At 38.0% G+C, this 144,179-nt stretch overlaps 1 protein-coding gene and 1 pseudogene across 1 annotated transcript; both read right to left on the bottom strand.

The window, feature by feature from the left end:
* Window positions 1-5,024: 5,024 nt before the first annotated feature.
* Usp31 (ubiquitin specific peptidase 31) lies at window positions 5,025-106,902 on the bottom strand. The gene is made up of 16 exons (XM_063226657.1): window positions 106,110-106,902; window positions 70,640-70,777; window positions 69,395-69,483; window positions 69,213-69,305; window positions 68,507-68,642; window positions 65,825-65,969; window positions 53,651-53,831; window positions 51,206-51,317; window positions 50,616-50,710; window positions 48,391-48,468; window positions 47,736-47,865; window positions 43,490-43,609; window positions 40,917-41,142; window positions 35,912-36,070; window positions 34,185-34,337; window positions 5,025-32,211 (listed from the first exon to the last, which is right to left on the bottom strand). Exons 1-16 carry the CDS (start codon window positions 106,725-106,727, stop codon window positions 30,641-30,643), a joined length of 4,044 nt encoding a protein of 1,347 aa, XP_063082727.1. The 5' UTR covers window positions 106,728-106,902; the 3' UTR covers window positions 5,025-30,640.
* A 19,831-nt stretch (window positions 106,903-126,733) lies between these two features.
* Window positions 126,734-143,252, bottom strand: LOC100716027 (UDP-GalNAc:beta-1,3-N-acetylgalactosaminyltransferase 1-like; annotated as a pseudogene).
* Window positions 143,253-144,179: the final 927 nt, after the last annotated feature.

The following is a 144,179-nucleotide window of genomic DNA, read 5'->3' on the forward strand; positions in this document are numbered from 1 at the left end:
GTTTTTCTTTTTTTATTATTTTACAAAGCAAAATAGGAAAAAAAGGATAGAAATGATACAGAATTTCAAAAAAGGGAAAAAACAGGGAACACTAGTTAAATTATTGCATATTGTTATCTCAGAACTAGTTGTTCAAGGTACAAAATCCAGAAACAAAAGTGATCAAACAATGAAAGCTCTAGTTTTTAAAATGAATATCATTTATCAGATGGAACAAATTTGCTTCTACTCTTAGTTTTCTGAGTACTTCTACAATGTAGGTGTGCTGAACATTGCCGAATAACTTTTCTGTGCAGATTAAGATAATTACTTGCTTTTTGTCTTTTGTTTATATGATACATTATATTGATTTTTGATGCCTGTTAAACCAATTTTACATTTAAATGGGATAAATCCCATTTGGTCATGATATGTAATCCTTTTATATATAGCTAGATTCAGTTTACTAGTTTTCAATGAGGATTTTAGTATCCATGTTCATAAGAAATATTGCTATGCAGTTTACTTCATTGTGATGCCCTTATTTTGTTATGGAATTACGGTACTATTAGTTTCAAAAAATGAGTTACAAAGGGTTCCTCCTCTCCTCTATTTTTGGGAGAGTTGATGAAGAGTGTAAATACTAATTCTTCTTTAATTGGGGGAGGGGGTAGAAATTACCAAGGAAACCATCTGTGTCCGAACTTTTCTTCATGAGTATTTTAGGATTTACTAAGTCAGTCTTGTTAAAAATGTCTTCAGATGTTCTATTTTTTCTATTTGTTTTGGTAGTTTATAACTTCTAGATATTTGTCCATTCCATCTGTGTCATCTACTTTTTGGCATATACTGTTTACAGTATTTCTTATAATTTATTTCTGTAAATTTAGTAGTAATGTCCCTTCATTCTTGATATTAATAATTTAGGTCCAACTTTTTTTTGGTCATTCGGGCTAAAGATTTGTCTATTTTGTTGAAATTTTCAAAGCACCAACTTTTAGTAATACTATTGATTTTTCTGTATTGTTTTTTCTATTCTCTGTTTTGCTCATTTGTGACCCAATCTTTACAGCTCCCTTCCACTTGCTTTGAGTTTTGTTTACTCTTATTTTCCCCCTGCAGTAAGGAAGTAGGTTATGTTTTTAAGATCTTTCTGCTAAAAAAAGTTGGTGTTTATAAATTGATCAGTTTCAGCTGCATCTTGTAATTCGAGGTATATTTGCCTTTTCATTCATCTCAAAGTATTTTGTAGCTTCCTTGCAACTTCTTTTCCTCATTGATTATTTAGGAATATGTTTTTAATTTCCACATATTCTCCTATTTTCTATCATTAATTTCTGATTTCTCAAATTATAAACCAGAGAATTTACATTTTATGGCTTCAAACGTTTCAAGTTTACTAAGGTTTGTTTTGTGGCACAGCATATGTATGACCTATCTTTGAGAATATCCCATGTGTGAACTTTAAAAGAATGTATATTTTGGTGTTGGATAGAGTATTTTGTAGGTGTCTAGTAGGCCTAATTCAATTATTATTGAATTATTATTATTCAATTATTATTCTGTCTTCAGTTCCCAAACTGGTCCTCTAGGGTTGTTCTATCATCAACAAAAGTGAGGTATTGATTATACTTATTATTCTTATTTGAGTAGTAAATATTCTTGAGTAGTTAATTTTCTCTTGTTACTTGAGTAGTGAATAATGCAACCTACATCAGTGTCACACTGCATCCCAATATAACTATGTATCAAAGGAAAACAAACTTAAAAATAAAGTGGGCTATAAAAGTCTTCAATTATTTTTTGTTGAATTATATTTGACCCTCAGTTTTGGCCATTTCTGTTTCATGTATTTGGAGATTCTGTTGACAGGTGAATATATATTTTAATTGGTACATGTGCCTATAATCTTTTTACCGTTGTAAAATTGGTCCTCTAATATCTGTTTTTGTTTTAAAGTCCAATTCATTTTCTATTAATTCAGTCACTCCAGCTAATTGCAAATCTTTTTCCTTCCTTTTTCTTCTAACTTACTTTTAATCTGTGGTGTATCTTTATAAACAGCATATAGATATATTTTTAATCCACTCTGACAACCCAGATTACTTTGTTTCCATTGGATTGTTTAATCCACTAATACTTATTGTCATTATGGATATAGTTGAAACCACTGATCCTCACATATCATTTTCTTTTTGTCCAGTCCTTATTTTTTTATTGGTCTGCAAATCTGCTTCAAATATATTTCTTATATGTAGGTAATATCTTTTATGAATTCTTGAATGTTTAAAAGTATTTGCTTTCTATCTTTATGCAAAAACAACAGTCCCGGAAGTCAGAGGATCCTGGAGTCCCTACCCTTCCTCCACACTCTGTAACCCCTGTGCTTTCCCAGTCAGTTTGCAGGAGAACAATGCATGCCATTCCATTTTTCATTCCTACCTATCAGATTTGAGTATTTTCTTTTTGTACTAGGATTTAGAAAAAATATACAATGTATGTCTCAATGCAGATCTTTCCATTGATCCTAGGTACTTCACACACACACACTTTTTTTTTCCTTTTTCTTTTTTGTGGTACCAGGAGATTGAACCAAGGCCTTCACACTGAGATACACCCCTATCCTTTTTTAAATTTTGAGACAGGCTCTCATTAAATTGCCCAGGCTTGGCTTCAACTTTAAACTTGCGATCCTCTACCTCAACCTCCCAGAGTGCTGGTATTACAGGCATGCACCACCATGCCTGGCCTTTTATTTTGAGGCAGGTTTCTTGCTAAGTCTCTTGGTAAATTTCCCAAACTGCCCTCCAATTTGCAATCCTCCTGTCTTCACCTCCCAGAGGGCTGGGATTATAGGCAGGTGTCACCACACACAACAGGGAACACTTCTGACATAAAAATTTAAGTATTCAGATCAAGCAAATTTTCTTGTATTTTTTCTTCTATGATGTATTTCTGGAATTTCTTTTACATAGATACTGAATTATTTGATCTAGTGTCATATCTTTGTCTTTCGTGATTTTTGTCCTTTTTTAACGAAGGACTAGAGGTTTCTTGGTAAAGACTTAATTCATTGAGTGTTATTCAATTGTCTTTCAATCATGCTTTCAATCTCCAGAAATTTTTGTTTCTTTGTTAGCACCCTTTCACAGCCTTCTGGTTTTTTTTTTTTTTTTAATCATTGCCTCATCCTCTTAAATTTTGCTGCAGTAACTTGGCTTCCCAATGTGTTACTTGTTCTGAGTCCTTATAGTAGCTTCCCATACTATCTCATAGTGATGAATTTCTTCAAGTGGCTGGAGACTCTTCATAGAAACAAGGTCATGATAGGTCAGTAAGTAGGTAAGAGTGGACCTTATTAACAACCCCTCGTAGTGATGGCTTATGTGACCAAAAAAGAAAGAAATCTTGTATTTCTCATCATAGGATCATTTAACTGATCTCATTTGCAGAAACATACCCTTTAGTGTACTGCGTAGGCTCATCTTCATTTGTGACAAACCTCCTCTATTTGGTAATTCCCCACCTTAGTTTACAACACATCCCTTTCTACTCAGCTTCCTGGTGGCCTTAATCAGAATATAGAGTCCTGTGTCTACACTCCAGGAAGCGCTGTGAATCCCCACTCCTAAGAACTATGCCAGTGGCTGTAAGTTCAGTACGCATCCTTCTGATCCCTCTGCCTTTACTTACTGGTCTTTGTCTCTAGCCTTTCATTGATTAACAGATGGCACGGGGTTGAGAGGCTGGAGCTGAGGGAATCCTCTTAAAACTCTTTTGGCAAGGATTTCATCAAAGCAACAATCAGGTGGGCCATTGCCTCTCCCGACAGCAAGCAATTCACTGAACTCTTTTGAGTTTTAGTGTGGAAGGACTCGACCTCTACCTCGAGTTGCTTACAGCATTTCTCATTTTTAAGCTAAGACACTTGAAAAAGATACTGGAAGAAAGAATCAGGCACACGGCTTCATACTGTCATCTGATCTATAAAATCCTTTTCTCCAGCTTATGTTTTTGTAGTCCTATCAGAGAGGAAAGCCTAAATCTTAAAAACCAAACTGATACCAGACCTTCTTCCCATTACCAAGTTAACTACTACTAATGGCTAATATTCTTGTTTTTCTAATTGACCTATATAAAGCAGAAAAATACTAATGTTTCTCTGTGAATAGTGTGGGTCAATGAGGATATTTAATTAATGTATTTCTTTCCACTTGATTCTAGGCTATATAAAGCTGAAGAACGTTATTTTGCTTAACAATGTATTCTTAGTGCCTAGCATATATACTGGCTGACACACATTGGTACACATCTGTAATCCTAGGTACTGGGGAGGCTGAGGCAGAAGGATCCCAAGGCCAGCCTGGGTAACTTAGCAAGACCTTGTCTTAAAATATAAATAAATTAATAAATAGTAAAGCATTTTTAAAGGACTAGGGATATGGCTCAGTGTTACAGTACTGGAAAAAGAAAACAAAAGAAAAAACAAAACCCTGGGCAGACTGATGGGATCTACCATGAACTGTAGAGCTGCAGCTGTAACTGCAGTTCTGTGTTTTGGCTGTAGGAATAAGGGGTGAATTCACTGAGGACCCTTAGTTTCTAAGGGCACCGAGCCTTGGGTCAAAGAACAATGACCTCTTCCTCCTGCCCTGACAGGCCATAGAAAACACACTTAGAACCTCAGCTGGTTGAGAGCCACCCCGAAGGTGACCTAAGACGCAGAGGTGCATACATAGTCATAGTTGTAACCAATACTGTAGATCAGGGGTATGTGGAATTAAAGAGAAACTTGGTAGGAGAGCTGAAGAGGGGATTGACCTGCTCACAGAATCAAGAAGGGATTTTCTGCACTTGAGATGAATACAGATCCACTGGGTGATGAAAATCCTTCTATCCATACTTTCAGTCCTTCTCCCCCCACCCCCTTCCTACTCTTTTCAACCTCTTCTTGGAATCTTGGAAAGTGATAAAATTGTTGTCAAACGAAACATATATTAAGGGACAGGCTATGCTGCTGAAAGGAAGCCCCAGTGACAGGCAGCTTAAATATAATAATTGGCTTTTATTTCCCTCCAAGTGGGCCCACAGCTGAGCAGTCCAGAGCTGCAGGATGGCTTTGCCTCCCGTGACACGTATCTTCTGTTTCTGGATCCAAGGCAGCTGCTCCAGGTATTGCCAATTTACAGCCAGCAAAAAAAGGAGAAGAGATGAAGGAGAGGGCAAAATGCTGCTTTTTGAAGATATGATTTGGAAGTTGCATATATCACTTCTTTTTTCACTCTTGTGGTCAGAATTTATTCATGTGACCATACCAACCTGGACAGAGTCTGGGCAATGCAGCTTCTGGCTGAGTAGGAAAGAATGGATTATGAGGACAATTACAAGTTCAAAGGCAGAAGACAATGTCGTTAATCCAGAGAAATCAACGTCTCTCAATTTCTGTTCACAGTGCCTAAGCGTTGACAGAAGTTCCTATTTCATGGACCACAGCGAGGAAACTGATGGTCCGACCAGTTCTAAACCACAGTGTTTCCCCCAAACTCCAGCCATTTTAGACTGCATTTTAAAACCATATTTATCACCCATTTCCCATGCAAAATTATATCACAGCCCTTTTATACTAGAGCTCCACAGCCCTTTCCTGACCTCATCAGCAGTTCTACGTGCCTCCTGCAGATTCTCCCGACTTATTCACCAGCTTGTCTGTTAATTAACAGGAAATACACTCTAGATTTAAATACTGCAAGTATTAGACTACCTTAAACCAGAACTATCAGAACCATCCAGAGAACTTAACAATATGCAATCATCCAACCTTACCTGACACGAACTGAATCAGACTCTCTAGAAGAGTATTATCTTCTAAAAATTTCCAAGGGGATTCTAATATATAAAAGGAAAGAAATCCAGTGCTTCCACATTCAGAATGCCACTAACCTTCCACAGAAGTCAGAAAAGGATGGTTCCTTCCTACCTCAGAACAGACTGGGCCAGTGTGGGCACTGGCTGGGAAGAGGTAGTTCATCTCATAAACCTAAGGAAGGCAAGAGGGATTTGTTTTCTTCAACAGGTCAACAAGACAGAAGAAGATGTAGATTTTCCCCCTTAAGGTCAATATCCTAACTCCTGCCTAAAGATCCAATCATATGAATTTTTCAATATTGTACAAAGGTGGGCCACTGTGTTCTGTGGCCCTTGTTCATCCAGTCATCTTGGATGAAGATTAGGGGAACCATAATCACTAATCTAATTAATACCAAGCAACAAAATTTCTCTAAATTCGTTAAATATATGAAACAGAGACACAAAAACTGTTAAACAGCTTAACCAGGTCATAAAGTGATAAAGCTGGGATCTGAACCCAGGAGTCTGGTTCCAAAATCTGTGACAAACCATTGCCCCAGAACATTTCTACTGCTGGAAGGGAGTAGTCATTTCCACTTCCATGACTTGAAGCCAGAAAGAAGGTAATATTGGATCAGATGGAACAAAGATCAATAGAATATCAGAATGTACTGGGAAACCTCTACTCTATCTCCCAAGAAGGTTCTAAAGAAACAGGTAGAGGATCAAGTCCTCTAGTCCTCTCACCCAGCTGCTCCCCAGGTAATTCTACGCTGCCACCTAGAATATCTGCAGTAGCCTGCTTTCTGAGAGTCCTGCAGGGAGACAGGGAGCTGCCTTCCTTATCCTCCTCTGTGCCCAGGATAGTTCATTAAACACAGTCCACCCAACTGTGGACATAGGGACTTCCCCTGCTCTCACTGGGCAGGGATAGTCCAGCCCCTGATATATGGATGGAAGCAATGCCAGAGATGGGCTCTGTGCCCTCAGCTTACAGGGAAAGACTGGCTGCAGAAGCCCATTATCCCTGACACACAGGCTCAGAAGGAACACAGGTTCAGAGAACACAAGAGTGGTTGTTAAGTAGAAAGTACCATGCATGACACCCGTTTGTTATTCCGTTTCTGCACTGTCATTCTGACAAGCTTGGCCTGACAAAGGGGCATTAATTTTTCATGCTGCCCTGCTGCAGACACACAGAATGGTTTGGAGCAATGATAAATGAAATGCAAATGTGGCTGGCACCCAGTGCTGAGGAGCTGAGGATACAGGTCACATCACACTCCTGCCTCATCCTTCTGCCCCATTACACTACCAGTCGCTGCTTTACATTTGCTCCCGTGGCTCCATGAAGCAAGAGGTGACTGCCGAGGAAAGGGAATACGGTATCCTCAGTTGGTAGCAAGAAAGTTGATTAAGAAAAATTCACTCCCCCAATAAGGTTTCTAATCTCTTGTTTATCTTCATTTAGACTATCCTAGATAGATGTGTTTTAATTGCAAGGCACTTCCATTCTTTTTCTGGAAACAGGCAGGGCATACATTATAAAATAAATAAATGATTAAGAAACATCTAATTATTGTTATTAGTTGCTTACTTGAAGGTACTTCCAAGCTGCTTCTTATTAAAGTCATTCATCATGGAGCCACCGTGCCCTTTCCAGAGGCACTGTTCCCAGGGCCAGAGCGGGACTTGCTGTCTCCCACAGCATGAGATGCTTAATAAACACGGGCAATATTGATGGCTGTGAATTCCTCCCTCAGTCTAAACTCCAGCATGATGGATTGATGTTTCCTAAACATGGAGAATATTTCTCTGGCCATTCATCAGCCCTACCACAAATACAGGTGTCAGCCTGAGTAGACGTCAGACCCTAACTGCTTCCTCCAGAGCATACGTAGAGAAGCCTGCATTTCCCACACAGGGACCTCATCAATTTTTCATGCACTGCAGTCCCTAGGCTTATTAAATATTTATAACAATATCATTATTTACCAAACAAGTTACCAGCCTACAACAGAGCCCCCAGAGCAAGACTCGCACGTGTATAGAGCAGAGCTCTCCCTTCAGCCCCTCTCCCTCTGGAGAACCTCGGGGCACAGGTGATTGGACCTAGCAGAAAATTTCTGTGCCTTCCCCTCAAATGTCTTCTGAGGTCTCTCCAAGGCTTTGGTAAAGGGCACTGCAGAGCCAAAGGGGCTTACTCTGATGGAGACTCAGACACCATGAGACAAGGGTGTCATCCAACAGGGGACCCATTACGGCCACCCAGATTGTCATATTAACATCACCCTTCCCCTGTTGCCTAAGTCACTCTTTTCTCTGATTCCATGGTCAGGAGCACTGATGTTGTAGGTAATGGCAGATTATAAACCTCCAGGCAATAGACAAAGAACCTCATCCACTCCACACAGATTTATTGAACATCAGCAGGTGCAGGGCAGGACATTGCCTCAAAAGCTGCAGACCACGCAATGTGGCAGACACCATGGCTGCCTCCTGGACATTTTCCAAAGTGCTTTCTATGCCTCGCTCTACTCCACCGTCACCCCAGATGGGAACGCCAGATACTGCCTTTACTTTCTTTGTCATTTGGTCACAGGCTGGTGACCCAGATCCTTCTGAATGGGATCTGGGGAAGGCTTTCAGAGTGGAGATGGTTCGGTATAATGCTTAATTTTCTGCTTAAAGGAGACATAGGTGGAAGAAGATAACATTCTCTTAAGGTGATGTCACAGATGCACAACTGTAGTAGCTATGGAAGAGTAAGTCTGAGGACAATACTGAACATGCTGAGAATAGCAGAGAGTAGTGTTGGCTGATGATATCACTGAGGTAGACAGCCCACGCTGGAGCTGCCCAGCCCCTGAACTCCCCATTAAGTCAGCTTTAAAGTATCCCTCCATCATTAGAATGACGCAGTAATAAACATTGTTGCTGGCAAGATCCACACTGATCGATGCTAGAATTAGTGAGCCTAGTGTTCAAGAAAAACAGAATATTTATGGTCTGAAAAAGTATACCCACAAAGATAGATAATAACTATGAAAAAATAATTTACAGTGAGTGGTAAAACCCACCTTCACCAAATGATCAAGGTTAATATCACCAGTAATAAGACTCCTTACTCCCCATGAAGCATGGAGAAAAGCATATTGCTTTTGTGGTTTTCTTGCCAAAAAACACAAAACCTCAATCAATTCACAAGCATACACAGGAAAAACCTAAAACTGAAGAGTATACAAGCATCTAGCATTCCTCAAGAATGCCAAGGTCATCACAGAGCAGCTGGAAGAACTGGAGATTTAAAAACTAAATCCAATGTAGGATGTGATGTTGGATTCTGACAAGAACAAAGTCATTACGGTAATGTGGAAGAAATCCAGATAAAATCAGTAGTTTGGTTAACAGAATTGTACCAATGCTAATTTCTGGCTTTATTCATTGTACTGTAATTATAAAAGCTGCTGATACTCTGGGAATCTTGCTGAAGGATATATGGTAATTCATTGAATTGTTTGTAGAACTTTTATGTAAACCTAAAAGTTTTGTGTTCTAAAAAAAAAAAAAAAAAAAATCAACCTCACCTGGCAAGCACAAGGCCCCAAGTTCAATCCTTGGTTTAAAAAAAAAAAAAACAAAGAAAAAAATCAACCTAAAGACGCTTTTCTACATGGTTACTAAAATGTCATCATTTTCTGAATGTGCTGTAGTGAAAATACTAAGGGATTACAAAGAAAAGGACAAATGCTCAATCTAGGAGTCCCCTTGTAGTAACTGCATTACTAAATTACAGTTATTAAATGCTAAATACAGTTACAATTACTAAATGTAGTTACTAAATGTGTATGTTGATTATTGCATTTTCCTATTTAATGTAGTAAACACTATTGGAATAGTGAGGAGGGAAAAAAGCTTTGAAGTAAATAGTCTAAGTTCATAGTTCACGTCCAAGATCTACCATGTTTTATTTAGGTTTTTTTTTTTTTTTTTTTTTTTTTTTTTTTTTTTTTTTTTGGTCTTTTTCCTTTTTATCAGTACCGGGGATCGAACTCATGACCGCCTCCTCACAAGGCAGACACTTATGCCGCTGAGCTAAATCCCTAGCCCCTTATTTAGGTATCTGTAGTTAAGTTATTCACTCTTTATGGAACTCAGTAAGTATATGTATAAAATTGAAAAAATAAAAAGGAGCTGGGCATGGGGGCACACACTTGCAATCACAGCACTCTGGAAGGCTGAGGCAGGAGAGTCACAAATCCAGCCCAGGCAACTTAGCAGGAACCTGTCTAAATAAGTAGATAGACAAGAGGTGGGAATGTAGCTCAGTGTGAAGTCCCTGGGTTCAATCCTCAGTACCACAAAAAAATTTTTAAATTTGAATTTTTAAATTTGAAATTTGAAAAACGGTGATATATGTGCATCCATGTTTATAGCAGCACAATTTGTAATAGTCAGATCTTGGAAACAACCCAAGTGCCCATTAACTGATAAAAAAGATATATTTTTGTACAATGGAGTACTACTCAGCTATAAAGAATGATCACACTGAGATATTCATAAATAAATGTATGCACTTGAGACCATACTCGTAAGTGAAATAATCAAACTTACATGTATAAATAACGTATAGTCTCCCTAGTGTAAGAAATGGTAAGAGTACATAAGATTTTATGGAAATCATGGTTCCCCATTACTTTGCTTTGAAGTCTTACAATGTCTTCATTGGTTGGAATGGTTTCATTCTGTTTTGTTTCACTGTATTATGTGTGATGGTATGAACAGCTACTTCGAAGAAAACAAGACATCATGGCAGCCATTGCTGATTTAATATCATCTTGCTTTGAAGTCCTATCATGCTTTTGTTCTATTTCCATTGGTTTTATCATGTTGTATCTTATTGGATTTTAATATGAATAGTACAAATTTTTTATGGAAAATGAGATACAGTAGCCATTGTTCATTTTCTGTTATTTGGTTTTGAATGTCCTGTAATACTTTCATTCTCTTGAGTGGTTTTATACTATTTTGTTACATTTCATATTATTGTGTGTGGAGGTATGTTCAATTATTTTAAAGAAAAAAAGATATTATGGTAGCCACTGCTAATATCTGGTTGTCTTGTTGTAAAGTGCTGTGTTGCTTACATTGTTCTGTTCTGATTTGCTTTGTTATGTCCCCTTGTTTTATTCTCTTCAAAATAAAATTTAAAAAAAGAAAAGTGGAGCCTACTTTGGTTGGATGCTCAATTTCCTATAACTGAAGGAATCCAAACCAGCACACATGCATCAAAGAAAAGACAGATCAAAGATTCTACTCTCATGGTAACTACATTTCACATAGGAAGGAAGATGCTGAACCAGTGAACAAAGAATTTCAGGAACTGAGAAGTACTTTAAAATAAAATGGGGAATGACTACAGAGTAAGACAGCCACATTAGAGATGGTGGCCCAGGGAATTTTAGAAGTTCCATTTGAGACAAGGAAGGGCTCATCATATGAACATCCCGAGGAAGAGTATTCCTAGCAGAGCGAAGAGCAGATGTCGAGGCTTTGTGTTCAAGACACAAAAAGGCAGACTCAGTGTCTGAAGTGAGGGACAAGTGATACAAAGTAGTGCTATGGTCTAAATGCTCCTACCCCCAACTCATATGCTGAAATTTAGTCCCCAATGCAGTAGTGTTAAGAGGCAGGCATCTGCAGGTGACTGGGAACAGAGGGCTCACGACCTCATAAGAGAGGCTCAAAGGATCTTGTTTGCCTCTTGCACAGGTGAAGACAAGGAACAGGTATAATCTCTGAAAAGCAGGCCCTTCCCAACACTTAACCCACTAAAACTGAGAACAATACATTTCCACTGTTTATAAATTATCAGAGGCATTTCATTATAGCTACAAGAATGGGTAAGACAGATGGGACTGGAGAAGCAAGACAAACGTAAGAGGCTAATACAGGAGCCCAGACTAGAGATCAGTGATTTGGACGTGGATATTGTTGAGGGGGAGAAAATATAGGCACATGTAAGACGTGACTGCAGAAGTGGAGGTGAACAAGACTTGTACCAATCACATTGAAGGGGGCTTGAGGAGAATAATCAAAAATGGACCTGATTTCTGCACTGAGTCATTAGGGTGGAACATGATGTTATTCCTGGGATAGGCAGTCTGGGTTGTGGGAATGAGGGAAAGGAACAGAAAATCAGGCATGTTTTGGTATAGACCTCCTATACAGGTGATTGTTTTTTGTTTTCCTTGTTCTGCTTCTGGTATATCAAACCTGGGCACTGTACCACTGAGCTACATCCTCAGTTTTTTGGTTTTTTTTAAGTTTTTCACTTTGAGACACAGTCTTGCTAATCTGCCCAGACAGGACTTGAAACTCCAGGCCTAAGCCTCCCTCAGTACTGCAATTACAGGCATGCACCACAGCTCCTGGCTTCCATACTATATTAATACCAACTTACCTCCACCTTTTCAATTTGTCAGGAAGTTAGTCCCAGATGTGGTTGTTCTAATTTTCTGTGATGAAATTCTAGGCCAATGAACCGGAAGATAAATGCCAGTAAGGGAGAAAATTCTGTTTTGTTTTGTTTACCGATAGAACACAAGTCCCAGATGGTGCATGGAACAGTAGGCATCCTTGTTGAATGAATGACAGAATAAATGCTTAATCTTACATGTCATGACCCAAAAACTGATTCTCTTAAAAAATACAACCCAGCCAGGTGTGGAAGCACAGAGAGGCTAAAGCAGCAGGAAATTCAAGCTCAAGCCTAGCCCAGGCAACTTAGCAAGACCCTCTCTAAAAAAAAAAAAAAAAAAAAAAAAAAAAAAAAGATGAAAAGGGCTGGATATACCTCAGTGCACAGGCTCTAAGTTCATTCCCAGAACTGAATGAATGAATGAATGAATGAAATAAGCAGTACAAAAAGCTCAGTCCCTTGCTGCCAACCAGGAATAGGATGAATTGTCTCTGGAGAAAGATTGTCTTATCATCCAGAACCCTTACAACTTTGCTTCTACATGTTGCCTAGCATTAAATCAAGAAAATATGCCAAGCAGAACAAAAGAAAAAGTAGTAGAAAGAAATGCACATGTGACTCAATACTAGAGTTATGAGATACAGGTTTTCAATTAAAAACATGTTTAAGAAAACAGACATGCAGATGGAGAATTGTACCAATCTAGAATTTATAAAGAGTACAATGGAAATGCTAGAACTGAAACCACAATAACCAAAATTATGAATACAACTAGATGGGTGTCTTAGTCACTCCCATCACTGGACCCAATATCCAATATCCATAACTTAAAAGAGAGGTTTCTTTTAGCTCATATTTTTTTAGAGGATTCAGTCCATAGTTGACTGGTTCTAAGACAGGAAGGAAACAGTGGAAGAGTCTGATGGAAGAAAGCTGCTCACACATCATAGTGGTCAAGAAACACAAAGAGGGAAGGTCCCAGGAACGAGAATACACTCTTGCAGGTCAAGTGCCAGCGACCTACCTCCAACGAGGCCCCACCTCCTACAGCAGTCAGCTACTGAACTTATCAATGGATCAATCTACTGATGAATATAGCATCACTATGGTCCAATCACTTTCCCCTAGTTTTTTTTTTTTTTTTTTTTTTTTTTTTTTTTGTCTTTTTCCTTTTTATCGGTACCGGGGATCGAACTCACGACTGCCTGCTCGCAAGGCAGGCGCTTATGCCGCTGAGCTAAATCCCCAGCCCCAAAACCCCTCCTCTTAACACATAAGTGTTTTAGGAGACATTCTAGATCTAAACAATAAAAATTTACCAGAAAATTGTACACAGCTAGGGCTGAGAGAGTTGGTAAATAAAAACACAGGATGCCCAATTCAACTGGAATTTCAGGTAAACATTTTATTTTACTTTTTTTAGTGTAATTGTGTCCTGCTGTGGTTTGGACACCCGTCCCCCAAAGGCTCATGTATTGAAGGCTTGGTCACCAGCACACAGCACTACTGGGAAGTGGTGGGACCTTGAGAAGGTGATGCCTAGAAGGAAACTGGATCACTGGGGCTGTACCTTGAAGGGGACCTTGGAGCTCTGGCCTTGCTCTATCTCTATTGGCTTCCTGGCTGCAAATATGAGCAGCTTGCTCCACCATGCACTCCCACAGGATAAAGAGCTGCCACAGGCCCAAAAATAAAAAGCCAAATGACCATTAACTAGACCTCCAACACTCTGAGCCAAAATAAACCTCTTCTCTTTATAAATTGGTTCTCTGGGGTATCTGTTATAGTAAATCTAAGTTGATCACATAAATGCATTCAAAATTTCGGACATGCTTATTCTTAAAAGTATTCACAATCAGAAATACAAACTTAATAAGATTTCTTCATTTCATCTGGCAAGGCCAGACACAACTAAAAGGAAGACTCATTTTGCCAAAGATATCCATGATAAAAAGGACTAAAAAGATGAAAAATGTTTGAAGGAGTGAAAGAGATGGTTGAGGCCTGGTGGAAGTTATAAAATAGTCTCAGAGTCTTAAAAAAAAGGCTAGAAAAGTGGATTAGAAGCAACATTTAAGGCAAGAGTAGTTGTGTAGTTCCTGATTCATGAAGAGATAAACACATGCACCTAGGTCCATTAGAATGTAACCGAGAAACAAACACGAGCAAACTCAAAGCCACAGGGGTGGGGACAGACCTGCCTATCTTGGAAGTTTCATCATAAATTTATAACTGACTCATCAGCATAATGAAACAGAAGTTCATGAGACAAAAATTAAAGAGAATAATTTCCAACTTAAACTTCTATTTTCAGAGAAAATAGCTTTCAAAAGTAAAGTCAAAAAAAGACATTTCCAGTCAAATAAAAACTAAGAGAATGCATCACTTACACAGGCTTGAAAAAAAACAGCAAAGAGTTCTTCAGGAAGAAGAAAAAAATGATCCGAGGCAGAAACAATGAAATGCAGAAGAGACCTGGGCTTCTCCCGCAAACTCCCGCCTTCTCTGCAGGCGCCCTCCTGGGACCCAGGAACTCAGCCAGAGGTGCACACTGGTAAGGCCAGAACCATGCCCCTCCTGTGTTCCTGTGTCCCACAGTCCTGGCCATCCATCTCAGGACCCAGGAACTCCAACCCGTGACACGCGCCTCCACAGTCCCACCCCTGCCACTGGGGATCCTCCCACCTCCTGGACCCAGCATTGCTGTTGATCTTCGGCTCCCTCACCTCCCCCCCAGAACCTTGGACTGCAGTGGTTTAACCATGCAGTATCCAGGGGAGATTCAGTAAAAAGAACTCAGCAGGCTTCCATCAGTGAAGTGAGTTTGTCCCTAAAACAGGAATAGAGTTTGCCACCTTCAGTGGATGAACAGGAGCAACAGTGAAGCCCCCTCCAGAAGTAGGCGATAGGCAAGCTTGGCAAGTGGATGGGTGAGTCCTTCCTCCACATGGAGAATATCAGGTAGCTTGAGGAGGGTGCCAACAAGGCCTTCCCCAACCTGGAGAAAATGAAGGGGACCCAGAGACACAGTAGGGTCCCAGATGAGACAAACACAATAAACAGGAGGATCTGGTGACTCTGAACAACATGTACACATAACAACAACAGCAACAAGGGGTTGATTTCCATCAATACTCCTAGGCTTGTAAGCCTAGGAAGAACATTGGACTCACCCAACAGGCCCTGCAGGAGGAATTCAGGTGACGGGCCCCCCCCTCTTCATTGTGGGACCCAGCAATTGGACAAACATCAACCTTACAGTAGGACTGCAAGATACACACTACCAACAGTTGACATTAGTGGTATTAAAGGATCAAATATTAACCCAAAAGGGGAAAATGGCCAAAAAAAAAAAAAGCAAAATGCAATCTCAAACATCTAGTCCACCAGGAACAAGTACAGGAGACATTGAAATAGAGGACTTCAAAAGTAACACACCAGAAATCTCTGAAAAGATAGCAAGTGAAATAAAAAAAGAACTCCATGAGGCTATAGAGGAAATCAAATTAGAAGTAATCTCTCATGTAAAAACAGAAATAACAACTATAGTAAAGGAGTTGCTCAGCACAGCGAGGGAAGAAATAGATTTAAAAAAAAAAAGTACAGGAGCATGGGAAACTGATTGAAATCCTGAATAAATATTATAGAAAACAAACAGAATTCATGAAACAAACTCAAAGAGACATCCAAGAAACAAAAATTTTATTGAAAGCTGGCAAAACCATTTAAATGAAGCTGAAGATTCAGACCTTGAGGACAGTATTGCAATTAGCAATCATGAAAAAATAAAACTTTTAAAAATAACAAAGCAGCATGAAATGACAATCAGAAGCTTCAAAATGATGCCAAGAGAAATAATATAAGATTAATAGGCATCAGTGAAGATGCAGAAGTCAATGTAAACGACATAACCAAGGTAAGTAAAAGCAGAAAATTTCCTAAACATGAGGAAAAATCTGATATACAGATAAGGGAGGCATACAGAACACCAAAAAATCACAACCACACATAAATGTACATCCAGACATATAATAATTAAGATCCCAAACATCCAGCAGAAAAACTGGATACTAAAAGCTGTCAGAGAAAAGACACAACTCACCTATTAAGGAAAGCTCATTAGAATCACAGCAGACTTTTCAGCACAAACCCTCAAGTCAAGACGAGCTTGGAGTAAGTCCTAAAAGAAAACAACTTTCCCAGACTGATGTACCCAGAAAAACTTTCATTCAAATTTAATGGAGAAACAAGATACTTCCATGACAAAGAACAACTGAAGAAATCCATGTCCACCAAACCAACCCTAGAAGTGTTGAAAGACATACTAGATAGAAATAAAAATGACCACAATCCCCAGAACAACAACAGAAAGAAACCACCAGGTAAGACAAGCAATTAAACAAGGGGGAAAAGCAGAAAGCAAACAACTGGAACATAACATGGCAAAATCAAGCCAGTACATATGAGTTATATCCATAAATGTAAATGGCCTCAATTCACCTATCAAAAGAAATAGGTTGACAGAATCAAGAAACATGATCCCTGTATATAAGAAACACATCTGACCCAAAAGGAAACTCATAAGTTAAAAGTCAAAGGATGGAAAACAGTATTCCATGCAACAGGAACTCAGAAAAAAGCAGGGGTAATTATTCTATTTGCAGACAATGTGAACTTCAAACCTAAAATGATTAAAAGAGATAAAGAAGGTCACTACAAACTCGTTAGTGGAAAAATTCAAGAGGAAGAACAATTATAAATATATATGCACCAAATACAGGAGCACCCACCTATATAAGACAAATACTAATGGACATGAAAAACCAAATACACAAGAATACAATTATGACAGGGGACCTTCACATCCCATTGTCACAAAGAGATAGATCAACTAGACAAAAACCCAGCAAAGAAATAACAGAACTGAATCATACCTGTGATCAATTGCTTAGCAGATGTTTACAGTGTTCCACCCAACCACATCAAATACACATTCTTCTCAGCTGTGCATGGGACATTCTCCAAAACAGACCATATATTATCCCATAAAACATTCTTAAGTAAATGCAAAGGAAATGAGATTACCCCATGTGTAATATCTGACCATAGCGCACTGAAATTGGAAATTAATGGCAAAAGAAACTGCAAAACCTGCATAAATACATGGAAATTAAATAACAAACTTCTGAACAACCAGTGGGCTACAGGTAAAGAATAAAGCAATACCTACAATTCAGTGAGAATACAGAAACAACATACTGCAATCCACGGGATGCAATGAAAGCAGTCTTAAGAGGGAAATATATAGCAATAAATTGTCATATCAAGAAAACAGAACAAGCACAAATAAACAACCTAATGCTTCATCTCAAACTTCTAGAAAAAGAAGAGCAAGTTAAACCCAAAGCTCATAGAAGAAAGGAAATTGTAAAGATTAGAGCAGAAATCAATGCAATTGAAACTAAAAAAAAAAAAAAAAAAAGAAATACAAAGAACTAATGAATTGAAAAGCTGGTTTTTTGAGAGAATAAACAAAATTGACAAATTTCTAGTTAACCTAATCAGGAAAAAGAAAGAAAAAACCCAAATTCATGCAATAAGGACTGAAAGGGGGGAAATTACTATAGATCACATGAGAATTCAAAAGATCATGAATACCTACTTTGAAAATCTCTGCTCACATAGAATGGAAAACACAGAGGAAATGGACAGATTGCTAGAAACATATGAACTGCCAAAGCTCAACCAAGAAGATGTAGCAATTTTGAATAACCCATTATCAGCTATTGATATTGAAAACATAATTAAATACTTACCAACAAAGAAAAGCCGAGGTCCTGATGGATTCACAGATGAATTCCACAAGAAATTTAGAGAAGATTTGACGCCAATACTCCTTAAACTCTTCAATGAAGTTGAAAAGGAAGCAATCCTCCCTAAAACATTCCTGGAGGCAAGTATTACTCTAATACCAAAACCAGAGAAAGACCCAACCAAAAAGGAGAACTATAGGCCAATCTCACTAATAAACATTGATGCAAAGATTTTCAATAAATTACTGGCAAACAGAATGCAGCAAATCGTCAAGATAATACATCACGACCAAGTGGGATTCATTCCAGGAATGAATGGTTTAACATACGCAAATCAATAAATGTAACATACCACATCAACAGAGCCAAAAACAAAAACTATATGGTCATCTCAATAGATGCAGAAAAAGCTTTCGATAAAGTCCAACACATGTTCATGATAAAAACCCTTCAGAAACTCTGAATATATGGTGTCTACCTCAATCTCATAAAGGCCATCTATGACAAACCAACAGCCAACATTATACTAAATGGACAAAAACTGAAAGCTTTCACACTAAAATCAGGAACAAGACAATGATGTCCACTATCACCACTCCTATTCAACAGAGTTTTGGAAATACTAGCCAGGGCAATCAGACAAGAAAGGAAAAGAAGAAGTTAAACTATCACTATTTGTAGATGACATGATACTCTATATAGAAGACCCGAAACACTCCATTAAAAGACTACAAGAGATAATAAATAAATTCAGCAGTGTAGCTGGATACAAAGTCGATGCTCAAAAATCAATAGCATTCCTGTACACTAACAAAAAGCTCGCTGAGAGAGGGAAGTATTGCCCCTCACAATAGAATCTAAAAAAATGAAATACTTAAGAATCAACCTAACCAAGCATGTAAAAGACCTATATGCTGAAAATTAAGCTATGCTAAAAAAGGAGGGATATTAGAAAATGGAAGGATATTCCTTGCTCTTGGCTAGGAAGAACCAATATTATGAAAATGGCCATACTCCCAAAACTGTTATACAAATTTAACGTAATCCCAATCAAAATACAATTGACATACCTCACATATCTAGAGAAAACACTCCTAAAATTCATTTGGAAACTGAAGAGACGTAGAATAGCAAAGGCAATTCTGGACAACAAAGGCAAGGCAGGAGGCATCTCAATTCCTGACCGAAACTATACTACAAAGCCATGTGATAAAAGCAGCATGGTCCTGACAAAGAAATAGACCTGAGGATCAATGGAACAGATTAGAAGGTACAAGCACAAGTACAAAGACACTCAGCCACCTGATATTTGACAAAGGGACTCAACATGTTCACTGGAAGGACAGCCTCTTTAATAAATGGTGTTGGAAAAACTGGCTCTCCACATGCTAAAGACTGAAACTAGACCCATGTATATCACCACGCACAAAACTAAATGGATCAAAGATCTAAATATTAAGATAAAAACACTAAATCTACTAGAAGACAAGGTAGGGCAGAAATCTTGGGAGACATAGGGGTAGGCAGAGAATTCATGAACAAAATGTAAACTGCACAGGAAACACTTGAAAGAATCAACAACTGGGACCTCATACTACTGAAAAGTTTCTGTACTTCAAAAGAAATCACCAAAAGAGTGAAAAGAAAACCCACAGAATGGGAAAGAATTATAGCCAGCAACCCCTCTGACAAAAGACTTACATCAAGATCATCTAAATAATTGAAAATCATGCCCCCCCCAAATTCAAAGACCCTCTGCAAAAATGGGCATCTGAGATGAACACACAGTTCTCAGATGAAGATATACAAATGGCAAATAAATACATGAAGAAATGTTCACCATCACTGGTCATTTGAGAAATGCAAATTAAAAGAGCACTGAGATTTCATCTCACTCAAGAAAACAACTGATAACAAATGTTGGCGAGTGTATAGGCAAAAAGGAACTCTGCTCCACTGTTGGTGGCAGTGTAGACTGGTGCAGCCACAATGGAAATCACTATGCAGATTTCTCAGAAGACTAGGATTGGAAGTTCCATTCAACTCAGCTATTCCCCTCCTGGGTATTTTCCCAGGAAACCTGAAAGGGTCATGTCACAGTGATATATGTGCACCTATGTTCATAGCAGCACAATTTGTGATAGCTAAATCTTGGAAACAACCAAAATGCCCACCAACTGCAGAGTGGATGAAAAAGATGTGGTATTTTTATACAATGGAATATTACTCAGCTATAAAAAGGCTGATCTTGAGGCCTTCATAGTGAAATGGAGGTAACTTAAGACTATTCTCATAAGTGAAATACCACATTGTCTCTAGGATAAAAAGTAGTAAGAACTGTAGGAGTAATAAAACCCAAAATGTGTAACTGATATTGTAAAAAAGAGAGGAAAAGTGCTCTAAAGGATATAACAGCATGTATGTTTAAGTGTGTAAGGTAGATGACCATATTACTAAGTTTTTGTTGGATCATTAAGCAGAACTGTTCCCAGTCTGAATGTCCACTTTGTATGCTTTAGTTTTGTAACTTAAACAACAATTTTGTAACTATTTCTAAGATGACAGTATGTAACTTATCAACTAGTGATTTCTTAGTTTTTTTAAAATTCTGTATTATTGCTACCCTTTTTTGTTTTGCTTTTTTCCTCTTTAAAATTTTTAAAAAGAGAAATGCAGAAGAGAATAAACAACAACAGTAAATATACTAGTAAATTAACTGAATATTGATTATGGAATATTAATAAAGTTAAATGTACTTACAATTCTTAATTCTAATGCAAAGAGCAAATAGTAAATACGGATAAGCAGTGTTACAGTGTATCACATCCCTAACAGGCATAAAAAGAAACTACTGCTTTTTTGGACTCATAAATGCATGCTGACAGCACAAGGATAATGACTTTAAAAGAGCAAAAGAATAAACAGCAAACAGCAGTAAAAGTTTACATTCCAAAAAAACTGGGGTGAATGAAAAACAAGGAAAAGAAAGATACAGGTGGGCAAATACACCAACGAACAGTGAGATAGCATTATAATTGCATTAGTAAGTATATTAAATACAAATAAGCCAAACTCAATAAAGTCTGTTAATAATCATGCAGATACCATTGCCTGCATTTTACAGTCAAAGGATCTGAGGCACAGAGAAACTGAGTAAACTATGCTGGATGCTCACACAGCAAGCTGCTATAGCAGGAGTGGAACCCAGCATCTTACCTCTAGGACTAGGTGAGCACATACCCTGCCAGGCACTTACTGCCTCCTCTCCATCCCCACCACCCAGCCCAGACTCCTGCAACAAAGTCCTAACTGGGCTCTGCTGCACCACAGTTGTCCTGATGACCTTGCTATAGCACAAACTGATCTCTCCCTTAAATTAAAATCTCTTGCTGGATTTTCATGATTTCCCTGCTCCCTCCTCATCCACTGCTTCCTGTCCTACATTCTACTAAGACTGGACTTTTGGGATTTCCAAAAAGTACAGTGGTTACCCCTGCCTGCAAGCTGTGCTCTACTACTCCCTCTTCTGACCCACAAGAGTAGCCCCTCTTCCCAGTGCTAAGTTATAATTATACATGGCACCACTACAGCCCTTTCTGTGCCCAGCACTGTGCTGAATGCTGTAGAGGCACCCTTCTCATTCAAGCTTCAATTCTACATATAAGTACTTCTACTCAACCTGCAGACAGAAAGGTTTACTCAATCAAGTAAATTACTCCATTCAATTTATTGTCAAGCCAGCAAATACTAAGTAAGCACCACGTGCCTGGGTAACAGACCAATCTGCCTGCACTCATATGCACCATGCTAGTTGGTCATAAGTGACAGGTAAAAACTACGGAGAAGGAAGAGACTGTGAAGTGGGTTACAGTGTTTTGAGAAAGGACCAAGGGGGGGGGGGGACCAAGGAAGGCAAGACTGAGTAAAGAGGTTAATGAAGTGAGGGATGAGCCATTGAGGTCTCAGGGAACATTCTATTCTAGGTCTAGAGGGCAAAATTCACTGAATGTCATCTGTAAACCACTTGGACCCCTGACCAGACAGTCAGGTATGATCATATGCCCACTGTTGGACATACAGGAGGCACTGCCAAAGGACCAGGACTTAATTTTGAATGACAATAAACTAGTACCTTTCCCAGATGACCTCCGTGGACTTGAATCCTAAGGCTGTCGCAGCCTCTCACCGTCCACAGTGCACAATGCCCATGTCATCCACTCTTCCCTCCTAGGAGTCAGGCCTATCTTATAACTTGTTTCTGAGTTCTTGAAACTGGATCTGTATACTATGGGCCTCTATGGATTCTTTCTAAACAAAAAGAAGGCACAGGGGATAAAGAGAAGATGCCACTAGTAATAGGGAGGGAGGCCTGATTTTGACTACTAAGTTTTCACAATCACCTTCTCACCTTACTCAAAAAAGATGGAGCTGTTAAAATCCAAAGAGCAAGCCAAACTCATGCTGTACCTCTGAAAGGGTCTAAGAAGTAGAGCAAAAGGCTACTGGGTTATACATGCAAAAGCCATGTCCTCTGTGTAGCAGATGTTAGCAGGGAGGAGGAAACACAATCACTAACACCAGAGCAAAATCAGGATTGAATCCCAAGGTTTAGCATGAGGTAGACCCAACCTATCCAGGGAGAAACTTCCAGATGAAAACGAATGGACATCCTAAGAAAGGAACAGAGTCACCAAGGAAAACCAAAACATCCACGTGGGAGAACCTGCTTGGGTTCCTGCATGGGGGAGAGCAGGAGCACTGGCCTGGGGACAGGCAACCCACCACTTCCTGCCAAGTCAGTGGCCTCCAGTGTCTTATGGGGCACTCGAACACATAGAACATGTGGTCCTGGGCAAGGATCATTGCTCTCCTCAGGGAGACTCAGAGCTGTTGACCAAGTATTTGAAAATAACCCTCCAAATTCTAAGGAATGAGACAAAACAACCTTCAATATTTGCATAACTTCTAAATCTACATATTTCATGAGATGTGAACATTTTCAGGTGTATGAAACCTCTTAGATAATCAGCATGCTACACAGTTGAATTCTCTAATAGTTCATAGAACTCAATTTCACCATTTAAAACTAGAGAAGTTAAAGTGCCGTGCCTTGGGTTTTTACAGCACGTGACTCACATTGGTTTTTGGTCAGGAACACCACACTTCTTTCACCCATCCCTAACACACAATGCTGTGCTTCAGGAAAACAAGATTTTCTCTGTGATCTGGATTCCAGCTTTGGGAACATATGATGGCCGGGGGTACCCACCTGAGAAACTTATGCTACATTTCTGCTCAACTCAGCATTCTCACATTCAGAGATAAGTCTAAGAACCAGTAGGCCAGACTCTGGAAAAATATTTAATAATAACGATTTCTACTGCCCCCAAGTGGTCATATGTGATGTGACATCTCCAACAGGCAATTCTGAAGGAAGGGAAAGATCACTTAAGTGCTCTCAGAATAGGATGGTTAAAAAGAAGGAAAAGGAAAGAAAAAGAAAAAGAAAAAAATATATGTATACATAAAAGGCAGTTAAGTTTCTTTTAGTTCATTGAAAAAATGGTTTGTTCTTACATTATTTGATCAATCATGTATCAAATACGGTTTGTTCTTACATTATTTGATCAATCATGTATCTTGTAATCTGAGCAACTACTTTGAAGATAATAATACACTATATTTTAACCAAATTTCCTTTAATCTTGTTTTGAAATTCTCATTGTTGTGGGTTTTTTTCTCTTAAAAAAAAAGAATAGGATGACTAAATACCAAGATACTACATATCAGGGCAAAACAGGAAAAAAAAATGGTCCCTTTTCTATTGGTATTTTCCCCTACTCCAGAAGTTTGGTGAGATAGGAAAAACAATACAGACTGCTAAAAGTCTACTGGAATTGAATTAGAATGAATTCTTATCTGGCTCCACAACCCAGGTCAAATTACCTCTGATTTACCATATAGTCACTAATTGTGAAAATTATATAAACACAGATAGGATTTTTAAAAAACTTTTACACTTAACATCGCAATTTAAAAGCATTTTGTATAGGTCAACACAGTACAAATGCTAACAGTCAACAAAAAGATACAGGCTGGCAAGAGGGAGAAAAGAGGAATATGACTTGAAGAGGGCATCATGTAATAAATTTATTATATTTAGTTACATTTTCGACTTTTCTCTTAATTCCAACTGTATACTATATAATAACTGCTGTTTCAGAAATAAAATGTTTTAAACATAAAAATATAAATTCTGTTTCTTAAAAGTGCATACACCTTGAATAATAAAACATGAATAAATAACAAAAGTCAGTGACATATCTCATGCACTTGGTCTAAAATAATTTAAAATGTAAGATACTTTTTTCCAGCCACTAGAAAAGACATCCTGCCTTCCATCTTATTGTACAACTAAAGAAGAAAATTACACAAAATTTTTCACGGTGCATGAACAATACCAAAGCATTTTGTATACAGTGACATGACATGCAGCTTTTAGGACAACTAGAGAAATTCCAGTGTAAATATGAGAGTTCAATCAAGAGATACGTTAGTAACGGTACCTAAATTCAATTTTAACCAATGGTGAGAGGCACGTTTGGTGAGCAAACCTATATGAAACACAAATGCGTATCTGAAAGGCCTACAAAGAGAATCTCAATTTTAGAAACACTATCTGCCTCTCTATTGGGTATAATGACATCACACCATTTAAAATAGCACCTAGGATATTTCATATTGCATTTTCATGACTATAAAACATCTCTTCCATACTAGAAGGCCTTTCTAAAGAAGCATTTCCAACACAGATTTTGCCTTCTATCTTTATTCCATAAAATGTTGAAAATATCAGAAAAACTGTTTATTTTGTAGGCAGCATAACGCTCAGAAAGGATGAAACCACCTGCGCACAGTAGATTATTTTGCAGATGTTGCAGTGCATTCAGCTCACCACAGATTAAAATTAAATTTCATTTGCCTCCATAGGATAACATAAATTTTTGGATGTTTACTTGTTTTTTTTTTTAAAAATTACATGAAAAAATAGCAGTAAGTTACCAAAACAAAAAAAAAGATTCCAAGTAAAATGTTTCATCCTCATTTTCAAACTTAAAAGAATTCCAGAAACTATATTCTGGACTAGTAAAAACTACCAGAGAGAATGAGCTAAGTAGGAAATCAGCAGCAGCCTAGAAGTTGCTATTTTCATTACTACAAAAAGGCAATCGTTCTATCAAAAGCAGGGAAGGTTTTGCAAGGCCTGAAAGTTTGTTTTTTATTTTCTTTTCCCACATTTTCTAGCTTATGATATTTCCCTCTCCCCCACAAGTCCCACCACAGAATCTAGGAGACAGGCTCAGGGAAAGCACACAGACCCATCCATTACTCTGCCTACGCTAGCAACTAAAATCACCTATTCCCATTACACTGGCAGGCATCAGCCAACCACAAACGCTCCACACTCTCCAAACCAGATACTGATACAAGTAGTTCTCTATTTTCCTCTCCACAAGAACTGAGCAATTGGAGTCACTCCAGAATACTTCCTATGGCAGTGATTCTCACCATAATTCTTGGCAAAGGGACAGTGATCCACAGTGGTTCCTACTCCTGCCTGCAAATTAGAAACACACAAAAACCTCGAGATATATGGTAATTCTTGGACCTACCTCTACACTAATTAGCTCAAAATCTTGGGAGGGAGACCCAGACATGCAAAATTCCCTAGATCATCTTCATGAATGCTGGGCATCACCACAGATGAGTCACTCAAAACGGGCCTAAGAGAATCTCAGAGAGGGTATATGTGAGAATCAAAAACGCTTCTCACATCAGCTATGAACCTCCTTCTCTCCCCAAATGGAAAACACTGGTTTTAAATGAGCATCAGATAAATCTAGACCCAAATCTACTGTACAACACCATGTAAGTTTCAGGGCCTTGTTCTTACTGTAATCAGTGGGAGGGAAGCTCCAAGCCTTCCAAAACAGCCCTCAGTCTCTACACAAAAGCATTTTAAAATTGTTAGCACTATTTGAAGCCACATTTTTTTCCTTGTGACGACGAATTCTATAAGATATAAAAAATTAAAATCTATAGAAAATGGCAGGTTATTTTTAGAACAAAATACTTCAGGAAAGTCTTCAGGCTAAATACACTATGTACATCAATGTATGCTCAACATACCTAATTTCACTCCTGCCTGCAAAATATTTATTTTACACACAATCTCGTCAATGATAAAAAAAATCAGTAAAGAGAAAAACATGTAAAGCAAACCAAGAAGTCACATTCATGCTCATCTATACTGATTAGGCCACATTTCAAAAATTACAAAGTCAAAAATAAAGTTCCATAATTTAAGATTTGCATTCTTAAAACTTTTTAGTATAGCCTTTTTTTATTGGTTGTTTGCATAGGTAGTAAGAGCATGCTTTCTAGGTTAGATGAAGGGCATGCAAAATTGTTTTTATTACATGGGTTAAAATTTGTCATGCTCAAAATGCAGCTGCAAAAACAAACACTTTGGGAATTGATCAAAGACAGTATGAGATATTATTTATTTAAATAAAAGCACTGGATGACCCACCCCCAAACATGTAGTCAGATTAATAATGTACCCTTTATGAAATTAAAGGCAAAATAGCTTGCACACTAAAGCTATGTTTTGTGTTTATGACAGGCACTGGTTTGTCAGCAAATTTTGTCCCTCTCAAATACAAAACTCCAGTGTGCCTCCAGGACATATTTTATTGAATCTGTGCTTATAATTTGCAGATTATCTCACAAATCCAATCCAGGAACACTAGGTATCTTTATTACCTGATAACAATCATCTATAGAGAAAATATTAACTTGTCAGAATGTTCAGTAATTCGTCAATGAAATATATCAGATGTCCATCTACTTTAAAAAATATTTGTTTGAAATAAATGAGCTTTGTTCACAGCTTTTCTCGGCTTCATTTTCCCGGAAGCTGCCACTACTGTTCCTGTCTTTTCAAATGATAGTTACTTTAGAGGGAAGATATCCCTCTAACACATAAAAAAATTCCACACATCTATTGCATCTCATCATGGATGGATATACTCTAATGTACAAGTGTTGTGAAATGGATTTTTCAATCGCTACAGAGCAGAGACAGCTCAGTAGATATGAGTGCAATGTCTCCAGTGCAGTATCTCCAGAGATGAAGGGCACTTTTGGTTTCCAGACAGAATGTATGTACTGAAGAGGATCACAAGCCTTAGCCAATCGACCAGAATCCATAAGATCTTTTGGTTGAAAAGGAGTATCACTCCTTTAGAGATTATCAGCATCCTCTGATTTATCAGCTGTGTCCTCAGGACTCCTCAGCTACAGCAAATCCCTGAGGCTTTCAGCTTGCCTTTAAATGCAATGCAGGCCTTCAATGAATGTTTACAGAATAAATGAATGATGAAAGAATGATTTCAAGAGTTTAAGGTAGCCTCATAGATAATGACAATATTTTAGTATATACAAATACTCTCACATTCGCTTTTATTGATCCAGCACATTATTTTCAGTTAGGCTGCTGTCAGGGTGAGAACATACAAAAAGGGAAGGAAGCAGTGTGAAACAAGAGGAGCTCACTTGGCTTCTCTGTGCTTCCACACTAAGGGATTACAAAGGTGTAGGACTGTCTAAAGAGGTGATACAGCTTCAGTGCCCTGGATTTTTATAGAAAAAGAAATCAAGAATAAAAAGTTACATATATATAACTCAAACAAACACTGTAAATCCAACTTTGTAATTACGTGTAGTGCTTACCAAGAACTGTGGCGATTATTTGGTGCCCATCAGGAAGTGACTGTACTGATTAGGCCTATCTGGCTGCTGACTAGAAACTCAGGCTTACCAACCTCAGCAGATCATATGCATTCATTGTGCCAAGTATCACAGGGGTAGGGTGACAAAAAACAAGTTTCTAACCCTAACGAAGAACTGAACTGAGCCAAGTAACAATGTTCCTAAGATACTTCATTCTTCAAGAACACCTTTAAACTTTTGGACAAAATATCTTTTTCAGCTGCTTCAAGTTGTACCTAGCTGTTAGGAATAGTGAAATTTTCATTCTTTGCCAACTATGGAAATATAACAGCTTAATGATTACTAGACAATGTCATAATACTGATTTTTTAAATTTAATTAAACCTGAAACAAGGACTAAACTCCATAGACATATATTTACAGGCTTATTATAGTTGTATTTCTAAATCTCATGGAAAATTAAAGAGATTTGTACAGTTTTATAGAAGACATTATACATAGTGGAAACTCCATCCGTACAGGTCTTCAGAATAAAAATACCACCGTGAAAATAAAACTAGTTTCTACTAATACTTAACTGATCAAGGGGAAAAATGTGTTATTAAAACCCTCCAACTATTGTCAAACTATAATTTTAAGATGGCTTCAGAGCCTCAGATAAGAAATTTCAAATAGCATCTATCTGCTAAACAAAGATGAGAGATTCAAATTAGATAAACATTCAATTCCTGATAGTGACGGTCCCTCATTTGCTACATCTTTCTCAGGAAATAAAATATAGGAAAGTTAGAGCGGTGTTGTCAGTATGCCATGGGAAGCAATGTAGTGTGGAAGGCAGCCAGTCACCTGCAATTACAGACCAGCAGAGAGTGTTGCTGCTCTGGAAAGCCACCAAAATCTATATGGGCAAACCTAGTGAAGTTGCAAGGGTAGCAATAAGTGCAACGGGCAATGAGCTTATGTTCAGTGAACTGTATGGAGCAACATAGTAACTTTTACAAGAGTGAGTTATGCCAGTCTTAAATATTGTGAGGGTCTAAAATTCCAGTCACTCTCAATGTAAGTGACCTCCAGACTTGCAAGTTACCAGCTCATGCGTAAATCAGCGGCAACACAAAGTTAGGTAACCTACTGGTAATATTTCCCAAAAGATATTCATGGGAAAGAAAGAAAAGAAAAAAGAAGGAAGGAGGGATACAGTGCAGAATTCACAGCATGCTTACGTGTTGCGATTATTCATACACAGCAGTTATAAGAAGGGTGATGATAAATGGATCTGTGCACCAAGAATTCAGAAAGAATTTCAACAGTTTATGACCAAAAAGAGTAAAGCACATAAACTAACTTAACATGCTGTATTTTATGGCAAAGTAACAAAAAGTATTCAAGGAGTATCATGATTTTGACTCTTTTTTAATATTAAAAACTACAGAAAAAAAAGCTAAAACTTAAGTAGGAAAATACTGCCAGGCGACTTTCACAAAGTTTGAGAAAGTACAGATTTTGCTTATCTGATATTTCTGTGAGGTTTCCTTTTTTCCATAAAAGAAATGCAATTTGTACTGACAATGCCAGATGGAATATTCTCCAAAACCTCCTTGCAAGTTCTTGGTATGAAATGAAATCCTCAACACAAAGAAGACATAAATGAAAGGCAATCTTAACAAAGACTGATAAACAGAATCTGAAGTCATACATTGCTTCAACGTACTATCACTGACTCTTGGCAGGAGGCAGTTTCTCTCCAATTACAAGATGAGGAAACAAGCATGCAGACAAGGTATAGCATGGAGCCTTCAACTTCTAACAAGAAAAGTGTAACACCAAAGAACGAAAGTGGTATCAGTTCATGTCTCCAGTTTACAGCACATTCCTTTCCAGGTATCTTTCAAAGGTATTAACTGCTCTGCTATAGCTCAAAATCCCAATAGCCTTAGCAAGCAAATATAGAAGAAAAATAATTTAACTAGTGATTGGCTTTCTGGTTATCCAATTGCCAGCTGAGGACATATTCCAAGTGTCAAGACAGGTTAGGTTAAGCACATCTCTGCAGATATGAAGGTAGCGAAAGATTTCATAACTACCCCTGAAACCTTCTATCTGTGGCAGTAAAAGAAATGACACAGTCACCCATATGTCACCTTCCTCTTTAATCCATTTACTGATGTACTGATCCAGCCTAGACCAGCTGAGTATATATACCTGAGAAACATTAGTGTTAAAATATTGCCCTTTACAAAGACTGATAGATGGGGCAAAAGTGCAGAAAGCAAGTTTTTCCCTCTGTTTCATTGTTAGTTTCACAGTTTTTGAGCTCCTGGTGCCACATGAAAATTCCAGTGAAGACAGATCCTGCTCAAATGAAAATAATGATAGCTTAACTGGTTCACAGGCTTCAAAACCCTAGGGTCCAATGAAAATCATTAGAGTTCTCGAGAAAGAAATATGTACATTTGCTAAAGGGACTGTCCAGGGTATCATCTACAATTATTCCAGTTAGCTTGGTATTGATGCTTTGCCTATGGCTGTTATTTGGTACAATGACAGAATAAGGCGACACTTTTCACAATTTGCAATTGAATTGTTCTCACACGCCCACACGCGCACACACACACATACACACACGCAAAAAATATAAAACAAAAGAATAAAGGGCTTTGGTGGGAGGGGGAGCTTCTAAATAAATAAACATCTTTACATATAAAACACTTGGATTGCAGGAATATCACTGAGGTTTCTGAGAAGGCCGTGCAGAGGTTTGCATGCTAGCAGGTAACTTTTTAGAGGCTTTCTCAGCAGACTGCCTGCCACTGGGAGACACAGGAATTGCAGAATCTAACTGGGAAGACTTGGATTTGCGAGCAGACAGCAGGGAATGTTTGGCAGAAGCAGGGTCCTTGGAGACAGGCTCCTTTCCAGCTGCATTTGCATTTGGCTGCTGGGAGCTTTGAGGCTGGTAGCCTTTCTCAGCTTTGTCATCCACGACATTCTTACCAACCAACTTGACAGAGCTTCCACCAGCCTTTTTAGAGAGCAAAGTTGTCTTGCCAAGATCAGTTGACCGCCGAGTTTCTTTCTGTCTCAAAGCAGACTTGAAGAAAGACAGCCCCTTGTCCTCAGACTTGCTATCTCTCTTCAGACCAGACCGCACACTCGTGCTGGGGGAGCGTAGGCTGGCCATGGAAGAGCTCCGGACATGCCTGCTGTCGCCTCTGCCCTCCCCCACTCTGGCCTGGCTCACCCGAGGAGAGCTGGGTTTAGAGGTGGAGGTGACGCTGGCTCTATCAGAACCCAGGCTTTGTCTGGAACCCTCTCTACTCAAGGTCCGATCTGAAGTCCTGCTCTTCCCAGGAGGGAAGGGGCCCCTGGTGGAAGGGCTGGAGGCTTTTTTGGCAGATGAAGAGGAAACAGTGTAAGTGAGGGTAGCAGCTGACTTCTGCTTCTGTGGTGAAGGAGATGATATAGAGTCCTGGGACTTAGGGGATGCCTCCTTTCTGGGTTGGCCAGGGGCCGGAGACGAATGCCTTCCACTGGCCCTGGAAGATGAATCTGCTTTGCTTCGAGAGCGGGAATGCTTTAGAGAGACTTTTATTGGAACAGGAGAAGAAGGGGATGTACTTGAAAGAGATGAGTCCTGGCTTGCCAAGGCTGGCCTCCCCTTCCGCAAGCTTTTATCTGGCTCAGAAGTGCCTTTGGAACTGGGAGATCTCTTGGTTGTGCTCTCTGGTTTCTTTGTAAGTGAGCCTGCATGGCTCGGGGGCTTAACCTCTTTGACTGGAGAGCTATCTACAGAATCACTCTGATCCACATAAGCAATTTGATTATTGTTATCAAATGGATCAGAGACTGGAGGTAAGTGATCCCCTTGTGCTAAGTTTTTGCTCTGTGTATCTGCAACACTGGAGTTCAATTTGCGGTTGTCTGATTCATCTCTGAACATACCTTCCATGACAGCCAACGGGGCCCGGCCTACAGCCTTGTTGTGCTCACGTCGACTGTGACCATCACTTGATTCCTGGTAACTGCTAGAAAGATTTCTCAAACTACCAAAGCAAGAGATAGAGACCTTATCATCCACTGCCTCCCCGATCTTCTCCAAGGTAGAGGCAGAGCTGTGAATTGGAGAGTCCCCTGAGAATCGGGAAGGAGAATTGGAACGCAATTGCAGCTTAGCAGACAGGGACCAAGAAGGTCTCATGCAATTTTCATTGACGGCCAAAGGGCTGGTGACAGAAGATCGGGATGACAAGCTCTGACGCTGGACACTTCTCACAAATGGTCGAGTTGAAAAGCCTCCTGAACAGAGCAGAGAATTGTGTTAAGTTAAACCAACAAAAACATTCTAGTAACATCTTAAGATATTGAACAAAGGCAAGACACGTGAAATGATATGAACATGGCCTTCAAAGTCATCCTGTCTGGAATTAAGTCAGCCTTTTGACTTCAACCTTTTGGCCAGCTTATCTATAAATAGAGACATCCTAACACAGGGACAAGCAAGCTACACTGGACCTCCTGGCTCTACATCAGACATCAGCACACTTTCCACGTAAAGGCCACAGAGTAAATTTGTTAGGTCTGAAGGCAAACCACTCAACTCTGCAAGTGAGGCACAAAAGCAGTCACAGATGAAAAATAGGTGTGGTTGTGCTCTACAAATCTTTACTTACAGGGAAAAGGGAATGGCCCATATATGGCCTGTGGATTACAGTTTGTCAACCACTGATACAGTGTGCTAATTAAATAAAAATCGTAAGTCCTGTGCCTAGCAGGGTACCTGGCACTCCACAGATGCTCACTAAATGTGAACTGCTAATCCAACTTCATCACATTACTGAATGGCATCTGGGACTCAAGAATGAAGTTTTTGCCTGAGGTTACACAAATAATTACAGGCAGAGCTAATATCAAAACACATTACCCTGTGGCCCCCTCTCAGTGCCACATGTAAATTAGTTTGGAACAGCTGACTATTAAACTGCAATAATGAAAAGAACTAGAGACTTGGATACAATTATACCTATCCAGAGTGACCTAAAACTGCCAAGGAAATACTCATAACTAGAAAAATATAGAATGTCTGTATTTGCAGTGGTTTAAAACTTCCAAATAAAATTCTAAACTGAATAGTATACACACTTGGTACTGAGGCAGTGGCATTTATGAAATTCCATCTCTACAAAATCCTAAGAGCCAAGCTCTGTCCTGTAGGTACCATCCAGCACTGTTAAACGAGTTGATGCTTGGGAGGATATTGACTTCACCAACTATAGTGTTTAAAAAATACACCGAGACAAATCAAATCTAGATAATGAATTCCAAGTTTACAGACTATGTTAAAAACAATCTATCTAAATATGCAAAGGTTCACTAGTTGGCATATATTAAAATGTTAGGAGCTACAACGAGTTTAGCAATTACAGCCTGATGATCTTAGTTTATAAATAAGGAAACAACAAGCCAGACAGATGACAGAGATAGAACTGTGACACTGTTCTGCTAACTTGGTCATCTTCCAACCTCCTGCAATTTTAGCTTCATTTTATTTTCTCAAATTATCCATCACCACTGGAAGCAGTTTTTAGCAATCGAAATGCTGGCCTCAGAGTGAGACTTGGAAGAGGAGTCAAAGTCCTCATTATAGAAGCTGAGCTCACTCTTCCCTCCTTCCAGTACTGGCTGCCGATCTTTCTCACATAACCTGGGGTCCCTGTTAGAACTAAGGTCTATCCTGCCATTACTCTAGCAACAAAGAAAAATTTTAAAAAGCCAAACACACAAAAATCCAGAGTTTACTTTTTAACAGATTTTCGCAGTTTTTGTATTGTAACTATGTTGAGAATCAGAAGTCTGAAGCTTGCAGAGTCAGGGGCCTCTTCATTAGGCTGGAAACACTATCTACTAACCAGGTAACCTTGGGCAAGGTACAACTTACTTAAACCTTCTGAGGATTTTAAAAGCACTTTTAAAAAAGTGTGCATTACTACACAGAGTTAAAGCCTGACTCTACACACTAGACAACTAGAGCAGAAAATAATGGAAATAATGGAAAATAATGAAGTAAAAAGTTCTGAATTATAAAGGAAAAGCCAACAACCCCCTTTATACAGAATGTATTTATGATTGTGACCCACAGTTATGCAGCCCCACTTGCTATATATACCTCCTTTCAGTTCTCCCACAATCTCTTGGGACTTTGTTCATGAGAAACCCTGCGCTATGTTCATCAGTTACCATTTTGGAAATCTGTCACCAAAACTCACACCTACCATCATCTTCACTTCTTTCTCCAGTCATCTCCACAGACTCTGAGAGTGAGGCCAAGGAGGTACGTCTGGAAGAAGCTGCAGAGGTCACACTAGCTTGCTTGCTCCCTGGGAGCCGGCTCACCCAATGCTCGCACAGGGAAGAACTCGTGGAGCCTGTGGAAAAGAGGTGGACATTGCTCAACCAGGGTCCAACAGTCAGACTGTGCTGCACCTACCCTTGAACTGAGAGTACTCATGTCCTCACCCAGAGGCTGACATACACTACCAGAGTCAAGTAGAAGATGAAGAAACGGAAGGCAGGGCCAACATATGAGATTTACAGGAGTAATAGATGCAAGAACAGGGAGAAACATTTCAGAATGCAATGTCTGAATCTTACAAGTTTACAAGAGAATGGAATATAAACAGTCATTCACACATTCATCCATTCCACCAATATTAAGCACTTCCAAGCCAGGCAGGCTCTGTTGTGAGCACGTGCAGTAGTATTTCTAATTCAAAGAGAACAAGCGATAGTACACTGTGTTTTTTCTTGACTTAATTGCCTTATGGAATTTAAGGAGCAGGAGATCAGTGTGAAAAATAGAGCCCAAGCTCTATTTTAGGCTTATCAAGCACATATGCAGTAAATGCTCTACCACTAAGCTGCACTCCCATCCCTTAATGGATATGTTTAACCATTTCATGATATTAATAATACACACACAAACCTAACTATGTGTCAATCTGTATTGGGATACCCTTAAATATTTGTGAGGACAACAAAAAATACTCTTGAAATGGACTACAATTTCAAGCAGGACCATCTTCAACTATACTCAACAGCATGTCATTTCTGAGCACCTCTCTGGAAAGCACAGAAGCCTTAGAGCACTGGAGCTTCCACATCCTGTCAGGAAATGAGCAGCTACACACTGGGTGGGTATGGCTCTAGCAAGCAGTCACTTCACTTAAATACAGTTCACTTTCAATGCTTTAAACTTAGTCTTCATAGGCTTAGAGAGGGGTAGAAGTCACCACTCTCTAGCCTATCATGTTGATACTTTACCATGTCACAGTGCAGTCCTCTGTCATGTTCTATTACAGTCAAACGCTGAATCAGGAACACATGTGCCCTTGTTTGGATCATGTGTGTTGCAAGCATACTGTGTATTGGTATTCACCGCTGTGTTTATTAATACAGTAGGCTAGACACCATGAGACTAAACACAAATCATGTACTATTATAACTCTCAATCACCCTACCAAAACAGGGCAATCTCTGAATTGGAAAAAAGACTATTTTTAATGGGTTTCCCTCTTTACAAAATGTTTTTCACATACTTTTACCTAATTTAGTGCATACCATGATCCCACAAGGTAGGTGTTATGATCACACATTAGAGATGATAAACACACGGCTTAGATGAAATATGTACCAAGGTAACCCAAAGTAGAGGTTTTGGAGCAGAATGCAAGGTTTCTTCTCCATTCATCCCATACACGCATCCCACAAGGAAACAATACAAGCCCTGTGTGCCGTTCTACATGAACTCTGCCAGGCCACGGGTTCCCTCACAGTTCATCCTCATGTCCTTCTCTATAATCACGTGGGTTTGCAGATTAAAGGAAAACATGAGAATTAATTTGATCAAACTGACAGTCATAAAGCTTCTGCGATCCTCCGGACCATGAATTACAATCTTCTACTTTGGGAAACACTGACTAAGAACAGGAGTCAGTCTTACCTGCCACCGAGCTGTTGGCTGACCATGATGGGATGGCCGTCCGCCTCTGGTAGAAAAGGATGTAGGCTGTCTGTGTGCACACTTCATCCTCTGACAGCTGCTGCACATCGCTGTCATCAAAGCAATACCAGAGACCATCCACAGAGTTCTTACAGTAAGCTGCCAAAAGGAGCCTACAGTTAGTACCAGGTGGATGACACACCCACCATGCCCTTCTACCCCCCACCAACACCATCTCTTTGGTTAATATAATTAATTCAAGAACTGTGTAAGCCTGTACCCAGTAACACAGAGCTTTTAAAAATCCAAATTCCACACCACTCTCAAGCAAAGTATTTTGAGAAATTCCAAATTATTCCTAGTAGACACATTTCTATTTAAACTTAGAAAACACAATATACTTATTTAAACCACTGCATCTCAATCATGGCAATTTTGCCCTGCAGGGGACATTCAGCAATGAAGGAGACATTTTAACTGACAAAACCAGATAGGAACATGCTATCAGCATCTAGTTGGTAGAGGTAAAGCATGCTGCTAAATGGTTTACACTGCACAGAACAGCACAGAATTATACAATCAGAATGTCAATAGTACCAAAGGTAAAAACCTTAAGCATTTAACATTCTAGTGTTTATTAGAGACACAAAATAATACAAATAGAATTAATATTAATAACCCAGCCCCTAACTTCTGTTTAACACGTCATATGCCAAGTGCCTCATTTTAATTCTAAGATTTGTTTTATTATTACTCTCAATTTATAGAGGTCCAAAAACACTCCCCTGCATGCCCACAGTCACACAGCTGGTGAAGGGCAGAGCCTAGCTCCTTTCCAGTTTCTCTAATCCTTGAGTTTAAACTTAAACCCTTTAGCAGGTAACACTTCGTGGAAGTTCCCCAACAAATTGAGAACATATAAACTAATAAAGAAGGCATTCTCTCCAATTCAAACTCTAAACTTAATAAAGAAATTCAGCATTCAAGTATCAACAAAAATTAAACAGTTTGGGGCTGGAAGCGTGGGCTTGGCATGCAAAAGGCCCTGGGTTTAATCTCCAACACACCTTTCTCACAACGCAAACTTAAGAGATCAGGAAGCCAAGTCACCCTGTAAGGATTTATAAATGAGTCTTACAAGTTTGATCCAAAAAGGCATATTACCATCACACTTTCTAAAAATATCCATTTACCAGAGTGAGATCAAATGATAGCTAGAATATCTCATTGAATGCCAGATGATATAGAATTAGTGTGGTCCCATGAATATTGCATATGAGGTTCTGACAGGTTTTAGAAGTGAATCCCTCAATAAGCCATACAACTTTAGCAACCAGACAACTAAAAGAGATAAAAGGGCCCCAGACAAGGAAGGATTACTATACCAGACAAGTCCCCAAAAGAAGAGCAGAAAAAGAATCTATGAACATGGAAAGGAATGACATTTGCAGCTAAGGACTTATCAGAACCAGAACTAGGGAGAAATGGAGATACAAGCAGCAAACAGAGCTAAACCTTGCTTGACCAATGGTTTCAGGTCAGGCCTGATGTATAGATGACCCAACTGGCAAGGAGTGGCAGCTCCTATTCTGGAATGGTGAGCAGGGGTAGAAATGTAAAGTGGGCACATGCCCAAGACAAGGGGGCACAATAACGCTGTTTCTTATTTCTCTGAAGGACAGTCTGTTCTCAAGCATGGCATGGAAAGTAAGGCAGTTAAATAACTCACTTGGGAGGAAATAATCTATTTACAAAAAAAAATTCTACTTGCTTTCCTCCCCAGCACTACCTTCTAACATGCTGTCTAGGCCAGTCCCACTTGAATTGAGTCTCAGACTGGCATTTGTCCACAAGAGAGGCACCAAAAACAGAGATAAGCGTTCAAAAGCTTTCACAGCAACTTGATACTGCTATAATGTTTTTATCACATTTTTACAAAAGTACTGGCTTATGAAGGATTAGAAAACTGTAAGTAGAAAAAAACAAAGTCTTCATCACAAATGGTTTGAGAAGCACTGTTCTAGAACCCTTGCACAAGTGAGCCATATCATATAACTATAGCTAGAACCAGTGCAAAATACAGAACACATCAGAACAGACATTCAACATTTAAAGTGAAAAACAGCATCTTTAATTCAACAATGCTGAAGGTATCTGAAGTGTTCTCTAAACTAAGATTCTAAACATTTTATATACCAGATAGCCAGAAGTATGTCTCAGGTACAGGAAAGGGAAAATAATATAAAAACTATCTGAGTAACTCCCAGGCAAGGGACTCCATGAGGCAGCCAGGCTCACTTCCTGATTACCAATATGAAAATCAAGCTAATGGAAGGTTATCTGGCCAAAATTATGGAGCCAAAAAGATGGGTCTTGCTTCTAATCTAAGGTCCTTTCACTAAAGTATACCACCTCTATGGATTTTCAGGCATTTTCCAAAGATTGTTCTAAATAAACAATAGGATATACCAAAACCTAATACTGTCCTTTTTTTATGTCAAGATTTCTTGCTCAAAAACACATCACAAGTCAGTGTATGTTTTCCTTAGGAACTATTACAAATGGAAAATGACTTCTTTACTAAAGCTTTAAGCTGGGTGAATACTGGTCAAAAATGCAGACCAGGTAAATCAATGAAATTACATTATTTCTAACCCTTTTTCCATTCTAAGAGGCTATGAGCATATAATTTCATGACTATCAAAGAACATAAATATTACTAGTAATGACACTAGTAATAAAAGCAAAAATCCAATTAGCAGAAATCTTACACAATTTATAAATATAGACATACAATATGTAAGACATTAAATAGGAATCATAAATTCAAATGGGTTTAAACCAAAGTACAAGGTAAGATGTGTTTAGGTATTTAATTAATATTTAGCCTTTCATGAAGCCAGAGCATCTCTGAAACCTATCTTCTGTTTCTCCTTCCAAGTGCTGCCTATAGCAAGAATAGGCAGTCCAAACTGTTTCATTATGACCCATGGAGAAGTTTGGATCATTTCTTTTGCAAACAAGTGTTGCCAGCATCATCTAAATATTTAAAGAGATTGAAAAAAAAGGATTTTAAGAGTAAAGGATGGCATCCAGTCATTTTCTTGATCTCCTGTCTTGGGAGAGGCAGAGAGAAGATGCTAAAAAAGGACTCCTGCAAGAGCTGGGAAGGTTGACAGATTCCTTTCCCTTGGTGATTGGCAACATAGGGATAGAAGTCCCACATCTAGTTACCTCCTCTTACCTTTTGAAATATATCGTCATTACTAATGTTCTAGGGTCTTGCTATAGAAACCTTAGAACTGATTAAGAAATAAAGTTCCTGAGAAGTATGCTGTGAAATATATTGGGTATAAAGGATACAGAAATCACAGTCCTGGCCTCCCATAAAGATAAACCCAACTTACAATATTATTCTCACTTCAATTCTCATATAAACAGATATCCAAGCAAGAAGCCCTAAAATCTGGCTTGCCTTCAAGTGGTTTTTGTATGGCCTTAATCCAACAATTCTATTTCTAAGACTCTCAAAGAAATTCAGAATTAAAAGTCAGAAAAAGTGAGTATACACAAAGATACTAGTGTTAGTTGATAGGAGCCATCTAAAAAATGTGATATTGGGCAATTTCATCATCTGAACATCACAGAGTGTAGTTACACAAAGTAAAATGGCTATGACAGCACTAGACAATTTACTCTTATAGGAACAGTAGGGTATACGCTGTACCTCTGTGACTACTCCCTCCTCTGGCCCCCTGCCTCCATCCATTGTTCAGATTTCCCACACAGAACCTACTACACATTACTGCAAGTTTTACTTGTCTCCCCCTACTTGATTATACTCCTGAATTCAGAGGTTGAGATAATATATATATTTATCTCCATGTGAAAGACATCACTGCAAGCTAAATACGAGGTGCTTAATGTTCCCCTGGATAGAACACACCAGCATAACTGCAACAGTGTAAAATAACAGCAACAATTTACAGAAAACACTGTAAGTATATGCCATAGGTGAAGTATATACAATGCTACATTATTCAGCCTTAAAAAGGAAGTAAATTTTGATGCATGCTACAACATGGATGAACCTTAAAGACATTATCCTAAATGAAATAAACCAGCCACAAAGAACAAATACTGCATGATTTCACTTACAGGAGTTACCTAGTTAAGTTCATAAAAACAAAGAGTATGGTGGCTGTCAGGGGCAAGAAAAGAATGGAAATTTTTCTTTAATGGTATAAAACAGTGGTGACAAACTTATGGCACAGATGCCATAGCAGGCTGTTTACATCACTGAAAGCTCTAAAATGTTTGCCATCACTGGTACAGAATTTCAGTTTAAAAACATGAAAAAAGTTCTGGAGATGTTTAACAATGATGGCTGTAAAATGTGAAAGTATTTAATACCACTGAATTACACATTTAAAAATGGCTAAAATGGTAATTGTACTATATATATATATTATCACAATTGTTTAAAATGTATACAATGGTTCTCTTTGAATAATAAGTCCATGGATCATAATATTCTTCTTTCCACCTCTCTCTAGTCTCTAAATTTCATATAATGAACAGAGTTGCTTCTATAAATGAAAAAGTAAGTTTATCCTTAAAACAAAAAAGAATAAAGACACTATTAAAAGTGGCTCAGAGTAATTGTAACTAACAGAGAAGCTAGAATCTCAAAGAAATAAAGCAAAACCTTAAATGAGTACAAATGGGGTAAACAGCATGACTCCCCGGTGGACCAGACAGTGCTATCCACACATAACTCTCCACTCAGACCTGATAACTACCAAATGATCCAACTCAAGATGAAGAGGAAGATTTGTAACATACTCGCTTTTGGATAGAGACCTCAAGGATAAAACGGCCCTCACAACTGGCATACTGCCCACTGGAAGAGAAAGGGAAGTTCTAAAAGCCAAATAACCCTATGATAAGCCAAACCCGCCTATAGGAATGTCAGCACAGACACGCGGCCTCTCACACTGCAGACCTGTGTAGTGCCCCCCTTGCATGGTGCCATGATGATTGCACACAGCATACAGGTCATAGATGTAGTCCTCAGGGTCTCTCCCGAGTCCGTAAGGCCGTCTCCACGGGGACCAATGGGATGGCAAACTCCAGCTGCTCTGGCTTCTCTTAACCACATGAGGAGTCATGTCCAGGCCATTCAAGGGGAATTTGACCATGTTCTGAAGTTTCATACGCTTGTCTCCTTCCTGTCACAAGAAGAAAAACAAGTTCAAATAGCAGATCAGTTCATGTAAAATATGGATGATTTTTGCTAAAGCAGTCTGAGTCACCTATCTAAAACTTCCCAAGACATACATTATAATAGGGAAACTGTCTAGAGTTTTCACTGTCTAGAGCAGTGAGTTTTCACTGTCTAGAGCAGTGATGACAAACCTTTCAGAGCTTTCAGTAATACAAACAGCCCAATGCGGTACAGGTTCACCACCACTGGTCTAGTGGAACAGGTTTCAACACAACTCAAATGGAATCAGTAAAAAATCTACACACAAACAGTAAATGAACCCCTCTTGAGTCTTCATTTCCTTATTTGTTAAGAGTTTTAAGGTTTTTAACTTATAAAACAATGGACAATTTCAGGTGGTTATGCTGAGACATCTTTTAGAGAGGCATGAGAATTAATGGAGTGGTAACTCCATGAAGGACACACCTTTCTAGTGGCTGTGCCAGAGGAGTCACTCAATGAGCAGGGCCCTTTTCTCTCTCCTTCAACAAATACATTACAAGATCACATTGACTTAGCTTAAAATATTCATTTAACTGACAGTTCTGAGTAATTTGTATTTTCTATTAAGTGCACAGGAAAATCCTTTGAAAGCCCCCCAACCATTAGTTTAATAGATATTTATACATGTTTTCTGAATCACAGAAGCTTTACAAAACTAATCAGGCATAGATATGCCAAACCCTAGAAGCTACAGATCTATTAAAGGAAGAAAAATATGAAAGATAGGAGAAAGAGCTCTAAACGGTTGGGAAGGCTAGGCTGAAGACTGTGGACCTTAATCTCTGGTAAAAGGGGAAGCACTGAGGTTTTTAAAGAAGAGGTGATGTCACTGGAGTCCTCTGTGAGCAGCAAGTAATATATGTTAGAAAGCAGAGTGATGAGGTTAAGAAATCAATTTTAAAAACACTGTAATTGCAACCAGCTGGAAAATAACAAGAAGTCTCAAATAGCCGGGTAACAGCAGAATGAACACAAGGACACACATAAAGATTCTGCAGAGAGCCACAGCCAAACTGCAAGTGACTGCCTAAGTGAGAAGGATAATAAAGAGTCAAAGATAAGACTCAGTTCTAGGTTTCTGGAAAGGAGAAGATATGCTTTCAAAGAAACCAAAAAAAAGGGAAATCAGTCCATGTAGGAAGGAGACACCGAAGACTGGCATCCAAATCCTCAACCAGCTTTCCCCTTGTGGAGCCAAAGGGGAACTATGCTGAACACTGATTGCCTAAGCAAAAGCGCTCATGTCTGAGGACCGCGTGTCATCACTGCCACCTCTACTTCCTTGGAGGTCCTGCCCCTATCTCAGCTGATTCACATCTCCTGATCCCAAACCAGCAGCATCCTTCCCCAGATGACTGCCCTGGCCTCCTCCTGCTCTCCCTGGCTTCATTCTTACAGTGTCTCTCTCATCAGTTCTCCAGACAGGAGCCAGAATGACCCTTCCAAAAGATATCCCAGCTCCACCACCATCCCACCTCTGGAACACCAGACTAGTGCCCTGCTTTCAGTCTCACATAAGTGCTATGTTCCTCCAGACCCCAGCCTCTGGAGACACTGCTCCCTATGTCACTATAAGCAAGCATCCCAGCTTCCATATTCACTGGAAAACACCTGCTCATCTTTCACAGACATTCTTTTTTTTTGTGCGAGGGATCAAACCACAACCTCACGTTTGCCAAGCAGGCACTTATGCTGCTGAGCTAAAACTCTGGCCCCCACACACGTTCTTAAAGCCAAGCCTATACTCTGTTCACCTCCCATTTACCTTTCTTGCTAACAGGATTGTCTAAGACAATCATGATCTCAGACAATAGACAAGTTTTCTTTTTTTTTTGAAAAACTGATACACAAAGCAATACAATAAAGAGCAATTCTTCTTTGTACGTATTTATGACTCATCTCTTCAATAATACAACAGCTCCATGGGAGCAGGATTACATTCACTACTACATTAGATAGAAATAGAATTCTTTCCCCTACAGAAAGGATCTCTGGTTTTCGTTTTATAATACCAAAATAAACATACTAAACATTAAGCGAAACATTTACAAGTTTAAAGTAAACTCATAAGACAAAGTAAAACATCTGCAATATAAACTAAAATGTTTAGGACTTAAAGGGTAAAGAATGCTCAAATGTTGCTTCAGGAAAGAAAATGACAACTCCAAATAGGGGTAAATGTGTGACAATACATACCGAGACAGGATAACTGGATCAAACAGGGACACCAAAGACCCCACATACCACCACCAGGAGAGGGCACAGGAAACTCAGCCATGCTAGCCTTTCCCTATGACAGATTTCCTTACCTGGCGAAATCTCTTGAGGTGTATAATAAGCACATCAGGCAGAGTCCACAGGCTTAATGTAATGCTCCCCTGCTGTAGCTGCTTACAGTGTGGGCAACGCCAGGCATCATCTGGGGCAAGCTGAAAACAAGGAGCATGATTTTTGTTATGTACTGCTTCATGTAAGACTTTGAAAACACAGACTAACTTCTTGCCCAGGTCTTGGGTAACTCAGAATCTCCCTGGAAACTGCCCATGAGGAAGGCAAAGGAATAACAAGCACAGTCACAAGTGGCACTGACGAAGAGTTTGCACCTGAATGTGTGCCAACCAGATCATCCTTCAAAGAGGAACAACTAAATTGGTAAATACTATAGAGAAGATGTTAGGCAGCACAGAAGCATCCCAGAGTCAATATACTCCCACATTCAACTCATTATCTTTCCATCAACATAGACCCCCCTTCTGTTCCTGCATGTCCTCTTAACAAATACCAGTGCTGCCCACCAAAGATGAAAACACACAGAATCACCCCAAACTTCCCTTTTCTTGCTCTATGTCCAATCAAAGTAATTCACTCTGCCATTTCTTGTACCTGTCTCCTCCTCTGTGCTCACTAACACCACCTTCACTCCAAGTCCTCACTCACACTCACCTGGACTTCATCATGTCCGTTTTTTCCTCCAAGCACTGAACTCTTCAAATAACCCTCCCCTCTTGCTATCAACAAAGTCTTCCTAAACATCAAGCTAAGGCCCCAAAATCCATTTATATCATCTCTGCAGGACAAGGTTCAAGGTTAGGATGTATGAATTCAGAGGTGCTAGTACATGAAAAATGTACTCTGTATTCAGAAGATATACCAGATCTGAGATCATCAATATGGTAAAGGAATTCCTGGGAATGGATGACAATTCCTACTGAAATGGAAAGAAGCCAAGGATAGATTTTGGAATGCATGTTTTAAAGGGAAACACCAAAACTCAGAACCACCAGAGCCTTCAGATGCATAGTCCAAGCCTTCAGATACACAGGACAGCACCATGCTCGAGTGCTGCCAGAGTGGGGACAGCCACACTCAAGCCTCTCTCCATGACTCAGCACCATTTGCAGACTGTGCAGAGAGAGAACCAGGCCTCCCAAGGAGGTAATCCCCACCTGGAATGATTTTCATTGTTTTCTTGGGTTGGATTTTATTCTCTTTTGTTTGATTATGTTAAATCTGATGGTATGAGCAGCTATTTAAAAGATAGCAAGACATTATGGTAGCCATTTTGGATTTACTATTAGCTTATTTTGAAGTCCTTACTGCATTCATTGTTTTGTTTTTACAGTTTCTATTCTATTCTGTTCTGTTTTATTTTTACTATGTTCAAAGGTATCTGTAGCTATTTTGAAGATAACAAAAGGCATTATGGTAACTATTGCAGATTTCATAAGGTTTTGAAATCCTGTATCACTTTAATAGTAGTTTACTTTGATTGGTTTTATAGTTTCATTTTCCTTTGTTTTATTCTCTTTAAAATAAAAAAATAAACTAAAACAGGAAAATTACAAGATTACATACCAGAAAAAAAATGAATGGCAATGGGTGGTCAGCCCCTCCACATTCAAGACAGAGATCAAATTGCAGCCTAAGCAGAGGCCACTGAACTCAACAAATTAGGAGCTACCAAGAATTGTAGCAATCAATATAAAAATGCAAGTCAGAGACATGATAAAGGGCAAGCAGGAGACGGAGGGGGGCAGAATATGGGACCACTCAAGATAAAATGGGCAGAAGAAAGGAGAAAAACTGGCATCATAAACTGAAAGAAAAGCAGAACTAAGAGAACTTTGTTTTTATGACAAGGAGACTAGTTATGTTTGCAAGAAAGATAGGGAAGGACAGATCTTTAGGTAGATGGGAGTAAATCGGAAAAACTGAAACTAAACTGCTATCTGGTAAGCCCACATCTCCATGTGACATATTAAAATTCCCTGCAATCACCATCCTACCAATGCTTGTGTTATAGAAGAAACAGGTTTTGGCTTAATTCTAATATATTACAAACAGATACTTGCACAAAATATGATAAGAATGTTGTGACAACATCTAACACTGAAAGTTTCTCAGATGCTTCTCTGGTATCTGTAATGATCTCACTGTACATTGCTGAAAAGCTCTCATATCTGTAGACCACACTCTGAACATCCCAACTCCTCCTCTTCTATATTTATACTGTTATTTTGGGCCTTCCAAGGAAGGGAACTAGCTCAGCAGATAATGATTCTATTTGCAGATGGTCTGCCACAAAGGTCTTTGATGTTTAAGACAAATCACTCACCTTGTTATTTACAATCTTTAGATTTTGCCTTTTATAGAAAATTAAGTTTAATCCTTTGTCAACAGACAATACTTAACAGTGCCTGAAATTAATATCAGATCCCCGTAAGGCCTTCTGTGTCAAAATATACTCTTTTAATCATAACTTCCAGGCACCCCACTCACCACACATTAGAGACTGCCCCCGGTTGCCATCTCTTAAAGTAAACATCTGAAGCAATTAAAGCAGTAGTGCTATCACTATCAGAGCTTTGGGCACTGTTCCTAATACCTCAGGCAGCACAACAATGGCTCACACTCTTGTGGCACTGCTTATCGACATTGAACATACAGACAATTATACCCCAAAGTTACTGTCATACAGCCTTCTGTTAGCTAAGTCCTTCCTCCTCCTCTCCTATAGTTGTAGTATTATTTTGGGTTCAATATTTAACTTTCCAAGTACTGTTCATGTATCCAGTACATGTTTATAAACATTTCCCATGTGTTCTAGAATACTAGAATTATTTAGTTACAAAGACAATTACTGCTCTCATAGAGCTTATACTGTCTTAACTCCCTCCTTTAACCTCTGGTGTTCTCAGTCACAGGGTCTCGTTTCTGTTTTATAACCACGGAATCTCCTTCCTACCCCATGATCTTTGCTTCCACCTAAATGAATGAACCCTCTGGAAACTATCTTGTTAGCATCAGCTTATTCTAGGCCACTGAGATGTTTGTGAACACCAGTGCTGTTACTTCTAACCTTTGTGGAATTATTCTTTAGTATTTCAAAAGTCATGTATTTATCTCTTAAGAGATAAACAGAAACACAGTGCCACATACACAGTCTACTTTCTCAGTAGTCACTTTCAAAGCCAGCTACTTTATAATTATGCCCAAAGCTGAGAAAACATGTCTCATAAAAAAATACTATTAAAGGAAACAGCTATGATGAATAGTTTGGAAGTGAGAAGATTCAGTCAGAATATGAAAACTATTTTCACATAATTGAAGAAAAGAAGAAAATGATGAGTTTTAAGTATGAACAAACTTGAGAGACCAGGACACATTTCAGGTTAGTTGTAAACAGGACATATTTCAGATTAACTTCAGTCACCATCAGAGTTATCCAAAGAAAAAGTGGTACAGGCAAGCTCCTCAAAACAGAAGATACCTGTAAGTGGAACTATCCATCTGAAACTAAGTAGACAGATGTAACATTACAAAATAAGTTTCAAAGTACCCTCTGATCCTGAAATTATGCCATTCCCTATGTACAGAAGTGAAGTCTAAAAACTAATGGTCAAAATTATTATACTAAACATCAATACAAGATTAGATAAACTGCAAGAGCTCTGTCAGTGCTTCTCAAGGCACATTAAAAACACACAGGCCTAAAACTCACACACACAGACTTATCTACCCCTCTATCTGTCCATCCATTCACTTGAATATTTACTGAATCCTTAATATCTGCAAAGTACTGTGTGCTATGTGCTCCAAAGCACTACTATCCTATAGAGCTTTACATCTGCACTGTTCAGTATCAAAGCTATGCATGTCTATTAAGCACTTGAAACAGGGCTTATTTAACTAAGGAAGAGAATTTCTGATTTTTTGTTGCTTTAATTAAATTTAAATGGGTCCTCACACCTAATTCCTCAGTACTTAGGTAATAAGTTGAAAAACATTTGTTTTTGTCATTTAAAAAAATAATTTAAAACTCATAGAAATCATTAATTATCAAAAAGAAAAAAATTACAAAGATTCATTCCTAGAGCATTCCAATCTAACAAAAATCTAAATCACTTTCTGTAAAAGTCCTACAAGGAATAGCACTAACATGCAAACACAAAATCCTGGGGAGTTTTCTGGGGCAGATTTTATTTCTCCATTGTCATCTTGCCATGCCCTTGTCTACTACTGTCAGCATCCAATGGCTGCTGCCCAATCTCTTACTCGTTCCTCTTTGGTGTACAGTTGGAAACACTGAGATAAAGTGCAGGTCTGAGGCTGATGATGACGCTCCTTCTGTAGACGGACACTTTCTGAGTCAGGGATGTACTCATCTTCAGTATTTATAAACAAGCTACAATTAGAGGACAAAGCACTATCAGTCTCTTACAGAAGAGACAAAAAAACATAATTATAGCTTTACAAAGTACTTAAGAATTCATAACAAAAAAAATCAAAACTGGTCATCCAATCCCTCTAAATATTACAAAATGTTCTAGAAAAGATCTCCATCTGCAAAATTATCTCAAGAACTAAATTGAGGTTAATTTTTCAAGGATTATCTGTGAACACTGCTGACTAAAACATATCTGTCCATTGTACCTAAGAGCATACATTTGATATAGCTTACTAGCATTGTCAGGTCAGTAATAAAAATCAAAGTAACTGCACCTATATAGTAGTAAGTATACAGCTTCTGTCTCAGCAGCAGATAAATGTTCTAAGACTTTCAGATAAAGAAGACTATAGGAAAGGAAAAATAGCCTGCTTAAAAAGGATTAATAACAAACTTAGCTAAAGAGATGAAAGATTTATATTCCAGTTACTAAAATAACTAAAACAATGTCTGAATAGATATTAAGTTTAAAAAAATACTTACAAATCTTTTGTCTCCTTGTCCCATTCTACTACTAATTTCACATGAGCAGTACCACCTGGCCCACAAGATTTTAATGCTCTATAGAATAGGAAAACCACATATTACCATCTAAAAGCTGGTGTTACTTAACTGTGATTATGTTCTTACCTAGAACCCTGTGATTACTGAAAAATCTTGCTCACAACTCCCCAAAAGAAAACATTTTTAGTGAGATCATCATGTAATGGATTTAGTAACTCATTTACTTAGAGGGCTGAAAATTTTTTAAATTAAAATGCCCAATAGAGAATAAAGAGGCCAAAAAAAATTGGTATCACATTGTAAGTGCCCTCAATCACTCTCAGATGTTCTTTATCGCCTTTCTGATTTTTGCCCAATTTCTTACCCACACAGAGACTGAACAGACATTTCCTGGAAGGGTCTGCTCTCCCACTTCTCCACCTGCTCCACACTCCACACTCCACACTGGTGCCCATGCCAACTTACACTGTGCCTGCCTCCTCCCTCCTTCATGAAAGCAACACTCTCCACCCCCACGCACTGGCCACTGCTGCTTCTGAGAAAATGTTTTAGCACTCACAGCTAACATCACTCATTTAATCTTTCTTATGTTGTACAATACTTTCGATTTAGTTTAATCTATTCTCATCTTTAAAATCAAACCAGGGGCTATCAAACAGAACTATGCTGTACAGTTTATGTAAATTCTAAAATCCAGAGACTATAATACCTGTTGAAACATATAATAAAAGCATGAATTTCCAATTTATTTATCAATTTATATATTAACATATATAATTTCACTAACACAATACATCATCATAGATATAATCAAAATATGTAGAAAGCATGAGGTAGTAGCAAAGAAAAGTAATTAATCCTATGGGAAGAAAAGAAATACTATCAAATACTTCAAAGAAATACAGACCCAGAAACCCATATATACAAAGGCACATATAAAGGAATATGTATTTTCAAACAATACTTTGACACTAAAGGAAGTTTAGGATAATGGGGAAAGAAAAAGCAAAGTCTGATAAAAAAAAAAAAAGTAATCAGACTTCAAACTGAAAAATTTCCCATACTGCAGGAACCCTTCTCCACTGATGGTGGGAGTGTAGACTGGTGGAATTACTGGGGAAATCAGTGTGCAGATTCCTCAAAAACTAGAATTAAAGGTTCTATTCAACCCAGCTATTCCCTCTCTTGGTTTCTTCCTAAAAGAAAAGCACCATGATATTTGAATACTCATGTTTATAGCGGCACAGTTTGTAATAAACCAATCTTGGAAACAGCACAAATGCCTATCAACTGGTGAATAGACTGAGATGTGTTTTTTATGCAATGGAGTACTACTCTGCTATAAAGAAGGATATGCTTGAAACATTTCTAGGCAATGGATGCACCTTGCAACCATAGTATTAAAGTGAAATAAATTGGACACACAAGTATGAATACTCCATTGATTCTCTGCTGTGAGAAACTGAAAGTATAAATATGGACCAAAATGTATAACAGACAGTGAAATAGGAAGAAAATGTTTAAATGGGAAGGGACAGTAAGAGAAGAGGGAGGGGAAAGGGAAAACTAAAACAAAGAGAAAAGAAGTAAAAAATGGAAACAAAGGTTTTGTAAATAAAGAAGGAAAGAAGGGCTGAAGGGAGGGTGGGAGGATAGAGAAAAAGAATCAACTCATATCATGTACAGGTACAAATTCCCTATGATAACTGTGATCATTATGTACACCTAACATGTACTAATACAAACCATTTTCTTTGAAGAAAAAAAATTCTTGTACTGTAGCACCTGGGCTTTATCTTTTAGGCCATGAGTTGCCATTTTAGGGTTTCAGGGAAGACCAAGTGAGCTACTCTGGAAATCTCTTGATAAACAAAAGTGTAATTTATCTGTAGTCCCAGGTCATACTTAATTTGCTTCCTTGAGTGCTCCACAGTTTTTCTGATTGAAAAAAAAGTTCACAGGGGGCCCAGATTTAGCTCAGTGAAATAAGCACCTGCCTGGCAAGCATGAAGTCATGAGTCTGATGCCTGGCACCAAAAAAAAAGAGTTCATAAACTTCATACTTAAATATGAATAAAAACTAAATTTTTAATTTTTAAATAAACTTGAAACACCTAACACACTTATACAGGAATTATATAGTGCATCAATTTAGATGACACATGACCATATGTGAAATTCCAAAAGGTGATTTTTTTTCTTACCTTTCTACTGTTGGGTGGCATAAGGGCTGCTCCTCCTGTGGCAGCAAGTACGTTATTCCCACAACACTGACCACACGCAAACTGAAGGGACACACCTGCATCAGATATCCAGTGGAAATTGGACTGAATTTCTCTTCAAGTACATGTTTTACGGTGGCGTTATTGCAAACCGTTCTGTAAAATGCTTCTCTACAATATTGTTAGGTTGCTGAGCCATCCTAATATATTTTAAATATGATTTACCCAAATACAAGTTATATATCAAATGTTATAGAAGACAAATAATACCCTGCCTGCGCCGCACATTGACTTAAACAGTCTTACACAGTTATCTTAGCACAGTAATAATATTTTAAATGTATAAATAAAGGTTCTAGTACAATCTCTCCAAGATAAACACATACTAAACTTTTATAAATATTGTAAAAGACACAGCAGTTTAAGGAAAATCCTAGAGCAACCAACTAGTTCCTTTTATAAAATGAGGGATACGTTCTCAGTTTGAAAATCCATAAAACGAATTCAAATTTCATTGTAATAACTGTTTCCTCACTGAGTATGTATGCTGAGACAACAAAATATTTACACACCTGAATGCAAACAGTAGGCCTCAAGAAATACTTCATCTTTTCCAAGATTTCCTTCTGTAAAACGTCCCATGCTACTGTCTTCTCCAAGTGCAAGACAAAAGGCAGTCCAAATCTACCACACATAAATACTATAATCACCTTAAAAGTACAGCAATCCCTTATGTAATCACAATATAATTGATTTGAGGATAAAATCAAACAGGAAAGTCAACAGTAACTCCACAAAGAGGTGATGAAAAAGTCAAAAGAACAACTTAAGATTTTTAACTAAAACTGAATGCTTATATACCAAAATGACGTCAAGGAAAATAATGCTAGGCTATACGGTAGCAAAGAGAAAGTATTAACAGTGACAGTGAGAAACAGATGTAGGAGTGGCCAGGATCCTGGGACACAGTGTGTCAGGCAGTGTGTCCTACAAGGAGTGAAGTAACACAAGAAAAGTTAGGTCTGGAAGGGCTAATGGGCAAGCAGTCATAACCCAGTAGTCAGACAATAAGGGAGGTAACAGCAAGCAAGTGATACTGCCAGTGAGCTGCAACCTCAGAGCAGAAGCTGCCTGGCCTTGGCCAGGTCCCTGTGGGCAAAGGAATCAGAAGCAGTACTTGGATTCTCAGGCTTAGCTGCATACTGCAAGTACCAAAGCAGCATCAAAAAAGTGGTGCCCAACTCTAGTCTCAGGTGAGACTTTTTTCTAACAAAATCACCTGGAATGTGGCTCAAGGATTTCTTTTTTTCAGGTGCTCCAGGTGGTTCTAATATGCAACTGAAGTTGAGAACCACTGGTCTACCCTCAACTCTCATATATGTCCTCATCCTATGGTGGCAAACATATGGCAGGTGTCCCACAGCAGGCTACTTGCATCATTAAAAGCTTTAAAGGGTTCATCATCATAGCCCTAGTCATTCAAACCTAAACACATCTAAATGTGTCCCTGTCTTACACATCCAGATCTTTTTTCACTAAGCCTGGAATACCCCTCCCAACCATCTTTTAGGCACCCACATGAAGGCCCAATGAAGTATCTTTCTCCAGGAAGCACCCTGTTCGTGTGCTCCCTGTATGGACTACAGCACTAATTACACTTTACTGTATCTGCCTATCTACACTGTTGTCTCCACCAACAGACTGCATTATCTGACAGGCAATAACTGTGATTTACTTATCCTAGCAGCAAGAACAGACAATGCCTAAAAAAAATAGTTGACGGTGAATGAATGAGTGAGTGAATGAATGAATGACAATTTATCTAACTAACAAGTGAACTCTGGCTCACGACCAGGCTGAAGCAAAGTGCTAATACTGCCAAAAATCCTTCCTAAGAGCCATCTAGCCATTTGCTTATAGCACTACTTAATAGTGAGCCGAGCCATCTAAAAACTACTGATATGAAATGAGGCCTATGTAACCTATGTTTTTCATACAACACTATCCTCACTCTTTTTTTATTAGTATATGCTTGCAGTATGTAATAATCACAGTCATCATGGGTACATGGTATGTGTAACACATCCTGATTCTTTTTATTTCTCCCTCACTTCTCCTTTCCCTCCATCTCTAGATTCTCTTCCCATCTCCACTGCTACTATCTTTTGTTTTGCTCTTTGCATTATTTAAACTTAGGGTTTCTCATATAAGAGAAGCCATGCAATATATAAGCTTATGAAGACACGGTCATCACTCTTTAAGAGACACAGAGAGGATTCCATAGCTATTGCATATAAATTGGATGAGCTACCTTTCTTCTTTGCCTTAAACATGCCTCTTTCTTTCTAACCTTAATGACTGCATTCAATGTTCCGTCTACACAGGATCCTCTCCAGGATGCTCGCATAGCTCTCTTTCTTCCCGCTATGTCTGGCTACAGCCTCCTCAGGACACCTTCTCAAGTTCCCTTTCTAAACAGACCTGCTAGCCTCTCTTCATTCCCATGTATGCCTTCATTCTAGCTTGTGCTGATGTTTTCAATATGGTGACTTGTCTCAAGTTAAATATGTTGGCTTAGGTATGCTTACAACTAGAATGCAAGCTCCTGGACGATACACGATCTGTTTCATTCATTGTTGTATTCCCCAGGGTTTAGAACAATGCCTCACACACTACAAAACTAACATTTTTGCTAACAAATATCATAAATATATGGATCAAGACATTTTCAATTTATGCAAGGAATCTATTTCAAAGCAAAATTTTTAAAGATTCAGATGAAGAATACCCTGAAAAGTATTTTTAAAATAAGAGTCCTTTATCCCTGAAACACTTCTAATTACTACTCAGGTAACAATACTGCTGTAATAAAATTGCTTTAAAAAGACATTCTAAATCTCCCCTAGTTTCCTACAGAAGGCAGCAGATGAATATAAAGGAAATTTCTGCCTCCAAAATTTAGGAAGGCATCTGACCTTGAAAGTCTATTTATTGGAAAATAAGGTGGCTTTCTTCACCTCTTCCCCTGCTGCCCAGTGCAGGCTCTGTTACACACCAACAGAACAATCTTGTCACTTGCGGCTCTGGTGGCAGGCTGATCCACTTTCCCTTGCTTTGCTGTTGTTTGTGCAGCAGAAGACAATCTATGGTGATCCAAGCCAAATTTCAAGTGGTTTAGATTGTTGTTTAAGTGAATTCCTGAAATAAAACAGCTTGTTTTATCTCTTCAAAATTTTCATTCATTCTTGACAAATGAATTGACTCTAAAGATTAAAACTAAGAAATTGTCTTTATATAATTTAAACTGCAATTTGAAACAGGAAAAAATACTCTACTGGAAGATTACTTACTTGTCTAGCCATAAAAGTAATTTTTATCATCCATTACGTCCTTTAAATTGGCCTTTTAAAAAAACTGAAAATCAAGAGCTAGGGATTTAGCTCAGTGGCATAAGCACCTGCCTGGCAGGTACAAGGTTGTAAGTTCAACCCATGGTGCTAAAAAAAAAAAAAAAAAACTGAAAATCAAAACTTTACACTCTTAAATGTCAGATAGTTTTAGATGTCCCACCAATAAATCTCAAAAGATATTCAATAACCAGCAATGAAATACATTTCTAAACAATGAAGACAAGGCCAGTTAGAATAGTCTACAATGTTCCAATTGTTTTCTTGTTCCTGATTAGTATTTTAAAAAAAAAAAAAAAAAAGACAAAACTGTACTTACTAGATCCAGAGACATTATGAGAATGCCAACTTTAATAAAACCAATGAAGCTGGATTAATCCACATTAGAGGGAACAAAAATATGTTTGGCAGGCACAGTGGTCTTCATACTACCCTAAAGCAGAGTTCTCAATAAGAGATACCCAGCAAATCAGCATCTAGCACAAGGCTCTACACTTAGTCAACAAATACCTGATTGAATATCTATTCATTTCTTTAATCCTTTGGAAGTTTATTGCTTAATAACGTGACATCTCAAATGGAGAACAGAAGAAAGGCCCTACCATCACTGTCATAAATAATAACACCACCACAATGAAAATAAAAGAAAAATGGATTATAGGAAAGTATTCAGGGCTGAGCATGATGCATGCCTGTAATCTCAGCACTTGGGAGACTGAAGCAGGAAGATTACTGTGAATTCAAGGCCAATCTGAGCTACATAAGTGAGTTCAAGACCAGCCTGCACTACATAGTATACACTGCCTCAAAACTAGCCAAACAATATAGTATTCATAGCACAATTCTGTCAGTAATCTAAAAATCCAGCAATACAAGACTTGCCATTAAGATATATCACAATTATAGCAATTTGAAGTATACAGTTAAAACCAAAATAAATTTCAGATAGTTTTTAAAAAAAAAACACAGAGATACTAAAATTAAAAAAAAACTGAGTATCAAGCCACTAGAGAAAAGAATATCTTTAAACTTAAAATACTCTAAAGAAATCACAAAATGAACAAGAATAGACTTTACTTCATAACCATTTTAAAGTTCGTAAGAGAATATAAAGATAACTGAAAACTAAACCGGAAATAATGACATTTGCTAGGTTATTAGCAGAGGTAAGAGTAGGAAGACCTGTTCTACAAGTGATCAGGGTTCCTAAAATGTTATTTGATTGCACAGAAATCAAACTCTGTGCTCAGACTATAAACCAGTCTACCACCAGCTGTATGACCCTCATTTGCAAAGTGAGAAAGCAGTAACCTCCTATATGCTAAATAAAATATTCCTAGGGTCTTTAGATCAGAGGCTAATAACATTAGTAGTGTATCTTTCCAATAAAGTCCTTCTCTGGCTAGAAGGATAACCTCTGGATTTCTGAAATTTATTTAAATAGAAACTCAATGTTAGCCCTAAACAACCAGGAGTGAGGAAGGGAATACTAGGAAATTTTCAGTTGAACAATTATTAGCTGGGCTCTTGCTGTATAAGAACTGCCGGGTATAGAAAAATAAAATAAAAATGATTACAAGTGCAAAGAAGTCCAGTGCAGTAGAAAAAGCAAAGGAAAAAAAGGTCGTTTCAACACAGTCATGAGAATGTGAGGTCAGCAGAAGTTACGACTGGACAATGGAAGAGCAGAAGTTAGCAGACCTAGGAGTTGAGTGGGAGCTAGGGGAGAGAAGAAAGACTCTCTGGACAAAGTAATGACTGGATATGGATGGATGGACATGGTTGGAGACAGACACACACACACACACACACACACACACAGAGACATGTCATAATACAATGAAGTTAGAAAATAATTTAAACAAACAAAGGTATATGAATGCAAGTGAAGTGATTGGAAGATAAAAAATAAAAGCTACTGGGCCAAAGGAAAATCAAAACCAAATCAAATTAGACCTTCTAGAAAATAATAATGTAAATATAAGTAGATCAGACAAAACTCAATCCTAAACTGACAGTGGAGAAAGCTGACCAACTTACTACACAAAACCACTAAAAAGTTCAAAAAATAAGAGTTTCAGAGGCCCCTGAAAATAGAAGCTAAAAAGAAAAACTAAAATAAAGGACTTTCAACAGGGGTACCAAGACCAATCAATGAGAAAAGAAAAGTTGTTTATGCAAATGGTGCCTGGATAACTGACTACACACACGCAAAGGAACACAGTTGGGCCCCCACCTCACACTAAAATTAAACAAAAATTAATTCAAAATGTATCAACAACCTAAAAATAATGGTAAAAACTATAAAACTCTTAGAAGAAAATACAAGAGTAAATATAACCTGGGATTTGGCCATTGATCCTTAAATAAGACAGCACAATCTTGAGCAATGAAAGAAAAAATTGGCAAACTAGATTTCATTAAAATTAAGAACTTTTGTGTAAACAACAACAGAATGGAATAAAATATTTGCAAATCATTTATCTAGGAGCCAGTATTTGTACACAGGTTTATAAAGAATTCCTATAACTAAATGAAAATTCAATGAAATTTAAAGTAGGAAAAAAAGGTGAATAGAAATTCTCTAAACAGGATATACAAATAGCCAACAAGCACATGAAAAGATATTCAACATCACCTAGCATTCCCCAGAAAAAAAGACCTAATTGATCTAAAGATGGGTTCCAGGTATCTGTTTCACTTGTTTTTTAAGCTTCTCAGATGATTCTGGTATGCAATGTAGGTTAAGAAAAGAGACTCAAAGTCATTACTAATTACTGGCCAAACTACAAGTTAACAATATTGAGACAATTAAAGGAATCTCAAATTCAATCAGTAATTTCCTAGGGTCTGAGTTCTGTCAGGTCTGTCTCAAAGATCTTGCCCCTTTCTATCCCATTCTTGATTTCATCTCCTGTTGACACTGTTTTCTATTAGAAATATGTTTTCTCTGTTTCAAGTCTGGACAAACAAGATAGAAACTTTGTAACACAACAGGTCTGATAATAACTACAATGAGTCAACACTTACTCCTCACTGCTCTTCATATCTTACTGCTCTGGGCAGAAAAGCCAAACTATTAAATAAGAAATATAGAGTAGGGAAGGTTTTTTAAATATTCTTGATTTCAAAGTCATTGTCTTTTATATTATATATATATATATCCTTTGAACATAATATTGGTCCATAAATTATTTTTTATATGAAAGGATACTATATCTGTAACATACAACTTCCTCCTTCTAGGCAGAAACTATCTCATTTATCTTTGTATTTTTAGTACCATATCCAGTCTAAATCTCTTTTTTTCTTAGAATTTTTTTCTTAGAATTTCTAACTAAAGTTTTACAAAGCCTGTTAGCAATAGTTTTTTCCTTTAAAAAATTATTTTGGAGATTTAACTCTTTCACTGGTTTTCTATCTTAAACTTATTTATTACTACTTTTAATTTCTCATGAATAGCTAAATATGAGGAACACAAACCCCTGTAATAATGAGATAAATACAGAAAGAAAGAAAAAAAAAGGAATATAAGAATAGTGATTTATGAGAGAGACCAAGATGGTGGAGCAGTAAGCAGCAGAGAAAATAGCCTCTCTGAGGATCACCATCCAGACACTGGTATATATCACCGTGACGAAGGAAGAAGGAAGGAGGTGGGTCCCCTGGACCCAAGAACAATCTGAAGTGAGAAGTGAAGCCCACAGCGACAGGAAAGAGAGAAGTTCTAAAGAAGAAGGAAGTAGCTGCAGTGCTTTCTCCCTGCGACAGGACTCAGAGTACAAGAAGAGCAGTTCAAACTTGTAGACACAACGTGACAATGACTGCTGATGACCCCGGGACAGCAGAGGAGACCAGCAGACCTGAGGGACTGCACTGACCGGCCATAAATGCTGAGAACTTAGTCCTCACACAGAAGAGAGTGATTAGCCAGGAGCCATCTTAGAGACAGGCTTGCTGAACTCAGAATCCAGAACTGCTGCCGGCTCCCAACTTGGCTCAGTTCTGCACAAATTACTTGGACTGCAACAAGCCCAGTGAGTGTGGCCTCGGGGCAGGCTGGCTACAATTCTCCACTGACCTACAGAAATCGGGACTCTGGCTCCACAGTTCTACTAGTGAAACCAGAGAGAACTGTGGAAGTGGCCTTTTTTCTTTCTTTTCCTCTCTTTCTCCTTCACTGTTTGATCTTGTTTTTTTAAGTGTAAATGTGGTTCCTAGCCCCTTTGTGGATGTGGTTCTGTTCTGTTCTTCCTTTTATCTCTTCCACCTCTCTTTCCCTTCAGTCTTCTACAGGAATTTCCCAAAATTGGTGTGATCACCCTTTGCCTTCCAACTTTATTTTTAATCTCTTCCTCTTCTTTATTTTCTTCTGAATCCACCACATATAATTTTCTGATTTGTTTTAGGTTTTTTTACATAGCCACAAATCTAGTTCATACAAAAGTGACGAGTTAAGAATTAGCTCTGTTTCGGGGCTGGGGATTTAGCTCAGCAGCATAAGCGCCTGCCTTGCAAGCAGGCAGTCGTGAGTTCGATCCCCGGTACCAATAAAAAGGAAAAAGACAAAAAAAAAAGAGTTAGCTCTGTTTCTCATTCTCTAGGATGTGTTTGATGTTATCGGTACCACTACAGCCAAAATTGATATAGTTGTTCTAAACAGCTGTTAGTCACAGTATTCCATGACTAAGGGTCACAGAAAATACTGTGGCACAATGCCAAAGAACCAGGGACTGGACCCAAACAAGCCACAACTTCTCATCACCCATAAACTGAAAATGTAACATCTTCCAACAGATGCAAACCCAAAAACCAGCTACCACCTGGAAGATACCTCAGAGAAGCAGTCATTATCTGGAGATCCTAAATACTAGCAATAAAACAACCCATCATATGCAATTTACAAGCGTCACCCCAGGAATTAAACTAAAAAATATATTAAAAATGAAAAGATACTTAAACAAAATGCAGCCCCAGACATCAAGGTCACCAAAGGCAAATCAGGGGTCAAGGAAGTGGGAAAACTTGAAAGTCTCCCACCTGCTCTTCCTGAAGTGGTAACAACAGAGCAATTGAATGAGGCTCTGGAAAAAATGAAAATCAGAAATAATCTCTCAGATAAAGACCTTGCTTAGAGATGCAAGAGCAGATACAGACAAAAAAATAGACGAACTTAAGAAAATTATGGAAGCTCAGCATGTGAAAGAAATGGAATCCACAAAGTAGATTCACGCAGATCCCCCCAAAAATTAACAATTCCATTCAAAGATCTTGCCCCTTTCTATCCCATTCTGCTTTGAATACAAAGTATTCAAAGCAGATTAGGCCAATGAGAGAAACTAAAGACAGGAAATCTGGAAAAGAAACAGATCTTTTTTTTTTTTTAAGGAAAAAGAGAGAAAAAGCAGAACAAAACAAAACAGTGTAAAAAAAAACCTGTGGTATTTCTATACAATGGAGTACTACTCAGCTATAAAGAAGGATCACATTGAGGTATTTATCAATAAATGGGCGCAGCTTGAAAGAAACAGTTCTTAAAAATATCAAGGGGCCATGAGAAACCAATCCAGCAGCTGCTAGAGGAGACAAAGAATAACTTAAAATAGAATGCAATCAATGAAAAAGGAGATAGCACAAATGATATTTTAAAAAATGTTCACAAATGTCATGGCAGAAAACTTTCCTGGTAGAGAAAAAGAATTTGGCATACAAATACATGAGGCATACAGAACTCCAATTAGCAATGATCCAAAAAACAAAACAACAAAAAACCCTACAGCCAGGCATATCATACTCAAGATTCCAGAAATTCAACACAAGAAGAGAATCTTAAAAGCTGTTAGAGAAAAGGGTCAAATTACCTATAAAGGAAAGCCCATAAGAATTAGAGTTGACTTCTCAGCACAAACTCTCAAATCAAGGAAAGCTTGGAGTGAAGTACTCCAAGTTCTAAAGGAAAACAACTTTCCACCCAGATTAATGTACCCACAAGACTATCTTTCAAAACTGATGGAGAAATAAGATACTTCCAATGACAAAGAACATCTGAAGAAATTTATAACCACTAAACCAGCACTCCAAAATGTTCTGAAGGACACTCTAAAAAGAGATAAGAAGGACTACAGCTCCATGAAACGCAACAGAAGGAATCTACCAGGCAAGCAAAACAATGAGCAGGGGGAAGGGGAGGAGCCAACAACAGGAAAATAACATGACAAGGATAAGTTAATACATATAGTTATAATCATCAATGTTAATGGTCTCAATTCACCAATCAAAAGACATAGATGGACAGAATGGATTGAGAAGCAACAACCAACAATATGCTGCTTATAAGAAACATACTTAATACAAAAAGTAATTCATAGAACAAGAATCAAAGGATGGAAAACAATACTCCATGCACCAGGAATCCAGAAAAAAAAACATGGTAGCTATTCTAATTGTAGACACAGTGAATTTTAAGCCAAGACTGATGAAGAGAGATAAAGAAGGTCGCTACACCCTAGTAAAGGGAACAATCAAAGAGGAAGCAATAACAATTTTAACTATATATGCAACAAATACCAATTCATACAACTATATAAAACAAATACTAGTGGATATGAAATATCAAGTAAGTCCTACTATGACTGTAATGGGAGATCTCAACACCTCACAAAAAGATAGATCAAATAAGCAAAAAATTAAGAATGAAATATTAGAACTAAATCAAACTTTTGAACAAATGGACTTAGTAGAGTATAGAGTCTATAGAATATTCCACCCCACGACATCAGAATACACATTCTTTTCTACTGCACATGGAATGTTCTCCAAAATAGACCACATACTAGCCCATAGAACATGCTTAAGTAAATGCAAAGGAATTCAAATTATCCTATGCATACTATCAGACACAGTGCAATGAAACTGGAAATCCATGATAAAAGAAACCACAGAACTTCAACACATAGAAATTATTTTTTTATTTAAAGAAAGAAAAAACAAAACAGGAAAAGAATAGAAATAATACTTAATTTCAAAGAAAAGATAAACAGTAAGAAGTCATTAGTTGATAATTACATATTGTCCTCTTACAAATAGTTGTTCAAGTTAAAGTGAAGCATACAAAGTGGACACTCAAACAAGACTGCAAACAGTTCAACTATCCACCAAAAACTTAGTAATGTGGTTATCAATCCTATACACTTAAACATACATACAGTTATCCATACCTTCATGTATGTTAAGATTAAACAAAACAAAGCAGGCTAAAATCACTCTGAACAAAGAATAATAGTATTGCTGGATTTCACATCATGACACTATGAGATCAGCACTGGGTACTGTAGTGTCTCTTTTTCTTCAAGGTAGTTGTTCATTTCATTATGCGTTAGAAGATCAGTTCTCATAAACTGTTCATAGGTTCTATACATGCATGAGTCTCTACATGTATTTCTATCCTTTCTATATTAGAGGGAGAAACAAAACAAAGCAAGACAAAAGAAAACATATTCCTATAAAAACATGAAATGAAAGTCATATAAAACCACAGTACAAGGTGTTCTACAATGGTTACTGTGTTGTCTCTTGTTACCTTCAATAGAATTGTCTTATCATCAGGCATAGTATAATTGAATATAGCAGCACATAACAATATTAATAAAAAAACAAAACATTGTAGCTAGTGTAAAACTTCAAAAACAGGTAATAATCAAACCAGAATGGGTATCCTAGTGAATCTTGTCATCTTCAGTGTTGTTGCCTATACTCTCAGACTTGATACTATCAATTGTAACAGTTTTGAATAAAATCTGTGGATACCAAACAACAATCTAACAAATCAGATTCAACCAAGATCAGTCATGGTAAAACAGTGTAAGTTATACAGGGCTTCAGATCCTGCTATTTTTGGAAAAACTGTCTGTCCCCTCAAATCTAGTGCAAGTAGACAAACTGAGACAGAATATAATCTATCTAAACACAGCGGTGTAGTAATGTGGGTTTTAAATCCTGATACACTATTAAGAATATCCTCTGCCTTTTTTTAGACTATTCCTCCCCTTTCACTCCCACAGGGTGCACTGGGCATTTTTGGGTCCCACCAACTCCCTCAATTTTTAGATTGGGGGGTCAACCTGCTACTTACCTAAGTGGTTCTGAACCTTCTCACTCCTAGACTTGATCTCAAGTTGTATTCCTTTACTACAAAACCTGTCTTTCCAACTTGCCCCCCTATTACTCTCTGGTTCCCTGTCACATAGAGCATTGTTTTCTCATATTTGATTTTCAGTCAGTAAACCCTTTTTCAGGTTAATTGTGTTTCCTAAATAGAGAATCTCGGTGGCCCTACCTCCTGATCTACTGTCTGAAACAAACAGAAATTAAATAGCACCCTGCTTTACAACCAATAGGTCACAGGTGAAATTAAGAAGAAATCAGACAATTTCTACAATTGAATGATAACAACAATACAATATACTAGGAACTTATGGGACACAATGAAAGCAGTCTTAAGAGGAAAATTTATAGCAGTAAATGCCCATATCAGGAAAACAAAGCAAGCACATATAAACAACTTAATGATGAACCTGAAACTTCTAGAAAAAGAAGAGGAGGCTAAGCCAAAAGCTCATATAAGGGAGGAAATTATAAAGATCAGAGCAGAAATTAACACACTGAAGACTAAAAACATAATACAAGTTGGACGTGGTAGCACACTCCTGTAATCCCAGCACTCAGGATGCTGGGCAGGAAGATTGTTGCAAGTTCAACATCAGCGTGGGCTACAAAGTGAGCCCAAGGCCAATCTGAACTGCATACCGAGAACTTGTCTTAAAAAAAAAAAAAATAGAATCTATGAAATATAGACTTGATTCTTTGAAAGATTAAATAGAATTGACAAACCCTTAGCCAACCTTATCAAAAAAAAAAGAGACTCAAATACATGCAATTAGGAATGAAAAGGGTAAAATCACAACAGACCCTGCAGAAATTCGGAAGATCATCTATAGCTACTGTGAAAATTTGTATTCTAGTAAGATGGAAGATACAGAAGAAATGGACAGATTCCTAGATACATTTGAATTACAAAAGGTGAATCAAGAAGATATAAAATTCTAAATAACTCAATATCAATCAACAAAATCAAAGATGTAATTAAACACCTATCAACAAAGAAAAGCCCAGACCTTGACAGATTCAAGGCTAAATTCTACAAGAAATTTAGAGAAGATCTAACACCACTGCTTCTTAAACTCTTTAATGAAATTAAAAGGGAAACAATACTCCCAAATTCATTCCTGGAAGCAAGTATTACCCTGTTATCCAAACTGGAAAAGGACAAACTAAGAAAGAGAATTATAGGCCAATTTCCTGAATGAACACTGATGTAAAAATCCTTAGTAAGATACTGGCAAACAGAATACAGCAAATCATCAAGAAGATTATATACCATGAACAAGTGTGATTCATCCCAAAGATGAAGGGATGATTCAACATACATAAATAAATAAATATATCATATTAACAGAGCCAAAGACAAAAATCATAATTATCTCAATATATGAAAAAAGCTTTCAACAAAACCCAGCACCCATTCATGATTTTAAAAAAACTGGAATAAATGGTCTTCATCTCAATCTGAGAAATGCCATCTATGACAAACGAATGGTTGACATCATCCTAAACTGAAAACTATCTCTCTAAAATCAGGAACAAGATAAGGGTGTCCACTGCCTCCTTCTTATTCAACACAGTCCTGAAAACTTTGATTGGAGCAATTAGACAAGAGAAAGAAATAAAAGCAGTAAAGATAGGAAAGGAAGAAGATAAACTATTATTTGCAGATGACATGATATTCTACATAGAAGACCCCAAAAACTCCACTAAAAAACTGGTAGATTTAACAAGCAAATTCAATAGCACAGCTGGATATCAAGTCAATGCTCAAAAATCAATAGCCTTCCTGTACACAAACAACACATTCATTGAGAGAGAAATCAGGGAAACAACAACTTTCACAATAGCATCTAAAAAAATGAAATAACTAGAAATCAACCCAACAAAGGATGTAAAAGACCTCTACACTGAAAACTGCAATAGTCTGAAAAAAAGATTGAAGAAGATATTAGAAAACGAGAGATATCCCATGCTCTTGGGTAGGAAGAACCAACTTAGTGAAAATGACCATACTTCGAAAACTATTATACAGATTCAATGCAATCCCAATCAAAATTCCAATAGCATATCTCACACAATTAGAGAAAACAAACCTAAAATTCATCTGGAACCACAAGAAACTTAGAATAGCAAAGATAGTCTTGGGCAAAAAAGGCAAGGCAGGGGGCATCACAATCCCTGATTGAAAGTATACTATAAAGGAACTTTGATAAAAACAGGATGATACTGGTAAAAAATAATAATAATAACAACAGACCTGAAGATCAGTGAAACAGAAACAACTCCAGACACACTAAGCCACCTTATCTTTGACAAAAATGCCAAACATATTCACTGGAAGAAAGACAGCCTCTTTAATAAATGGTGCTAGAAAAACTGGTTCTGCGCATTGCCAAAAATTAAAGTTGGACCCTTACCCTTATCTTTCACCATGCACTGAACTAAATTCAGAATGGATCAAAGATCTAAATATTAAAACAAAAAATAAATCTACTGGAAGATAAAACAGGTAAAATTCTTGAAGACATAGGTGTAGGCAAATACTTTATGAACAAAATCCCAACTGCATAGCTAAAAACAAAGACTCATTGACTGAGGAACAGATAAAAGGATGTGGTATTTTCATGCTATAAAGAATGACAAACTTGCGACTTTTATAAGTAAATGGATGCAACTTGAGGCCATACTCATAATGAAATAGATCAGATATGCATGTGTAAACATCGTATTTTCTCAGTAGTGTGAGAAACTGAAAGAAATGTGTGTGTGTGTGTGTGTGTGTGTGTTTAAGATGGTTATACTGGGTCTGGGGATTTAGCTCAGTGGCATAAGCGCCTGCCTGGCAAGTGCAAGGTTGTGAGTTCAATCCCCGGTACCACAAAAAAAAAAAAAAAAAAAAAAAAAGCCAGTTATACTACTGATTTCTCTGAGGTCACTGAAGAGAAATGTTTGCACTGGTACTGTTGGGATAACTGAATGCAGATTGTCTTGGGATCTGGGTAACTGATTTAGTGATGGTAATGGCAATGTACGTATGTACCATTGTTGTCCCCTAATTGTTGTGTTTTGAAATTTTGTTTTATTTTTTTTCCTCTTTGAAATAAAATGGATTTGAGAAAAAAACAATAGTAATTTTTAAGTGTGATAGTAGTACAAAAAGATCAACTTTGCTTTGTATAAATTCAGTACAGGTATTTTTAGAAGGTATTAAAATAGTGTTCAAGAGCAAAATATAGCGAACAGAAAAGAGATATTAAAACACACACCCAGAGACAAAAATAGCTTAAAGAAAACCTGCATGAGTAGGGAGAGAAAAAGTTGGTGAAGTAAGGCCTCTATGAAATATCACAAACATCATTACAAAATAGGCAGTTGAGGGGTTATTCAATAAAGGTAAATCAGATTTGGAGTTCAGATAGACCATCATTAGGAAGAGAAATAGAGGTTTTACTGAAAACAAGAAAAACTTGTTTCAGACAAAAGGCAATGAAAATCCAGACACTAGTATGTGCATTTTACCACAATTAAAATAGACTTATACCACCATATAGTATCTAAAAGGGTAGACAGTTGCCAAACCTATACACTCCAGTGCTATTATGGAAACAGGTGTTTATTTACCTCTTTGACTGAGAATTCCTTCAGGCCTAAATATTTCTGGAGTCTCAAAGGCAAAAATGCAGTCACTTTCATGGACTGTTTCCAGGTCATCTGTATCACAAAATGAACGATGGAATCCATCATAGTACATTTCTGTTAACACAATCTAAAAAAATGAGGGAAATGTTAACAGTTGTTTAAGTGGGAATTCAATATGAAATGATCTTCCAAATCTACTTTGAACTTCTCTGAACTATCAGAATGTGGCAGTACATTTGCCTCTAGTAAGAGAATCTTTTTTGTTTTTTGGGTTTGTTTTTGTTGTTGTTGTTGTTGTTGTTGTTGTTGTTGTTTTTTTGAGATAGGGTCACACTATATAGCAGGGTCGGTCTTCAACTCACTTATGTAGCCCAGGCTGGCCTCAAACTCACAGCAATCCTCCTGCCTCAGTCTCCTGAGTGCTGGCATTACAGGCACACACCACCACACTTAGCTAATGAGAAAATTTTAGAAGCACAACATCCTCTGTAACTGTCTATCATCACAACATGACTTTTGACTCCTATGGCACTAAATCCAAATTTCCTTTAAGTTTTGTTCCAGAAGAGAAGTAGGAGATTATAAATTCTAGCCTCTTGTTTCACAAGGGAAGACAGGTAGAGAGACCCACCAGAGGTCCCACAACTGTTTAGTCTCTACTATATCTCAAAGACTTTTCTTTCATCACTAAATTTCCCTCTTTTTAGGTTAAAAATGTCAAATAACCACAAATATTTGTATTGGAAAAAAATGAAATATATTCCAAAATCCAATAACAGCAACTAGTTAAATACAATATAGCCCTACTAGAATTGTAAAGCTATTAAAAAGAATAAGCTACATACATTTGCACTAACAAAGAACTAAGTAACTTTAAAAAAAAGAGGCAAATAAAATTCATTGATAAATCTATTTTTATAAAATAATGTATATATAATAAAACATCTGAATGAATACTGTACAACATAGCAAGTATTAAAGTCAGCAAGCCTTAATACTAAGATATTTAATATTTAATTCTTTCACTTTCTAAATTATATTTGTGAAATGGTCAAGTATTTTGACAATGAAACAATCATCAAAAGATGCAGAGAAAAATAATGGAGACATTTAGTACCTTCATTATATGCGTGGCATTGTCTAGTGAAACAGCCCTAGACTGAAGTCTGAGGAGGTTCCAGTCCCAGCCTGCCACCAACCAGCCCTGTGACTTTGAAGAAGTTGCATGGTTTCTTTGGACCTTCTTCAAATAGGATGGGAGGGCTCTCCTGGCCCCTCAGATGCTTCCTACCAGCACTAACATTCTACAAGCTGCTATGAGGTAAAAGGTTAGTGGTTCCAGGAGAAATGTTTCTGGCACATTCCCTTATAATGAATTTAATGGCCACGCTGTTTTTCTGCTGGCAAACATGCAAATATAATTCACTCTCACCAGCAAGTTGAGGTCAAAAGCAAACTTAAAATTATTTCCCCAATTTAAACCACATGTAAAAACAGCCAGACAGCACTGAGGCTTTAAAGATGAAACCAGATTTGTCTTAGACCCCACCAAAGTCTTCCTCCCTCTCTGGCTTTCCCCTTACCTCGAAGGGGGAGAAAAAAAATCAATGAACTCTTGAGAGTAAGAAGAGTTCATCAACGTGCCAGTTTTTGGCCCATGAAAATATGAGAGATTTACTACATTGGGGCAACATGGCTAGTTATACTTCTTACTGTGGTAATTCCCAAATGAGGGTATATGAATCCAAAGGATAAGAGCTTTCATTATTCAAATAATTACACAGTAGCTTCCAGAAGCTATGTAATTTAGTCACTAAATTAGTCTTTCCTTAGTAAATCCTAAAGAATGTTTTTCCTAATAAAAACATAGTAATAGTGAACTAAGTAGAAACTGTACTGAAAAACAATGTATTAAGTCACAAACAGGCCAAAAGTATTTTTGATCAATTTAAACAAAATTACTTACCAAAGAAGTACCCTAAAAAAACCAAGAACACAACTTTTGCTCATCTAGACAAGGAAGAGTCTGATTCAGCTTTAATGAGAAAATGAAACAGAGCTGAGGGTGCGTAGCTCAGTGGGACATCCTTGCCCAGAATGCATGAGGCCCAGAATAGTGGGGGTAGGGAAGACCACACATTGAGCACCTATTATGTACAGAATACAGAGTACTGGCACGATGTCTATTCTTATAACCATAATGGGAAGCAGTGTTTTAGCGTCACTGCTTGAGCTTTCTAAGCCTTTCTACCAAATACCACAGAAACGCAATATTCTTTGTATGGCCCACCTAGCCAACTACAAGAATGACTGAAGAAAGATTAAGTTGTTATGCTTTGTAAATAAAGCTACAAGAGGGTCTTGGTAAAGTTCTGCTTTTCTTTCATAGGGATGGGAAAGGAAATTTTAAATATATATTTTATATATATACAACACATGCATGTATACATATGTACATGTATGTTAATATAAAAATTAAATTAAACATGATTAATTTTTCCATACATTTTATTCCTTTGGGTCTTGACTTCTTTTCCCTCAACACTAGATTACAACTGACCTCAACTTTTATCTAGTTATTATCTGGCAAAGAATTGTAAAAATTCCAGAGCAACAGAAATGCTTTTGTGGCACATATATACTCAGTCTTAGCAGGGTTACTACCTGATCAGTGGGGATCTTTGTTTCCATAGACACTGCTTCCCGAAGTCTGGCGACAGTTCCAGACAGAGGCACAGCCACACCAATCCTCATGCAGTGAGAACATTTCCCTTGATACACTACAGTGACATAGAGAGGCCTGTACAGATCAAAGTCAGATCTTCTTATTAGTCACTTATTGTAACTAAAATATAAAAGAAGTAAAACCAACCTGATAGGAAACCGGCATAAAAACTGAAACTATCCCACAACCTTTACCAAGAAGCCAGATGTAAAAAGCTCATTAGAACCTAACTAAAACTATACAATATAATGAAGACATCTTTAGACAGAAACAAAAATGGTTCTGTCCTTTGTATTTCTTTAAAATGGCCTAACTCTTGAAAGTTTTGAGAAACAGTTGAAAATAAAGCAACTAATTAAAAATACAATGCAAGGTCTCCAGAAAGTCTCAACAACCCTTGCTCCTCCCGACAGCCCATGGATAGCCAGGTGAGCCCAACTACTGCACAGGCCTCTTGTTTCATGTGCCTGCTTATCCTCCTGCAAACTCAACAGACATTTCTTTAAGGGTTTAACAAAGCCTGGACTCAAGCTTTCATTAAAATTATCACTTGTCAAAATACATAAGACCTTATAAGAGCTTGCAAAGGAAAAAGTACATTATGAGAATGTACTTCTCACTAAATTTTACAACATCTGTTCTTACCTTGTGTGGGGTAGAGGAATAGGCAAAGAAATGCAGAGGAAAGGGTCAAAAGTGTTGCTCTGTTTCTGACAGTGAGGACATGTCAAAGAAGATCTTTTAAAACAAAAAGGTAAAACACAGTCAGACCACCTAGAACTATGCCAAGCAGACAAAATAAGAGAGAATATTCAATCTGCTCATACCGGTACTGGGCTTGAAAAAGTTCTTGTACAAAAGTGCTACCCACAGGAAAAGATGGTCCCTCCGGCATCATATCAGTCTCTGATGGAGGCTTAAAAAAAAAAAAGGTAGAGTTCACAAACTAGCAGTACAATGCCAATTCTTAACTAACGAGTTAACTAACGAGCCTAACGAGTCACAGTATCCTTGACTTCACGCTAGATGCTCTGGTAATAGGCGCTTGCTAAAGGAACCAGAACACAGCAGACAGCATTTTGGGTCATGTGGACTCATCTCCTCAGACAGACTCTGCTACTAACCATGTTTATCCACCTCCACCCCATTCAGGGACCAAGCAGTTCTCCTCCCCAAAAATGCTCCAATCTTGTTCCAATTCTCAAAGCCCTTCTTCCAGTCTCCCCAGGAAACAAATCCAACCACTTTAAAAATACTAATTCTTCCTATGCCTAAATTCTCCAGCTGTGCGGATATTCACTCTGGTGTTTAATTATGCTCTACTTCACATTTTAATTAACCTTTTTGTGTCCCTTCAATTAATAGTTATGAGGGTCATCTATCAGACGCAAAAGCACTGTGTAGAACATTAGGATACAAAGATACATAAGGCACTGTGTCTGACCATCAGAAGTCCCAGTCATATATATTTGGTCATATGACAGAACAATGTTCAGGCACTAAAGGACTTGAATTAGAATAACAACTCATTAAAATTAGAAATTTAAAACTTAAAGCAGAGCAGAATTACCAAAATTTTAAAAGCTGTAGAGTGCAGTAACTTAATTTTTCCATATAAATTACTTTACTCATTATATTAGGTCAATTATAAAAACTGAGTGTGAATTATGTTTCTCAGGAAGATCATTCTAAAGGCTCAGTTCCTATGCTTAAATCCAGTGCTAACTGTAGAGATAGCCACATATTTCCTTTCTGATTGGGTATTAATTCTAGTGACCTATAAAATATGCACCTTACTAGAACAGAAAGCAATTGTTTCCCCTCATACTAGACTATGCGATCCAAGGGGGCAACATCTCTCATACTTTACCTTACTAATGCAGTAGTTAACGTAAACTATCCCTTCAAGTATTCATTTTGAGTTTATACTTACCAAGAATTTAATGAGTTTTGTTCTATTAACTAAAAGCAACAAGTCCTCAGCAGAAGTTTCGAAGAAGATGCTCTACTCTTTTCTTACTCGTTTACTGATGCTCACTCCCTGACTAGTCCAGGGGAACGCATGTCCTCACCTTCAGAGGAGGCTGGCCACTCTGCTTTACAGCATGATTAAGATCTTCATGAACTCGGTCCAAAAGCCACAGCAGAAATTCCTGGGCATCATGCTGGGAATTTCCCCGATACTGCAGTGCGTTCTTTGACACAATACTCTGCGCAAGTAAATAAATCAGCACAAACAGTTGTGAGTTCCTGGCCTTAAAGAGAAACTATTTATCATAATCCCAAAAGAAGAACACAAGATCTCAAGAGAGAGAACTTCATTGAAGGCAAGCAATATAAAAGCAAATACTCAATATAAAAACTTCACCCTAGAAACATGTACTAAAAACCTTAAAATGCCCTTATCCAGCAATTCTACTTTCAGGAATATATTAAAAAGAAGCCGTTGAAACAGCATGCCAAGAGACGACATTCATTAGGGTTTAGAACAGCAAAAGATTATCAGTAAGTTAAACATCTTAAAATGGGAATTGGTTAAATCATGGTACAACTATATAACATAAACATTCTGAGTAAATGCATCCATATGAACATGGAAAAAGGGTTATCTGGTGTGAAATATAAGTTGCATGTATCCTTATTTTAAAAGAGTGTGTCATTCATATAACCACATAAAATAAAAAATGTTAAAATGCCATATTTCAAGATACTAAGTTTTATTCCTGGGTGTCAGAGATGCTTTTATTTTTTCTTCTTACAGTTCGTGTTTTCTAAATTGTAATTTTTATAGCGAATAGAGCACTTATGTAAGAAACTAGTTTAAAAGTTGTTTCAAATTTATGTATTAAAATTTATTTAAACTGATTTTGCTAAAACGCTAACTTTTTCAAGATGTATTGCTTATTCAACAAAGACTTACTAAGTGCCAAAGGTACTAACAGACTAATGAAGGAGGTAGGAAAAAGTCAAAGTTTAAAAGTAGAGCATGATGGATACATGGTGGTGGGAGCCAAGCTTCTCACAGTAGGAGGTAAATGTATGGATTATCAAGGAGACAAGGTTAGAATGAATGACAGATATCAGTATGAACTCATATCTAGCTTAAAACAATAAAGATGAACAAATAATTGTATTTATATATGCTTGGGCTTATATGCATATACATTTCTAGTTCAGTCTATTGAAAGGCATAGAAGTAATGATACACTCATAACAACTTACACATCTAGCACATGGGCTTTGCTTCTAGCATCTTTTTCCAATTAAAAATTAAACAAAACAAAAAAACTACAGTTTTTTGAAGAAACGGCTGATTCTAGGCCTGAGACGATGAAAAGGAGACAACCTGAAAGAACTCTCAATGGCCAAAGATGGAATAGTTTGAGCAACAAAATAAATAATAAAATACTGGATAATAATTTAAAGTATAAAATAAATTACATTAATATAACTGACTTAATGAATAAATAAATGGAGAAAAAACAAACCTTCTTTACAGGAGAAATTCTAAGAAACTGATGTTGATAATGCTCCTGTCCCAAAGGTAGAGTTTACTACCCCAAACTTGGAGGTTTGCCTCCAAAGACTCAAGAATGAAAAGAGCAGAAAGTAACAGTAAAAGAAATCTGATTAACTGCCTCAGGCAGTTGACCAAGGTTAATTTCATCAATATCAGGTCATGTTGCTACTCTTGATACAATATGAGAAGAACATTTCACCTCTGTGGTCTTCCTCCTCACTTATGGCTTCACCTCTAACCACAAGAAAAATATCAGACAAACCTCAAACTGAGGGATATTACACAAAATAAGTAAATAAATAAACAAACAAAAACTAATTCCCAGATAAAATGGTGTGGGGGAGGAGAGAGGGGAATGGAGAGACCTGTGGAGAATAACCTGTGAAATCCCAATGAAGTAAAATTTAGTCAATAGTAACATACTAACATTAATTTATTAGTTGTATCAATTATACTATGGTGACAGGGCATTTTAACAAGGAAATTAGGCATGGATTTTATGGGAACTATGTACTCAATGCCAACTATTCTGTAAATCTAAAACTATACTAAAATGAATGTATATTTGTAAATGTTTTATATAAATATGGCAGTTGTGCTTATAGGGTGTCACGGGACTGATGGCGGATGTCAGGATAGAGGAAGGGATCTACCCTGCAGAGGGAAGATTGTAACATGTCCAAACATGCAAAGGAGTAAGAAAGTATGACATCTCTGAGGAAGATCAACAAGTTCAAAAGCCCTGAAATTCTAAATCACCTATGCATTCATTGTAAGAGGAGAGGAAAAAGAAAGGAGCCAGCTCAGAAAGATTTTAAAGGCCACCCAAAGATAACGGGGGTGATAGGTGGGGGGTAAAATAAAAGCAAATCATATAAGATCATGTGTTCTGGTGTATATAGCTTAAGATTTCAAATTCTTGTTTTTCCACTTATTATTTATGAGGTCCAACTCCAAAATAAAAAGCATTATGATTCATTGTGTTTGTTATAGGAGAAACATGGAAACATTTTACATGTAAATGAAACATAATAAGCACTCAAATTTTAGCTATGAGTATTTATGCTTCAAAGTAGGGAGAAAGGAAGGAAACATCTGCAAAATGGGAGAGTAATTAAGAAACAAAGTAATGAGGAAGAAATGACACAGTCTAAACTAAAATAGTGAACACAGACTTTGGGGCAGACTTCACGTAGATTTTAGCAGTAGAATCTGTGACCCAATGAAAATAGATAGGTAGGGTCGGAGATTTAGCTCAGTGGCATAAGTGTTTGCCTTGCAAGCATGCAGTAGTGAGTTTGATCCCCAATACAAAAAAAAAAAAAAGTAGAAAGGTAGACACAATGAGGAGGTAGACAGAAAGTCACCAGTCACCTAGGTGTCTTCTCTGGATGATGAACAACTGCTGGCACCTTGCATTAAGACTATTAAAGGACAAAGTCTAAGAGTGAAGACAAGAGTCCCCTTTCAAATTCATTGTATTTAAAATTCTGTGGAAGTTCCAAGTGGAGGATCTAGAGAACACAGAAACATGGACCTGGTGCTCAGTAAAAGAGTTGCACTAAAGACAAAGATTTGGGAGTCAACAGATAGATAGTAGTTGAAACCATAAATATGCCTGGGACTGCCCACACACAATTCTGAGAGAGACTAAGCTACAGGACAGAACCCAAAGGTCAAATGTATTGAGGAGAAAAATAGAAGACCTCAAACGAGACCAAGAAAAAGTCATCAAAGATGTGGCAAGAAAATCAGAAAACCTGGGGCCAGAGATTTAGCTCAGTGGCATTAGCGCCTGCCTTGGCAAGTGCAAGGTTGTGAGTTCAATCCCTGGTACAAAAAAAAAAAAAAAAAAAAAGAAAGAAACAAAGGAAATCAGAAAAATGAAGGTCAAAGAGTTAAGTGAAGAATGTTTCAAAGGAGAAGATGACCAACAGTGTCAAAGTAGAAGAATGATAAAGCAGGCCAAAAAAAGAAAAACTGCTGTGTTGCCAAGTAAGAGCATGCTAATAGAAAAGGAACGCTTTAGCAATTCAATTACAAAGAGCTCTCACAACTTGACAATGATTTAGAAGAGAATAACAAAAAGCTGATTTCTAAAGCATCTTGAGATTCAGATTTGGGAAGGAGGAGGAAATCAAAGGGATATGAGACAGAACAGAGAGGTGACACTAGGAAAGTCACTAACTGAATGAAGTGAACAAGGGAGACAAGGACCCTGGTAACAAACTAAGTTTCATAAGTTTCCACAATTCTGGTTCTCAATTCTTCTCTGACCAGAATTGTGGTCATGAATCAAGCATGTGGATGCTATCTCAGAAACAACCACACCAATGAAGAATAGGTATGGTATATGAAAGGCTTCACCACACTACATCCAAAATTTCACTTGGTGGTCAAATGCCACCTTAATTGCTAAGTCAAATATATTCCTTCTCAGTCCTCGTCAATCTTCTTGTAGCATCTTATATACTTGACATTTTTCTCCATTTTGAAGAAAATAGCTTGTGGCTTTATAGTCTCCTCATTCAAAAAAAACCAAAATCAAAGCCACTATTATGTACAATGGAAGAATGTGAACTACAGAAAAAAGCATTTGCTAATTTTTAAAAACTGTATCAATAAAAAAATCCTTGGCACTAGCAATTAAACATGTGGATGACTCAAGATGGAAGAAAAACAGATGGCTGGTGGCACTAGATTGATGGAGCTAAAAAGAAAAGCAGAAACACCAAGGTTTTCCATTTCTGAATTAGGTAATGAAATCAGGACCAGGAAGGCACTGTTAGACCTCTGATTATTGAACAAATTGAGTTTGAAGAACATCGTGATCCCAAGTGAGGTTAATTCTGGTGCTCAGGAAAAAGATTTCCACGGGAAATTTAAACCAGAAATGTTCAACATCACACAAGCATAGAGAGGGTAACCCGGGAGACAGAAATGCGATAGCCAGAACAAAATCTTGAAGAACACTAAAACAGGTATCAGAAAGGGGGAAAAAATCCATGAAGGAAGTTAAGAGGTGGCATCCAGGAAAGCACAGCATCACATAGCTGAGGGTGGAGAAATCTTTAAGGAAATGGAAGCAGCAAAGAAAACTACTGCAGAAGAGACAAGCAACACAGGTAGTGGGACCAATCCTGTGGAACAGCAGAGGAAGAGATGTAATCTCAGTGATACAGAATAGTGATTGGAAAGGACTAAAAGAGAAGAAATAATAAGGAAATTGAATAACTGCTGGACTATTCTTCATGTAGAAGAAGTAGAGTTTCACAAGGATGGAGGAAAGATACTGTGACATTGAGAGAAGAGACATATGGCAAGAGAAGAAGCTAACTTTCTGAAAGGAAAGATCTGAAGAAAGAGAAGGGATTCAAAAGACAAAGAGGAATTTGTCTTAAATTCCTCTGGGGAAATCAGGTGTGGTGGCACATACCTGCAATCCCAGCACTTGGGAGATTGAGACAGGAAGATCACCCTGAGTTTGAGGCCAATCTGGGCTACCCAGTAAGTTCAAGGCCACCCTGAACTACATAATGAAATCCTGTCTCAAAAAAGGAAAAAAAAAAGTGAGGGAGAGAGACAAGAAGAAAAGCATAGTCCTCAACTCAGGTAAGCTAAACTATAGATAGGAAGGCAGGGAACTGTCTTCTTGAATTTGTCGTGTATAGTCTGATTTGTAAGGAAGCAAAGGACAACTGCCAAGAGGAAGTCTGAGGTACAGTAGGGATAATGACAAATCTCATGGCATGCAGTTGGCTCACATAAACTGCCGGAAGCAAAACAGACTTATGTACTGAATCCTCTCTTACTTTCTTCCAATGGAAGAGAAAGTTACCCTCCTACATACATATCTGAAAAAACAAAATTAAACTGAAATCAAGTTCTTCATTATTCATATGCGTCAAAGCAGACACTCTACACACAGTGTCTACTCATGCTTCAGGGTGGAGTCAATATGCAATTCTGTATCAGGACTGCATTCAATTTATTTATTCTTACCACTATCTCTTCACTGCATCCAGACAGGCCCACCAATTGCTATGTACTAAGACGCTGTGCTAAGGCTGCTCAACAAGATTTTTGTTGGGCATGACTGAACAGGCAACAGGACTTCCACAACCCTCTCTAACTAGCACAAAAACCACTTTGAGTCAACGCTACCCTAAATCACTACATCACAAACTGAAGGGTTTAAGAAAATCTCAAGGCACATTCAAAAACATGAAAGCTCCTCTTTCTGTCTCTTTTGGCCCTTCACAGTTAATTACCTCTTCCTACTGTGAATACTCAAGGGATTATTTTCTCTTGGGGGGGGCACACATAGAATAATCTAACCACCATTTCTTACTATATATCACAGAAAAAAAAAGAAAAAGTAGCAGCTAAAAAAACCTGAGTTCAAGCCCTATCTCTGCAAGCAGCTCCTGGTTATTGGAGACACCTCACTGAATTTAGGATCCCTGATTTGTTGAATGAGCAGAGGTGACCCCAGTCTCCCAAACCTTCCCCCAGGCTCTATCCCCTAGAGACCCTCAAAAGCAATTTGGTTTATATTTTGAGTCACATGTTATGCTCCTTTGTTGGTCCTTTATAAATTTTTCCATTATTAAATCTTAGTTTGATATACTAAGTCAATCACTATATATTTTTTAAAACTTGGTTATTGTTGTGATCCATAAATAGTAGCACTGTTACCATTCAAGTAGTCAAACACTGAAATTAGTCAAATATATGCTGCTTCTATAAAAACTACAATGTGGGCACTCTGAAAATTAACCTTACATATTTGTTTCTGCTTTATAGTTAGGTATAATGTTTCTGACGAGAATAATATTACATGGAGTGTACTGGTTTATCTCTTATTATAAATAAATTTGATGAGCAATCCAATTTTTCCCTTTATTGATGATCCTTAAATACACTTATCAGTTAGTAAAAGTCAAAAAACTTACAGGGCTATTTTTACAAAATGTCTTTACCCTTCAAATGGAAAACATTTTATTTTTTGCCTTTAAAGAAAAAAAGCGTAAGTTGGAAATATGGCTCAAGAAAAAAAAACAATGAAGTCTGCATAGCTAGAGCTGTATAATTAGTCAGGAAGTTCTTTTCCTATACAACCTGAGCAAGGAAACAGTAGACTCCTGAGCTCCAGGGTTCTATCCTTTACCTGACCTCAGGAAGACAGCAAAGCAATGGTCACTGATGGTTTACTCCTGTGGTGACCGCAAACACATTTTATATTTAGTCCCATTCCTAAGATATCTCATTATATACATTCCAAAATCAAAAAAAAAAAATCAGAGATGCAAAACACTTCTGGTCCCAAGTATTTCAGACAAGGTATATTCATTTATAATTTTAGAGAAAGAAACAAATGAAATATGAATTAGGTTCACAGATGGCATTTAAAATGAAATCTAGTTTCTGCACTGCTACTAGAAAGAATAGTAAGTACTATCTTGAGAAAACTTTTACCTTTTGAACCTTTCAGGAAACCTACTACGTTGATGAGGAATACTTAAAATTTAAGGAATGAAATTTGTACAAATGGATAAATACTATAAAAACAAGTTTGACCCATGAGACAATAGCAAGAGTAAGGTATCCAAGCAGTAATATGTCATTACTAGGGTATAGAATGCCTTGTCCACCCCGTCATCCATCCTTCCTCCTCATCTTCACCTTTGCTGGAGAAATCTTTTTGTCTAACACCACTAATTTGGCTGAAAAGCTCTATAGCAACTGACCGTGACAACAAGCAACTCAAGGCCTCAACTTTTATATCTACTTTCCCTATGACCTGAATGCTCTTCACCCCACCTCTAACACACACTCTCTCTCTCTCTCTGAAGCAGGACTTCAGTGAGAAAGAAGACAGAGAAAAGAAAGGAGGCTTCCATACAAAATGGAAAGATAACCTCATCACAACAGTATAGAATGTCACATACAACACTGTGTCTGGCCAACAAGGAAAAGCATGCTGTTCCTGTTACAGAGCTCCTTCAGTCTTCCATACAGAATGGCTTGACACCGGGCAATTCAAGCACAAGTATCACTCATTTCCAAGTTCTCAAGACCCAGCGATGCAGGAGGCAAAGGATATTTCACCACTGTAAGATTATCTTCAAACTTTAAACAACCTTGTACGCATCACAAACATCTGGTGGCAGAGACGCATACCTGAAGTAATAGGAAAGGATATACAGTGCACCTTACCTACAAGAAAAAACTGTAAAAAGGAGGCTTATCTGAATAATGGTTACTGTATTTCAAGAAATTATAGCCCAGTATAAGAAACCATGAAACCGACAGCTGACGTGGTCAAGAGCCAAGATGAAAGGGAAAAATATTAAAAAATATCCTATAGCAGTACAGTCAGATGAACAATGAGCAAAACTTTTCTAACAGATCATAAAACTGTATAGGCAGAAAATACAGCAGCAAGAAAATATCCACAGCTATTTAAACAGTGGTTCAAAGTGTCCATTAGAAATGCAATAGAAACAGAAATTCTGGGTTACAAATACCTAGGTGCAAGTCCTCTTTACTACTTTAAACCTTTTACTTCATGTGTGCTTCCTCTGAGCCTATCTTTTCTGTAAAGTGGAGATGACAATAAAAAGATTACTATGAAGCTTTGGTGAGATCATGTAAGGATTTTATAAACTATGTAACTCTCCATAGATAGTATTATGTGAGTTTTTAAAACTAAGAAAATAAAGAAACACCCTGTGATACTAAATAATCCTGGAATGTAAAAGAGAAACAAAGGTAGATATTTCACAGGTACCTGCACGTCTGAGTCCTCTGTAAAACTTTAAAAATAAAAACCATATCCAGAGATGCCGGTTTAATGAGTCTGTGTAGGGCTTGCACATTACTTTGTATGTATGTGTGTGTGTGTGTGGTTGTGTCTGTGTCTGTGTGTGTGTGTCTGTCTGTCTGTCTGTGTTAATGATTCTATTTCTAAAGTTAAGGCAGAAATTTTTCCATGGCCACACTGGCACAGTTGTTGAGTGTCACTTCCTAAAGTGCTAAAACTTCAGCTGATGAATATTTTTGTTTGCAAACCATTTGTTTCACTAACAGAAGCAACTGGCCAAATTTTGTTTGTTTGCAAACACTACATCAGGTGACAAATAGGATCACAGCCATGTTTCTCACACAAAAACAAATGTGGCCATTCTTTTCCAAAATCACAAGAACAAATTAAGTTCAAGGTAGCACTATATACAACACAAACAGAAAGAGTAATAACAGTGTTTACCAAGTGCTCCCACTGTAGCAAGCATTATACTAGTTGTTTACAAAAAGTGAAAAACATTGGCTCAGAGAAAAAGTAACTTGTACAAGGTTACCACTATTCTTCAACCTTATATAGGATTTTAAAAGCCTTAAAATATTTCTGCCATAATCCTTTTTTAATAAATAAGCACTTGAAAATGTTTTTGCCTTAGCAAAACTCAAGTCAAACAGAGCTTGAGGTTCTTCATTTTGAATTCAATTCTCAATGTAGACATAAGGCAACTGTTGAGACAATGATGACTATAGCGATCCTGAGCCTTCTGGAAGTTTATTTGCTTTTAAATAAACCCTTGTTAATCAGTTTTTGTTTTCTTATAATTTGCATTTTCCTATGATTGAAATATGGCCCAGAAACAAAAATATAGTTTATCTGAGATATTGAGGAATAAGAAGGAATTCAGACTATGTACAAAGATCAAGTTGCAACATGTGAAGAGCTCTGGCCTGCCCAAACATCTCAGGATGCTCCAGAAAGCAATCAAAAGGAGGACCAAGCTTCAGCTTTGGCCAAATTCTATCTGTGTCTTATCAGCTAGTGTGAAGGGGAATGTTCTTCACCTTATTGTACTGTGTTGCTGGAAGCTGCTGGGTTGGTTGGTGGAAGTTAATTCTGATTGTCCTTCCCAGCACACTCTAAGTGGTCAAGCCTAGCTGACTCCACATTTAAAGTCAGCTCAGATTACCAATACGTATTTATGTATCCAATTCAAGTAATTAAAAAATGTCTTTGGGGGTTTTTTTGGTTTGTTTTTGGTTTTTTGAAAGTGTTTTACTACACAGTTCAGACTGATCTTGAACTCACTCTGTAGGCCAGGCTGGCCTCAAACCCACAAGAGTCCTCCTGCCTCAGCCTCCTGAGCATTGGGATTACAGGTCTTCTCTTTGAACTCCTTGTCATTTCCCAATACAATCTATGATTCTTCCCAACTACAGTAAAAGAAAGTTGTTTTGTTTTGTTTTGCTTTGCTTTGTTTTTAAGTAAGGGGAAGTAATAAATTTTGGCTTACAAACAAAAAGCAAACACCCAGGCCTGATACAACTAAAATGTCATCATAAGGGAAGTGGAACTGATCTGAAACAGTTAAAAGTCAAAACAGAAAAACTAGAAAACTTATCTAAATAGCTAAGAAATTATTATATTTTCCTACAATGAATTATATACCTTAAATATATACACAACTTTTAAATTTCATATCTTGATGAAGGTTTTTTTAAAAAGAAATAAATAGGGTGGGGATATAGCTCAGCAGCATAGCTGCCTTGCAAGCATAAGGTCCTGAGTTCGATCCTCAGTACCAAAAAATAAAATAAATTAATTAATAACTAACCCTGATTGATGTTTTTTGAAATTTTATTTTAGTTTTTATTCTTTTTTTTTTTTTCCTCCTTGAAATAAAATGGATTTTGGGGGGAAGGGAAGAAAAAAAAGGGAAAGGTAGGGATAAATAAATAAATAAAACCTGACAGATTCAGATAGCCTTAAATCAAAGCTTTCCACCTATATTATATATATCCTAAACCAAAAGTCCAAATAAACCTTTGGGTCTTATCACTAAGAAAAGTGACAGTATTAAAAAAAAAAAAAAAAAAACCAAGCAAGCAAGCAAGCTATGACCACCACCCACCAGGGAGCTTTCTAAGCCACCTAACTTGCTAGATAGTGGGAGGTAAAAGCTTAGCTGTAGGAAGAGGAAAAATAAATGAATGAATGCAGCATCTGCTTTCTGACCCAGAGGTAAGAAACAGAAGAGGAACGTGGGCTTGACAAAAACTCAGCACTCACCAATCATTGTTCTCTGTTGAAAAACACATCTCTTTGTGATGGTAGTAAAGTGACCTATACATCCTTGGAGGTGGAATAAAGGGGAAAGGCACAAACTAGAGGCGAATGAAGTAAGAGCTACCCCTAGAAGGCCAAACACATACAGCTGTCCTTCCAAAGACTGGTTTCACAATCTCTGAAAATTCCAAAATCTCAGGTACTTAAGTCCTTTGTATAAAATGGCAAAGTATTTTCATACAACTTATTACACACCCTCCTGTATATCTTAAATTATCTCTAGAGTACTTAGAATACCTACTACAATGTAAATGCCAGGTAAACAGTTATTATATTACTAGGTTATTTAGGCAGTAATAACAAGGGAAAATGCTGCATATATTTAATACAGACAAAAACTTTTCCCCATCCATGGTTGGTTAAATCTATGGGTGCAGAACCTCCAGATTATGGAGAAAAGATTGCATTTCTTCTATAAATACTTACACATAGAACATACACATAGAAACCAGCAAAGTACACATTCTCTCTGGGGATCCCTGGCTACCCCTTTTTAAAATTTTTTTGTTTCATTGTTTTTTGGATTTGGGGATTTGTTTGTTTTGTTTTTGTTTTTGAGACCAGGGTCTTACTTTGCAATACAGACTGGCCTTGAACTCACTATGTGGCCCAAGCTGGCCTCTATCTCACAGCAATTCTCCTGCTTCAGACTCCTCCAGAGCCCTAGAATTACCACCTAGGAAGCACTACCACACCTAGCTACCTTTTTAAAGTTTTAAGACAGTCATGCTAAATTCCCCAAGAAGGACTCGAACTTATGATTGATCCTCTTCCTGTTTCACCCTCCCTCTGTGCTAAGATTACAGGAATGGCACCACTGTGTCCAGCTTTAATATACTGGTATTTAATGACAAATGTTAAAATGTTTTCAACTGATCTAAAATGTTCTGGAAATAACCTTATTTTGAATCATTATCCTGCTACTGCATTTTTAGAATTGAAACACTGATTAGTAACCAAGAGATTATTCATAAGCAGATTCAGCAAGTTTCACTGTAAGTTATACATTCATAAGGCCACAAACCCAAGGATTCCTAGTAAATCTTTACTGGCTGAATGAAGATGTTTTCAAGTCATGAGCTTGCCACACCCTTTCCTCCACACCCAACACTGTATGCACCTGACAGACAAGTGAGACTGACTCTTGAGCCACATGACACATAGTCTCCAAACCAATCACAGCATCCAAATATCCTTTCAACTCCACAAGAATCTCAAGCAAACCAGCACAGACCCAAACCCTTCAGCTCACCAGATCTAGGTTTTTTTCTACTGAAGTACAATTTAGAACCTTCCTAGTCTAGGCCTAGTCTAAATCAAATCAGTTCAGATCTTGGTCATCTGCCTATGGTATGCAGAAGCTAAATAAAAGAATGTGTGAATACACACACAACAACTTAGGAGATATACATCTGTGAAACCTGAATACAGTAATTCCTGAATATGAAACTGTTACTACCAATAGATCTATCTGCAGTTTAAACAACAGGTTAAGATTTCCTACCTCGGGGACTTCCGGGAGAACATGGCGGACAGATAACAGCAGCTACGGAGGCTCTCTGAAAGACTCGGCTCATAATTCAGGAATGGTGCGGACTAAAGAGACATAAGCAGGTGAAGATATGCTCTGCTGACTCAGGAACGAACTGGGCTGAGAGAAACCAACTTGGAATGCAGTAATGGTGCTAAAACAGGAACAGAAAAGCCTCAGTGTGGAGGCTGGACCCCGTGCCATTGGAAGCCACGATTTGGGTTTCCCACTGCGCGGCCGGCGACTGCCTCTACAGCGGCTCGGCTCGGCAACGAGAGAGACGCGCGGAAGCTCTGAGAACGGGAGTCTGCGAACGGAGTCGAAAACCGGACGGGCCAGGAGGCGTGCACTAACTTGTGATGAGCTGAGTGAGAGAAACTGACACTCTACCACAGTTTGACTCCAGCGGAGGACTTTCTGGGCCCGGGCAGTCTGCGGGAGCAGGGCGCTGTGGCAAGTCCAGCCACACATCCCTCTCTCGGGCGGGATTGGTGAAAAGTGCCTGGCCTGCGTGATGCTGCTGGCGGACCCGGTAGGCTGGCCCAACCCAGATCCCAGAGCCTGACGGTGGCCGGGAGGGGCAACCCCCGCATAGGCTGCCTGATCCATAACTCCCTGGTGCGCTGCGCTGGGCGGGAACACCTAACCAGCGCAATTTGATCAGGCTGTGGCTGACAGGGAGAGAAACTGGGTCTCCTATATAAGCTTGCATATATAAGGAACAGAGAATATGGGAAGAGGCAGCAACAAGAAAGGCTCCTCGGCCCCCAATTCTGAGAAACAGGCAATAGCGGACACCACACCAACAGACATAAAGCGCCATATAGAGAGCCTCATAGACCAATTCAGGAATGAAGTTATCAACAACCTGAAGCTAGAAGTATGCAGAATAGTTAGAGAAATGCTAAGCACCACCCAAGAAAAAACAGGTGGTGGAATGGAAGAACAGAAAAAGAGGGGAGAATTGTTTGATGGAGAAAACAGAGAAAGCATAGAATACGTGAAGCAGGTTCAAAGGGACTACCAAGAAACTAAGAAGTCTATCGAAGACTGGCATAACAGCTTGAAAGAAACTAAGGACAGACTATCTGAACTGGAGGGCAGACTTGTAATATGGGAGAATGAAATGAAAAACTTCTTAAAAATAACAAAGAAACAAACAGCAATAATACAAAGACAAGAAGATGATATGAGGATCCATAACTTAAGGATTAAGAACATAAAGGAAGAAGTAGGGACACAAACAAATGAACTACAAAAGCTACTCACAGAAATAATCCAGGAGAATTTTCCTAATTTAGCAAAAGGTAAAGATACTCAGATGTATGAGGCATACAGGACCCCAGCTACCTACAACCCAAACAGAGCAACACCCAGGCATATAATAATAAAAATTCCAGAAATTCAATACAAGAACAGAATATTAAAAGCTGTCAGAGACAAGAAACAGACCACTTACAAGGGAACACCCATCAGAATTACAGCAGATTTCTCTGCACAAACCATCAAATCACGAAGAGCATGGGGGGAAATAATTCAAGCTTTGAAAGATAATAATCTCCAGTCAAGATTGAGATATCCTGCACAACTGTCCCTGGAAATTGATGGAAAAACAAGGTGCTTCCAGGATAAAGAGGAACTGGGGGAATTTGCAACCACCAATTCAACTCTACAGAGAGTATTGCAGGATATTCTAAAAAAAGAAAAATACAAAGAATCCAGAAATAGTGGCGGGGAGGCCACAACGAATGGAGCAGAGAACAAAATGAAGAAGACAAACTGACAGCTACTGACAGAAAAAGAGCTCAACAGAAATGAGGCAGAGAAGATTGGATGATAGGAAAGCTATTTTGGAGAAAATGACATCTTAATAGGTAATACTGATTTAGTATCATCTTGTTTTGAAGTCTCATCTAGCTTTTGTTCTTCTGTCTCCAATGGTCTAAATAGGTTGTATCTTATTGGATTTTATTATCTACGATAGTATAAGCAAAAACCTTTTAAAGACAAGGAGATTATACAGAAACCATTGTTCATTTTCTGTTAGTCGATTCTAAATACTCTGTAATGCTGTCATTCTCTTAAATGGTTTTACATTGTTTTGACATACTTAATGCTACAGTATACAAAGTTGTACTCAAGGATTTCAAGGAAAGAGACAATATGGTAACTACTTTTGGGTCGGGATTATCTGGTGGTGAAACACTATTCTGCTTAAATGGTTATGTTTTGATCTGCGCTGTTTCGCTGTTATGCCCCCTTTTATCTCAATCTCCACTCCATTATTTACTTTTTTATTTTTATCCGTTTAATTAAAGGAAAAAAATAGCAGGATATATTATAGTAACCCACTTTGACTTTCCATTATCTCAATTTGAAGCCCTGTATTATTCTCACCATCTTGTTTTTGACTGATGTTCCCCTATTCTGTTTTGCTGGATAGTATCAGGTTCGAAAGTTTAGGCATCAGCTGTGAAGATAATGAGATTCATTATAACTCCCATTCTCGTTGACTTTTATCTACTTTTGAAGACCTACAATGTCTCCAATGTTTTGGTTTTGTCGGTTTTGTTCTTTACTGTTTTGTTCAATTGTATTATAACTAATGATATAGGCAATTCTATTAGAGATAGCGGGAGGCATCATGGTAACCATTGTTGATCACCTTGTATTATGTTTTTACATTATTTATTATGTCCACCCTTTTGACTTGACCGATTCTGTTCTATTATGTCACATTTGGTTTTACTCTCTTCCAAAAAAGTAATAAGAACCATGGGAGCAATGAAACCCAAAATGTGTAATAGTCATTGTACAAAAGAGAGGAAAAGAAAGTGCTCTAAACTATATAATTGCATGTATATTTAAGTGTATAAGATAGAAAATGATATCCCAGAGTTTTATTGGATCATTGAACAGAACTGCTTGCAGTATCATTGTTGGAATGTCCACTTTACAAGCTTTAATTTTGTGACTTGAACAATTATTTCTAAGATGACAATATGTAATCCATTAACTAGTGATTTCCTACTGTTCATTTTTTTTCTGTAAATCTGTATAACTTGTACCCTTTCTCTGCTTTTTTTTCTTTTCTCCTTAAATAAAAAAAAAGATTTCCTACCTCAGTATTAATTAGTGAATGCAAATTAAACCAATAAAGTGATATTTTTCACTTAGCAAGAGAAAAGATTACTTTTTTAATTATAGTGGTATACCACAGAAGTCCTTATACACTGCTAGTAGTCAATCCTGTAAAATAAGCTAATAATCCGATTTAAAACTCTTCAAAATAGATTAACTACAAACAAAAATTTCACTCTCAGGCTGCACGTGGTGGTACATACTGTAATCTCAGCATTCAAGAAGCTAAGCAGGAGTATCCCTGCAAGTTCAAGGCCAGCCTCAATTGCATAACGAAAAGAAAGAATTTCACTTCCATATAGCCTAAAGAAATTATCAAAAGTGAAAGATTTATGTAAAAAACAATTCACCACAATCAGAAACTACCTAAATACCAAGAAATAAATTACAATGTCTTCATGCAATGATTTAAAGACTCTTTATGACAAATATCACTCAAAATATAATACAAAATGAAAAATACATAATGCAAAACTATATATGCATATAGTTTGATCTCAATTACATTAAATATACAAATTAACATTTCTTTTAATTTTTCAGTATTATTTCAACTTTTAAATATATTCTAAATTTTCTACAATCATTTAACACTGCTGCTGAAATGAAAGTTATCTGATAACAAAGTTTAGCAAAGAAACTAGACACAAAAGCTCAGCGGCATAAGCGCCTGCCTTGTAAAGCAGGCAGTCATGAGTTTGATCCCCGGTACCGATAAAAAGGAAAAAGACAAAAAAAAAAAATGTATACACACTTAATGCAAACCAAAACCATAATGAGATAACACTTCACAAACTACAATGGTTATAATAAAAATGACAATCATTAACATGCACTGATGAGAATAGGGAAAAACTAACACTGCTGATGGGTAACTAAAATGGTATAGTATGTTGGAAAACAGTCTGGCTGCTCATTAAACACAGCTATCAAGTGACCCAGCAATATGACTCCTAGTACATACTCAAGAGAAATGAATCCACACAAACAGCAATCCAGAACCATTCACCTACACAGTTCTATGTAGTTCAACTGACCCCAAAAGAAAACTTATAAGAGGGACTCAACAGATGATGATACAAGAAACCCCACGTAAGAAATGCATGAAGTATATCCAAGAGTCTCTCCCAGGGAAAACATACATAATATGTGCTCTAGCCTTTTAGCCATACTTAGCTGAAAAGCAACTTACATAAAAAAACTTATTCCCCCAAAGGTCAGATGAGTGGGGTATTTCTGTGTTCATTAAAATATCATTCAACGACAACAAAATAGCACAGAAGACATCACCTTGAGAATTACTCTCTTGAGAGACAAGACACCCAATGAGTCATCCAGCACCATTAACACAGGAGATAATGTTATTACCCCTTCAAAAACAGACTGCAATCCTAGGGATCAACAACACTTGAACACACATGCATCAAAGATAAGCCATCAAACAATTATAGTTGCCAGGCCAGATCTGGAAAAATGTTTGAGGTAGAGCATATCACTCTTCAGCATGTAACTACAGTAGCCTTTTTCAGGATCCTCCACACTGCTATCCTGCTAGGCTCTCTTTCCTAGTCTCAGACATGCTCTTATAGCTTAGTTTTGCTTGCTAAAATTTTCCATCTCTTAGGTGTAAAGGAACCAGTGGTCCCTAAATATCACCACCTATGAGCCTGGTATCATTAAACAAAGTGAGATTAAAATATACAGTCAGTGTTTACTTTTTAAAAATTTATTATAGTAAAAGACACATTGCCATTAATCCCCCTTAAAATTCTCTTCTGTACTTCAAACCCACTTATCCCATCACTCTTGCCATTTTCTGAAACAGTTCTGGAATTTCTTTCGTTAATGTCTTTAGTTGAACTGTCCTGGCTGTCTTGATATCCTTAACTGATTCAAAACATTTACTTTTCACAGGCATTTTGACATTGGGAAAGAGCCAGAGGTTACAGGGTACCACCCGATCTGGTGAAAACGGTAGATGAAGCATCACCCTAATAGTTTTACAAGCCTGCCTTTCCAATGGATGGCACTCAGTGGCTGCACGCACTGTATTTTTTTTTTTTTTTTTTGTAATTACACCTTGGAAAGACATTCAGAAAAAGAACTTCCAGAAGAACTTCAGAAAGTGGCAAAAATGACAGTGTTCAAAGTGGGAGGGACTATTTTGAGGGGATGACAATACATGATTCTGTAAAAAGTGACCTGCTAAGATCTCAACTGTACAAGGAATTTGACTAAATTCAAAATTCATGGGTGGGGCTGGGGATTTAGCGCAGCGGCATTAGCGCCTGCCTTGCAAGCAGGCAGTCGTGAGTTCGATCCCTGGTACCGATAAAAAGGAAAAAGACCAAAAAAAAAAAAAAAAAAAATTCATGGGTTCAGTTTTTCAAAAGGAAAAAAGTAGGGCCAGTCCCTGGTTGCCTTCACCTTCCTTTCAGCAGTGTCGTAGTACTGACAGCCTCAAGTCTTAAGAAATAATGTACACAGGGGGCTGGGGATTTAGCTCAGCGGCATAACCACCTGCCTTGCAAGCAGGAAGTCGCGAGTTCGATCCCCGGTACCGATAAAAAAAAAAAAAAAGAAAAGAAAAAGACAAAAAGAAATAATGTACACAGGAAGCAACTGTGACAACAATCCAATCAAACTGGGTGTGGTGGCACACACCCTGCAATGCCAACATTTGGGAGGCTGATACAGGAGGATCATCATGAATTCAAGGTCAGCCTGGGATACACAGTGAGTAAAGACCTGTCTGAACTGTATAGCAAAACTCTATCTCAAAAAGAAAACTAAACAATCCAATCAACAGCCCAACATCACAATAGTACCTCACAACTATCCATCTTCCAGCTGGGTGTGAGAGAAAAAACTGCCACCACTATTTCTTTCTGCTGTAGGAAAATGAAATACTCTCTTCTTTATTTCTGTCATTATTAAAATCCTGAAATTTAACTAGTTGTCATTTTCCATGAACAGTTGCTTTTACAGGAATTTGCCTTTTCTTTAGTTTATTATAACTTCTATAAAATAAAGACTAACATAAAGGAGATTTACCAAGTCTCTCCACTGTTAAAACGGGACTCCTATTTTAGGGTAAGATAAAGAACATTCCAATTTAATGTATCTTTATAACTACACTGAGAGTAGCTCTAGTCAGAAAAGAGGATCTTAACACTATTCATCTCCAGCTATAAAAAATTATGACCCACAAATGAAGGATTGAAGCCAGGCACTGTGGCACATGCCTGTAATCCCAGCTACTTGGGAGGGTAAGGCAAGTAAATTATGAGTTTGAGGCCAGCCTGAGAAACATACTGGACCTTCGCTCAAAATAAAAAGAAAAACATTAAAATTAAAAGCACTGAATTTCCTTCCCTACATTGTAAAAATCACCTTTCTGTGCTCCAGTCCTGCTCAAAGCATTATAGAAAAAGAAGTCAGCTTCTTGCTCATTCATTTACTCAGGAACATGCACATAAGGACAGGACCAGTTACCACATAAGGTAAATGGAATTACGGAATTAAAGGTGTGCACAGAAATGCCTCTCATCCGCAAGACGGAAACAGTATACATATCTACCTCACAACATCATAAGGAAATAAACAAAACAATCCTCTGTGCAAGGCATAATGGTAAACACTAATATGTTACAGGAAATATTTAAGACAGCAAAAAAATATGCACAGTATGCTATTATTTACCCAAATAAAAGAGAATGAATATACACTATACAAACATACATCTATCTGCTTAAATTTAAACAATAAAAGAATAAATCACAAAATTCAGGGAGAAAGGAAACAGTATAACAATGAGAGACAAGCTAGACTTTTGAACAGATCTTGCTTTGTAGAATTAACTTCATGCCATGTATTCTATTTTTTATAAGATTATGCAACAAAGCTAAATTTTAAACAGCCATCCCTCAGAATCAAAAGCAAAAAAAAAAAAAGAAACAAATGATTTTAACTGCATATCCCATAAATGACAAAAACCACACTAGGAATTTCTCCAACTGACTTAAAATACAGTAATTTTATAGTCCTAATAGGTTATATGCTGTGAATCAAAAAACTACCTAACAATCCTAAACCACATTCAAATATTCCTACTGCTGATAGCAGTGATGAGATTATTCTGAAATTAAAGACTGTAGGATGGGATAAGGCAAACTAAGAATTTAAACAGCTGTTACAACAGAATTTTCACCGTGGGAGGATTTAGAAGACACAAATGTAAGACCAACGCAATTAAAACCTCTGAAACCCTAAATTGGAATTACCAGCATGAATTCATGATTTAACTTTAAGACAAATTACCACTTCCTAGAAACCATCTATCCCCCTATTGCCGAGATTGTGGTCTCTTAATACCCATTTGCCAAAGAACCAAAGAACCAGAGCTCCTTGACGAATGACTAAATCCCAATTCTGTACAAAAAAAGTAGATTAGCCTGAAACATCTTACGTTCCTTGCCCTCTGATTTGAATCACAGACTACAAGTATTGTGTTGAAAAGTGTCAGAAGCCAACTTGTAAAATTTTGCCAATTGATCAAAAGTTTCAAAAATAATTTTTTTGACTACAAAAAGTAATAGCTGGACATGTTGGCACATGACTATAGTTCCAGCACTTGGGAAGCTGAGGCAAGAGGATCCCTCAAGCCTAGGAATTTGAGATTAGACTAGGCAACAAGGAGAGAATCACTCTCAAGAAGGAAAAAAAAATTCCAGTTAATAACTAAATGAACAAATCAAATAGGCTTAAGTTCATGAGTTTATATAAAGTTACAAAAACCACATCCGGACAAGTAAGTATTTTAAACATTGGAAAATAAAGGGGTAAGGGAATGAAGCATTTATCAAGACTTTATAAAATATACTTTATGGTAACCAAATAATTGACAAGGTCAAGAGACTGTAGAAATGTTCCAGAGATTAAAGAATATTAAAATTATGTCACTGAGTTTCAGCACTTAATGAATTAATGGATCAGAGAATAATCAATGACTAATGACATGAGCCACAACCAGACAGATGTTTCCTTAAGGAAGTTTGCAACACCATCCAGACAAAACAGTTTTTCCCAAAGGGGAAGGGGCACTTTCAAATTTTAATCACGCTAAACTTTTAGATCTACCATAACTCTCATTTTACAGGAAATAGGTAATGGAATATTTTAATTGAAATGAAATACAACACAAAACATTTAGACTACAGGAAGCACCACAACAGAGTGCTTCAAGTTCAACCCAGGACAGGAGCTGGTCTGTGAACTTTACTGGTTCATGACAAGACATATAGAAACTGAGAATAAACATTCAGAAACATTATAGATTAGCTACAGCTTTAGGTCTACTGAATTCAACATTTTTTTCAATGGAGCTGATTTTACATGTGCCTTTTAAATTTTGCTTTACTAGAAATTCATTTGCACTGTGTTTTATAGACAGTCCACAACAGATTGGAATTTTTAAAAATTTGTCCTTGGCCACAAATAATTTGAAAAATACTGCTCCAGTGAAAAAAACATCTAGTTCACTCAGCAAATTGCAAAAGCAAAAAATAAAACAAAATGGATTTTAACTCTTAAATGATCTATCAATCGATTGAAGCAAGGTGTGATGGTACACACCTGTATTCCCAGCACTTAGAAAGCAGAAGGATCACCAACAGTTTGAGGCCAGACTGGGCTACACAGGTAATTAAGGCTGGTCTGAATTACATGGCAAGACCCGTCACTGAAAATGTGAAATGTTATCTGGATTCTAATATATATAATTGTAAAAGCATATCATTTTATGCATATGTAGATGTGTGCACGAAAGACTTTGAAAAGGAAAAGAAAATCAGATCTGGTGGATATCTGATGATGCTAAAGTAGATAAAGGCATTATGATGTTTTTAAAGCACACACATCGTTCAGAGGTATCTAATGAAATATTTATGGATGAAACACATAATTTGCTTCAAAAATTTAGAAGAAAAGCAAATATTATACAGATGAAATAATACTGCCCACAGATCAGTAACCGTTCAAGGTGGTCTCCTCTTTTTAGTCTCCCCTCTTAAGTGTATATTTGAAATTTCCACAAAGCAAAGTTTTCTGTATACTTAGCTATTATCGCTAATATTATCATCTAAATACAACTAAAAGAACTATATAAATCGTAAGAGTGCCATATAAATGCTGCCTGCTGTCAAATTAGGGACCATGACTTCCCACCAGGGTAATGGAACATTAATACACAAGTTTCTAAAGCAGACCTTGAAGAATGTGTGTGCCCTGGACCCAGGAGGGGTAAAAGACAAAAAGGAAGACAGGCAGTAAGTATGCTTCATATGTAAGAGGCAGCAAGGTCTTTTCTAATCAGAGGACTAAGAAAAACAATGGTGATACAGTCTTCTGTATCAAACACATATATTTTTCATTTATTCCTGGTATGGGTCAAAAGCACAGACATTACCACAATATCCCGTATTATTCCAATAAAATAGGAAATACTGTATGGTTAAGAAAGACATTTGTCTAAGATCCCAAGATCTGAGCAACAGTCTCTTCTTGATTCTTTTGCCGGTTCCCTGTGCTTCACTGCTTCCCCAGTGTAGGAAGAAGATGGGCCTTATCACAGGGAAGCTTAAATGCCAACCTAAGAAATATAAACCACCCTTAAGGAAATGCATAGCAAGTTCTGAGAAGAAAAACAATGTAATTACAGGTAAATTTTAAAACAGTCTGGCAGCGATAAAATCTCAACTTGAAAAGACAATTTAGAAATGACAAGTTAGAAGGCTACTTGTCTAAAACGTCTGATAATGATGATGGCCAGAACTATAGTGTCTCTCTCTGTCTTTCTCTCTCTCTCTCTCTCTCTCTCTCTCTCTCTCTCTCTCTCACACACACACACACACACACACACACACACATCCTCTCTCTGATGCACTATTATGCCACCAACTCTAGAAACAACGCAGTTTGTCAATCTTAGATTTACACAACACCCTAGATTCCCAGAAAGACATGGGTATTATCTGATCAAAATAGCACCATCACCTCCTCAGAACATGACACTTTTTTGAAAACAAAATAAAACTGCACATTAGGCATGGTAGCACATACCTGTAATCTGAAATGTAAGAGGCTGAGGTAGGAGAATCCAGCAAGTTTGAGGCCAACTTGGGCTACACATTAAGTTCAAGGCCAGACTGACCTCACAAGATCCTGTCTCAAAATACTGTTTTGTAAATAAACATTCTGGTGGCTGCATCAGCCAGCACACCCAAGACCCTTCATGTATGAACTATGGGATAGCTCAGTTTTCCAAACTAAATGCAAGACACAGGATTCTATTCAAATAGCTGCTAATTTCAATTAAAGATCTTCAGGTAATTTGTAACTTGAGAGTATATGCTACATGGTTCAATACATCTACTAATTCAATTAATGACCTGCTCGGTCCTCATCTCCAATTCACTTGCAAAAATGTTGGGGATATGACCAGAAGGAACAACCTGCAGCATCACTAGAGAATTACAAGACTGAAAATAAGCAGGTCAATAAATTAAGCAGAAATAAAAGGCACAACATTTGATACCAAAGCATTCTACAGAGCACAAGGAACCACATCATGAGCTTGCTTGTTTCTCAGGGTTTAACCAAAGAAATTTGGGGGGAAAGGAGAAGGGTACTCGAGTGGCTATAAATTGACAAGAATCTACATTACCCTGGACACTTGCTAGGTGTTAAGATTCTACACTAAGCCTTTAGTTTTTTGTTGTTTTATTTTGTTGTGTTTTTTGAGGCAAAGTCTCAATATGTAGCCCTGGCTGGCCTCAAACTCACAGCAGTCCTCTTGCCTCAGCCTCTCAAGTGCTGGGCTTATCAGGCACCACTATGAACAGCACTGTCTTAACTCTTCTCATTCAGTGTACATGAAAGCTATACAAGATTGCAGTCCTAGCTCTGCTATTTACTAGCCACGAATCCAAATTTTCGAATTTTTAAAACTGAGTAACAACAATGCCTCTTTCCCTATTACAAAAATTAAAAGTTAAAACTACATATGGATTCACTCTGTAAATAATCTGCCTCTACACAACATGTATACACTCCTATTGTTTCTTTTAGTTCCTGAAAATCAAATGACTCTGAGGAGCATTAAAAATTAGAAGAATGCCAAGAGTTAAAAGTCAAAACATTTTGTGATCTGGTGAGAAAATGAAAAAGCCCTTCAATAGGAGCAGATACCAACAAAGGCATTTGCCTTTGCTGACCCACCCCACGAAATGTTCTACTGTGAGAACTGTTTGTTTGTGGACACACTGTTTGCTACTATCCCAGCTGACAACAGAAGGGAAGAAGCAACAGATGTTCAGTGACTGGCCAATTCCTCCAGGAACTGCCACAGTCCATGCCACAAAACAATGGTTTCTAACCAGACAACAATCACACCTCAGTGAAAGATAAGACATCCTGATGTGCTTCACTGCAAAAATGTTGTTTGTTAAACATGGAAGGCCACTCAAGGAACAACCAATGAACAATTAATTAAAGAAAACAAGAATATTTTTGAAGGAAGAAGCCATAGAAGACAGAACTTAACTCAGTTCTGAATGATTTCTTTCCACTACTATAAATAAAAGCTCTGTGTGTGTGTGTGTGTGTATGTGTGTCTGTGTGTGTGTAAACTATGAGGTCATTGTTTTCCAGAGTCATTACTATAGGAAACAGCTGGGCGGAACTACACAAACAGAGAACACTGCTCCATTGTGACCACTGTGTAGATGGAGACAGGAAAAATCCATCAAACCACACACTAACAACAAAACAAAGGAGTCAAATTAAAAACCTTAAGCTACACAAAGGACGATGAAAAACAACTGAGCATGAGAACCTTATTGTTACAACTGCATCCAAGATATTTCCCTGCTTATAGATCACCAGATTAGCTCCTTTCTACATGAGCCAGCTCCTTCCTACTTGATTTACTCTGCACAGCACCTGAAAATGTAACATTTGACAAATACAGCTTTAAAAACAATAAGTTTCTCTAGGACTCTATTTCAAATACAATTAAGATCTGTCCAAAACTAGACTGGTCCAAGCATCTCTGAAACCATTTTGCTTTCCCAGTCTTCAAGACTGCCATCCCAAGACATTGTTTTGAAAAACTCAATTCTTTTCATCTCCTCCTCTTTATACATTACTGGAGTACCCATAAAGCTGCCAAACTGTCAAATCCTGCTTCCTACTACATTTTGTATATGTTCAAAAGTCAGAGGAAATGCGCAAGGGACAAGGAAAGAGAATCCTTGAATCCAGCCCAATCTAAATGGAACCCACAACTTCCCTCATCTCACAGAAGACTTCTTAAATAAATTGGTGACAATAATACTATTATTAGCTGGGTGCAGTGGCCCATGCCTGTAATCCCAGCACTTGAGAGGCCTCAGCAAGAAAATTGCTGTAAGCTCAAGGCCAGTATGGGCAACATAGCAAGACTTTGTCTCAAAAAAAAAAAAAAAAAAAAAAGTTATTATGAAAGGCAGCTCATTCTATTTTCAGAGAACTTGCTCATGAAACGCTATCCTGGCACTCTCTTAATTTCTCCCTTCCTCTTTGAAACGTTAAAGCCCAAGAGTAATCACAGTCTTATAGGTCTGACCCAAGTCCACAACACAACTCTTCTGTTACCAGCAAATCTATGTTTATATGCAGGCTGAAGTGCAAGTTGTTATTGGTTTTATCATAGACACCTAAGTTAGGCAGAAATATTATAGGCAGTCAGACAGGGATAGGCCCTCCAGGATCAGTACTAAAGAAGAAAACACATCAAAAACTGGTGGGATGGAGCTGGGGATTTAGCTCAGTGGCACAGCGCCTGCCTGGGAAGCATGAGGTCCTGAGTTCAATACCTAATACCCCCACTCAAAAAAGTGGCTAGAGGCATATCTGAAGAAAATTAAAGTCACAATGGCCAGATTTACATCCTTCTCAAAGGGATAATGGGGAAAGCTTCAGATTACTGATACCACCTGTTATGGTTTGTGTTTAAAAGTCCCACCAAAGCCTCAAGCAGTCAGAAGTGGCTGAATTTAATGCTTGTGATGGGTTCATTGTCTAGTGCTGGGATTGGTGGTGTGAGTGCTGCACTCAAGTGGGTGTGGCCTGCATACACTATAAGGGATAGAGGCTTTTCTCTGTGCTCCTCCCCTTTTGCCCTTTTTGGTCTTATTGCTTGTAGCCACTATGAACAGTTGTCCCTGTTCATAGTGCCATGCCACCCCGTCTTGGAACCAGCTGAGTATGAACTGAAACCTCCAAAAACTGTAACCTAAATAAATCTTTCCTTCCTTCATTTTGCCTGTCATGTATTTTGTCTCAGCAATGAGAGCAAAGTAACCAAGAAACCACCCTTTTGAGATTTTCCATATAAATAAACTGTTCTCTCATACAGATTAAAGGAATAGAACTAGGAACTCAGAAGCCCCTACATATGTAATCAAATATCATTCTAGAGAGAAAGGACAATCTTTTCAATCATGATTTTGGGAAAACTGCATAGCCACAAGCAGAAGGATGAAGATGGACCCTTCTCATACACTAGCTGTAAAAATTAACTTAAAATGGACTAAGAGCCTAAGTATAAGACAGTTAAACTAGAAAACTATTAGAAGGCATTAAAGGAAAATGCCATGACTGAGTTTAGTAACAATTTCTTAAATATGACACCAAAAGAACAGGAAACACTAAACAATCAAAATTATTTTATGCATTAAAAGTTACTATCAAGAAAGTTAAATGACAACCCACAAAAGAAAATACTTGCTAACTATAAATATGATAAAAGAATTAAGAAACCTTATAACTCAACTATAAAAACCCAGCTAAAAAATGGGCAAAGGACTTTAATAGACATTTTTCAAAAAAGAAAAAAAAATTACAAATGACCAATAAACAAGCAAATGCTCAACATCATTAGTCATAAAGGGAACATAAATTAAAACTACAATGAGATATTACACCCATATTCCAATGATTTCCTTTTTAATGGAAAACTGCAAGTGTTGGCAAATACATAGGGAAATGGGAGCTTACATGCATTGTTGGCAAGAAAGTAAAATAATTTGGTCACTGGAAGAGAGTCGTTAAACACAACTAGCATATGATCCAAGAGAACTGAAAACAGATCCAAGCAGGTATCAGTGCCCACACTATCAATCTTTACAACAGCCAAAATGAGGAAACAACTTAAACTGCATTAAAAGATCAAGTGTATATAAACAGATAAATGGACAAACAAAATGTGATATATACATATAATGGAATATTATGTAACAATAAAAAGGAATGACTCTTATACATGCAATATAAATGACCTTGAAAACATATTAGTAAGTGAAAAATCCAGTTATAAAAGGATCTTGTGTATTGTATTTATAATTTCTATGTGGTATCTAGGAACAAGCAGGGGCTGGGGATTTAGCTCAGCAGCATAACAGCCTGCCTTGCAAGCGCACAGTCGTGAGTTTGATCCCTGATACCGATAAAAAAAAATTATCTAGAACAAGCAAATTCATACACAGATGCAAATTCATACAGACAGATACTTGAAAAGAGAATACTACAGATTAGAAAGGGTTACCATTTAATGTGGGTAGAGGTTTTGTTTGGGATGATGAAAAAGTTCTTGAAATGTGTGGTAGCAATGGTTATACAACATATTGAATGAACTTAATACCACATTTTAAGACTCTTTAAATAGCAATTACATATTATTTTACTACTGTAAAAATATTTTTAAATTCTTACAGATAAGTAAGCAAAAAATGAGCATAACAAATTGAAGTTATAAAACCTAACTCATTCTACAAACATTTTTGAACACCTACCATGTACCACTCACTAGACTAGGTGGAGTTTAATATCAAATCAGCAGGATTATAAGTTTTGTAATTACTTGGTTTTGAAAAACAATATAAACTTTTGATGCTCCAATGACATGTCCCTAAAGAAATAACACAACAAAGCAAAAAGCTACACATGCAATTCATGTTCATTATCATAAAAAATAGGTAAAGAAATGTTCAATGAGAGAGGACTTGATGAGCATATGATCATTTAGTAATATGATAATACCATGTGAATCATTAAAATACTAAACAGTATTATGAAAACTACTTAGAAAGATAGAAAAATCATTTAAAAAATCATTAAAAGATCATAATCCAAACTGAAACGATCAGGATAACAGCATGCAGACAGGTACAAACATCAGTGGTACTTCAGGGCAATGCATTCAGTAAAGTAAGAGCATAGCTATTATCATTGCACTATCCTAAATTCAAGCTGAAGATACGGCTTTGCAGTGGGAGGAAGGGGGCATATTTAGTCAAACCAGACTAATAGATTTAGTACTAATTTTGGTTGGAGTATGTTTTTAATCTCAGATTTGGGGGCTTACTATAAATAGAAATCTTGGGCTGGGGATTTAGTTCAGCAGCATAAGCCCCTGCCTTGCAAGCGTGCAATCGTGAGTTTGATCCCCAATACCAAAAGAATAGATATCTTTAGCCAGAATTCTACCCTAAAATATCAAATATTTCCCCCTTGAACCACCATAAGATCTCAAGTATATTGTATCTAAAATAGAATTTATCAAGTTTGAAAAGTTCTAAGTTGTCTCAGTTGGCTAAGTTGCCTCAGCTAGTGCTAAAAAGGCTAAGATACACACTCTCCTCCTGGGTCTGTCCTTAGCCTCTCTCACCACTGCTCCATCTGGATCAGTCACTTTCCTATCACTGGACAAAATAACTGATACCCACAACTTGAAGTGGGAGAAATTTATCTAGCTTATGGTTTCAGGGGTTTCAGTCCATTGTTGGCGGCTCCAAAGAAGGACAATCATGACAGAGGGAATGGACAAGCAAACTGCTTAGTTCATGGTAAAAGGGAAACAGCAGGAAAATCGCACAACAGAAGAAGGGGCCAGGAGCCAGATACAGTAATCAAAGTCATGCTTCCATGATCCACCCAGACATACCCAGAAGTGTATTTTACTAATCCCCTAGGCAGCTGTGAAGTTAATTAAGTTAACAAAATACTTTAACTATCACATCATCCATCCTTAGTCTTTGACTGATCATTCATTTTAAAATAAGAAAAAGAAAGAGACAATCATACCACAAACTCTGTCTAAAATTCTTTCGTTGCTGTCCTCAGAGAGATACCATTTCTCTGATATGATATCCAAGGACTTCCAGATCCAGCCCCATCCAAACAATCATTGAGTGGGCCTCCTTCCATCCCATCAACCACCATCTTACCGTCTGCTACACCCACAGTAGACTTTTTCCACCTTTCCTCACCCACCTGGAGGATTCCTACCAAATGCTTCAGAACACAGCCCAAGTACCATCTCTCTAGGCAATCAGAAATGCCTCCATTCCTCCCTATGTGATTTCCCCCAGGATTTTACCTGAACTTTGTAAGTAACAGTCAAGCACCTATTCTATTCTATTGCAATTATTTCTTTATCCATCTGTCTTCCTCCTTTTTAGATCCTGAATTCCTTGAGGGCATGGCTGACCTCCCTTATCCTCATATCCCAAGTATCTTGTAATGTAAGATAAGTACAGGAAATATGCTCAATAAATTTGTGGGCTTAAGTATATACATTTCAGGTCTACAAAATACCAAGCTGAATCTGATTCTTAACAGGTGTAAGTCAGTATTGCTGCGATCATACACTGTATTCACAGCTAAAAGCAAGTCATCTAACTGTAAAGTAATCCTAGTTTCATCACTGCCTCTATGGTTTTCCTATCTCCTTGACTGCAGCACACTCAACATGTACTCTAAACTCAGCATTCTCTCAATTGTAATTTTTCCCAAGTCCCTCACCTTGAGTTTCTGACCTTCTCTGTACACTCCATATGCCCCTTACTTCAATTACTATTTCTATGCTAGTCCTAAATCACACCAACTTCCAACCCTCTATTAAGGCTCTCTTTCCATGAGTTAAGTTATATCCAATAACCCCCCAGCCCCAGATACTCAAATTCAAGGCATAATTTCCTTTCTCTAGTTAGTGCTCCACAAACCACTACCTCTTTCAACTGCTCAGTTCCTATCCCCGTTATTTCTCCACCACCCAGATTTGAAACTTTAGTGTTCCCTTTACCACTCCATCTCTTCGAAATGTTATGATGTCCTATGAAATGAATCTTGGATTCATCCCTTCCTCCCCCTTTTCCTCATTTCACACCTGTGGTGGTTTTTTTCCCAGCTTTTACTTTCTCCTCTGTCTGATTCATTTTTAATCACTGTCAGACCCATTTTTCTAAAATATTGGTTTTACCAACTCAATCTCTGCACAACTCAGAAAGCCTCTAATGAATCACTGTTAATGATTGTAGCTTCAAGGCTAAACTGTTGTGACACACTTTCAAAGCCAGCCATAATTCATCCCTTCTTCTCTCCCAGTCATCTACATTTATTTCCCCTTTTGTTTAAATCACTGGCTCAGGAGCAATTTTGCTCCCTGGGACATCTGGCAATATCTGGACCAATATTTTGATTGTCATGATGACACAGAAAGAGGTAAGTACCACTACCTAGTGCACATAAACTAAGGTTTCTGCCAAGGCTGAGAATTCCTACTCTAAATCAAGGCTCTTGTTCCTACACCATGCTATCATCATGCCTTCACCGAGAGTATTTCCCCTACGAAGCTGGAATGTAAAGTCTTTTTCCCTTGACTACCCATGCCTTACTTATCTTCAAATCCTGTTCTAGATGTATATCTCATGACTTTCAGTACAGGCTTATGATTCTCAAATGTTTATCCCTAGCAGTATCAATTTTTCTGAAGTCTAGACTCCCTCACCTAACTTTCTCCTAGACATTTCAGGAGTGTCCCATTTAATACATCTGAACTCAGACTCCTAATACTTCCAAAACTGCTTCTCCTCAATTATACAGCTCCAGTAATCATTGAGTTGCTCAGGACAAGGCCAGGAGTTATTCCTAAAACTCCCACTGCTTCAGTGCCTTCTCCCAAATCAAGCCATTAAGCAAATCCTGTCAAGAGACCACCTTAGGTTCACCTCTCCAGTCTATCCACTTCTCCATCTCCATTCACTACCACTCTTACTGGGCCTATCACAAACGCCTCCTGACAGGGCTCCCTACTTGCACTCTATTCACATTCAGCACCCAGAATGACCCATTTCATGCTTTAGTGAGATCCAGCCAGAACTTTGTTTAAAACCAGCAACGGCCATCTCATTGTTCCTAGAACAAAATCTAAACCCTTTCCCTTGGCCCACGCCCCATACAATTTGGTCTCTGCCTTCCTGACCCCTTCCCCTTCCAGCCACATCTATCCCACTCTCCTCCTGGTTCTCTAAGACGCAAACAAAGCCTTCAGTCTTTTAAATGCCCAGCTCTAACTGTGAAGCTTTTTATATTCATCTTATTCCCTATTAGTATGGTAACACCCATTAGTCTCTCTCTTCTATTTTATTTTTTCCTTCTTATAATTTTTAATTACATGTTTGTCAACATTTACCTGCTTAGTATCTGTCTCTTCTGTGAGAATACAAAGTCCATCAAGGAATGGACCATGAGGACTTTGACTTTTTTTTTTTTAACCACTACTATAGCATTTTGTTTACCACTACATAGCAATGACTAACACTATGTGTTAAGTGTACATGCACTGGGGGCGTGGCACACACCTGTAATCCTAGCACTTAGGGGGCTGAGGCAGGAGGGCCACTGCAAGTTCGAGACCAGCCTGAGCTACAAAGTAAGTGCAAGGCCAGCCTGAATTGTATAACTACACCTTCTCTTGAAATCTTTTTTTTTTTTTTAAAGATTATGTGAAATTAGAAATTCAAATTTGTAGAAGCTTACCTGCTGACAATGAATGAAACGACAAATGAATGAATCTTGTACTTACACTTCTGCTTACAATCTCACCCTTCTCTCAACTCCCACTGAACTTGCTGTCAGTACAATTTAAAATAGCTTCATTAAAAACAGGTAAGTTCTGTGGGGCAAGAATCTTGTCCCACAATCTCCACTTAATCCTCTATTCCCAATCCATCATCAAAACTTGTGTTTTACACACAATAATTGTACAGAAAATGTGGCTGTACTTTGTGTCTCCCCAAAGTTCACCCTGGCTACTTAATCTTAGATCTTTAAGAGGTGATAAGTCATAAGGTCTCTGCCTTCATGGATGATGAATGCTATTAGTGTAGGAGTAGGTCTTTGGTGCTGAATAACCCCTTACTGGAGGGAGAAGGGTGCTGTACTACATGTTGTATGCCATTTAGCAGCATCGCTAGAATCCACCAACTAGATGCCAGGAACACCTCCATCCCATTATGACAAGGTATGTCTTCAAACACAAATGCCCTGGAGGATGACAGTCAACTTAAAGTGGTTAGAAAGCAAGAAGGAATTCTAGTTGGAAAAGTTACTCAGAAGTATTAATATCTTCAAGTTTTAAAATGACAAAACCACAAAGACATAGTTTTCTAGAACTCAAGGCAAACTACCTCAAAATGGCAAACTGGTTTTCTACCTCTGACAATTTATCACATTGCCAATTCCAATGGGGGTTGTTGGTGCCTGGAACCCAGAACAGAGCAGAATTCTAATGCCAAATGTGAGCTACTAAATGTGAAGAATATTGAAATTAAGTAACACCTGCCACAAATAAGCACTAGGGCATGATAACAGCTAAGCTTCATATTCACTTCAACTTTTTTCACACTCAAAATATCCATCACATTTGACTGCAATAAAAACATCTGCAGAAAGAAAAAGAAAGAAAAGAAAAGAGTCGAGTAACCAATCCACCACAGTGCCATCAGTCTTAACCTAACTGGATGAAGGGGAAAAAAAAAAAAACTCATTACTTTCCTACTTAATAATCAGCTCTGAATTCTCAAATTCCAGAGGATAAAATGCAAACCCGCCCACAAGGCCTTTCACAGTGCCTTTACAATACACTTCTTCCAGGCTTTCTTTACCTCCATAGCTTTCCATGGTACAACCAGTCACTAAATATCTACTTCCCCCAAGTACCTGCCCTTTCACACCACCCATTCCTGCCCATAAACTTCTATTAATACTTCAGGACACTGCTGAAAAGTTGCCTTGTAACTTTTACTTGATTCTTGGAGTGTGCTATTCAAAGTGTGGTCACTAGACTAGCAGAGGTTTCATATAGGGGCTTGTTACAAATGCACATTCTTAGGTGCCACTACAGCTCTACCAAATTCAAGTATACTTTTTAATGAGATCCTTACATCAATTATGAGCATGAATTATACACACATTACAATGCAAGAAGTACTGTTTTGGGGAACTTGCCAAGTCCTACTAGACCTCACTCTTCATAAGTAGGTACAGTATCTTCCCCTAAAAGGATATGGTAGGTGAGACCCATCGGTCAGCTGCAGAGGTAGGTCCTTCTTCACTCATCCCCCGTACAGCCCTACCTGCCAGTCTCCCTGGCTCAGGGGACTTCTGGAAGAACCCTTATCTCCCTAATCACTTTCTTCAAGGGTAAAAAAAGCAGGGTGCCATAATTAGGCAAACACGAAGTGACAAACATGCAAACAAAATGCCAGTAGTAGTATGTACAATGTAAACACTGAAACGGGCCCTTCTTGGGCCTGGCAAGTACTACACGCCCTTAAAACTATTTACCCCTAGACCACTGTGTGAGCACTTCAATATTTCTATTACTTAAAGCACTCTCATCAGGGATTGCTTTTTCTTGTCCTAAATGCATAAATGAATGAATGAAAATTAATGAAGGCAGAGTGAAATCTACAAAAAGTTCAGAAAACCACCCCTTATTAAAAGGGGGGAGGCTAAGAATTTGTTCAGCTCTGTAGGGTCCGCCTTTAATATCTCTGTACTTTCAGAAGTAATGGCCCATTTTTGTTCACAGCTTAATGAATACAAACAATGAAAATTACCTTTAAGAATCTATTCACTTTTGCCAAAGTTTGTATATCGATCAGTCCTTGTACTTCTAGAACTATTAATCCATTTCTGCTCACAGCTTAATGCATAAAAAAAGGAAAACAATTGCCTAAAGGGCAATGAAACTTTACACACTGAGATGCTGTAGAAACAAACTGTCATATTCAATAAGAGTAAAAAACAAACTTAACCCTGGGCTCTGGCCTTGAAAAGTTTCAATTGCTGTGGTTTACAGATAACTATTTGCAAGAAGCAGGGGGGGGGGGATATATCAACAGTAGCTAACCGATTGCCTTGCCATTCTCCTCGTTCCTTATTTTCAAATATTTCTTTGTTTTGCCTTTATCTCAGTCAAGTATTTTCACTCAAATTTTCAAGATCAACTAGTAACTATTTCTCCTTTTGAGAAAAATAGGGCTGAGCAACACAAGTCAAAAATATTCAAAGAGGAGAAGAGCACAGCACCATTTTATACCGTATCAAAACATTTACTTAAATGTATTTTAGAAAGAAATTTGATAGTACCAATGAAAAGCCAGTACCACGTGCCATAAATAGAAGACAAATGGTTAAAAAAAAAAAACAATAAAAGCATAACCTTATTAAATTTAGCTACTGTTGCCTATCAAAGCCTTTAAACCTAAAGTTTGTTTTTTCTTTAAAAAAAAAAGGGGGGTAGGATGGCGGAGGAAAGAGCAAGAGATATGTCAAAAACAAGCTAACATCAAACTGAGAAGCTCCTGGAAGAATCAGGATAAAAAAAGAAGAAACTGACTTTCTTGCTATGTTTTGTCACTCTATTTAATACTACTAGCCACGTCTCATCTAAGTGTATCCCTTACACACTCTCCAACCATCGTTCCCTTTTGTTTAGAGTTCACTTCCTTAGCACAGTCTAAAAGGCCCTACACCAACTAGGCCCAGGCTATCATTCTACGCACCAAACCTCACCTTCCCTGCCGCCACACCAGAAGACAGCACACAAGATGGGCCATCTCCCTCCCAAAGGCCATCTCCCTCATTTTAAAGTGGCCTCCTAACACATCAATCACTTTACCAGGTTCTTTCTTCCAACTATTATCTGATGTTAACTCAACTAACTAAAGGATTTAACAACAAAAGTAACAATAGCAAATGCACATGGGGTATTCAAGACTCAATCGCACTTAACATTGGCTGAACCCTATGGAGAGGACCAGTCTGTCAACCAAAAATGGGACGGTGTCCAACTTAACATTTCAACTTGTTTGCTACAAGGTAGGAATGGGATGAACAAACTGTGGAACAGAAAGGTTAACGTGCCTAGAGTCACATCTTCAGTAAGTGGCAAACCCAGGATGTTTCCCAAGCCTTATCCACTCCCTAGAATGCACGCTCCACAAAGGCAGGGTCTTTTGCTCATAGAAATAAGACTCCACAATACCTAACTAGTACTTAATGGGTGCTCAGGAATTACACGCTGAAAGAATGCATGAATATGAATGAGTGAGCCTCCCTTAAAATCAGGGCATCTGTCCCAGACCTAAGTATCCAATGCCCCAAAGTCTAGCACAGGATCTGGTGTTTACGGAGTGGGCTCTCGATACACGTTGGATGAATCGATTAGATACATAGATGTATGGACGGATGGATGGATAGATGGGCCTCCTTTATAATCTGGGAATTTGTTTCAGACCTGTCTGAGTAACCAATGCTCCAATGCCTAGCACAGGACCTGGTGCTTATGCAGTGGGCTCTCAATATACGCTAAACAGGGGCTGGGGGTTTAGCTCAGTGGCATAAGCGCCTGCCTTGCAAGCAGGCAGTTGTGAGTTCGATCCCTGGTACCAATAAAAAAACGAAGAAGACCAAAAAAAAAATATGCTAAATGAATACATGAATGGATAAATAAGTGGATGAGTGGAGAGATGGGTGAATGGATGGATGGGCCTCCCTTATAATTAGGGCATCTGTTCTAGACCACTCTTGAGTATCGAATGCCTCAGTACCTGGCATAGGACCTAGTGCTTAACCAGAGGGCTCTCGGTACATCTTCAGTGAATGAAGGGACATATGAATGGGTAGATGGATGAGACTCCCTTACAATCAGAGCATCTGTCCCAGTTATTTCGGAGCATCCAATGCTGAAGTCGGCCCGGCTGCGTTAAGTGGAGGACAGCAAGACTCGCGCGGGCCGGTGCTCCAGAGTCTCACCTTGAAGTCGCGGCTGTGCTGCGGAGTGTACTCCAAGGTCCAGAGGGCCCGCACCAGTTGCGCCAGCTGCTCGGTGACCTCGCCCTGGCCCTGCGTGCCTCGGCCTGCGGACTGCTCGGGGTCGGGCGAGGGCTCGGGCCGCCCCGCCCGGTACTGGCCCAGCGCCAGGTACTCGGCGAAGAGCTCGGTGTTGCTGAGGCACTGCAGCGTGGCGTTCATGAAGCACGTGTTGCCGTGGTTGCGGAGCCCCGCCACGCCGGGCACCGGCTCGGCGGCGCAGGCGGGTGGCGCGGGCGAGGCGGGCGGCGGCGGGCACGGCGGCGGCGTGGGCGCGGCGGCCGGCCCGGGCGGGAAGCAGCTGCGGAGGGCGCCGCGGTCAGGGGCGGCACCCTCTGAGCTAAGGTGCGAGAGCGTGGACAGCGTCTTGAGGACGCGGCTCATGAAGCTGCCCACCGAGCGCACCGAGGACGGCGAGGAAGGGGCTGCTGGCCCGGGGCCCCCCGCGCCGCCGCCACCCGCGCGGCCGCTCCGGAACAGCCGCTTGCTGAAGGAGCGCTTCTCCTTCCCGCCCGCCGCCGCCACGGGCGGCCCGGGCCCGGGCGCCGTTACCTTGGACATGGCGGCGGCCACTGACGCTCATCACCGCGCCTGCCCGCCCGGCCCGCGGCCCCACCACGGCCGCCGCCGCATTCCGCCGCGACTCGCCGGGCCCGGGGGCTCGACGCCCCACACACCTCACAACGCTGCGGAGCCAGCAAGCGAGCGGCAGCTGCGGGCGGGAGCGCGCGCGCGGTCCTCCCAGCTGGACCGCTCACGTGACTCACCTCCCGGCACCGCCCGTCCCGCTCTGAAGCCACAATGGCCGCCATGTTGACTATGGGAGCAGAATGGGCTTTTGCAGCCGACCCTATGACTCGAGGCTCTCGGCGCGGTCCTGCTGCGTGAAGCCAGAAGGAGGCCATGTCTGGTATGGGCATGGTCCAAGCTCCTAAAACTACGCTATCCGGCCAGGTGACAACGCCAGGTGTGGGTCTCTGGCTTTGCTAATCAGATGGCAGAGATTTGTGGAAAGTTGAGAAATAAAGCAAGTATCAATTACCAGACGGTGAGAGAGCTAGAGGACATAACTGTGTGCTATTGTGGTCCAGTCAGCTCCGCCTACTTTCAAGGGACTCTGCAAATCCTATGGCCTGCACACTACCCTCAGGCCATTACAGAGCCTGACACATGCCTGTGGGCTTTTCTTAAGCTGTACTTTGAGGTCCAAGGGAAACAATATTATTAGAATTACTTTCCTTTTCAGATCAGGCGTAAACACACCTGTGAGCTCTGTCCTTATTCATCCGTTCAACAGTTAATGAGCACCTGCTATGTGCCAGGCACTGTGTTAGACTTTAGGAATACTACAAAGAATGAAACAAACGCCATTTCTGCCTGCCATTTTTACATTCTTAGAGGATGCTTGAAATTTACGTTTTCTATACATTATGAAAAGCATAGAATAGTATCTTCTTTAATCTTCAATGTCTTGGCGATTTCTCTCATTCACAGACATGTTTGATTCTGATCCCTAAACTTAACCTCTAAACCAAGGACTCACGACTGTCACAGTGACCAAATAGTAATAGCAATCAATGCAGAATCCTGGTGCAGCATCATCTGTTGATCTATTAATATTTCCAATGAGTTGGCTCTCAATGTAGGAAAAAATATTGGGATTGATAGAGACAGTAGCAAACTTCAAATTAACATTCTTCTAAAGGGTGATTGCCATTCAGCACTAGTCACTTGTCCCCATGTGAGAATGAGGGCTGCTAGATCATCTGACTTTTTAAAAGAAGGTGAAAATCCTATTTTTAAATATCACTTCACTTTAGAAAGAAAAATAGAGAGTGGGGTGAGCATTATATATTTGGACTGCCTTCAGCCCCAAGCTGTGCCACTACAGTTTGTGACTTCTTTGTAACCTCTTCTTTGAGTTATATTTCCTGAAGAAGACAAAAATCAGGAGAGAGAGAATGCTTTCCTTTAAAAAAAAAAAAAAAACATGAAGACTGTCTTAACCTCATTTCAAATAAGTAGCTTTTGTCACTGGGTTTCCACCCATAGTAAGTAGGGTACTGTGCTGATATCCCTGGGGTGCTCTGCACTAAGTGAACCATTTCCACTCTCACAACTTAGTTAAAATACCCATTGCTGAGTGCACAGTGAGCTTATCTGGAGCTCATAGAGAGGTCCAGACAAAGAGGTCCAGTCTCTCATACTAAAAGATGAACACAGTGGCACTCAACCTTTGCACATGTTTACTGCTCCAAATCTTTGCCCACTCCAGTCTTCCTGCTGTGAACATTTTTCCTTGAACATTTTCATTTAGCTAACCTTTGCTCATCCTTCAAGTCTCACCTTAGGCATCAAATCCCTCCAGAAGGATCCCTTCTACAGGTTTTCTTGGTATCTTTCAGTAATGATAGACTTGACCACATTGAAATTCAGCTTCAAATCCACACAAGTGCAGGCTTCAACAAAAGAGACCCATGTCATTACTAAGGATTCAGAATAAGTAACCATCACTGCAGATAGGCTATTTGGTAGCAATGTGAATTTCTTGGTAGGATTCCTGAGAACTCTTTTCTTAGTCTGGCCCCTCTTTGATTCTAGGCTTAATGGTTTCCAAGGGGGCCCAGAGCCATATGGTTTGGCCAAAATAGGCTTGAAGAGTCCTCAGTTGGAGACCTTAGAGGATTGTCATTCTTTTAAGACAACTCCAGACAAGGTTCTCTAGTAAATCTTCAGACTAGGGCTATAGCTCAGAGGTAGATCTCTTTCCTAGCATGTGCACTGCTTTGGGTTTCATTGCCAGTGCTGTAAAATAACAACAAAATGTGGTAATTCTTCCACTGGCTCTCTGTTACACTTAGAGAAAGGAAGGTACGGTGAGGGGATGGGAGCAACTACAGTATCATTATGGCCTATATTTTCTCCAATCCTTCAGCTATATCCTTAGCCTGAAACCTAAGTATATCCAATGGGGTCAGGCTAAGGATATGCTTGATATTTCATACTGGTCTCTGTAAATTTTATGGCTCACACAGATTGTTAGGTTGAGCTCCGGAAAAGTTTTATCAAGCCCACAATGAGTGGGAAGCACACATTTCCTGTCCTGAGATGGTGCTGAGTTTTACTGTCTTTTCCATATGGAAAATTTAATGAACAATAACTCAGACGTCCTCACCATGCTTGGGAGCTCATAAAGCCTGCATATGATTAAGTTAACATTATTTAAGAGATTTACAGAAGATTACCTATTTCCTTGAGAATTGGATTTTCATCTGTGAAAAGAAGTAATGCCTAGTTCTTCTCCTTTTTGCTGGATATTAGTGTATTCAGCAATGCATTAAACTATCTCATTCTTTGCTAGTTAGTAGCAAACAGACAGTAATATATTTTATTAAACATGGAAAGAAATTTAATAAGCTTGTATGGCATATTAATGTTGTATTGTATGAACAAGGTTGAACAGAATACACTTGTCTTTCAGCTGCCCAACTTCCTATCTGGAAAGGATGCAGAATTAGAGAGAAAAACTTCAGTTCCCCTTATGAAAATCGGCAGAGATTGGTAAGAAGGTTTTGCCCTTCCCACCTCTAGTAGTTAGAACCAGAAGGTGAAACTTTTCAAAGGGCAGCTGCTTTACTTGCATACCAAGCTTAACATGCCTGATCTTGCCCAATTTCATAAGCTAAGCAGGATCGAGCCTGCTTAGTACTTACTTCGATGGGAGAAAAAACAAGCAGATACCCCTACCTGGATTTTGGCTCGGAAAGTGTTGACACAAGTTTAGTTGGAGATAATGCAGTGAGTGAGTGAATCTAGTGACCACATTTCCAACACCGAGGCCCACAGTATTGTGTAGTGCCCAGGAAGGTGGCGGCTTTAGTGAAAGTTCTTACCAATATCTGCCTCCTGGGTTTCTGCCCGAGCCTGTTTCTCCAGCTTTATTTTTTCTGTGAGTGAACCCGATAGGCTTCCTATAAATCCCTTTATTGTTGAAACTAACCAGTGTCAGTTTCTGTTGTTTACAATCAAGAAAATGACTAGCAGTATGTTTTTTATTAGCAATTTGAATTTTTTACTGGTATGAGTTACCGGCACACATGCATATTTTTCTTTTGATGTATTCCATTTATAAATGTTGACTAATAAATAATATTTTGTTTATGAATTATATTACTCTTTGGTCTACACCAATTCACTTGATTATTTACCTTTCAACTATGTTCATGGTGTTTTCAGATCACACAGAGTTTTAATTATTTTATATAGGCAAATTATGGTTCTTCTTCATAAGGGTTTCTGATTTTTTGACAATCTCAAACAATCTTCCTCCATTCCCAGATCATCATATTACCTATTATGTTATCGTTTAATTCTGTCATTGGCTTTTCCTCTTCTTACTTTTAATGTTTTCTTTCTTAGAACCTTATTTTTACATAACAAGAGAAGTAGGGATGTACGTTTGAATATCATTCATTCCCACCAAAACTCATGTTGAAGTTTAGCTCCTATGTGGCAACATTGGGAGGTGGGATCTAGTGGGAGGTGTCTGGGACATGGGAGGAGAATCTCATGAAAGGATTAATCTTTTCCCAGGTGAGTTTGTTCTTACTCTGATAAGACTGAGTTCATTCCCATAAGAGCAAGTTTTAAAAGCAAGTCTGTCTTCCACATGGCTCAGATGCCTTTCCTCTTTCTGCCATGAGTTGAAATCTCAAGAGATCCTCTACAGATGCTGCCCTTGGATTTTGGGATTATCAGCCGCCAGAAATATGAACCAAAATAAACTTCTTTTCTTTATAAATGACCCAGTCTTAGGCATTCTGTTACAGCAGCATAAAAAATAGCATATGACAGCATCTTGCCTTTTCTCTACCCTAGCCAATTGTCTCAGCATCATTGTTAAAAATAATCTAAACTTTCCCCTTTAAAATGACACATTCACCACCTCTTAAGCTTTACATACATTTAGGATTGTTTTTTTTAAAAAAAAAAAAAACAAAAACAAAACTATTCTATCCTATCTCTATACTCCAGAGTAATACAGGTTCATAATATACTGAAAGATTTGATTGGTGAAACTTCCTAATACTTTATTAGCTATTTGTTTGCTTATTTTCTCAAACAAACTTCATCTTTGGTGGGTTAATGTATATGGATTAATTATGGACAATTAACCTCACATCCATTTTATCTGACAATAAAGTATGTGTTTTAAAACTCATACTAGAACTTTTAACGTTCATCAAAGAATTATAGTTTCCTTCCATAGGCACAAATTCACTTTATTCTAGCCAGGTAGAGTGGCTCACAGTTGTAATCCTAGTTACTCAGGCTAAGACAGGAGACTGATGAGGCAGGAGGATCAAGAGTTCAAGGTCAGCCTGTCTCAAAATAAATTTTTAACAACAGCTTGGGTTATTCTTGCCTAGAGCACTTGCCTAGCATGAGTTCAATCTTAGTTCAGTCTGCAGTTCACACACACACACACACACATTACTACTACGAGTGGGGTATTTTTAAACCTTTTTTTTTTTTTTGCTGTTTGTCAATAGGGCAAAATTATTTTTGTAACCAGCTACGTTGGATGAACTTTGATTCTTTATCATAACATTCAATTGATTCTCTTGGGATTTTTTAAGGAATTCATGTTGAGTTCACTTTTTTCATCATATTCATACCTAATGTTTTTATCCTGTTTTCTAATTGCCCTTCCAAAGTTCTCTTAGCAACAGGAACAAGAGTAGGAAATCTGCACTGTTCTTAGCAGTAATAATCATACTCCCAGAGCTTCACCATTAAGCATTATGCTTGTTTTTGGTTTGACACATACATTATTTATTGCATTAAAGTGGTGTCCATTTATTCCTACTTCAAAAAGCACTATTATCAGAAATGGATCTTGTGTTTTATGAAGTGCCTTCTGGGCATGAAGAGAGATAAGCATCTGCATTTTTCTCCTTTCATCCATGTACCCATCAGAGGTGGTTCTTGGTTGCAAACAACACAAACCACCTTTTACTAACTTGAGAGCTAGAAAAGCGGTTCATTGGAAAGATATTGAGCAGCTCACAGAATTTCCAGAAAAGCTTCAGAAGCAGACTAGGGAAGCCAAGGAAGACAATGCACAGTCAAGATCCTGCTCCAGAAAACGTTGCTTAAGATGTCATTATTGGCACTTTGCCTGGAAAGGGTCCAAGGAAAGTCCCAAGGTAGAAGTAAAGAGCCTAAATACTTACTACCTGTATAATTAAGCTACTGGTTCACTGACTGCCATCACAAAAAAAGAATTTTCAGGACTGGTCAGTAAGAGGCACGTGAGGGATTTAGTACGCAGAAATTTACATTTACACTCTGAAGAGTGAAGTGCAGTCATTCAGAGAAATGAGACATTTTATGATCCTAAGCTGGGACACTTTATGGGATCTTGGGGTATGTGTTCAAGATGAGTGATCTAGGAGGTATATTTCTGTTGTCAGAATAGCCATTTGGTGGGCTATGTCAAAATGCAAACTATTTACATATGTTTAAAGTTGAAATATGCTGCCTACCAATATCACTGCCGAGCTCTGTGGAAGGAAGTGCAATCTACAGGTGAAAGACACAAGTCCAGAGGTCAATTTACAGGCTTGTTGTGTCCTTAAGACCCTGAGGAGTCTTTTTGGAGTGAGTTTCTTGGAAGGGAAAGGGTCTTATGTAACTTTTGTGTCTTGAAGCTGCAGCTTTTCTTAAAAGTGCAGTTTTGAAGTACCATTTTGCTAGTCTCCTTTCTATCTTTATTTCTTCTGTCCTACGTCAGTACCATCAGGGTTGCTGGACACTTGGTGCTGTCACACTATCAAATAGGCCAGCTACACTGATTTATTCTTGGTTTGCCATGTCCACTGTGATAATTGTCGAATCTTTTCTGATTGTCTCTGAACTTTTTCTGTCACGCCTTCAATTATGTAGGCTTAAAATAGAAGTATCCATTGGATAGGGATAGACCTAAGATGATCAGCAACCTCAAAGTAGGAGGATGCATCCTCTCCTTCCAGCTTATATAGTGGAAGGCAGAATTGCCTCCTATTTTACTCACGGTCCCCCCAAAAGGGAGATTATTCAGCTACCCTTCTCATGTGTAGGGTCATATTGATAGCATTAAACATATCACTTTATTTATTTGCTAAAATGTCTTAAAAAGTTTTGTATCTATAACAATGCCAGCTTGCTCTGTGTGTGTGTGTGTGTGTGTGTGTGTGTGTGTGTGTGTGTGTTGTCTGGTTTTGGTTGTACCAGCTTTTTAAAAGCAATTGTGAAATATCCCTATTTTCTTTAGTCTTTAATTTAAATGATGTTTTCAAATATTGAAATAATTTACCGTTTGAACCTAGTATTTACTGGGGGAGGGCCAGTTTTTTGAAAGAGTTTTTAAATTTTCATCCCTGAATATTGGTCTGTCTAGATATTCTTTCTCATTAATTTTAGTCCTTTTGTTTTCATAGAAAGTTGCCCATATTTTGCCATTTGTTAGTAAAATATTACAATGAACCATGTGAAGGTTGCACTGTTCCTTAATAGAACCACAGAGATGCATTAAACATATTCCTCAAGTTGTGATTATGGTGCATAATATTAGCCTCATCTGTTTCTGTTCATTTGCTCTTTCCAAAGATGTTCACTGTGTATCTCAGTTACTTTTCTAGTTGCCAAGACAAAATACTCCACGCTCAAAGTTAAAAGTTTATTTGGCTCACAGTTTGTAGAGGTCGCAGTTCACACCTGGCTGGCTCCAAGGCAGGGTGGCATGCCAGACAGGCGTGGCAGAGGAGAAACAGTCCATGGGAAAGCAGGGCAGGCAAAAAGCACTAAGCAGCAAGCAAGTGACAAGCCATGCCACTAGTCTTCTTTCTGTCCTTTATATTTACCCTAAAAGCAGACAGCACTCATACACTCAATCCTAGCATCTCCCAATGAATCAATACCAGCATCACATCCTTGATAGCAGCATCACACACCCCACATTCAGCCACCTTTAAAAAGCCCCATCTATGACTGCATGAGGCTTTGGGAGGACATCTAGACAGAAGGCATAACACTGAGTAGGATTTTACTCAATGCTTGATATTCCACCAAGATTTCATGGAATCTTTTTGTGTGTCCAGCCCTCAACTCCTTTGTGCTTTGTTTGAATGACTGTGCCTGTGCCTATCTTATGAAGGTTGCTTACAAGCTATCAAGACTGCCTCTAAGGCACTTTCAGAGAGGTGAAAGAGTCTGGGAGTTTGTCTCCTGGTGTGATTCTTATCCTGTATAGTTGGAGGAGTATGGAAGCCAACATCCTTGTCTCTAATCATGACAAATTCTGAGGTGTAACTTATATTCCAGCACTCCCAGCGAGTTGAGCTGAAGATACTCTTGCCAGGATCTTGCTCCAAATTCTGCCCTTGCTTGACTTCCTTTTCCTTGACTTGCTTCCTCTCACTACAATAGTTTGGATCTGAAACATCCCTTTAAACCCACTATTGGAAAGTTGTAGAAATCTTTAAGAAGTGAGAGATAGTGGGAAGTTTTAGGTTATTGGGGATGTGATCTTAAAGGAGAGGATTGTGTAATCTCCTCCACCCCAGCCCAGGCCCCAGCCACCATTAGGTGAGAGCTTTTGTTCACAAGGTACTGCCCATTATAATGTACTGCTTTACCAAAGACCCAAAACAACAGGGCCAACCAACTATGAAACCTTCTAAGCCTGGACTGCAAATTAACTCTTTCTTCTTTTTAAGTTGATTGCTTAGATATTTTGTTATACTAATGGTAAGTTGTCTAACACATAACCCTCAATTTCTTCCAAGAGAGAATTCTCACCTCAGAGTTTGCTTCTGGGAAGTTCGTAAGACAAAGATGATTTTTTAAAAAACAGACTCTTAAAATCATTTTCTTAAAAAATGGTTTCTGCCTTTTTTGTCTCTTTTATTATTTATTTATTTTTGGTATAGGGGATCGAACTCACAACCTTGCACTTGCCAGGCAGGCACTTACACCACTAAATTCCCAGCCCTGACAAAGATAGTTTAATTTAGTCTCTGCTTTTAATACTAGTATACCAACTAACAGATTGCACCATGACATCAAGATAGTATGATCAGATCCAAATAAAATCTTCTTTAGTATCGAGCATGAGAGTAGAACTCATTTTTGGAAGTAGTATTGTCTGAATTTGTTTTGTTTTGTTTTGTTTTGTTTTAATTTGTTTTGAGATAGAGTCTCAGTATGTTGTTCATACCAACTTTGAACTAACTATGTCACCCAGGTTGGCCTTGAATTCACAGTGATCCTCCTGCTTGGACTTCAAGTGCTAGGATTACAGGCTTTAGCTACCATGCTTGGTGTTATCTAAATGTCTGTGTTCCTCCAAAATACATACATTGAAATCCTAGGGAGATGATAGCAGGAGGTGAGTCTTTTGGTGATTAGGTCTCGGGGGCAAAGTCCTTAAAGGGCTTTGAAAGATCCTATGAAGAATACAGCAAGAAGTCACCATTTATGAATCAGAAAGCCAGCCCTCACCAGACATGGAAACCTGCAAGTGCATTAACCTTGGACTTGTCAGCTCCAGAATGCTGAGACACAAATTTATGTTGTTTATACCTATTTATAGTATTTTATAAGACTAAGACAGGAGACAACAAATACTTTGTTTAGAAAGGGTTAGCCAATCTAGGTTTTGAAGGATGAATAGGAGATATCCAGAAGGGAAATGTAGTGTGCAAGTAGAGTATTACGAGCAGACATCAACAGGCTGAAATTTATAATTAAAAATAATGTGCAGTAACCAGCACGCTTGTGAAGAAGACCCCCGCACACATATAGGCCGCCATCAAAATCCTCCAGCAGGTAGCCACCTGGGCAAGAAAAGCAGCGGCCAGTCCCGCCCCTGCAAGTCTGCCAGGTGCCTTTGCCTTTAGCCAGCGCAGGCTGGGAGAATCAGCCAGCCACACCTTAGAGAAGCTGCAAATGTCTGGAGAAGCCCACCCCACAGCCCACTGCCTCCCTGGGAACCTGGGCTGGTAGAAACTCAGTTATCTGACCAATCCTCTACACTTTGGATGAGTAGCTAACATGGAAACCACCTGCGACCCACAACCCGCTCATCTGGAGGAACCCAGGAAAATGTCAAGATGAAGGAGCAAAAGGCAGTCTCTAGCCCCAAGCCCAAACAGAACAAGTCCAGGAGAATGAACATGGAAGACCGCAGAAGTCACACACCTGAAATTCCTGGTATGATGGCAACTGAAGTAAAGAAACTGCTTCAGGAGGCTGTAGAAGAAATCAGATGAGAAATAATATCTCAGATAAAAAAAGAAATTATAAACCTAATAAAAGGGTTGCTGAGTGTATCTGAAGAAGACATGGATAAAGAAAGAAAGAAGAGCATAGGAGAATGAGGGAAACCTTAAATGAACAATATAGAGAAGAATTGGAATGCATGAAACAGACTCAAAGAGATATCCAGGATATCACGAACCCATTGGAATCTGGAAAAACTGCTTGAAAGAAACTGAAGATAGACTTCCAGACCTTGAAGACAGGCTGGCAGCTAGTGATTGTAAAAGGCAAGATCCCTTAAAAATAAAAAACAACCAGGAAATAATTCAACAGCTGCAAGATAATACAAAGAAAATGATTTAAGAGTGACAGATGTCAGCAAAAAGCAAGAGTCAACACAAATGACATAAAGAGATTATTTACAGATGTAATAGCAGAGAACTTCCCAAGCATGGAAAAAAGATCTGACATACAGCTAAGTGAGGCATATAGAACTTTAACTAGCCATAACCAAAATAAATCAATACTCAGATACATAATAATCAAGATCCCAGAAATTCAGCACAAGAACAGAATATTAAAGGTTGTTAGAGAAAAGAAACAGATCACATATAAAGGAAAATCCACCAGAATTACGACAGACTTCTCAACTCAAACCACCAACCTAAGAAGAACTTGAAGTATTTCAAGTCCTGAAAGAAAACAACTTCCAGCCCAGATTGATGTACCCTGAAAAACTATCTTTCAAAACTAATGGAGAAATAGGATACTTCCATGACAAAGAACAGCTGAATGAATTCATGATCACCAAACCAACTTTACAAAGACTAGTGGCAGATATTCTAGAGAGACATAAAAATGACCACACTTTCAGGAACAGCAGTAGAGTGGGGTCACCTAATGGGGAAGACAGTTGAACTGAGGGGAAGACTGGGAGGCCAACAGCAGGAGAGAAGCATGAAAGAGATGAACCAGTGCACACTGGCCTCAATTCACCAATTAAAAGAAACACAGAGTAGGCCAAGAAAAAATATCCATCAAATGTGATATATAAGAGACACATTAACTTGAAAGGAAATTCATAAACTAAAAGTCAAAGGAGCAAAATTAATGCCCCATGTGACAGGGAAACAGAAAAAAAGCAAGGGTAGGTTGTCCACCAACTGCAAAATGGGTTAGGCAATGGAAAGCTACTCAGCTATAAAGAAAGACAATCATGAGGGTTTTTTTAGGTAAATAGACGCAACTTGTGGTCATGCTCTTGTGTGAAATGGTTCAAACTCACATAGGTGAACGTCATGTTGTCTCTCTAGTATAAAAAACTGAAGGAGTTAGTGGGATCCAAAAGTACAGTGCATATTGTGAATGTGAAAGGGGAGGAAATGTCTAAAAAGGTGGTAGCCGTTGTTAATTCTCTATTATCTTATTTTAAAGTTCTATATCATTTTCATTGTTTTTGTTTTGATTGGTTTTATCCTGTTTTCTTCACTTTGATGTTATTATATTGCTATGTTGAAGATAGCAAGAGGCATTATGGTAGCCATTGTTGATTTCCTATTATCTTATTTTGAAATCCTGTATCACTTTAACTGTTTTGCTTTGATTGGCCTTATTCTGTTTTATTTTGTTTGGTTTTATTCCCTTAAAATAAATGAAAATAACGTGTATTTCTTTTGCTTTGGGAATTTAGAATCCACTGAGAAGCCAAATAGAATCAAAGAAATTATAACACAAAAATGAAAAGAACTGGAATAAATAATGTTGTTTTGACTCAGAGAGCGGAGCTGAACGTGGAAGAGCGAAAATTAGCTTTTTGGGTTTGAAAGTAATGACAGGACCTCCAGAAGAGAAGATCATATAGATAATGACACAGGAACGTGAATAGGTTCAAAGTGTTGAAGAAACACAAGAATCTAAGGGTGCCCCAGAGTCTCAGAACTGGATACATTTTTCATGCATTTCCTTCTAAAAGGACATTCCTCAAGTAATGCTAAGAGATTTCATGAATCTCTCCAATACTTGCTAACATCTGTCTTTCTCTCATTTGTAAATACAAATGGAGAAAACCTCAAGTTCAAAGCATTTAGCATGTAGAAATATTGTGGTAGCTCATATTTTCCGTTACACAAACATTTTAAGAAACTTGCCACTCCCATCAGGACAAGGAACCTGTAGTTGCCTCTGTTTTTAAAACTTGGTAAGATTTTTGAGACTGCCTCCAATGGTAGAATTCAGCATAAGAGATACTATGTGACTTCCAAGGATACATAAAGAATGTAAGTATACCTTCCACTGTCTCGCTCTGCCTGAGGGTTCTTACCTTTGAAAATAGCTGCCACACTGTGAGGAAGCTCAGGCCATGCTGAGAGATTTATGCAGAGAGGAACCAAGCCCTACACCCTGGAGGAGCTCTGGCTAGCAACCAGCTCTAACCTGCCTGCCGGGTAAGTGAGAAATCCTGGAAGTGAATCCTTCAGGCTTTCGTTAATTGACTGGAGTAATGCTGCACAGAACAGAGACAAGCCTTCCTGCCAAGTCCTGCCCAGGCTGCAGATTTATGAACAAAATAGATTATTGTGTCATTTTTAACCTGTTGAGTTCTGGGATAATTTGTTACTTGGGATTAGATAGCCAAAATGATTATCTATATAGATTTTAATTGCATTGTTTTTTTCCCTTTATTTGATTTTACTTTTGCCCTGTATTTATAGCAATGTTGATTTTCCATTTGTTGCAACTATAGAGGTTTTTTTTGAAAATATGTTTACTCTTTGAATGTGAGCTAGACTTAGTGACTCACTTCTCAAGAACAATGTGTGGGGACTGGGGATTTAGCTTAGTGGCACAAACTCCTGCCTGCGAGCACAAGGTCATGAGTTTAATTCCTGGTACCAAACAACAACAACAATGTGTGGAAAAGAAAAGACAATGGCTTCACAGTAAAGAGATCTGTCAGACACCTAAACCAAGTGATCAAAGAGAACATTAATAGATTTGTCACACTGATAATCAAGTAACCCCTAGTAGGATGGGATCAAGATGGCTTTTCTCCTCAAACCCATAGACTCAGTCTAACCATGAGGAAAAACATCAGAAAAAACTAAAGTTGAGTACATTCTACTAAATATCAGGACAGAAAAATTTTTTAAAAACTATAAAACTGTCATAAACTAGAAAAGACTAAATGCAACATATTACCTGAGATTGAATGCTAAAATAGAACAATGACACTGCATTAATAAAAACTTGATGAGCTACAACTAAGTCTGAAATTTAGTTCTTAGTCGTGGGATACTTTGGATGTGGTGTGTTCCCCAATGGTTCATATGCTGAAGTCTTGTGGCAGTCTTCAGATGAACCTTTAAGAAGTGGGATCTAGTGAAAAGTGATTAGGAGTCCTGGTGGCTCCACTTTTATGAATGGATTAATGTCTGTTGGAGGGAATAGATTAGGTCTAGTGTAACTGAATTAGTTCTTGCAAGAGTGAATGGCCATAAAGTGAGGCAATACCACGTACTTGGCTTTTTCTTTGCCTTTCTGCTTCTTCACTGTGTTATGATGAAGCTAGGGAATTCTTACCAAACACAAGCCATCATGCTATTTGGGTTTTCCAGCTACTAGAGTAGTGAGTTAAATAAATTTCCACTTTCTAGACATTACCCAGTATCAGGTATTCTATTATAGAAACACAAAACAGACTGAACAGGTGCTGTGCCAATGTTAATTTCTTAATTTTAAAAAAGCATGATGAAAAAACAAAACAAAAACCAAAATGCACGGTGGAATTATGTTTATGTGAAGTGTTAACATTAGGGAAAGCTGGAAGAAGTATAGACAGGAACACTATTATTTTGGGAACTCTTGTAAATCTAAAATTATTTCAACATAAAAAGTTTGTTATAAGACATTTAACTCTTTTCAAAAGGAAAGATTGATTTTAAAAATGACATTCAGTGATCATAAGATAAAATTTTAGTTCTTCCTGTAAGCAACTGGCTGGTTAGGAGAACAACCTGAGTTGATAGCAACCGAGGTATAAAACCAACTAAATGCTTGTATTGTTTGATTGACTTTGCAAGCCTAAGGCCAGGAGTCTAAACATGTAATAGAGGATGACAGTATGCAATATAGCAAATATAGTGGATTTCCTTCTGTCTTGTTTTTGAAATCCAATATTGTTCTCATTGTTTCGTTTTGTTCCATTCTGATTTATTGTTTCGTTCAATGCTCTGTTTTGATTGGTTTTATTCTGTTTCATTTATTCAATTTTACTATGTATTTTACTGAGAAAATAGACAACTTCTGTGAAGATAACAGGATACATTATGGTAGCCATTGTTGTAACCTATTGTCCTGTTTTGAAGTTCTGTACCATTTTCATTGCTTTGTTTTGATTAGCTTTACTCTGTTTTGTATTGTGGGGTTTTTTTCTCCTTAAAATAAAAAAGAAAAATATTATGGTCTCCAAATGCACCCATTTTCCTACAAATGGCTCATTTATTATTCTTTATGGCAGAGTAGTACTGCATTGTATATAAACATCACATTTTTTATGCATTCATCTTTTGATTGAATCTGGGCCATTTCCAAGATTTTGCTATTACTAATCTGCTGCTATAAACATGAGTATGAATGTATCACTGTAGTATGATGCTTTTAATTCTTTTGGGAAGATACCCTAGGAGAGGAATGTCTGGGTCAAATGAAAACTCTAGTTTTAGTATTTTGAGGACTCTCCACACTGATTTCCACAGTGGTTGTACCAATTTATACTTCCAGAAGTAATGGAGAATGGTTACTTTCCTCCCAGAGCCCCGCCAGCATTTGTTCTTGGTTAATTTCTTGATAATGACCAAGCCAGTTCTTTCTGGAGTGACATGGAATCTCAGCACTGTTTTAATCTGCATTTATCGAATGACCAGTGATGTTGAGTATTTTTTCTTATATTTATTTGCTGTCTGTACTTCTTCATCTGAGAAATATCCTATTTGTTTTAGGAGTCCATTTTTGGATTGGGCCTTTAAATTTGGAGGGAGGTTTTTTTTTTTAATTCTTTATACATTCTAGATGTTAACCCTTAAGGATTAAAATTTTTTCTCTCTGTGTGGGTTGTCTTTTCACTCTGTTAGCGGTTCCTTTTGCTGTGCAAAAGCTTTTTAGTTCTATGTGATCCATTGTTTACTTTCTGTAATATTTCTTTTGGGGGTCAAGGTTTTGTTCATAAAGTCTTTGCCTGCAGTTATATCTTCAAGAGTTTTACCTATTCTATCTTCCAGCAGATTTAGTGTTTCTGTTGTGGTATTTAGACATCTAATCCATTTTGATTTTAGTTTTAGCACATGATGAGTAATATGGACCTACATTCAATATTTGGCATGTGGAAAGCCAAGTCTCCCAGCACTAGTTATTAAATAGGTTATTTTTCTTACAGTGTATGTTTTCGGTCCCTTTGTCAAAGATACTTTATCTAAATGTGCTTGGAGTCATTTTTGCATCTTTTATTTTTGGGTCTGTTTTTTGTTTTGTTTTTGTTTTTTGGTGCAAGTATCATGCTGTTTTCAATCACAGTAACTTCAAGTCACAGCCAGGAGTGGTATACATGCCTATAATCCCAACATTTGGCAAGCTGAGAAAGGAGGATCACTATGAGTTCGAGGTCAGCCTGGGATATAATACTGAGTTCCAAGCCAGCCTGTACTATATAGTGAGACCCTGTGTCAAAAAAGAAAACCAAAAATCAATCAATCAAAACAAAAAACTTCATATCAGAAATGTCAGTACCTCCTGCCTTGCCCTTGTAGTCCAAAATTGCTTTATTTATTCTGATCTCTTCTGCTTCCATATGAATTCAGGACTATTTTATCTATTTCTGTGAGGTATGCTATTGGTATTTTTATTGCAATTATGCTAAATCTGTTATAACAGCTTTGGAAATTGGGATTACACTGAATCTGTTTTAGTATGGCCATTTTCACTCTATTGGTTCTGCCTATTCAAGAACAGGAGAGTATCTTTCAATTTTCTAATAACCTCTGTGATCTCTTTCAGAGAACTGTGATTTTCAGTGTATAGGTCTTTCATTTCCTTTGTTAGATTGCTTCCTAAGCATTTCATTTTTCTTAAAGCTATTATGAAATGTGTTGTTTCACTAATTTCTCTCACAGTGAGTTTGTTATGCATGAACAGGAATGCTACTGACTTTTGAGTGCTGACTTTGCACCCTGCTATGCTAGAAAATTTTGTTATTAATTCTAGGAGTCTTTTTGTGGCATTTTGGGGGTCTTGTATAGAGTATGCTGTCATCAGCAAGTAATGATTATTTAAATTCACCCTGTCCTCTCCATATTCCTTTCTTTCCTTCTCTTGTATATTGCTCTGGCTAATGTTTCCAGAACTGTATTGAATAGAAGTGGTGATAGCGGTATCTTCATCTTGTTCCTGATTTTAGAATGAAAGTTTTCAGGTTTTGACCATTAGTATGATGCTGGCTGTTGGTTTCTCATAGATGGCTTTTATCAGATTGAAATAAAGACTATCTATTCCAATTTTCTGTAGGACTTTTGTTATAAATGGATGTTTGGCTCTTTTTTTTTTAGATGATCATGTGGTTTTTGTCCTTGGCTCTGTTGATATGGTGTATTATATTTATTGATTTGTGTATGTCGAACCATCCCTTCATCCCTGGAGTGAATCCTATTTGGCCGTGATATATAATCTTCTTTATGATTTACTGCATTCTGTTTGCCAGTGTCTTATTGAGGATTTTTGCATCTATGTTCATTAAGAAGATTGGCCTGTAGTTCTCTTTATTGATTGACTTCTTCTCCGACTTTGGTATTAAAGTAATTCTTGCTTCCAGGAATGAATTTGGGAGTATTGCTTCCCTTTCAATGTCATTAAAGAATTTGAGGAGTAATGCCATTAGATCTTCTCTAAAAAGTTCTTTCAGATTTCAACAGTGAACTGGTTAGGACTTGGACTTTTGTTTGTTGGTAGTTTTTTGAATTACTTTTTCAATTTCATTGACTGATATTGGATAATTTAGAATATTTATAGCTTCTTGATTAAGCTTTGGTAATCTATGTGCCTAAGAATCTGTCCACTTCTTCTAAATTATACATTTTATTGGAGTATAATTTCTCAAAGCAGGTACTGATGATCTTGTGGATTTCTGCAGGGTCCACTGTGATTTTTGCCTTTTAAAAATCCAATTGCATGGATTTGAGTCTTTTCTTTCTATTTTTGTTTTGATATGATTAGCTATGGGTTTGTCTACTTTATTTAATCTTTCAAACAGCTAGCTCTTCAATTCATTGATTGTATTGTTTTCTTAGTCTCAGTTGCATTGATTTCTGCTCTGATCTTTACAATTTCCTCTCTTATATGTGTTTTGGGTTTAACTTGCTTTCCTTTTTCTAGATGCTTAAGATTCAACATTAGGTTATTTATTTGAGTTCACTCTGTCTTTCTGATGTGGGAATTCATCACTATAAATTTTCCTCATAGGACGGTTTTCATTGCAACCCATAAGTTCCAGTATATCATATTAGTATTATTGTTTAATTATAGAAACTATTTAATTCCTTAATTTCATTTGTGACTCATTGGTTGTTGAGAAGGATGTTATTTAATTTCTGTGTGTTTATGTAGTTTTTGTGGTTTATTTTGTCACTGGTTCATAGAAGTATAATTTGATAATACTCATGGAATAATTTCAATTCCTTTGCATTTACTTAAGCATGTTCTGTCGGCTAGTATATGATCTATTTTGGAGAACATCCCATGTGTCTCTGAAAAGAATGTGTATTCTGTTGTTGTTGAGTGGAACACTTAGTAGATATTTACTAAGTCCATTTGTTCCAAGGTTTGGTTCAACTCTGATATTTCTTTGTTGATTTTTGTCTAATTGATCTATTTGTGACAGTGGGGTTTTGAGGCCCCCATTACAATAGTATTAGTGTTTATCTGATTTTCCAATTTATTAGCACTTGTTTTACATAATTGGGGGCTCCAGTATTTGGTGCATATATATTTGTGATTGTCATCGCTTCCTCTTAGATTGTTTCCTTAACAAATACATAGTGACCCTATTTGTCTCTTCTGATCAGTCTTGGCTTGAAATCTCCTTTATCCGCAAATAGAATAGCCACCCCTGATTTTTTTCCCCAGGTTTTTCTCACATGGAATATTATTTTCCATCCTTTAACTTTCAGTCTATTTATTTCTTTTTGAGTTAAATGTTTTTCTTATATGCAACACATTGTTGGATCTTTTTCCCTGATCCATTCTGCCAATCTATTTCTTTTGATTGGTGAATTGAGGCCGTTTACATTGATGGTTATAAGTGATATGTATTTTTTTTAAAGTTAATGTGGCTTAGGATTTAGGTCAGTGGTGCAGCACCTGCATGGCAAGTGTGAGATCCTGAGTTTGATACCTGGCACCAAAAAAATAAATAAATAAATAACAAAAATAATTTCAGTGAAATTTATTAATTCTTAGTGATGTTATTGTTATTGTTGTTTGAGACAGGATCTTGCTTTGTGGTTCACGGTGACCTTGAACTCACTACATAGCCCAGGTTGGTCTTGAACTTGTAGTGATCACCCTGTCCTAGTCTCCTGAGTACTGAAATTACAGGTAAAGCCACCATTTTGGGCCTACATTATGGTACTGTAATTTTAATTAAACTTAGGTTTTTCACATAGAGGAATCATAAATATGAGTATTATAAGGCCTGACCACATATTTTCAAGCTGATATTTCCTGCGAAAATATTTAAACTTTAGCTTATATATAATTAAGAAAAAATGAATTTATCAATTCTAATAAAAAGTTGAATAATCCCAGGATTGTGAGACAACTAGTCCTCTTTGATCTAAAAGAAGCAGGCCCAACAAAGGATATATTGCCACTTCTATGAAAACATGTTAAAATATAAATTGGCTTTGACTTCATATTCCATATCAGGCCTTTCATCTTGATGACAAACAATATCATCTGCTACTTCTTTGCCTTTTTTCTTTTTTCCTCTTTATTCACAAATTGACTTTAATGAGGAAATAATGACACCGGGCAGATTAACAGTTCAACTAGTATATTCAGTCTTTCTAACTCAAACTCTGGAATATGATACTTTTCATAAATTTCTGGCCATCAAGTTCTTGGTCTTTTGTGCTTTCAAAGTCTTTTCCAAGAGGAAATATACTTTCTAGCATTCTATGTCACTCCTGAGTTTCAAATGGAAAAACAAGAGAGAAAAATGACATCCAAAACACTGGGGACTGTATTTTTAAAAGCAAGATAACAATAATTCAGATTTTCTTGCTCTAGTTTTTGTCTGTATTACAATAAAATATGTAACAAATTCAAAAGATGAACACTCAATAGTGACCTATAGCTTCACATTAATGGAATGTCAATAATATAATGATCAAGACCAAGGGTATAGTTCAGTGGCACAGCCCCTGCCTGGCAAGCATGAGGCCTGAGTTTTATTCCTGGTACCAAAATAAATAAATAAATATAATAAACAATAAAATGATCAGTGAAGTAAGTGGAACAAAGTTCAAATGTAAAAAGTGATTCACTATTTCACTTATACAGTAATGAAACCACCATAATATTTAAACATCCAGAAAAGTCTGAAGTAACATTAAATAATAATTGATAACTCAAATATTACAATATCATGAAGTATCTTCTGAATTACTGAAACAGATGAAATTTTGTTCAGTATTACTTCAGTGAAATTCCTTTACACAGAACTACATACTTTTTTTAAAAACCAGTAATCCATGTAAGATACACACTAAACTCCTAGACTGTTTAAGAAGTAGAATTCCACAATACTTTGCTGTTATAGGTTAATGAACTTATAATTTAGGGAAACCCTTTTAAGAAATCCTGGTCTATAGAAAGACATGTTTAAGTTGTTTGGTCTTATTAATTTTATGAGCAAAAACCTCTGACTCCTTTATAAGATGTCTAATTCTGCTAAATACCATCTTAAAAGATCCAACTTGAATTTTACCAAAATAAATCACAAGTACATGCTTGCCTGGCAAGCACAAGGTTGTGAGTTCAATCCCCGGTATCCCCCCCCCCCAACCAAATCACAAGTACAGTGTAGCCCTCCAATCTCCATGAGTTTCACTTCAGTGTGAACCAGCACACTGATCTTTCCAAGAGTTTTCTACAGCACCAGCTTTAACACTCTCCACAAAGTATGTTGCCCTTCACCAGACTTTAGGTAGAGGATAAAGTTAACAATGGCAGGTAGTGTTGCTTAGCATAACCTGCCAAAATGTGATGATTTCTTTAGAAGAAAATTCCTGGGCTGCAGTTACACATCTGAGTTGACAGACATCTAAGTGAATTCTATAAAAAAGAAAAGGTTTGTGTCTTCTGGAATATGAATGTCCACTTTTAACAAATTCAAACAGATCCCAACATAAACATCTTCAAACTTGACGGACTTCACATGACCTATCATTTCATAGGTCCTTGGCACCAAATCTCTGGACATTATATAATCTGACCCACTGCAGTAGGGGGGGAAATACCCTGAAAGGATACTCTTGGCATGAAATATAAGATTTTGGGTAGAATCCTCTATAAGAATAATTACCAATTACAGAATAACCTGTTAGTTGTCATTTGGATGTTACGCAGTGAGTCATAAGTAATTGAATAATTTGAGTCTTGGAAATAAAATTAGAGTAAAAAACTTCTCTGAGTGTTTTAAGTTTAAAAGATACTTCACTGAATTACCAGTATTGACAAAAACATCAGTATCAGTCTTCACAATGTACTTGGCATTGGGGCAAAACTCAGTTACCCATCTGAATGCCATAATGGTTTTTAAGGTCAGGTTATTATGTGTCTAAAAGGTCTTGTCATGTTGTGTCACTATAGAGAAGGTGCTCATCCTCTAAGGTGCTAACATTTTGTCTTCCTTTTCAAACTGCTTGCCTAATAAGAAAAATGTAAGAACTTCCTATGATTTTTTTTTTCATCCCAGTAACTCCAGTGTCTTGGGTTTCTTCCACTTCAACGTCCCCTTGATTTGCTTTGGGCAAATTGGGGAAAATGGGTCACATCATCTTGTTTTGGTATTTTCTCATTTTCTACTATTTTATTTATTTCTTCTTTGAGGCTTGTAAATTGCTTATTTAGGTTTTACTAATATTGAAATCTCTAGGAAATGACTACTTTTCAGACATGTCTTCTTGGCATAGCTGGTTTTTGGATTTTGAGTCTATCCGAAGATCCTGTCTTTCCAATTTATTTGGATAGGATGTTGCTTCCTGTTTGGCTTAGCACCCAGTTCTTCAGTACTGTACTATGATATTGTTTATGACCCCCACACAATCTCAGTACTGGCATACTGTGAAGAACAACTGATCACAGTAACTACATCACCTTGGCTAAAGTGGTACAGTCAGTAATAATAGCTTCAAGCACAGTCTTTTAAAAATAACGAATTGTGATAGCTGTTAATTTGCTATCTTTAATCATAAGTTCAAGATTTATAGTTCTATAACAAAATCTAACACAAATTTTAAAAATATGAGCAGTAAATATCCACTCAATAGAGCAATTTTACCCTAAGGGAGAAAACTTATAAAAGAGATAATAGTAAAAAATAGAGAAATAAAAGGAGAGAAAGAGATTAGAAGCAAGGCTGAAGGACAAAGGAGGATTATCCAAGCCTTAGGAAACTGGTAAAAAAAAAATAGGAGGGAAAAAAAGAAGAAACAAAAACAAGAGCAAAACAGAAAAACTAAAAGCAATGTTTACTTTCACACATAAAACAATAAAAATAAAAATACTCTGCCCTACCAAACAGCCCACAAACAATAAAAAATAAAAAGAAATTTCTTTGCAATTTCAAACCTGTGATTATCTTCTGGAATCTAGAGTTTTGTGGTACTGTCCAATTTAGGGTATGACTGTGCTCTCATTGGTGGACAAAAGAGGCGGTAAGAGCCCAGCTCTGCACTGGATAATCCAAGCAAACTGCAGTAGGATTAGGCGAGGGTGCTGATTCATCCACAGAGGTTCAGGCTGATCCTGGCATCTGGTCATGAGGTTGGGGCCTAACTCATTTAGCTTATAGCACTCTGGAAGCCTATTGTTAGCCTGACTATGGCTCCCTGCCCCTGGGCATCTCCTGTGGTTGTCCTACTGAACCTCATAGCTTTTGTAAAATGAAATTGTAGATGATGCTGTTAGTTGTCATTTGGATATTATGCAGTGAGTCATATGTAATTGAATAATTTGAGTCTTGGAAATAAAATTAGAGGATAGAAAGGATTTCTGGAAAATTAATATAAGATAAATATGTAGAACTTTCTCTGCCCTCCACCAACATTTTACTAAAAACATTTGAATAAAGATTTGAAGCTGCAAAACAGATACCAAAAAAGGAGAATCCAGTTAACAAGAGAGTATATAAATCAAGGTACTATCAGGAAAACTGAACTCACTTTGTTATTTCAAATAGGAAGACTCTGAAGGAAGGAAAATTGAGGCTTACCTCACCAGAGCAAATGCTGGCAGAACGAAGGGCAGTCAAGACGTAGCATCACTGTGAATAAAAGAATGCATCTCAGGAGCATCCCTAGGAATTCTGTATATTTTAAGGTCCAGGCCAGGTTTAGGGTAAACCTGGTGAGGCAGTCTCCTTGGACTAAATATTGAAGAGACATCAAAGAATATTTTAATGCAGTACGTGTGTGTGTGTGTGTGTGTGTGTGTGTGTGTGTGTTTGTGTGTTGTTGTTGTTGTTGTTGTTGTTGTTGTTGTTGTACTGAAGATTGAACTCAGGGCCTTCTGCATGTTAGGCAAGCACTCTACCACTGAGCTACATCCCCAGGCTTTAATGCAGTATTTAAAATTTTTTAAATTTGTTTTTAGTTATTTTAATTGACACATAATAATTGAACAAGTTATGGGGCACACATAGTCAGCTCAGGGTCATCAGTCATTTAAGAAAATCCCCGAACTTAGATATACAAGCAAAGGGAGCAATAATAAAAAGTAAAAGAAGCAGAAGCAGAAAAAAAGGAGAAGGAGGAAGAGGAGGAAGCAGGGAGGAGGGGAAGGAGGAGGAGGAGAAAGGAAAGAAAAAGATTTGGAGGAAACAAATTGAGACAAAGCAGATATCCAAAGAAAAGGTGTTTTTTTTTTAAATTAACATGTCCAAAGAGAAAAGAAAATATAATATTAAAAAACAAGAATATATAGGAAAGAAACCAAGAAATGTAGGGAGGATGAGAGGTGAAGGGAAGGGAAAGAAAAAAGAATTAAAATGTGTTATGTCCATGTACCAACTTCCCACAATGCATATGCTTACTATGTACAGCATGCAAGTGCTAATGAAAACTTTTATATTTTTTTTAAAAATAAATAACAATATAAATGGCTGTTGGGATTAAATATCAAATAGAATAAATTTAAAATTGCACAAGAGTTGGGAGATAAAGTTGCAAAAATCTAGAAAGCAGAGTAAGACAGAAAACAGATGTAGAAGCAAAAAGAAAAGATAAAGTTTTATAACTCATTGAATTTCAACAACTAGCTGAGTCTAAAAGACAGCATAATTTCCACCAGGAAATAATAGAAAACATCCACGACTGAAGAACATGAGTGTCCAGATTGAAGGTATCCAGTGCAGTGTATTTTTCAAAGCACTGTGTGAAGAAATGAAACTGGGAAACTGTCAAACACTAAGAACAAAAATAACTCCACAGTAAAAAAAGAAAGAACACAGAGTTACATTAAAAAGTGAACATTAAAATCTCACCAGACATGCAAAAGCTAGAAGCTACATATAATGAAGTATTACTTTCAAACTACTATTTCGAACCTAGAATTTGATTCCCAAGCTGTTGATAAAATGATGAGAATAAAATAAAGTCATTTTCATTTAATGCCTCAAGAACTAGACTTGCTATTACTGCTTTATCAAGAATCTTGAAAATATAATCAACCGAGTACTTCCGGGAGAACATGGCAGACAGATAGCAGCAGCTACGGAGGCTCTCTAAAACACCCAGCTTAGAATTCAGGAATGGTGCTGAGTAAGGAATCATAAGCAAAAGGAGATATGCCCTGGTGACCCAAGAATGAACTGGGCTGAGAGAAACCAACTGAGAATGCAATTCTGGTGCTATAACAGGAACAGATAAAGCATGGAAGCTGGAGCCTGCACCATTGGAAGCCACAATTTGGGTTTCCTGCCGCCACCGCTGCGTCTGCATCGGCTCGGCAGGGAGAGAGACGCGTGGAAGCTCTGAGAACAGGAATCGGTGAATGGAGTTGAGAGCGGGACGGGCGGGGAGCCGTGCATTCACCTCCGGTGAGTGAGGGAAAACTGGGACTCTTCCACGGTCTAGGAGACTCCAACAGAGGACATTCTGGGACCAGGCAGACTTGTGGGAACAGGGCGCTGCAGTGACTTCAGTCACCAATCCCCCTCTCAAGCGGGATTGGTGAGCAGTGCCTAGCCCATGTGACGCTGCTGGCTGAGATCCAATAGGCTAGCACAGCCCAGGTCCCAGCTCCTGAAGGTAGATTGACCTGGAAGAGCGGGCCGCATAGGCTGCCTGGTCCGCAAATTCCTGGTGCGCTGCGGTGGGTGGGAACACCTAGCCGGCGCAATTCAATCAGACTGTGGCTGACAGGGAAGGAAGCTGGGCCTCCTATATACGCTTGTATATATAAGGAACAAAGAATATGGGAAGAGGCAGCAACAAGAAAGGGTCCTCGGCGCCCAATCCTGAGAAAGAGGCAACAGCAGACACAGCACCAATAGATATAAAGTGCTATCTCAAGAGCCTCATAGACAAGTTCAGGAATGAAGTTATTAATGACCTAAAGCTAGACATAAGCAGAATAATTAGAGAAATGCTAAGCACCACCCAAGAAAAAAACAGATGGTGGAATGGAAGAACAGAAAAAGAGGGGAGAATTGTTTAATGGAGAAAATAGAGAAAGCATAGAATACGTGAAGCAGGTTCAAAGAGATTACCAGGAAACTAAAAAGTCTATCAAAAACTGGCATAACAGCTTGAAAGAAACTAAGGATAGATTATCTGAACTGGAGGGCAGATTTGTAATATGGGAGCATGAAATGAAAAACTTCTTAAAAATAACAAAGAAACAAACAGCAATAATATGAAGACTAGAAGATGATAAGAGGGTCTATAACTTAAGAATTAAGAACATAAAAGAAGAAGTAGGGACACAAACAAATGAACTACAAAAGCTACTCACAGAAATAATCCAGGAGAATTTTCCTAATTTAGCAAAAGGTAAAGATACTCAGTTGTATGAAGCATACAGGACCCCAACCACCTACAACCCAAACAGAGCAACAGCCAGGCATATAATAATTAAAATTCCAGAAATCCAATATAAGAACAGAATACTAAAAGCCATCAGAGACAAGAACCAGATCACTTACAAGGGAACACCCATCAGAATTACAGCAGACTTCTCAGCACAAACCATCAAATCACGAAGAGCGTGAGGGGAAATAATTCAAGCTTTGAAAGATAATAATCTCCAGCCAAGATTGATATATCCTGCACAACTATCCCTGGAAATTGATGGAAAAACAAGGTGCTTCAAGGATAAAGAGGAACTAGGGGAATATGCAACCACCAATTCAACTCTACAGAGAATACGGCAAGATATTCTAAAAAAGAAAAATACGAAGAATCCAGAAGTAGCGGCAGAGAGGCAACAATGAATTGAGCAGAAAACAAAATGAAGAAGACAAACTGACAACTAATGACAGAAAAAGAGCTCAACAGAAATGAGGCAGAGAAGATTGGATGATAGGAACAGCTATTTTGGAGAAAATGACATCTTAAGAGGTAATACTGATTTAGTATCATCTTGTTTTGAAGTCTCATCAAGCTTTTGTTCTTCTGTCTCCATTGGTCTAAACAGGTGGTATCTTATTGGATTTTATTATATATGATACTATAAGCAAAAACTTTTATAGACAAGGAGATTATACAGAAACCATTGTTCATTTTCTGTTAGTTGATTCTAAATACCCTGTAATACTGTCATTCTCTTAAATGGTTTTACATTGTTTTGATATATTTGATGCTACAGTATACGAAGTTATACTCAAAGATTTCAAGGAAAGAGACAATATGGTAACTACATTTATGTCGGGATAATCTTGTGGTGAAACACTATTTTGCTTAAATGGTTATGTTTTGATCTGCACTGATTTGCTGTTATGCCCTCTTTTATCTCAATCTCCATTTTATTATTTACTTTTTTTATCCTTTTAATTAAGGGAAAAATAAATTTAAAAATAGCAGGATATATTATAGTAACCCACTTTGACTTTCCATTATCTTGATTTAAAGCTCTGTATTGCTCTCACCATCTTGTTTTGACTGATGTTCCTCTATTCTGTTTTGCTTGATAGTACCAGGTTCGAAAGTTTAGGCAACAGCTGTGAAGATAGTGGGATTCATTATGACGCCTATTCTGGTTGACTATTATCTACTTTTGAAGACCTATAATGTCTCCAATGTTTTGGTTTTGTCGATTTTGTTCTTTACTGTTTTTTTTCAATTTTATTATAACTAATGATATAGGCAATTCTATTAGAGATAGCGGGAGGCATTATGGTAACCATTGTTGATCACCTAGTATTATGCTTTTACATTATCTATTACGTCCACCCTTTTGATTTGACTGACTGTTCTGTTATGTCACATTTGGTTTTATTCTCTTCCAAAAAGTAATAAGAACTGTGGGAGCAACAAAACCCAAAATGTGTAATTGTCATTGTACAAAAGAGAGGAAAAGAAAGTGCTCTAAACGATATAACTGCATGTATATTTAAGTGTATAAGATAGATAATGATATTACTGAGTTTTGTTGGATCATTGAACAGAACTGTTTGCAGTCTCACTGTTGGAATGTCCACTTTATAAGCTTTAATTTTGTAACTTGAACAATTATTTCTAAGATGACAAAATGTAATCCATTAACTAGTGATTTCCTACTGTTTATTTTTTTCTGTAAATCTGTATAACTTGTACCCTTTCTCTGCTTTTTTTTTCTTTTTCTCCTTAAATAAAATTTAAAAAAAAAGAAAATATAATCAACCAAAATGAGAGATCAAACCATACTGTCAGGAGAGCCAAGATACAAAAATACCAACACAGAGAGATGAAAAAAAAAATTAAAATTCTAGAATGCTTAGTTCACAACCAATTTAGAATACGATTATAGAAGGACAGGGTAGCAAAAGGAATCTTGGCGTGTCTGAATAAATGAAAAATTTTGAAGTTCAGCCAGAAAGTTAGAAAGAAATGATGACAGTGACAGAAAAGTAAATCAGCAAAAATAGGATGGCATAACTCCAAGGAAAATATAGAAGATGACCAAGAGAGAAATATGACCATGCACCATAGATCACTGTAGTATAGTATTTACCTTTTCATAGTAACGTAAAACACACTGAACTTTTTCAGTCTAAGAAAAAGCTAAATCCTTTCTCACATTGTGACAGTCATTGCCAATTTCTCACCTAATATCTTTTTTCCATCTAGGTTTTGTGAGTAGAACTCACAAGACTTTGTTTGGGAGAGTATTGCAAATACTTGATTGTAGTGTGGTTATGTGCATTCATGCATAGGGTCAAAAATGCACAGATGACCCCCATATGCACGTGCACATACATGTACACACGCATACACATACACATACAAACGAACACCTGTTAAAATTGATGAAATCCCAATTTCATCTGATCTGTTTGAGGGAGTATCCAGGCACAGTTCTAATGACCAAACTGAAATACAAGTATGTCACAATTTCCAGGAAAAATTGTTTTCTGGTTTTAGTGATTTCTACTTTGTCATTTGCTTTTTCTTCCTCACAACAAAGCAGATTTCAGATCAGAGAATGTAGCAGCAATCTTATGACCCTGAAGACAAAAGAAGTCACATACTAATGATGGTACAGGCAAAGGGAACAGGAGACTGGTTCCTGGGGACACCCTTGAGCAACCATACTAACTTCTGGGTGCCACTAACACACGAGTAGAAAATAAAATTAAAAATAAAATCATTTATAGCAATACCAAACCTATCATATAACTAGGAATAACTCTGTCAAAAACACAAAATGCCTACACTTTGAAAACTATAGAACATTGGGGGCTGGGGATTTAGCTCAGTGGCATAAGCGCCTGCCTTGCAAGCAGGCAGTCGTGAGTTCGATCCCTGGTACCGATAAAAAGGAAAAAGACAAAAAAAAAAAAAAAAAAAAAGAAAGAAAATAAATGAAAACTATAGAACATTGCTAAGAGAAATTAAGAAAACCTAAATAAATGGAAGGATACCACATTAATGGCTAAAGACAAAATATTGCAAAGAAATTATTTCTCACAAAATTGATCTACACACTAAACAAATTCTCAGTTGAACTTTTTAGTGGAATTTGACAAGCTAGTTCTAAACTTTATGAGGATATGCAAAAGGCCTAGAATAGCAAAAATAATCTTGAGAAATAGGGACTTCTACCACAGAGATCAAGATATTACACAAATAACTTATCTGTATTACTTTGCTAATGTCTCTTCTTCATTATTTCCTTCCCTCTAGGTTCTTAACTCACCGCTCTTGTTCAGGTTGGAGATGCAAGCTTAGAGTATTAATTTCTAAATATTGCTTTTGAATATAATGTTTTACCTTACAAAACATCTCAAAACTAGTACATAAAGTATTTGAACCCTTCATTCAGCTTTTACCTACGGTTACATCTTTATATAACTAAAATAAAACATAAAAACTTGGAAATTAGTATTAGTATAACACTGTAAGCTTTTCATCAATTTTAACAGGTGTTCGTTTGTATGTGTATGTGTGTGTACCTGTATGTGTGTGTGCATATGGGGTCATCTGTGCATTTTTGACCCTATGCATGAATGCACATAACCACACTTACAGTGAAGACATAAAACTGGTTTATCACCACAAAGAACTCTTCCTGCTGCCTGTATATATTTATGTCTGCCCTGCCTTATTCTCATCCCTATCCTTAACAAGCACCAACCTATTCTTCATCTTCTTCATCTCTGTAGTTTAGGAATTGTCTTGGTTACTTTTCTCTCATTGCTGGGACAAAATACCCAACACCCAAAATTAAGGAGAGAAAGGTTTATTTAGCCTACAGTTTTTGGAGGTTTCAGTTTATAATCAGCTGGCTGCAAGGCAATGTGGCCTGGCACAGGGGCAACACTTCAAGTCAGCAGCCAGAACAAAACTTGAAATCTTCTATTAAATAACTTGAATTCAATTAGCAGGAAAAAAGTCTAAGCGAACAACTTACAAAAATCTGGACTCTTTAAAAGTTCTTCTCTTATAACATTTAAAAAATTTTTCATGCCAGGGATATAGCTCAGCAGCATAGTGCCTGCCTGGAAAGCATAAGGTAATGAATTCAATTCCGGGTACCAAAATATATTTTTTTCACTTGTATCATATCTTCATGAAAAATTACTGGCTGAGTGGGAGAAGGAAAAAAATCTATAGATCAATATGGGTTAGAAATACTATATGGCCATTAAAATGATTAAGATATCTTTTAATGATTTATGGGAAAACACTACCATAATTTGTAACTGAGTGAAAAAAAATAAGACTGTAGAAAAACATAAGCCCATTTTAATAACATGTTTTTCAGTAAAAAAAAATAGCAATGTTTATATAACAACTCTTAAGTTTGAAAGAATATGCAAAACTGTGCATTTTGTGCACAGTGGGATTTTGTGTCTGGGATAAGTGGAGTTAGAGTAATTAATATTATTCAGCAAAATTCAAGTACACTTTAATTTTTAAAAAAAAGATGGATTAAAAACATTAATAGCTATAGAATTAGTAAAACTCCTTGATAATCTAAATTACTTGCTAAGACATGCTCAAAATCATGCAAAGATCAATCAATTGTTCAGTAAGCTATCAATCAGTCCAGAGAGCAACAGATCAACCTCAAAGGTAGACAAGCTTGGAAATGTATATATTATATAACTTGTATCACATGTTATCAATATTTTACTTATTCACATTGCAATATAATTCTAACTACTATACTTTTTTCCTCAATACAAACAACCCAAGTCTATTAAAATTTACATGTTTTTTTCCTTCCAGCAACTGAACTTTCTAGCCCACATTCACTCTGACTACTGACTCCTTCCCTCCTAGGAAAACTCCAGCCTTGCTAGATTCTACTACTAATGTTTTCTGTATCAGTTCACCACTTTTATCAGTATCCTTATACATAAGTCTGTACATTTAAGACTGGCATCCAGTGAAAATGAAAATGTGCACTTGTCATTCAAACATTATTCAAACAGCAAAACATTAAACCAAGGCAAATATAAAGGTTCTCCTAAGAGTGGTGCTTTGTGTAACTGCACAAGTCTAAGACCTGTGACACTACTGCCCTGTGGATGTCATGCATATTCTAGTTCCCATTCAATGCACAAATCATAACTGTTTCTTACTGGCCAACTTAATTCTCCAGCCTGCATTTCTTCTGAGATAGTCCCTTTCTCCTCAGACCTACCCTTCTAAAGCCAAGTCAGCCAACCATAACAGAAACCATAATTGCTTCTCTTATGTTGCTCATTCATTCATAAAATACGTATTGAGTCCCTTCTGTGTGTCAGACACTGTTCTCTCCACTAGGAATAGAACAGTGAACAAATTTTTAAGGTGTTTCCTCTCAAGTAACCTCAATTCTAATGGGGAGAAACAGACAACAAACAAGTAATATATACAGTGTGCTAGTTAAAAATTAATGCTATGGACAAAATAAAGCAGAAAGGGGGAACATTAAAATGTGTGTGGGACATTGAGATTTTAAATGGATGGTGTTCTGGGAAGGTGACTGTCAAGAAAAAATGGAAAGGAGGTGAAATAGGAGGCTAGGCAGATATTAGGAGGAGGAGGAAAGGCAACCCGGGAAGAGGGGAGCACAGAAGCCAGTGCAGTTAGATAAGGATATGCTGAGATGCATTTGTGAAGTAGAAGGAGGCCAGTGTGGCTAGAGGAGGACTAAAAAAGGGGAGCAAATAGTAGGATTTCAGGTCAGAGTAGCAGCACATTTAGTGGTACTACATCCTGGAGGGCTCCAGGATAAGCCATATGATAGATCATAAAGCAAACCTCCAGAAAGCTAAAAGCATTGAACTCATAAGATACATGTGTTCAACCACAGTCAAGTGATGCTGGAAGTGTGTCACAGAAAAAATTGGGGAAATTAAAAAATATGTGAAAATTGATTAAGATACTAATAAAATATTTTGAGATGTGTTATGGTTTGTGTCTGGATGTCCCCCCAAAATCTCATGCAATCATGAGGAGCAGGCTCTTCAGAGGAGCCTGAATCTAGAGTCTGTGATTGCTTCATTGTCTAGTACTAGTGTTACTCTTGCTCTAGAGCAGGAAAAAAGGATTGCTTCTCCTTTTTGCCCGTGTTGCTTTTGCTGTCTCCCACTGTCTTGCAGCCAGCTGATGAAGGACTGAAACCTCCACAAAAATGTGAGCTAACCAAACATTTCCTTCTTTAACTTTGGGTATTTTGTCTCAGCAATGAGAAAAGTAATTAACACAAGATGATTGAAAATGATACAATGTATCAAAAATTATAGAATGAGGTCAAAGTAGTTATTAGAAGGAACTATATAGCTGTAAAAATGTACATTAGAGAATAAATATATCAAATAAATAATCTAATTGTCTGTCCTGAAACACAAGAAAAGGAAGAGCAAATAAAATTACATAGGGCCTTGTGGGATTTTGACTCTGAGTATCTTTTATATATTGAGACCCTCAGGAAACTCTAAGAGATAAGGAATGAACTCAAGTTGGTTTAAAGGAAAATAAAATTAATGTTTGAAAATTCACCTACTCTGTAAAATTTGCTAGCAATTCTAACATTAATAGATTGAAGTGCTTTTATAAAAGCACAAAGCAGAAAAATATTTGAGTTGTCAAACATGAATATTCCCAGCTGAGATCAAAGAAAGCAATACTCTATCTTGTTCCATATCTGATACAAGTACACTTTTTGTAACCTCTTTAGTGCCACAATTTCCCATTTTTGTTGTACTTTGTTTTTACAAAGACCTCCAAGAATAGTGTTGAAGTGCTGAGAAACTATATGTGTTAGATAAGCTTTGTGCAACCAGAGTTGTAATGCTGTTGATGATGAGTTCAGTGTTAATAAATCAAATTCACATTAAGTAAAGTCACTTAAAATAGACACACGTGTGTGGTCCAGTGGAAGAAAATGTTGCAACCAGAGGCTCTCTTAAACCTAACTCTACAGTTCCCCTAGGAGCAATCATTCAATATTAGCCAACTAGATGTTTATGGCAACTTTATTTACAAATATGAACAGCAGGAATTAACTGTACATTTCTAGTTCTAATGGCAGTCTAACACATCTGTCTCACTTGTACCGACTGAATAAGCTTTCTGGAGGATTTCACTTGCAATCTTTCATCCCTCTCATCGAATTCACCAGCAAATTATGAATGGCTTTTGGAGGCAGATAAAGATTCCAATGGCATCTCCCACATAAGAAAATCTTTTGGAGTTTCTGTGACTGCTGTCCACGGTGCTGATCTCAAAATCCAGCTACCTGCAAGAGAAGCATAACCATTGCAGAAAAAAATGATTATGGAAATTCATACAAGCAAATCTAAAGACCTTGTCCCAGTGATCAAGGGTAGTAAACTCCCAAAGTCAAACCCAGTCACAGAGCATATGTGACCATAGAGAGCCTTAATTTCATCCTGATGCAGCAAGAATAACGTCCACAAAAACTGAAGTCAATTCATTCCAGAGCTTCAGAAATCTTGGAGTCAAACTTGATTATCTTCCAGTAGGTTCCTACATTTGGGACTAAACTTCTATTTTAGTGTAACTAAGTCTTCTTAGGCTTCTTTAGGTTTTCTATTGACCTCTAGAAACTTTTAGATCCCTTGCTGTTTCTTTTCAGTAGTTTCTTGAATCCCTGAACTGAATCCTCTAAAATCTAGAATCCTCTAAAATCTGGAACTCTATAGAAGCCCTACAAAAGTTACAATGGGTATAAATAAGCTTGAAGAAAGTGATGTATCAGAGAAACCCAGAGAAGTGAATGTTTCATGAGGCAAGTATTAGTTGCAAGTGCCAAAGGAGACAAAAGAAAAGAGATTATGGAAGCTAGACATTTTTCTGACCCAGAATATGATTTTGCTGTGGGAGCCATGCCTTCTCTATTCTCAGACGATGTGTTTAAGTGAAGAGAACTCTACCCAGAACTGGTCATGTAATCCAAACTCAAGCCTATTGCTATTATTTGAATGCATCCTAGAAAAGTATGTATTAAAATTTTAATTTCCAAGATAACAGTGTTAAGAAATAAGACTTTGAGTGGTGATTAGGCCATTAGGGTCCTGCCTTTATGAATGGATGAATGCTGATATAAAAGGACTTGCAGCAAGGGGTTCAATCTCTTGTTCTCTTTTGCCCTTTCTTTGCCTTCTGCAATGAGATGATGCACCAATAAGCCTTCCCTAGATGCCAACTCTGGTTTCAGACTTTCAAGCCTCAAGAACTGAGAAAAAATTCATTTCTATATTAATTACTCAGTTTGTGGTGTTTTCTTCTAGCAGCAAAGAAATGGAGTAAGATTACCAATCAACTTCATTATTCTAGTCATGATGTTCAATTGTGTGTAAAGAAATACCCCAAGCAAGACAATGAAGCCCTGTAGCAATGGTTCAGAACTAATCTTACCATCCCCGCTTGAGCTCTCAGTCTTGCTAGACTCAGAGTCATGTCCATGGAAAGAATGGAGCTAGCACAACTATCCTGCAATTTCAATGAGCAGAGAAATGCCAGGACAGTAGAACTGAGACTTAAGAATAGAGAAAATAGATTCTGAGTTTTGAATTCTAGTTTAAGCTGATTCTGAGGCCAAACTCCCCATATGAATGAGTTAATATGTTCCATTCTTCAACCAAAGTTGGTTTAAGGTTGTTTATTTCTGATATTTGCAATAACACAGTCCTACTTGAACTAGAAATAAGTACTAGAAGTAGAGTGGTTCAGGTACATTGTGGAATTGGCAAAAGTTTTATAAGCCTTACGATGACAGAGGTAGTTATTCGACTACACTACTCTGTATCCAAGAATCGGAATTCTCATGGAGATGAGCATTGAGCAGAAACAGCTAAGAAAATTTTCTGTGTGTTGTGTACATGTTCTCTAGGTGTCTTAGTTACTTTTCTTGTTGCTGAGACAAAACATCTGACACCCAAAGTTTAAAGGAAACATTGTAGCTCAGTTTGTAAAGGTTTCAGTTCATAGTTGCTTGTCTCTAAGGCAGGGTGCATGGCAGAGGGGCCTCACGTAGGAGAAACAGTTCATGGCAGGCCGACCATAGCAAAGCAGCAAAGTAGTGTCCTTTATATTTTATCCAGGTTACCTGACTGTCTGCTGGGGAGCACTCACAACCAGAGGTGGCCTTTCCACACCAAGAATTATGTCAAGCTTGTCAGTGGACTAATTTAACAATCATACACCCTGCCTTCCAGCATCACACACTCTAGATCCAGCCACCTCTGAAAACCCCCACTTGTGACCACATGAGGCTTTGGGAGACATCTAGACACAATCCATAACAATAGATTTACTATAGGATGACCACATAAGTATATACATTTACCAAAACTTTGCATTTGACTCCTAAGACCTGTACATCTCACTGCATACGTTTTGGTTTGTTAAAATTTTGATTTAAAAAAAGAAAATGACATAGATGTGATTTCAAATTTTATTCCTGACTTCAACAAGCCTACCATCTTCTAAAAACATTCTTATTTTTATGGTATAGAACATATGTGTGTGTGTATTTCAACAAAACAGAAAACAGTAAAAAATCATTTCTATGCAAATCTGTCCCAAGATAACGCCTTTCATGAATGTCATTAGTTGTTCTATCATGGCTACTTCAGTGATACAAATTGACTTTCAGGTTCATTTTGACTTTGAAGAAAAACCAGAAGTCACATAGCCCCAGATCTGGTAAATAAGGTGAATGACATACACTGTTTTTATTTGACAGAAATTTTCTTAAACATAAACTGCACACTGCTTCAGAAAATGACAAGAATGATGGGATACATATGCTCAACATGAAAAAGAATATTTTAAGGGATGATGGCAGTGTGTCTTTTACTGTAATAAATTTTAAGACATTTTAAACAGCCCACATATTTTTAATCACACTATATATAACATGGGCTTAAAAAGCTGGCTTTGACATTGACAATACATTGCTATTCAAACAAACTTAAGAAATTTAAGAACAGTAAATATTTCAAAATCCCATCATAACTATATAAAGACACATATGTATGCAGTATTAACTGCCATGCACGCATACAAATACACCAAATAATAACTTTATCATTAATTGTGCTTATTTGGAGGGAGACGCTGATTATCATATTAATTCTCACGATGAATATGTATTTTAAGAAAAAAAACTGTGGAGTTTTTTTTTTTTTTTTTAAAAGAACTGTCTCTAAATTGCCTTTCCATCATGCTAGTCCGTTTCTACCCAACTGGGCAAGTGGCCTTGCTAATTCAAAGTGTTTTCTTGGGAGCAGCAACAGAAGCGCCCCCTAGGAAGCTGGACCCAATGGTTCTCCGCATCCGCTTCCCCAGTGAATCAGAATCTGCATTGTGACAATGTCTGTAGGTGACTGTGACCCCATTAAAGTCTGGGCAGCTGGAGGTGAAGAAAGACTCCCTCCTCTACCTGGACCTCAGTCTCTTCCCAACTCAAGAGGCTTGTGGCCAGGTGTCTCTATGGTCTCTCCCAGTTGCAACCTTCTAAAGTTATTTCTTTCAGTTATTTGTCCAAGTCCTTGTAAAAAGGCAGGCAGCCCAGCAGACCGAAGAATGAAAGTGGTCTGGTGGAATAGGCGTTGTGCCTGCAGCTGGACGCCGGAGGGCACTGTCGCAGCCTCATGGAGCAACTTAGGAGGGGGAATTCCAGGAGTATGGGGAGGCTACGTGAGATTCCTGTGCTAGGGCAGGTGAGTGCCTGTCCTCTTCATAAAGAGTGGACGGCTGGGGCGGTAACACCTGTAGGGGAATGGGGGAAAAAGAAGCAGCAAGACATACCACGTACCGGTACAAATTCCCTATCATGAGTGTTATCACTATAATATTTATATCTAAAATATAAATGTACCAATTTAAAAAAGTAATACCAGTAGGGCGGCAAGGTGCTTTTGGATGATGCCACGGGGACCCAGCAGGACTGCAGGGTGCAGGTTGACCGCAGGGCGGCAGCAAGCGCGCGTGATGCCACAGAAGGCGCAGCCCCGGCCCTGCTGGAGTGCAGAGCTGCCTCGGGACGGCAGGGGGCGCTGCGGAGCCGTGGCCCACGCGGGAGAGCTGCAGGTCCAGGCGGCGTGGGACACACCTGAGCAGGTAGGGGCGGGACCTGGGGGGGGGCAGGTTCCCAGGGGGCGGAGCCCAGGTCGGGACCACAAGAGCCGGTGGCCTTGCCGCAGGGAGATGCTTGTGTTGTGAGAGGAGCAGGAGTGGACCCGGATCGTGAACACGCGAGCCCAGACCTTCGCAACTGAAAGGTGAGCCCGGCTGGGGAGGATCGGACCAGACGGCTGCCAGGCGCCCTGGCTTCCCAGAGCGGGTCGCGCGCCATTGCTGCTTCCAAGTGGCCGGGATGCTGGGACGCTTTCCAGGCGCGGTCGGGTTCAGCTCTCCACCTGCGCTGTGGGCCGGAGCACAAGCTGGGCGCAAGGCTGCCCTGAGCTGCTCCTCTGTGCCCGGCGCCCTTGCTGGCACTGCTGAAGCGCACGGCTTGACCGCGCCATGCAGTCTGGAACGCTTTGGGGGAGACCGCGGCTGCAGAAAGAAACAAACACTTGAAGCGGGCTGGTTGGTCTCTCCTCCCGGAGGCTCTGGGGCGCCCAGTCGCTGCCCTCTGGGTGGCCAAGGGCTTGGGTTTCTCCCAGCATGAGCCTGAGCTCCGCAGCGGAGCCTGAGGCTTCAGTGATTTCTGCACAGCGCGACCTCAGGGCCGCGCATCGGGACTCCCGAGTCCACGCTCGGCGGCGCACCCTGCCCCAGACCTAGGGCAAATCTTTCATCTCTCCACAAGCTCTGCGTGCCTTCACTGTGGAACAGGGAATACGCACGGTCGGGGCAGGGAAGCAGGGTGTCATAGAGAGCCCCAGAGCTCCGAGGCAGAAGCTTTTGAACCCTTCTTACTCTCAGGCTTGGGTAATTACCTAACCCTCTACTCCTCAGTTTGCTCTTCTGCGACAGTATAAAATCTGTTCTGAGCATCAAATTAGGGAATGTGTAAAAACAAAACCGACAGGATCCTAGACATGGATCCTTTGATCAATTAATAATAGCTGTTATTAATGCTGCTGTGGTTAGGGTCACTATCACTGTATGAAGAGCAGCATATATAACTAGCAGATAAAAGTGCCAAATCTCAGCTTGGTCGCTTCTACTGTGTCCTTCGACAAGCTGCTTATCTTTTCAGAATCGCTGTTTCATCTGTAGAAGGGGCAGATTATGGTGTCTATCTCGAAAGACTGCAGTGAGAATTAAATGAGGC

The sequence above is a fragment of the Cavia porcellus genome, unplaced genomic scaffold (assembly GCF_034190915.1).
Source record: "Cavia porcellus strain 051 isolate PalLab524CR breed Dunkin Hartley unplaced genomic scaffold, mCavPor4.1 scaffold_16, whole genome shotgun sequence".
NCBI lineage: Eukaryota > Metazoa > Chordata > Mammalia > Rodentia > Caviidae > Cavia > Cavia porcellus.

Excerpts from the sequence above, each read along its gene's own strand:
- Usp31 (XM_063226657.1), bottom strand. The coding sequence starts at position 106,727 with ATGTCCAAGGTAACGGCGCCCGGGCCCGGGCCGCCCGTGGCGGCGGCG. Across the intron at positions 48,469-50,615 it reads TGCCACCCAACAGTAGAAAG|AGCATTAAAATCTTGTGGGC; the intron begins GTAAGAAAAAAA and ends CCTATTCTATAG. Across the intron at positions 43,610-47,735 it reads TGTACACCAAAGAGGAACGA|CTTGCCCCAGATGATGCCTG; the intron begins GTAAGAGATTGG and ends CCTTGTTTTCAG.